At 61.0% G+C, this 105,698-nt stretch overlaps 6 protein-coding genes and 1 pseudogene across 14 annotated transcripts; 6 read left to right on the top strand and 1 right to left on the bottom strand.

Annotated features, from left to right (window-relative positions):
- Positions 1-18,967: 18,967 nt before the first annotated feature.
- On the top strand, positions 18,968-21,110 carry LOC103233595 (high mobility group protein B2 pseudogene; annotated as a pseudogene).
- Positions 21,111-23,779: 2,669 nt separating this feature from the next.
- STK11 (serine/threonine kinase 11) lies at positions 23,780-47,826 on the top strand. Of its 2 annotated transcripts, XM_007994585.3 has the most exons (10): positions 23,782-25,205; positions 37,432-37,515; positions 38,484-38,573; positions 39,838-39,970; positions 40,046-40,182; positions 40,677-40,804; positions 41,407-41,464; positions 42,450-42,637; positions 45,913-46,122; positions 46,999-47,826. In XM_007994585.3, the coding sequence occupies exons 1-9, from the start codon at positions 24,916-24,918 to the stop codon at positions 46,104-46,106; spliced, it is 1,302 nt and encodes a 433-aa protein (XP_007992776.3). In that variant the 5' UTR covers positions 23,782-24,915; the 3' UTR covers positions 46,107-46,122; positions 46,999-47,826. The 2 variants fall into 2 exon arrangements, with proteins under 2 accessions (XP_072873286.1, XP_007992776.3); XM_073017185.1 differs by lacking the exons at positions 45,913-46,122; positions 46,999-47,826 and adding an exon at positions 43,100-45,906 and having other exon boundaries at positions 23,780-25,205.
- On the bottom strand, positions 47,683-57,470 carry CBARP (CACN subunit beta associated regulatory protein). 2 transcript variants are annotated; one of them, XM_073017183.1, is made up of 10 exons: positions 57,220-57,470; positions 55,462-55,605; positions 55,246-55,385; positions 54,968-55,032; positions 54,469-54,613; positions 54,074-54,245; positions 53,690-53,830; positions 52,931-53,141; positions 50,503-50,677; positions 47,683-49,539 (listed from the first exon to the last, which is right to left on the bottom strand). In XM_073017183.1, the coding sequence occupies exons 2-10, from the start codon at positions 55,582-55,584 to the stop codon at positions 48,576-48,578; spliced, it is 2,136 nt and encodes a 711-aa protein (XP_072873284.1). In that variant the 5' UTR covers positions 55,585-55,605; positions 57,220-57,470; the 3' UTR covers positions 47,683-48,575. The 2 variants fall into 2 exon arrangements, with proteins under 2 accessions (XP_072873284.1, XP_072873285.1); XM_073017184.1 differs by lacking the exon at positions 57,220-57,470 and having other exon boundaries at positions 55,462-57,157.
- A 3,727-nt stretch (positions 57,471-61,197) lies between these two features.
- ATP5F1D (ATP synthase F1 subunit delta) lies at positions 61,198-64,344 on the top strand. The gene is made up of 5 exons (XM_007994582.3): positions 61,198-61,439; positions 61,892-62,045; positions 63,609-63,697; positions 63,828-63,953; positions 64,254-64,344. The coding sequence occupies exons 1-4, from the start codon at positions 61,299-61,301 to the stop codon at positions 63,948-63,950; spliced, it is 507 nt and encodes a 168-aa protein (XP_007992773.3). The 5' UTR covers positions 61,198-61,298; the 3' UTR covers positions 63,951-63,953; positions 64,254-64,344.
- Positions 64,345-68,018: 3,674 nt separating this feature from the next.
- On the top strand, positions 68,019-78,565 carry MIDN (midnolin). Of its 4 annotated transcripts, none has more exons than XM_007994580.3 (9): positions 68,019-68,136; positions 69,361-70,003; positions 71,038-71,125; positions 71,317-71,379; positions 73,413-73,541; positions 73,626-73,940; positions 74,396-74,552; positions 74,912-75,178; positions 76,391-78,565. In XM_007994580.3, exons 2-9 carry the CDS (start codon positions 69,771-69,773, stop codon positions 76,666-76,668), a joined length of 1,530 nt encoding a protein of 509 aa, XP_007992771.1. In that variant the 5' UTR covers positions 68,019-68,136; positions 69,361-69,770; the 3' UTR covers positions 76,669-78,565. The 4 variants fall into 4 exon arrangements, with proteins under 4 accessions (XP_007992771.1, XP_007992770.1, XP_037850307.1 ...); XM_007994579.3 differs by having other exon boundaries at positions 68,020-68,136; positions 74,393-74,552; XM_037994379.2 differs by lacking the exon at positions 73,413-73,541 and having other exon boundaries at positions 68,020-68,136.
- Positions 78,566-80,582: 2,017 nt separating this feature from the next.
- Positions 80,583-94,260, top strand: CIRBP (cold inducible RNA binding protein). Of its 4 annotated transcripts, none has more exons than XM_073017181.1 (8): positions 80,583-80,716; positions 83,735-83,942; positions 90,395-90,503; positions 90,607-90,713; positions 90,797-90,935; positions 91,017-91,098; positions 91,440-91,510; positions 91,887-92,637. In XM_073017181.1, the coding sequence occupies exons 3-8, from the start codon at positions 90,401-90,403 to the stop codon at positions 91,901-91,903; spliced, it is 519 nt and encodes a 172-aa protein (XP_072873282.1). In that variant the 5' UTR covers positions 80,583-80,716; positions 83,735-83,942; positions 90,395-90,400; the 3' UTR covers positions 91,904-92,637. The 4 variants fall into 4 exon arrangements, with proteins under 4 accessions (XP_072873282.1, XP_072873283.1, XP_072873281.1 ...); XM_073017182.1 differs by lacking the exons at positions 80,583-80,716; positions 83,735-83,942; positions 91,887-92,637 and adding exons at positions 88,397-88,520; positions 93,776-93,896; positions 94,099-94,260; XM_073017180.1 differs by lacking the exons at positions 80,583-80,716; positions 83,735-83,942 and adding an exon at positions 88,397-88,520.
- A 704-nt stretch (positions 94,261-94,964) lies between these two features.
- Positions 94,965-98,651, top strand: FAM174C (family with sequence similarity 174 member C). Its single transcript, XM_007994590.3, has 3 exons — positions 94,965-95,290; positions 96,601-96,717; positions 98,189-98,651. Coding segments are annotated over exons 1-3 (405 nt in total). The 5' UTR covers positions 94,965-95,003; the 3' UTR covers positions 98,190-98,651.
- The last annotated feature ends 7,047 nt before the right edge of the window (positions 98,652-105,698 follow it).

Raw genomic sequence — 105,698 nt, 5'->3', positions numbered from 1 at the left:
CCACAGCCGCTGGGCCTGCCCGACCAAAGGAGGCTACAGCCGTCACCCCTCTGTCCTGTCAATATCTGTCTCTTTCTCTCTGTCTCTTTCTCTGTCTCTGTCTCCTTGCCTCTCTGTCTCTCTGTCTCCGTGTCTCTCTGTCTCTCTGTCTCCATGTCTCTCTGTCTCTCTGTCTTCATCTCTCTGTCTCTGGCTCTCTTTGTCTCTCTGTGTCTCAGTTTATTTCTGTCTGTTTCTCTGTCTCTTTGTCTCTGTCTCTGTGTCCCTCTGTCTCTGTCTGTTTCTCTGACTCTGTCTCTGTGTCCCTCTGTCTCTCTGTTTATCTCTCTCTGTCTCATTGTCTCTGGGTCTCTCTGTATCTTCGTCTCTCTGTCTCTGTCTCTGTTTCTCTGTCTCTGTCTCTGTGTCCCTCTGTCTCTCTGTTTCTCTATCTCTCTATCTCTTTGTCTCTGTCTCTGTGTCCCTCTGTCTCTCTGTTTATCTCTCTCTGTGTCTCTCTCTGTGTCTCTCCATCTCTGTCTTCATCTCTCTGTCTCTGTCTCTGTATCTCTCTGTTTCTCTAGCTGTCTCTCTGTCTCTGTCTCTGTGTCCCTCTGTCTCTCTGTTTCTCTGTCTCTGTGTCCCTCTGTCTCTCTGTTTATCTCTCTGTGTCTCTCTCTGTGTCTCTCCATCTCTGTCTTCGTCTCTCTGTCTCTGTCTCTGTATCTGTTTCTCTAGCTCTCTGTCTCTCTGTCTCTGTCTCTGTGTCCCTCTGTCTCCGTTTCTCTGTCTCTATCTCTGTCTCCATGTGTCTCAGTCCCTTCTTTCGTCACCATCCCCCCTCCCGTGGCCGCCCTCACGTGTCAGCACCATACCCTCCCTGTGGCCAGGGCCACCTGCTCCAGGTGTCCTCGGGCCGGTGCTGGCCAGAGTGTTCCCAGGCCCTGCAGCTACCTGCTTGACCAGAGCCAGGCCCAGAGTGAGACCCTGCCAGGCCAGGCCGGGGCAGCCTCTGTGCCAGTGCAACTTCAGGGAACAGCAAACCTGTCTGACGGGTTTGAGATTCCATGTGGGACAGGCCTTCCCGCCTCCGCACTGAAGCTGGGACAGCTGGGTCGAAGGGGTCCAGTGACACCCCGACCTAGACCCCAGGCTGGGCACAGGCTGCAGCAGCCTCGTCTGGGTCAGTGCTGTGTCCTGAGGTCGGGCACCCAGGGCAGGCTGGGTGAAGAAAGATCAGCAATCTGCCGGTCGCCCTGTGAGGGGAGGATCAACAGGGAGAAGGCACTGCACGTGCAAAGTCCCAGTGGGGGCGAAGACTCGGGAGAGTGTACAGGGCCCGGGGTGTAAGGATAGATGGACTGGGAAAGAGGGATGAGACCCTGGAGGGCCTGGAAGCTAGACATGGCCCGTATTCTGGGGGCACTAGGGAGCCATTGAGGGTTCTGGAGCAATGGAGTGGTACAGTCACGGTGGGGCTAGAGGTGTACTGGATGGGGTGAGGCACAGGGACCAAATTGCAGATCAGAAGGCTCATCTGGTAGTAGGACTGAGGTCAAAGGAGGCTGAACTGCTCCGAAGATGAAGAAAGGAGCAAAACTTGGCTGGTCGCGGTGGCTCACGCCTGTAATCCCAGCACTTTGGGAGGCTGAGACGGGTGGATCACGAGGTTAGGAGATCGAGACCATCCTGGCTAACATGGTGAAACCCTGTCTCTACTAAAAATACAAAAAACTAGCCGGGCGAGGTGGCGGGCGCCTGTAGTCCCAGCTACTCGGAGGCTGAGGCAGGAGAATGGCCTAAACCCGGGAGGTGGAGCTTGCAGTGAGCTGAGATCGTGCCACTGCACTCCAGCCTGGGTGACACAACGAGACTCCGTCTCAAAAAAAAAAAAAAAAAAAAGAAAGAAAAAAGAAAAGAAAAAAGAAAGCAGCCAAACTTTGAACTTTTTTTTTTTCTTTTTTTTCTTTTTTGAGACAGGGTTTTGCTCTGTCGCCCAGGCTGGAGTGCAGTGGTGCGATCTCAGCTCACTATACCCTTGAACTCCTTGCCTGGAGCAATCCTCCCTCCTCAGCCGCCAGAGTAGCTGGGATGATAGGCGCACCAATATGCCTGGCTAAATTTTAAATTTTGTTGGTCGGGCGCGGTGGCTAATGCCTGTAATCCCAGCACTTAGGGAGGCTGAGGCGGGTGAGTCACCTGAGGTCAGGAGTTCGAGACCAGCCTGGCTAACACGGTGAAACCCCATCTGTGCAAAAAAAATACAAAAAAAGGCTGGGCGCGGTGGCTCAAGCCTGTAATCCCAGCACTTTGGGAGGCCGAGACAGGCGGATCACGAGGTCAGGAGATCAAGACCATCCTGGCTAACATGGTGAAACCCCGTTTCTACTAAAAATACAAAAAACTAGCCGGGCGAGGTGGCGGGCGCCTGTAGTCCCAGCTACTCGGGAGGCTGAGGCAGGAAAATGGCGTGAACCCAGGAGGCGGAGCTTGCAGTGAACTGAGATGCGGCCACTGCACTCCAGCCTGGGCGACAGAGCAAGACTCTGTCTCAAAAAAAAAAAAACAAAAAACAAAAAAAAACTAAAAAATTAGTCGGGGCCGGGCGCAATGGCTCAAGTCTGTAATCCCAGCACTTTGGGAGGCCGAGACGGGCGGATCACGAGGTCAGGAGATCGAGACCATCCTGGCTAACATGGTGAAACCCCGTCTCTACTTAAAAAACACAAAAAACTAGCCAGGGGAGGTGGCGGGCGCCTGTAGTCCCAGCTACTTGGGAGGCTGAGGCAGGAGAATGGTGTAAACCCAGGAGGCAGCGCTTGCAGTGAGCTGAGATCCGGCCACTGCACTCCAGCCTGGGCAACAGAGCGGGACTCCGTCTCAAAAAAAAAAAAAATTAGTCAGATGTGGTGGCGGGTGCCTGTAATCCGAGCTATTCAGGAGGCTGAGGCAGGAGAATGGCGTGAACCCAGGAGGCAGAGCTTGCAGTGAGCCGAGATCCGGCCACTGCTCTCCAGCCTGGGTGACAGAGCAAGACTCCGTCTCAGAAAAAAAAAAAAAAGAAATTGGGAGGCTGAGGTTGCAGTGAGACAAGATTGCACCATTGCACTGCAGCCTGAGCAAAAAGAGCGAAACTCTGTCAAAAAAAAAAAAGTTAAATTTTGTTTGGGCTTGGCGAGGTGGCTGATGCCTGTAATCCCAGCACTTTGGGGGGCCGAGGCGGGCGGATCACCTAAAGTCAGGAGTTCAAGACCAGCCTGGCCAACATGGTGAAAACCCGTCTCTACTAAAAATACAAAAATTAGCCGGGCGTGGTGGCAGGTGCCTGTAATCCCAGCTACTCAGGAGGCTGAGGCAGGAGAATTGCTTGAACCTGGGAGGTGGAGGTTGCAGTGAGCCGAGATTGCGCCACTGCACTCCAGCCTGGGCGACAGAGCAAGAATCCGTCTCAACAATAAATAAATAAATAAAACTTGTTTGTGGTGAAGGGGTCTCACTGTGTTACCCAGGCTAATCTTGAACTCCTGGCTTCAAGTGATCCTCCCACCTCAGTCTCCCAAAGTGCTGAGATTACAGGCGTGAGCCGCCGCGCCCGGCCTGAACTTTCCATCAGGTGCTCGTCATCAGCCAGGGTTGAGCTGCAGAAAATGCAGGGGAGGGGGAGACGACCCCCAGTTGCCCCCAACCCGGTACTCTGCACCCCCCGGGCCCACGTCTAAGGGCGACGGGGCAGAGGCCTCAAATGCGAAATCCTGTGGCTTTGTCCCTGGGGCGGTGGGGAGCCACGGGGAGAAGGAGGACACCAGAGGAGATACTGCCAGGGCTAGGGCCAGAGCAAAGGGCCGGTGGCAGGGCAGGGGCACCGGATGGGGCTGCAAGGTGGGGAGGGCAGGTTGGGGCCACGTATTCATCCGAGATGCATTTCTCAGTGCCACCCAGGGCCAGGCCCCACCTGCAGGTGCCACGGCTACCACAGAGAACAGACACACCCTGAGGGGGCCCCCAGGCCACGAAGAAGCCGGATACTGGAGAGCCCAGGACACAGACACCTTGGCCCTTCTTGGGCGGGCCCCTGCCACGTGAGTGTGGGGCAAGGGTCCCAGGAGGTGGAACGGGCTCCAGGCCCTGCCGAGGCGGCCCTGAGTGTACGCACTGGTCAGCCCAGTGCTGATGTCACCTGTGTGGTGACTTCCTGGACCTTCACCTCAGATCCCATAGCCCAGCCCCGAGGGAAATTCCAGAGAAGCCAGGGCCACTCCTGGCTGACTCATTCTAGGTGCCAGCAGCGCGGGAGGGGCTGGGCAACGGAGGGGCCTGGGGGCATTTGGAGAACGTTGTGGAGTCTGACCACCTCCTCTGAGTACCAGTTTCTGCTGCGTCCCACAGGGACGAGGGGAAAACTTGGACTCCCCAGTCCCAGCCCTGGCAGCTTTTGTTTTTTTTTTTTTTTTTTGAGACAGAGTTTCACTCTTGTTGCCCAGGCGTGGGTGGGTGCAGTGGTGCGATCTCGACTCACTGCAACTTCGGCTTCTGGCATTCAAGTGATTCTCCTGCCTCAGCCTCCCCAGTAGCTGGGATTACAGGTGCCTGCCACCACGCCCGGCTAAATTTTGTATTTTTAGTAGAGATGGGGTTTTGCCATGTTGACCAGGATGGTCTCGATCTCCTGACCTCAGGTGATCCATCCACCTCGGGCTCCCAAAGTGCTGGGATTACAGGCGTGAGCCACCATGCTCAGCCCAGGCCAGCATCTACAGAGCACAAAGGGGAATCTGGGTTCTAGGAGGTGATAACTGGGGGGTTGGGGGTTGCAATTAGTGGGGAGTGTTTTCCCTTCCCTGCAGGCCTTCTCATGTCCCCATGGTTGCAAGAGGGACCAGCGAAGCTGAAACAGAAGTGAAGGAGCAGGACCGGGCGCGGTGGCTCACACCTGTCATCTCAGCACTTTGGGAGGCCGAGGCAGGCTGATCACCTGAGGTCAGGAGTTCAAGACCAGCCTGGCCAACATGGAGAAACCCCGTCTCTACTAAAAATACAAAAATTAGCCAGGCGTGGTGGCAGGTGCCTATCATCCCAGCTACTTGGGAGGCTGAGGCAGGAGAATTGCTTGAACCCAGGAGGCGAAGGTTGCAGTGAGCCGAGATCGCGCTGTTGCACCCACGCCTGGGTGACAGAGCAAGACTCCATCTCAAAGAAACAAAACAGAAGTATGGGAGCAAGGAGTGAAGATTTCCACAGTTCAAATCCTGCCACTCTCCCCGGGGCTCTGTGACCTCAGGCAAGGCACATGACCTCCCATGCTTCACTTTGCCCATCTATAAAATGAGGATAATTGTGGTACTCCTTTGGAAGGCTTTTGTGAGAATTTGGTAAGTACTGGTATGTGTTAAGTGTTTGGAGTGGGGCTTGGGGTATGGTGAAGCGTTTATACGAAAAAAAGAGAAAAAAACTTGAAGTCGGGCACCGTGACGCACGCCTGTAATCCCAGTACTTTGGGAGGCTGAGGCGAGCAAATCACTTGAGGTCAGGAGTTTGAGATCAGCCTGGCCAACATGGTGAAACCCTGTCTCTAGTAAAAATACAAAAATTAGCCAGGCGTGGTGGCGCAGGCCTATAGTCCCAGCTACTCAGGAGGCTGAGGCGGGAGAATCTATTGAATCTGGGAGGCAGAGGTTGCAGTAAGCTGAGGTCATGCCATTGCATTCCAGCCTGGGCAACAGAGCCAGACTCTACCTCAAAAAAAAAAAAAAAAAAAAAAAAAAGAATCGTTTGGTTGCACGTGACAGAAATTGAAACTACAATGGGCTCCTTTTTAAAAAACAGGAATTTTTTGCTCGTGGAACTGAAAGATTTAGGGATAGAACTAACTCAAGGCCACCCCTCGCAGCACTGTTGCTGTTCCGCAAAGGACCGTTCACTGGGGTGGGGGCCGTCCTGGGCACACAGGGTGCTCAGCAATGACCCTGGCCTCCACCCGTTCAACATCCGTAGTGTCCCCACCTGGTTATGACGACTGAAAATATCTCCAGACATTGCTGAGTGTCCCCTGGGGGCATAATCACCCTTGGCTGAGCCCCACTGGTCTGGCGGGTTTCAGACACAGCTGGATCCAGGACCCTCAATCAGTGTCACAAGGATGTGTCCAATTCTCCGTCTCTTAGCGTTGCCATCCCCTCTCTTGGCTTTTTTCTTTTCTTTTCTTTTCTTTTTTTCAGACAGAGTCTCATTCTCTCACCCATGCTGGATCACAGTAACAGGACCTGACCTCACGGCAGCCTCCGCCTCCCGGGTTCATGCCATTCTCCTGCCTCAGCCTCCTGAGTAGCTGGCATTACAGGCGTGCTGTTGACACCATGTCTGGCTAATTTTTTTGTATTTTTAGTAGAGATGGGCTTTCGCCACGTTGGCCAGGCTGGTCTCGAACTCCTGACCTTAGGTGATCCGCCTGCCATGGCCTCCCAAAGTGCTGGGATTACAGGTGTGAGCCACCGCGCCCGGCCTCTCCTGTTTTTTTTTTCTTCAACAGACTTTGGGCTGGGTGCGGTGGCTCACAACTGTAATCCCAGCACTTTGGGAGGCTGAGGAGGTCAAATCACGAGGTGAGGAGATCGAGACCATCCTGGCTAACACGGTGAAACCCCATCTCTACTAAAAATACAAAAAATTAGCCGGGCGAGGTGGTGGGCGCCTGTGGTCCCAGCTACTCGGGAGGCTGAGGCAGGAGAATGGTGTGAACCCGGGAGGCGGAGCTTGCAGTGAGCCGTGATTGCGCCACCGCACTCCAGCCTGGGCGACAGAGTGAGACTCCGTCTTGAAAAAATAAAAATTAAAAAAAAAAGGCAGACTTTGCCTTTATGGGGAAAATGTGATGTCACAAGCCCCAAATCTCATCTGCTCATCGTCTTAACAGCCCTGGCAGGAGTCAGGGCCTCTTCCCAAGGTGGGGGCACCAAAGTCCCAGGGAGGTTCTCATTCGCCCAGCCCGGGTCACATGTAGTGGTTGAACCAAGGGTGGTGGCCTGGGAAGGGGATGCCCTGATTGGCCAGGCTGGGATCACATGGTTGTATGGAGTGAGCCAATTGGCTGAAAACTCATGGTTGGGATGGGCACAGCGGCTCACGCCTGTCGTCCCAGCACTTTGGGAGGCTGAGGCAGGTGGATCACCGTGTCAAGAGATCGAGACCATACTGGACAACATGGTGAAACTCCGTCTCTATTAAAAATACAAAAATTAGCTGGGTGTGGTATCATATACCTGTAATCCCAGCTACTTGGGAGGCTGAGACAGGAGAATCACTTGAACCCAGGAGGTGGAGGTTACAGTGAGCCAAGATCGTGCCACTGCACTCAAGCCTTGGCAACAGAGGGAGACTCTGTCTCAAAACAAAAAAAAGTACAAAACGTGAGCCGGGAGTGAGACGCACAGCTGTGGTCCCAGTTACTCGAGAGACTGAGATGGGAGAATCACTTGAACCCAGGAGGTGGAGGTTGCAGTGAGCTGAGATTGCACCACTGTCCCCCAGCCTGGGTGACAGGGCAAGACTGTCTCAAAACAAAAAAAAAAAGACCGGGTGTGGTGGTGGATGCCTGTAATCCCAGCTACTCAGGAGGCTGAGGCAAAGAACTGCTTGAACCTGGGAGGCGGAGGTTGCAGTGAGCCGAGATTGTGCCACTGCACTCCAGCCTGGGTGACACAGTGAGACTCTCCTTCTTAAAAAATAATAATAATAATAATAATAACCCTCCCCCATGAACAGACGCATGATTGGCAGACGTGAGATAGTGGTAGGCAAAGAAGGTCCAGCTGTACTAAGTAGGCCGCCCATCCCATGGAAGGGCTGGCGTGGGGGCAGCACCTGTAGACGTCAGAGGATGAATGAGTGGGATCCAGTGCTGCTCAATGAATACATGTGAGTTGTTTTGTATTTGTTTTTGTTTTTTTGAGACAGAGTCTTGCTCTGTTGCCAGGCTGGAGTGCAGTGGCCAGATCTCAGCTCACTGCAAGATCCGCCTCCTGGGTTTACGCCATTCTCCTGCCTCAGCCTCCCAAGTAGCTGGGACTACAGGCGCCCGCCACCTCGCCCGGCTAGTTTTTTTTGTATTTTTTAGTAGAGACGGGGTTTCACCGTGTTAGCCAGGATGGTCTCGATCTCCTGACCTCGTGATCCGCCCATCTCGGCCTCCCAAAGTGCTGGGATTACAGGCTTGGGCCACCGTGCCCGGCCCAGTTTTTTGTATTTTTTACTAGAGACAGGGTTTCACCATATTGTGCCAGGCTGGTCTCAAACGCCTGACCCCGTGATCTGCCCACCTCAGCCTCACAAAGTGCTGGGATTATAGGACTGAGTGACCACACCCGGCCTGCCTTTTTTTTTTTTTTTTGCATCTGAGACATAGTCACGCTCTGTCACCCAGGCTGGAGTGCAGTGGTGTGATCTCGGTTCACTGCAACCTCCACCTCCCAGGTTCAAGTCATTCTCCTGCCTCAGTCTCCCGAGTAGTTGGGATTACGGGTGCCCGCCGCCTCGCCCACTTAATTTTGTATTTTTAGTAGAGATGGGGTTTGTCATGTTGGCCAGGCTGGTCTTGAACTCCTAACTTCAAGTGATCCTCCCACCGCAGCCTCCTGAGTAACTGGGATTACAGGCACACATGCCCAGGTAATAGTTTTAAGGGTTTTTTTTTAGTACAGATGGGGATCTCACTATGTTGCTCAGCCTGGTCTTGAACTCCTGGCCTCAAGTGATCTTCCCGCCTCAGCCTCCCAAAGCCTTGGGATTACTGGGTGAGCCCCCGTGCCCAGCCAGTGGCTGCTTGCACTGGCTGGCCTCCAAAGCTCCATGGCCCTTGACAGAATAGGTGGGCTGACCCCTGCTCTACGTGGTCCTTTGTCCCCAGGCAAGGTTTCAAGGACACCTGAGAGCCCCTGGGGTCTCATCGGTAAAGTGGTGGTGGATGGCATGCAGGAACTTTAGCCCTGGACCAGTGACTTCAGGTAAGCCTATATCAGCCATTGTTACTATCAGCCTTCAGGTGGTCTGGCCCGGGGCGGGGGGTCTCTTCCCTCTTTCTCCAGGCATGGGTGGGAGCAGGCAGTCACACCTTTGTGTGTGTGAGAACCACAGCACAGCCTTCTAAGCACCTCTCAAGTCGGGTGAGTCAGCAGAGGCCTGCAGACAGGGTTGATGGGGGCAGGGTGGGGGGATGTGAGGGACCTAGACAGCGGGCCAGCGAAGGCTGTTCTGAGGAGGAGGTGACTGTTGAGTTATGACCTGAATGAGTGAACGAGGCAGTATCCTGTCCTGTCCTGTCCTGTCCTGTCCTATCCTATCCTATCCTATATTCTATTCTATGAAACGGAGTCTCACTCTGTCTCCCAGGCTGGAGTGCAGTGGCACGATCTCAGGTCACTGCAAGCTCCGCCTCCCAGGTTTACGCCATTCTCCTGCCTCAGCCTCCCGAGGTAGCTGGGACTACAGGCGCCCGCCACCTCGCCCGGCTAGTTTTTTTTTTTGTATTTTTTTTAGTAGAGGCAGAGTTTCACCGGGTTAGCCAGGATGGTCTCGATCTCCTGATCTCATGATCCGCCCGTCTTGGCCTCCCGAAGTGCTGGGATGACAGGCTTGAGCCACCGCGCCCAGCCTATTTTATTTTTTTTTGAGACAGAGTTTCGCTCTTGTTGCCCAGGCTGGAGTGTGATGGCACGATCTGGGCTCACTGCAACCTCCACCTCCTGGGTTCAAGCGATTCTCCTGCCTCAACCTCCTGAGCAGCTGGGATTACAAGCGGTTGCCTCCACGCACAGCTAATTTTGTCTTTTTAGTAGAGATGGAGTTTATCCATGTTGGTCAGGCTGGTCTCGATCTCCTGACCTCAGGTGATCTGCCCGCCTTGGCCTCCCAAAGTGCTGGGATTATAGGCGTGAGCCACCGCACCCTGCAACTTCAAGGGATTCTTTTTTTTTTTTTTTTTTTTTTTTTTGAGATGGAGTCTTGCTCTGTCGCCCAGGCTGGAGTGCAGTGGCCGGATCTCAGCTCACTGCAAGCTCCGCCTCCCGGGTTCACGCCATTCTCCTGCCTCAGCCTCCCGAGTAGCTGGGATTACAGGCACCCGCCAACTCACCCGGCTAGTTTTTTTTTGTATTTTTAGTAGAGACGGGGTTTCGCCATATTAGCCAGGATGGTCTCGATCTCCTGACCTCGTGATCCACCCGTCTCGGCCTCCCAAAGTGCTGGGATTACAGGCTTGAGCCACCGCGCCCGGCCAACTTCAAGGGATTCTTGAAGGAGACAGTTATGTGGGTGCATGGGGAGGAGACTTTGGGGTGGCAGGAGGGAAGCAGTCTGGGTGAGAGACAAAGGATGGTGGGGCTGGGGACAGTGGCCCATGCCTGTGATTGCAGCACTTTGGGAGGTTGAGGCAGGAGGATTACTGGAGCCCAAGAGTTCAAGATCAGCCTGGCATACAAAAAAAATTTTTAAATTTTGCTGGGTGTGGGAGGCTGAAGTCAGAAGATTATCTGAGCCCAGGGAGGTGGAGGTAGAGGCTGCAGTGAGCGGTAATCATGCCACTGCACTTCAGCCTGGCGGACGGAGTGAGACCCTATCTGAAAACAAAAATTGGGCCAGGCGCGATGGCTCACGCCTGTAATCCCAACACTTTGGGAGGCCAAGGTGGACAGATCATAAGGTCAGGAGTTCAAGACCAGCCTGACCAACGTGGTGAAACCCTGTCTCTACTAAAAATACAAAATTAGCTGGGCGTGGTGGCGCATGCCTGTAATCCCAGCTACTCGGGAGGCTGAGGCAGAAGAATTGCTTGAACCTGGGAGGTGGAGGTTGCAGTGAGCCGAGGTCGCGCCATTGCACTCCACCCTGGGAAACAAGAGCAAAACTCCATCTCAAATAAATAAATAATAAAAAATAAAAATAAAATAAAAAATAAAAAGGGTGGACATGATGGCTCAAGCCTGTAATCCTAGCATTTTGGGAGGCCGAAGCAGGTAGATTACTTGAGGTCAGGAGTTCGAGACCAGCCTGGCCAACATGGTGAAACCCCGTCTTTACTAAAAATACAAAAAATAAAATAAAATTAGCCAGGCATGGTGGCGGGTGCCTGTCATCCCAGCTAACTGGGAGGCTGAGACAGGAGAATCACTTGAACTGGGGAGAGGGAGGTTGCAGTGAGCCAAGATTGCACCACTGCACTTAAACCCGGGCAATAGAGTGAGACTCTGTGTCAAAAAAAAAAAAAAAAAAAAAAGGCCGGGCACGGTGGCTCACGCCTGAAATCCCAGCACTTTGGGAGGCCAAGATGGGCGGATAACGAGGTCAGGAGATCGAGACCATGCTGGCTAACACGGTGAAACCCCGTCTCTAGTAAAATACAAAAAAAAAAAAAAAAAATTAGCCAGGCGTGGTGGCGGGCGCCTGTAGTCCCAGCTACTCGGGAGGCTGAGGCAGGAGTATGGCGTGAACTTGGGAGGCAGAGCTTGCAGTGAGCCGAGATCACACCACTGCACTCCAGCCTGGGCGACAGAGCGAGACTCCGTCTCAAAAAAAAAAAAAAAAGGACATTATTAGAGTTGGAAGAAAATGACCATAGACCTAGGGTTCCACAGTCCAGACCACCACACGCAATGGATGCAGGATATAACCGAGTCATTCCATTCCAGGTAATACCCAAGCACCCACGGGAGGATGGACATCCATGGAAAAGCCTGTGGACAAATTTCATAGTAGCAATTTCTTCTTCTTATGCTTCTTGTTCTTTTTTTTTTTTTTTTGAGACAGAGTCTTGCTCTGTCACCTAGGCTGAAGTGCAGTGACGTGATCTCGGCTCACTGCAAGCTCCGCCTCCTGGGTTCAAGCAATTCTCCTGCCTCAGCCTCCCGAGTAACTGGGACAACAGGCGCGCGCCACTGTGGGGCTAATTTTTTGTATTTTTAGTAGAGACAGGGTTTCACTGTGTTAGCCAGGATGGTCTCGATTTCCTGACCTTGTGATCCGCCCGCCTCGGCTTCCCAAAGTGCTGGGATTACAGGCCTGAGCCACCGTGCCCAGCCACGCCTGGCTAATGTTTTTGTATTTTTAGTAGAGACAAGGTTTTACCATGTTCCATATGCTGGTCTCAAACTCCTGGGGTTCAGTGATCCACCCACCTTAGCCTCCCAAAGTGCTGGGATTACAGGCGTGAGCTACTGTGCCCCGCCCAAATTCTCTAATTTTTAAAAATCGTTTCTGGGCTATGGATCTGAGTAAGTCCTTCAATTGGTGAGCAGTTTATAAACCTCTTGTGTGCTTTTTATTTAGTTTATTTTATTATATTTTATTTCTGACACAGAGTATCGCTCTGTCACCCAGGCTTGAGTGCAGTGGTACGATCTGAGCTCACTGCAACCTCCACCTCCAGGGTTCAAGCGATTCTTCTGTCTCAGCCTCACGAGTAGGTGGGATTACAAGTACCTGCCAGCATGCCTGGCTAACTTTTGTATTTTTAGTAGATACAAAAATTATCTGTTTTTTTATGTTGGCCATGTTGGCCAGGCTGGTCTCGAACTCCTGGTCTCAAGTGATCCTCCCTCCTGGCCCTGCACAGTGCTAGGATGTCAGGCTGAGCCACCTCGCCAGCCTTTTATGTGCCTTTTAATCTGCAGGCTCACCCTCCCTGTCTCTTTCTGTGGTTTGTTTTTGTTTTGTTTTGTTTTTCTTTTTCTCTTTTGTATGAAACCCAGTTGTTTTTCCTGTTAAGTTTCCCACAGTCTAGAATTACTGATTTTTTTCTGCGATAAGTTTTTGAATAGGTGATACATTCCCTTGTTGTAAAACTGAAGAGTCAAACGAATACCCAGACTGCAGCCGCTGGGGAAAAGAGTGTGGTAGCCCCTCAAGAAGTTAAATGGAGGCCGGGCACAGGGGCTGGGCGTGGATGCCGGGTGCAGGGGTGGATGCCTGCCACTCCAGCACGCTGGGAGGCCAAGGCAGGAGGATCACTTGAGGTCAGGAGTTTGAGACCAGCCTGACTAACTTAGCAAGACCTCATCTCTACCAAAAAAAAAAAAAAAAAAAAGGCCGGGCGCGGTGGCTCAAGCCTGTAATCCCAGCACTTTGGGAGGTCGAGACAGGCGGATCACGAGGTCAGGAGATCTAGACTATCCTGGCTAACACGGTGAAACCCGGTCTCTACCAAAAAAATACAAAAAAACTAGCCGGGCGAGGTGGCGGGCGCCTGTAGTCCCAGCTACTCGGGGAGGCTGAGGCAGGAGAATGGCGTGAACCCGGGAGGCAGAGCTTGCAGTGAGCCGAGATCCGGCCACTGCACTCCAGCCTGGGCGACAGAGCAAGACTCCGTCTCAAAAAAGAAAAAAAATTAGCTAGGCACGGTTAATTGCTATTTTTGTCAAGATGGGTTATTGCTGTGTTGCCCAGGCTGGTTTGGAACTCCTGTCCTCAACTGATCCTCCTGAGTCAGAAGGATCAAATTAGCCCAGGAGTTCAACATAGTGAGACTCTGTCTCTACAAAAGAAATGTTAAAAAAAAAATTAACCAGGCCTGGTGGCATGCACCCGTATTCCCAGCTACTTGGGAGGCTGAGGTGGGAGGACTGTTTGAGCCAGGGAGTCTGAGGCTGCAGTGAGCTATGATCACACCACTGCACCTGAAACCCGGGCCTCTCCCATCTGTAACCCAGGCCCTCACCTACACTGTCAGCTCTTGCATCTGGAACTTGTAGAACATACCTGTAACCCCAGCCTTCACCTGAAACCCCAGTCCCCCACCTGGAACCCAGGACCCCACCGGGAACCTGGGCCTCCCCAACCTGTAACCCAGGCCCTCACCTGGAACCTGGGGCCCCCACCTAGAACGTAGGCCTCTCTGGTCTATAACCCAGGCCCTCACCTAGAACCTGGACCCCTGTGAAAACTGTGGCACTCACATGTAAACCCAGCCTCTACCTGAAACCCAGTCCCCCACCTGTAACCCAGCTTGAGCAAGAGAGCAAGACCCTGTCTCAAAAAACAAAAAAAAAAAAGGCCGGGCGCAGTGGCTCATACCTGTAATCTCAGGACTTTGGGAGGCCAGGGCAAGTGGATCACAAAGTCGGGAGTTCAAGACTAGCCTGGCCAATATGGTGAAAACACGTCTCTAATAAAAATATAAAAGTTAGCTAAGTGTGGTGGTGTGCACCTGTAGTCCCAGCTACTCGGGAGGCTGAGGCATGAGAATCGCTTGAACTGGGAGGTGGAAGTTGAAGTGAGCCAAGATCATGCCACTGCTCTCTAGCCTGGGCAACAGAGTGAGACTCCGTTTCCAAAAAAAAAGGAATAAATGTCATGTTACATATATTTTATCAGAATTCTAAAATATGTTTCATGGCAGGGCACAGTGGCTCACGCCTGTATTCCAAGCACTTCGGGAGTCTTGCTCTGTGGCCCAGGCTGGAGAGCAGAGGCGCGATCTCGGCTCACTGCAACCTCCACCTCCTGGGTTCAAGTGATTCTCCTGCCTCAGTCTCCCAAGTAGCTGGGACTACAGGCACCCGCCACCACACCTGGCTATTTTTTGTATTTTTTGTAGAGATGGGGTTTCACCGTGTTAGCCAGGATGGTCTTGATCTCTTGACCTCGTGATCTGCCAGCCTCGGCCTCCCAAAGTGCTGGGATTATAGACGTGAGCCATTGCGCCTGGCCTATTACTTTTTCTTCTTTTTCTTTTTTTCGAGGCAGAGTCTTGCTCTATCGCCCAGGCTGGAGTGCAGTGGCACGATCTTGGCTCACTGCAACCACTGCCATCTAGGTTCAAGCGATTCTCCCGCCTCAGCCTCCCAAGTAGGTGGGATTACAGGTGCTTGCCACCACGCCCGGCTAAATTTTGAATTTTTAGTAGAGACTGGGTTTCGCCACGTTGGCCAGGCTGGTCTCGAACTCCTGACCTCAGGTGATCCGCCGGCCTCGGCCTCCCAAAGTGCTGGGATGACAGGCGTGAGTCACCGCGCCCGGCCTATTTTTTAATTTTTTTTTTTTTTTCAGCCGAACACGGTTTTTGCAGCGCATCCTACACGTCCCCTCCTCCTGAGTCCTACCCTGCGCTCCTCAAGGCGCCTCCGGACCCGGAGGATCTCGCTGCGGGGCGGGGTCCAGGGCGAGGAGGCTCGGCCAGCCGGGCAGCCTCGCGCACGCGCACTCAACCCGGACGCGGGCCTCTCCGGCGCAGCCCGCGCCCGCCCCCTGGCGATCGCAGCGGTCCACACGGACCGCCGGCCCCTTTTCTATCCGCGACCGGATTCGGGGCAGGGGTCTAGGAAGGACCCCTCTGGCGGCTGCGGGGCGGTGGATGCGAGGCTTGACCCCACTCTAGTGCATGGGGGGCTGAGCTAGGTCCGTGAAGCGGGGCGGTTGGGATCAAGGCCCCGATTTTAGACCACTGGTGGAGGAGGTCTGGGACACTGGGGTCTGCAGCTGGAGAGAGGCCAGGAGGGAGGACTCGTGGGCATTTCTGCGCAGGGTGGGGTTGAACGGGGAACTGGGCATCGGTGCCAGGGGAAACGTGGGATCAGCGAGGGAGTCTAGGGGAGGAGATGGTAGGAGAGGTCCTGCCCTGCAGGCTGGAGGGGAGGATCTGTGTGTTTGGGGAGAGTCACGGGTGGATAGGAGAGATGACAGGTGACAGTCTGGAGGAAGAGATGGAGGGGAGGCCTGGGCCCTAGGCGGGGCTGGTAGAAGCCCCCACCTATAACCTGGGACGTCTGAACCTGAAACTCAGCCCCCACGTGGGACCTGGGCCTCTCCCATCTTTAACCCAGGCCCTCACCTAGAACCTGGACCCCTGTGACTGTAACCTGTGGAACTCACTGTAACCCTGGCCTTCACCTGAAGCCCAGTCCTGCACCTGGAACCCTATACCCCACCTGGAACCTGGGCCTCCCCAAACTATAATTGAGGCCCTCATCTGTAACTTTACCTGGGGCTCTCTGTTATAACTCGGGGACGCCACCTATAAGCCAGTTCCCTTAACAGAACCTGCAGTTTGGTGAGGATGAGAGAATGCAGAGAAAGTATTTTCCCCAGGACTACCATAAATAGGCATACTCATCACTTTTTCCTGTTACCATAGCATTACCATTTTTCACAGTTCACCAACCCGAGGTCACTCTGCCTCTTTATTTTTTATTTTATTTTATTTTATTTTATTTTTTTTCGAGATGGAGTCTCGCTTTGTCGCACAGGCTGGAGTGCAGTGGCGCTACCTCAGCTCACTGCAAGCTCTGCCTCCCGGGTTCACGCCATTCTCCTGCCTCAGCCTCCCGATTAGCTGGGACTACAGGCACCTGCCACCATGCCCGGCTAATTTTTTGTACTTTTAGTAGAGACGGAGTTTCACCGTGTTAGCCAGGATGGTCTCCATCTCCTGACCTCATGATCCGCCCGCCTCAGCCTCCCAAAGTGCTGGGATTACAGGCGTGAGCCACCGCGCCTGGCTCATTCTGCCTCTTTATTTTTTATTTATTTATTTATTTATTTATTTATTTATTTATTTATTTATTTATTTTTTGAGACGGAGTCTCGCTCTGTCGCCCAGGCTGGAGTGCAGTGGCCGCATCTCAGCTCACTGCAAGCTTCGCCTCCCGGGTTTATGCCACTCTCCTGCCTCAGCCTCCTGAGTAGCTGGGACTACAGACACCGCCACCACGCCCGGCTAATTTTTTGTATTTTTAGTAGAGACGGGGTTTCACCATGTTAGCCAGGATGGTCTCCATCTTCTGACCTCATGATCCGCCCGCCTCAGCCTCCCAAAGTGCTGGGATTACAGGCGTGAGCCACCGCGTCTGGCTCATTCTGCCTTTTTATATCCAGAGTGTCATCAAATTTACAAATTTGAGGCCAGGCATGGTGGCTTATGCCTGTAATCCCAGCTCTTTGGGAGGCTGAGGTAGGCGGATCACTTGATGTTAGGAGTTCGAGACCAGCCTGGGCAACATGGTGAAACCCTGTCTTAACTAAAAATAAAAAAATTATCTGGGCATGGTGGTGGGCACCTGTAATCCCAGCTATCGGGAAGCTGAGACAAGAGAATCGCTTGAACCCAGGATTCAGAGGTTGCAGTGAACCAAGATTGGGTCACTGCACTCCAGCCTGGACAATAGAGGGAGACTTCATCTAAAATAACTAAATAAAAATATGTATATATTTATGAGTTTGGTGGGGATTCATAAAATAGTGCCATCTCATTCCCAACCGTGTCTTATCTTTGATGACAGGGCCATTGTTAATCCTCCATCCAGAGAAATGAGAAGTTAGAGGCCAGGACCCCCCAGCTGAAGATTTCTGTGGGACAAAGGGCTGGGCCAGAGAAAAGGGCCCTGCAGAGGACCCTTGGAATAGCCGCCGGGGGTCTCAGGCCCCGTGGTGCCGGGAAGGACCCTTTGATCTGGTTTCGCCATATGATCTGGTTCCGTGCTGGCCCAGTTTGGCCTGGGTTGGATGCCTGCTCTGATGCCCAAAACCCCATCACTCTGAAGCAGATGGGGCCGGCATCCTGGATGAGATACCTGGGGGCTCCAGGGCACTCCAGGTGAGAGTCCCAGAGCCACCAGGGACCTGGAGTGTAGACCTGGGCAGAGGGCATACTCTCTGCCAGCCCCAGTGGGCTCACCTGTGAGGGAGGGAAGATGTTAGAATAGTTTGGTTTTTTTTTCCTTTTTTTTGAGACAGAGTCTTGCTCTGTTGCCCAGGCTGGAGTGCAGTGGCACAATCTCAGCTCACTGCAAGCTCCGCCTCCCCGGTTCATGCCATTCTCCTGCCTCAGCCTCCCCAGTAGCTGGGACTACAGGTGCCGCCACCACACCTGGCTAATTTTTTTGTATTTTTAGTAGAGACGGGGTTTCACCGTGTTAGCCAGGATGGTCTCGATCTCCTGACCTCGTGATCCGCCCGCCTTGGCCTCCCAAAGTGCTGGGATTACAGGCTGTGAGTTACCACGCCCGGCCTCTAGTTTTTGTATTTTTTGTAGAGATGGATTTTCACCATGTTGCCCAGGCTGGTCTTGGACTCCTGAACTCAAGCAATCCTCCCGCCTCAGCCTCCCAAAGTGCTGGGATTACAGGCGTGAGCCACTGCGCCCGGCCTTATTTACTGCTTAGACAGGTTCTTGCTCTGTTGCCCAGACTGCAGTGTAGTGACATAATCCCAGCTCACTGCAGCGTCAAACTCCCAGCCTCTGTTGATCCTACTGCCTCAGCCTCCCGAGTAGCTGGGACTACAAGCGTGGGCCACGGCTCCTGGCCTATTTTCAGGATTTTTTTTTTTTTTTTTTTGAGACGGAGTCTCGCTCTGTTGCCCAGGCTGGAGTGCAGTGGCCACATCTCAGCTCACTGCAAGCTCCGCCTCCCGGGTTCACGCCATTCTCCTGCCTCAGCCTCCCGAGTAGCTGGGACTACAGGCGCCCGTCACCTTGCCCGGCTAATATTTTGTGTTTTTTAGTAGAGACGGGGCTTCACCGTGTTAGCCAGGATGGTCTTGATCTCCTAACCTCGTGATCCGTCCATCTCGGCCTCCCAAAGTGCTGGGATTACAGGCGTGAGCCACCGCCCCCGGCCTTTTTTTTTTTTTTTTTTGAGACGGAGTCTCGCTCTCTCGCCAGGTTGGAGTGCAGTGGCAAGATCTCAGTTCCCTGCAACCTCCGCCTCCCAGATTCCAGCAATTCTCCTGCCTCGGCCTCCCAAGTAGCTGAGATTTCAGGTGCCCGCCACCACGCCTGGCTAATTTTTTTTAATTTTTACTACTTTTTTTTTTTTTTTTTTTTTTTTTTTTTTTTTTTTTTTTAGACAGAGTCTCGCTCTGCCTCCCAGGCTGGAGTGCAGTGGCGCGATCTCAGCTCACTGCAAGCTCCAAGCTCCGCCTCCCGGGTTCACGCCATTCTCTTGCCTCAGCCTCCTGAGTAGCTGGGACCACAGCCGCCCGCCACCTCGCCCGGCTAGTTTTTTGTATTTTTTTAGTAGAGACGGGGTTTCACCATGTTAGCCAGGATGGTCTCGATCTCCTGACCTCGTGATCCACCCGTCTCGGCCTCCCAAAGTGCTGGGATTACAGGCTTGAGCCACCGCGCCCGGCCCTATTTTTTTGTTTTCTAACTTTGGAAATTCAGTGTGTAGGCCAGGTGTGGTGCCTTATGCCTGTCATCCTAGCACTTTGGGAGGCCGAGGTGGGTGGATCACCTGAGGTTAGGAGTTCGAGACCAGCCTGAACAATATGGTGAAACCCTGTCTCTATTAAAAACACAAAAATTATCCGGGCGCGGTGGCTGATACCTGTAATCCCAGCACTTTGGGAGGCCGAGACGGGCGGATCACGAGGTCAGGAGATCGAGACCATCCTGGCTAACACGGTGAAACCCCGTCTCTACTAAAAAATACAAAAAACTAGCCAGGCGAGGTGGCGGGCGCCTGTAGTCCCAGCTACTCGGGAGGCTGAGGCAGGAGAATGGAGTGAACCTGGGAGGCGGAGCTTGCAGTGAGCCGAGATCCGGCCACTGCACTCCAGCCTGGGCAACAGAGCGAGACTCCGTCTCAAAAAAAAAAAAAACACAAAAATTATCCGGGCAAGGTGGTGTATGCCTGTAGTCCCAGCTACTCCAGGGGCTGAGACAAGAGAATTGCTCGAATCTGGAAGCAGAGATTGCAGTGAGCCAAGATCATGCCACTGCACTCCAGCCTGGGTGACAGAGCGAGACTCTGTCTCAAAAACAAAAAAGAGATTCAGTGTCGGGGGAAGCGTCTCTGTCGGGTCTGGCTGCTCTGCAGGACTCTGAGGAAAAGCTCGCACCAGGTGGACGCTGTTTTATCACCATGGATAAAAGAGACCCCAACAAGCCGAGAGGTAAAAGGCCTTTGTACCCCTTCTTCATGTAGACCTGCCGGGAAGAACACAGGAAGAAACACCCAGACTCTTCCGTCAATTTCGTGGAATTCTCCAAGAAGTGTTTGGAGAGACGGAAGACCACATCTGCAAAGGAGAAGTTGAAGTTTGAAGATATGGCAAAAAGTGACAAAACTCGTTACGACAGGGAGATGAAAAATGACGTTCCTCCAAAAGGTAGGAAAGGATGAGAAAGGAAAGAAATAGGATCACAATGCTCCTAAAAGGCCACCATCTGCCTTCTTCCTGTTTTGCTCTGAACATCGCCCAAAGATCAGAAGTGGACACCCAGGCCTATTCGTCGGGGAAATTGCAAAGAAACTGGGTGAAATGTGGTCTGGGCAGTCCGCCAAAGATAAACAACCATGTGAACAGAAAGCAGCTAAGCTAGAGGAGAGATATGAAAAGGGTATTGCTGCATATCGTGCCAAGGGCAAAAGTGAAGCAGGAAAGAAGGGCTCAAAGAAAAAGAACAAACCAGAAGCTGAGGAGGAGGAGGAGGAGGAAGATGAAGATAAGGAGGAAGATGAAGATGAGGAGGAAGAGGTTGAAGATGAAGAATACATGGCTATCCTGTAATGATGCCTGTGCAATGTGCGTGTTTTGCTAAGAATGTGAATTCAAATGTAGTTCAGTATTAGCTTCAGTATAAAACTCTACAGGTTTTTGTATAGCTGATAAGATTCTCTGTAGAGAAAATACTTGAGACAGAGTTTCACTCTTGTTGCCCAGGCTGGAGTGCAATGGAGTGATCTTGGCTCATGGCAACCTCTGCCTCCCAGGTCCTGGTTCAAGCAGTTCTCCTGCCTCAGCCTCCCAAGTAGCTGGGATTACAGGCGTGTGCCACCACACCCGGCTAATTTTTGTATTTTTAGTAGAGACGGGGGTTTCACCATGTTGGCCAGGCTCGTCTCGAACTCCTGACCTCATGATCTGCCCGCCTGGGCCTCCCAAAGTGCTGGGATTACAGGCGTGAGCCACAGCGCCCAGCCTGAGAAAATACTTTTTTTTTTTTTTTTTTTTTTTGAGACGGAGTCTCGCTCTGTCGCCCAGGCTGGAGTGCAGTGGCTGGATCTCAGCTCACTGCAAGCTCCGCCTCCCGGGTTCACACCATTCTCCTGTCTCAGCCTCCCGAGTAGCTGGGACTACAGGCGCCGCCACCACGCCCGGCTAGTTTTTTTTTTTTTGTATTTTTTAGTAGAGACGGGGTTTCACCGTGTTAGCCAGGATGGTCTCGATCTCCTGACCTCGTGATCCGCCCATCTCGGCCTCCCAAAGTGCTGGGATTACAGGCTTGAGCCACTGCGCCCGGCCGAGAAAATACTTTTTAAACACGCAGGTTGGCCGGGTGTGGTGGCTCATGCCTGTAATCCCAGCACTTTGGGAGGCTGAGGTGAGCAGATCAGCTGAGGTCGGGAGTTTGAGACCAGCCTGGCCATCACAGTGAAATCCTGTCTCTACTAAAAATACAAAAAAAAAAAAAAAAAAAAAAGAGCCAGGCGTGGTGGTGGGTGCCTGTAATCCCAGCTACTCGGGAGGCTGAGGCAGGAAAATCACTAGAACCCCGGAGAAGGAGGTTGCAGTGAGCCGAGATCACGCTATTGCACCCTAGCCTGGGCAACAAGAGCGAAACTCTGCCTCAAAAAAAAAAAAAAAAAAAAAAAAAAAAAAGATGCAGGTTGTAGTTTTTCAATGGGCTACTACATGCAGTTAGATTTTACAGCTTCTGATGTTGAGTGTCCGTGTGTGTGTGTGTGTGTGTGTATATATATATTTTTTTTGAGACAGAGTCTCACTCTTTTTTTGTTTTTTTTTTTTTTTTTTTTTGAGACGGAGTCTCGCTCTGTCGCCCAGGCTGGAGTGCAGTGGCCGGATCTCTGCTCACTGCAAGCACCGCCTCCCGGGTTCACGCCATTCTCCTGCCTCAGCCTCCCGAGTAGCTGGGACTACAGGCGCCCGCCACCTCGCCCGGCTAGTTTTTTGTATTTTTTTAGTAGAGACGGGGTTTCACCGTGTTAGCCAGGATGGTCTCGATCTCCTGACCTCGTGATCCGCCCGTCTCGGCCTCCCAAAGTGCTGGGATTACAGGCTTGAGCCACCGCGCCCGGCCCCAGAGTCTCACTCTTATCCCCCAGGCTGGAGTGTGATGCCACAATCTCAGCTCACTGCAACCTCTGCCTCCCGGATTCAAACGATTCTCCTGCCTCAGCCTCCCAAGTAGCTGGGATTACAGGCATGCGCCACCATGCCCGGCTAGTTTTTGTATTTTTAGTAGAGATGGGGTTTCACCATGTTGGCCAGGCTGGTCTGGAACTCTTGAGCTCAGCTGATCCACCCACCTGGGCCTCCCAAAGTGCTGGGATTACAGGCGTGAGCCACCACAACCTGCCTAATGTCCCTAAATATTTAATGGGTTTTTAAAAATTTCTTGTATATGGCAGCACACCAGACTTGTAGGAATTACTATCAATAGTAAATTTTTTGTTTTTTAGGATGCCGCATTTTTAAAAATTTTGTAATAAAATTATGTATATATAAAAAAAAAAATTCCGTGTGTAGTTTACACAGCACATCTCCATCCAGGCACTTCAGAGAATGACTTAGGAGGGGTTCTTGGAGGAGGCGGCTTTTGAATTCATCTTCAAGGATTCTTTCTATAATGGCCACCAAGTATTTCCTGAGTCAGTTCCATGCGTCCTGCAATTCTCTGAAGGGGCGTGGGACCTACGGATGCCACAGTTATCCAGCATATCCCCAGATTCCAAGAAGTTTGAGTATGAGCCAGCTATCAGTCCAGAAAACAGATATCAAAATAAGTTTGGGCTGGGGAGTGTTTACTCATCTTCTGTTTTCTGGGAGAGATCTTTTTTTTTTTTTTTTTTTTTTTTTGAGACGGAGTTTCCCTCTTGTTGCCCAGGATGGAGTGCAATGGTATGATCTTGGCTCACCGCAACCTCCCAGGTTCAAGCGATTCTCCCGCCTCAACCTCCTGAGTAGTTGGGATTACAGACGTGCATCTGTAATCTCTACTAAAAATACAAAACTTAGCCGGGCATGGTGGCGCACGCCTGTAATCCCAGCTACTCGGGAAGCCGAGGCAGGAGAATCGCTTGAACCTAGGAGGCGGAGGTTGCAGCAAGATAATTTGTTCCAGCAAAACAACGTGGCGCTAGTGCAGGAAAAGGTGGAAAGGACGGGGCTAGCACAGGAGGGTTCAATATTTTCAACCTTATCAAGCCATATTTTGGCAACTCTTGTTTTTCACCAGAAGCCTCCGCTGGGCTCGTCCTAGCGCTGTCCTGAGGCTTCCCCCATGAGTTCCGACAGGGTAGAGGCCGCCCTGAGCGTTTCTCTCTCCCCTGGCCCAAGAGAGCCTTAAACCAAGGATTTTTGACTGGAATTGGCCACTTTGGGTTACTTTTTGACCCTTGACCTCCCCCCAAAGGGGGATCCGGGGGAGGGGCTCTGGCTGGGGTGGCCCCGCTCCTTCCAGGTCCGCGAGCCCAAGTTCTCGCCCACCGGGCTGAGCCCTCCCCGCGGCCGTTCAGCGAGGCGGTTGGCACCAGTGACCTACGACCCCCGTCCCCAACCCCTCCGAGGTCGCAGCCGTGGCCTCCACTCCGTATGCCTGCTTCCCGCCCCCTGCCCATGACGGGCGTCTCCACGGGCCAATGAGCGGGCCGTATCCACCCCTCGGGCGGGGCCAAGCGCCGACCAATCCCCGTTCGGGCGCCCGGCCGGGTCCAAACGCTCCAATCCTCAGCGGCGGTGGGGCGGGCAGGGGGGGCGGGGATTGCAGGTTCAGCCAACGGGTGGACACGTCGTCCTCGCGAGGAGGCGTGTCCTGCGGCCAGGCGTGCGGCGTCCGCGGCGGCGCAGGGAGGGGGAGGGAGGTAAACAAGATGGCGGCGGCGTATCGGGCGCGGAAGGGGGAGGCGGCCCGGAGCGCCCGCGAGTGAGGCGCGGGGCGGCGAAGGGAGCGCGGGCGGTGGAACTTGCTGCCGCGGCCTTGGATGGGCTGGGCCCCCCTCGCCGCTCCGCCTCCTCCACACGCGCGGCGGCCGCGGCGAGGGGGACGCGCCGCCCGGGGCCCGGCACCTTCGGGAACCCCCCGCCCCGGAGCCTGCGGCCTGTGCCGCTTCGGCCGCCCGGGGCCCCGTGGGGCCCCCGCCGCCGCGCCGCCCCGCAGACCGGACGCTGAGGGCACTCGGGGTGGGGCGCGCGCTCGGGCAGACGTTTGCGGGGAGGGGGCGCCTGCTTGGCCCCGGCGACCACCGCGGGGGTCGCGGGTCGGCTCGGGGGGTGCCCAGTGCGGGCCCTCGCGGGCGCCGGGCAGCGACCAGCCCTGAGCGGAGCTGTTGGCCGCGGCGGGAGGCTGCCCGGACGCCCCCACCCCCCCGAACGCTCGCCCGGGCCGTCGAGAGTCGGCGCCCCCCGGGAGGTCCGCTCGGTAGTCCGCGGCGGAGCGTTTGCGGCTGGGACAGGCGGCGGGACCCGGGCGTCGCCGGAGACACCCCCAGCGAAGTTGGGCTCTCCAGGTGTGGGGGTCCCGGGGGGCAGCGACGTCGCGGACCCCGCCTGTGGGATGGGCGGCCCGGAGAAGACCGCGCTTGGCCGTGTTCACGCTTGTCCGTGGGCCTGAGGTCCCCGGAGGATGACCTAGCACTGAGAAGCCCCGGCCGGCCTCCCCAGGGCCTCCGAGGACGAAGTTGACCCCGACCGGGCCGTTCCCCAGTACCGAGGCCCGGGTCCCACTGCAACTCGCGTCTGAGCCGCCGTCCCGGACGCCCGGTGCCCGCGGGTCTGCAGACCCTGCACCGGGCTCGGACTCGCAGCCGGGACTGACGTGTAGGACAATCGTTTCTGTTGGAAGAAGGGTTTTTCCCTTCCTTTTGGGGTTTTTGTTGCCTTTTTTTCTTTCTTTTTTCTTTGTAAAATTTTGGAGAAGGGAAGTCGGAACACAAGGACCGCTCACCCGCGGACTCAGGGCTGGCGGCGGGACTCCAGGACCCTGGGTCCAGCATGGAGGTGGTGGACCCGCAGCAGCTGGGCATGTTCACGGAGGGCGAGCTGATGTCGGTGGGCATGGACACGTTCATCCACCGCATCGACTCCACCGAGGTCATCTACCAGCCGCGCCGCAAGCGGGCCAAGCTCATTGGCAAGTACCTGATGGGGGACCTGCTGGGGGAAGGCTCTTACGGCAAGGTGAAGGAGGTGCTGGACTCGCAGACGCTGTGCAGGAGGGCCGTCAAGATCCTCAAGAAGAAGAAGTTACGAAGGATCCCCAACGGGGAGGCCAACGTGAAGAAGTAAGTACGGCTTGCTGGGGCCGGGGCCAGCCGGGGCCGGGCCGGGCGGGCCAGTCACTGTGCGGATGGTTCTGTCTTCCTTCTCTCCTCCCTCCCTCCCTTACTTCCTCTTAACACCCAGAGCTGGACCCGGCCGGCGCCTGTGTCCTCCGTGCCAGGGAGAGGTTGGTTGGAGGCCTGCGTTACGGACTTTCCCTCAGGCAGGGCCAGTTGTCGCAGCGGGGCGTGCGTTTGCTTGGGCTCTTCTGTTTGGACGCCCTGGTAGCGAAACCCTCCTAAGAAGGGAGCGGCCCCCAATCCCCTAAGTCTAGCCCCGTGGCTCCCCCAGCTGTCCAAGGAGCAGAGGCGCCCAGTGGAATGAGCCTGTGTTTATTTGGGCGCCGAGAGTTTGTGTGCGGCCGCCAGCAGGTTTTCTGCGCAATGTGTGGCGGTTACCGGGGCCAGGAGAAAATGTGATTTGTTTATCCTGTCAGAGGGGAACCCTGGGCTGCCAAAAATAACTGCACCGGCTTATCAGCCAGCAGGAGGGAAACGTAGCCTTTCCTCATTTGCCAGGGATGTGACGCTGGAAGCGTCCCTGGCCCCCAGCGCTGGCAGCCCTGCCGGAGGAGGACTGTGCCTCCCTCCCGAATTGCATCCGGAAGACCTTACTTTTCAAACTGATTTCTTCAGTCATGGGGCTGCCGCTGGGCATCCCGGACGCCTCTGCATCTGTGCGCGGAGAAGCTCCTACCGAGGGCAGTACGGGCCGGCCTGAGCCTCTCCCAGCTGGTGGGGGGGGGTGTCCCTTCCTTATCGCAACCAGACACGCTGCACCTGCCGTCGCCTGGCGGGCCGTGCCCAGGCCCTGCGCCTCTCCCAGCCCTCTTCACTTTCATAACTTTGCCTCCTGTTTCCAAGAAAGGACCTTATCTGCGGGGCTAGGCCTCGAGGGACTGGCGGGACACCCTGCACAGGGCACCATGACCTTGGAAGGAGGGCTGGGGAGGGGCCCCTGCCCTGTCTGCTCTCACCTCCCTCCTGCTCAGGGGCCCTGGGGCTCACATACTTCTTTTTTTTTTTTTTTTTTTTGAGACCAGAGTTTCGCTCTTGTTGCCCAGGTTGGAGTGCAGTGGTGCGATCTTGGCTCGCTGCAATCTCCGCCCCCTGGGTTCAAGTGATTCTCTTGCCTCAGCCTCCCGAGTAGCTGGGATTACAGGCGCTTGCCACTGTACCTGGCCAATTTTTGTATTTTTTTTTTTTTTTTTTTTTTTTTAGTAGAGACGGAGTTTCACCATCTTGGCCAGGCTGGTCTTGCACTTCTGACTTTGTGATCCACCCGCCTCAGCCTTCCAAAGTGCTGGGATTAAAGGCATGAGCCACCGCAACTAGCCAACACGCTTCTTAATCAGCATGCGGGCTGTGACGTGCAGAAACCAGGGACACAGGCTCTGAAGTTTGTACTCCGGAGCTGGAGCAGTCGGGGTTAAATGGGAGCGGCTGGGAGGGGCGTGTTTCCACCAGGCCTTTCTGATATCTCAGCACCCAGTCTGGACCGGGTAGAAGGCCAGTGCCTGGAGTCGGTGGAGCAGTTGCCCATGCCTGGTCTCTGTGAGATGGGTTGGTCAGGGGCTGGGCAGAGCCTGTGCTGGGGGTAGCAGGTGACCTCTAAAGGGGCCAGTGACAGCCACTCTCCTAGCAGTCAGAAACCCACCCTTAGGGGTTGGGCACAGTGGCTCACACCTATAATCCCAGCACTTCGGGAGGCTGAGGTGGGCAGATCACCTGAGGTAGGAGTTTGAGACCAGCCTGGACAACATAGTGAAACCCCGTCTCTACTAAAAATACAAAAGTTAGCCGGGTGTGGTGGTGCATGCCTGTAATCCCAGCTACTCAGGAGGCTGAGGCAGAAGAATTGCTGGAACCTGGGAGGTGGAGCTTGCAGTGACCAGAGATCGCACCATTGCATTCCAGCCCAGGAGACAGAGCAAGACTCTGTCTCAAAAAAAAAAAAAAGTCTGGTTTGAGTTTTGACAAACGTATACGCAAGGTCAAAGGGAAGACAGATGCTGGGGGGAGGAAGCCAAACTGTGAGTGCGAGCCCCCTGCTTTCCTGAACAGTCAGTGCAGGAGGTCCCAGGAGCTCAGGTGAGCACCTGAATGGTAGGGCGGAGCCTGAGGGTCTTGGTGGAGACAGGCCAGAGGGTTGCAGGAACCCAGTCTCACCCAGTGCATGGGGGAACAGGAGGGAACACTGAGGCAGGGAGGCAGAGGAGTTGGCAGGACCTGGACTGGACTGTGCGGCGCAGCTCCCCACAACTTATGACCCCACCGGCCTTGAAGTGAGTGATGCACCCTCACTCCTGTTCAGCGTCCAATGTCATCCTGGCCCTGAGTGTGCAACGGCTTTGCCCTTGTGAGGCCCCCTGGGCTGAGGGCTGAGCCCTGTCCCTTCCTGGCCACCGTCTGCAGGGACCGTCTGCCATCAGGAGCTGCCCGGTTTGCAGCTGTGATTTAAGAGCCGCTGTACTCCTCCAGCCCCCTGGGTGCTGCCAGGAGGTCCCCCTACTCTGGGAGCTGGTGTGTCCTGACTGGAGGCTGCCACGTGCAGAGTGCCGTCAAGCAGAAGGGGTGTCCACTGCCCAGCCCTGAGGCCCAAGGCCTTGGCCAGCCTTGCTGCCAGCGCTGCAGGGAAAAAGCCTCCTTTGTGTGTGGGAAGCTTAATAAACTCCGCTCAGATTGTGTCTCGCAGCGAGTGTCTGGAACCTTCCAGACAAGCCTCAGGCGTCCGGTCCTCCAGGTGGTGTGGAAAGCGTGGGCAATCACCAAGGGGGGTGGGTTGGGGCAGATGGAGCCAGCATGAGTCCTGTCCCTTCCCTTCCTTCCCAGAAAGGCAGCCCTGGACTCCGTGCCTTGTCCCGCTCTTACCGGTAAAAAGTGTAATCTTATTAGAAACAGGAAAGTTCCAAAAAGCATCAATAAGTTAAAAAGAGGGTTGGGCATGGTGGCTCACGCCTGTACTCCCAGCACTTTGGGAGGCTGAGGAGGGCAGATCACAAGGTCGGCAGTTTGAGACCAGCCTGGCCAACATGGTGAAACCCGGTCTCTACTAAAAATACAAAAATTAGCTGGATGCAGTGGCTCACGCCTGTAATCCCAGCACTTTGGGAGGCCGAGGTGAGCGAATCATCTGAGGTCAGGAGGTCAAGACCAGCCTGGCCAACATGGCGAAACTCCATCTCTACTAAAATACAAAAATTAGCCAGGAGTGGTGGCGGGCGCCTGTAGTCCCAGCTACTTGGGAAGCTGAGGCAGGAGACTCGCTTGAACCCGGGAGCCAGAGATTGCTGTAAGCTGAGATCATGCCACTGCACTCCAGCCTGGGCAACAGAGTGAGACTCTGTCTCAGAAAAAAAAAAATTGGCCAGGTGCGGTGGCTCACGCCTGTCATCCCAGAACTTTGGGAGGCCAAGGCGGGTGGATCTCCTGAGGTCAGGAGTTAGCCTGACCAACATGAAGAAACCCTGTCTCTACTAAAAATACAAAATTAGCTGAGCATGGTGGCGCACGCCTGTAATCCCAGCTACTCAGGAGGCTGAGGCAGGAGAATCACTTGAACCCAGGAAGCAGAGGTTGTGGTGAGTCAAGATCATGTCATTGCACTGCAGCCTGGGCAACAAGAGTGAAATTCCATCTCAAAAAAAAAAAAAAAAGGCTCCGGGGCCGGGCATGGTGGCTTATGTCTGTAATCCCAGCAGTTTGGGAGGCCGAGACAGGTAGATCACAAAGTCAGGAGTTTGAGACCAGCCTGGCCAACATGGTGAAACCCCGTCTCTACTAAAAATGCAAAAATCAGCCAGGCGTGGTGGCACGTGCCTGTACTCCCAGCTACTTCATCTGAGGTCAGGAGTTCAAGACCAGCCTGGCCAGCATGGCGAAACTCTGTCTCTACTAAAAATACAAAAATTAGCCAGGCATGGTGGTGGGCGCCTGTAGTCCCAGCTACTGAGGCAGGAGAATCGCTTCAACCTGGGAGGCGGAGATTGTGGTGAGCCAAGATCGGGCCATTGCATTCCAGGCTGGGCGAGCCTGGGAGAGGAGCGAAACTCCGTCTCAAAAAAACAGTTAATTAAAATAAAATAAATCAGTGCCGTAGGCTGTTTCTGGTAGGCAGTGGTTTCCTGGGGTGGAGCAGAGAAGGCCTGGAAAGGGTCGCTTGCTCCCAGCCTGGCTCACCGTGCTTCTCGGGGGACAGCAAGGCCGGCTGCTGCTGCAGAGCCCACGGCAGAGTTCTGTGGGGGCGCAGGCAGAAGGCCGCCATGCCTCCCTTCCCCTTTCCACCCCAGTGAGAGTGGGCTCGAAGGCAGGGAGTGTGCCCGCCTTGTGGAGCCTCCATAGAGGCACCCAGGGTTTCCGTGAGTGCATAGCCTGGCTGCGTCCCCCGGCCCTCCCCATTCCTGTCATTTCCACCTGTTGCAAAACACTGTGCTTTCGTGTCTTTTCTTTCTACCTGTTTGCTAATGTGAACATCACCACTGCCGTTGCAAACGGGCCGAGATCGGGACTGTGGCTTTCCCATCCGCACCGCCCTGACTGTCCAGCCGGGAGGTGGGAGGTGGGCGGCACTGACTGTGCGAGGTTGGGGCGATGATTGGCAGATGCTTGGACCTATGGTAAAGAGGATTTTCGCGAGTTGAGCGTCAGTCCTGGACTTTGTAGATGTTTACATCCCAGGCATCCTTTATGGGGTTCCAGCATCTGTTCAGGCTCCTGCGCCAGCCGTGTGAAGCCTGGGTGTCCTCGAGGCCTCTGTTTGTCCCCCTCTCTGGGCAGCGGGAGGGACAGCTCTGAGACCCAGTGGGAGCTCAGGGGCTGGGCAGCCGCAGAACAGCGTGGATGATGGGTCCACTGGGGGTTCTGGGCTGGGTGCACAGTGGGCTTCTGGTGCCCAGCCAGCTGGGGCAGGCCTGGAATGTTGGTTCCTCGCCCAGGATCTGGGGTGCTGCGGTAGCTGTCGGAATCAGTGAGGCGGCCGGACGGCCCGTATGTCCCACAAACGCCACCGTGGTGCTCAGATTGGACTCAGTTTTCTTAACAGCTTTTTTTTTTTTTTTTTTTTTTTGGAGACAGGGTCTCACTGTATCACCCAGGCTGGAGTGCAGTGGCCTGATCATAGTTCCGGGCTCAGGTCATCCTCCTACCTCCAAGGTAGCTGGGACTACAGACATGTGCCACCACACCCCGCTAGTTGTTTGTAGAGATGGGGTTTCGCCATGTTGTCCAGGCTGGTCTCAAACTCCTAGACTCAAGTTATCCGCCTGCCTGGGCCTCCCAAAGTGTTGAGATTACAGACGTAAGCCACCGCCGCACCCAGCCAAGGGTTTTATTGGCGTGTAATTCACATATCATAAAGTTCACCTTTTTACTTTTATTATTTTTTTGAGACAGGGTCTCACTCTGTCGCCCAGGCTGGAGTACAGTGCCGCGATCTCGGCTCACTGAAACCTCCACCTCCTGGGTTCAAGTGATTCTCCTGACTCAGCCTCCTGAGTAGCTGGGCTTACAGGCGCCTGCCACCACACCTGGCTAGTTGTTGTATTTTTAGTAGAGAAGAGGTTTCACCATGTTTGCCAGGCTGGTTTTGAACTCCTGACTTCAAGTAGTTCGCCTGCCTCGGCCTCTCAAAGTGCTGGGATTACAGGTGTGAGCCACTGCTTCGCCACGTTCAGCTTTTATTTATTTATTTATTTGTGAGACGGAGTATCTCTCTGTCCCCCAGGCTGGAGTGCTGTGGCACGGTCTCAGCTCACTGCAAGTTCCGCCTCCTGGGTTCACGCCATTCTTCCACCTCAGCCTCCCGAGTAGCTGGGACTACAGGTGCCCACCACCATGCCCGGCTAATTTTGTTTTTGTATTTTTAGTAGAGACGGGGTTTTACCATGTTAGTCGGTATGGTCTCAATCTCCTGACCTTGTGATCTGCCCGCCTCAGCCTCCCAAAGTGCTGGGATTACAGGCGTGAGCCACTGCACCCGGCCTACCTTTTTTTTTTTTTAATTTTATAGAGACAAGGTCTCACTGTGTTGCCCAGGCTGGTCTTGAACCCCGGACCTTAAGTAATCCTACCCGGCCTCCCAAAGTGCTGGGATTACAGATGTAAGCCATAGTACTGGGCCTAAAGTTCACCTTTTTAACGTGTGTAATTCAGTGGCATATAGTACATTGACAGAGTTGTGCAACTATTACGTCTGTCAGCTTCCAGAACATTCTCATTACCCCAGAAGGAAACCCCGTCTCCATCAGCCGTCAGTCCCTGTTCCCTCCCCAGTCCTGGCACCCACTCATTCCCTTCCTGTCTTTGGACGGGCCTGTCCTGGACATTTCACATGAGTGGCGTCACACATTGCGTGGCCTTTTGTGTCCGGCCTGTCTCACGGAGTGTGCTGTCCTCAAGGTGCATCCGTGCCAGTGGCCTGGGTCCGAGCCTCGCTGCTGTTCATGGCTGCGCCACCTTCCAGTGTGTGGCGGGCCCCGCCGCGTTTGACTTCTTATCTGTGGCTGGACACTCGGGCTGTCCCGCCTCTGCCTGTGACTCGCGGCTGCTTCTGTGCACGTGTGCTCAGCGGCGTCCCGCTCGAATCCTCGAGGGCCTTGTTTCAGCCGCATCAGGAGGGATTCAGGGACCTGGGTACTCAGTCTGGAGCTGGGAGTTCCCGGGTCTCCATGTGCCTCCCAGTCCTGCTCGGAGCCGCGGGCATCCGTCTCTTCCCTGTATGATCTGTTTCTAGGCAGACAGAGGCTCCTGTCCCCATCTCTCTGTGAGCTTGAGTGACTCTCCTTCCTACTTCCTGTCCTGCTAATCAACAAGTCGGCTAAACAATCCACTCTGGGCCGGGCGCGGTGGCTCACGCCTGTAATCCCAGCACTTTGGGAGGCCGGGGCGGGTGCATCACGAGGTCAGGAGATCGAGACCATCCTGGCTAACACAGTCAAACCCTGTCTCTACTAAAAATACAAAAAAGTTAGCTGGGTGTGGTGGCGGCACCTGCAGTCCCAGCTACTCTGGAGGCTAAGGCAGGTGAATGGTGTGAACCGGGGGCGCGGAGTTTGCAGTGAGCAGAGATCGTGCCACCGCACTCCAGCCTGGGCAACATAGTGAGACTCCGTCTCAAAAAAAAGAAAGAAAGAAAAAAAATGCACTCTGCCTGGGCAAGCCCAGTGGGTCCCTAATGTGGCATCTCGGAGCGGCTGGTGACGCCCCGGGAGCCGGGCTTCCCCCGGTGGAGGCACTTCCTGTCCTCGCCAAGCTCTTGGGTTTCATGGGGTCTCCTCTTCCGCTCTTTTTCTGACTGGAGACGTCCGAGGAAGCCTGGCAATCTAGAGAGGCTGATGCGCCCCCAGCATCCCAGAGGTGACTGCCACCAGGTGGGGGCGGCTCACCCCGGCTCCTCCCTGGCATAAATCGGGGGACTCGCGCCTGCGCAGAATGCCTTGGTCCCTTTTAATTAAACAGGCAACCCAGGGTCCCTTGGTCTATGCCAACCTGCTCAGAAGTGCCTGGGCTCTTCCACGTTTCAACTGTTGTGTGTCCTGCTGCTGTGAAGTGTCCCTGTTGAGGTGGAGGCAGGGCAGGGCGCCTTCGCTGAGGGCGGGTTCCTGCTGTGCCCGTTTCCCCGTCTGTAGAATGCGGGAGACTTGGTGTCAGCAGGGAGGTTTCTGTGGGGGGAGTCCTCCACCCTCATTTGCATTTAGGGCTCTGAGGCTGCACGCAGGTTGAGCCCCTGGCTTTGCTGCCCCTCCTCAGGGTTAGGACTGTGCTGGTGCCTGGGTGGGTGGGGGGTGGTGCCTGCACAGGCAGCAGGCGGTGGGTGAGAGCGGTGCTGGACCTGAGGGCCCGTGGCTCCCTTGGCCCCACTGAGGAGGCTGCACAGGGTGTCCTGGGCCACCTTCCCTGCCTGTAGCTGGCTCCTGCTGAGGGAAGGGGCGCTCTTGCCTCATGGTGGAGCGTCAGGCTCTCAGGCCCTGTGTGTCGGAGCATCCGGACCCTGCTGTCTGAAAACAGCACCCTCCCCGCCCCCCACCACTCATCTCCTCTGAATAGAAGGCAAGTCTTGCCTCCTGGGAATGGCCTGTGACCCTCGTCAGCGGGGGAGGTTAGGGCACACACAGCCCTGGGGAACAAGGGGACCTGGGGCTGAGCCGGGCCTCTCGGGCCCACCCTGAGCTCTCCTGAGCAGCCTGGCAGGCAGGAGGGCACTGGGCCCTAGGGCCTTTGCTGAGCCCAGCCTGGCCCTCAGCGTCCCCCTCAATGTTCTGGGCGCCTGCCAGGCTGTGGACACAGGCCCCGGCCAGCTCTAAAAATAACCTTCCCGGGCCCTGCTGGGAATTGGTGCCACCACCACATAGCCTGGAGAGAGCCGAGACGCGGGCTTCCCGCGAGCAGCCAGGCCGAGGTGGCCAGTGGAGGTGGGGGGACGTGCTCGGGGCTGGGCAGTCCTGCAGGGCACCAGGCATAGCCAGGGCCCGGAGCCAGTTGCTCACTGGCATCTCTTCTGGGAGGACTGTGTCCCTCTGTGCCCCTGTCCCCGTCACCCACCTCCCTTTCCCTTCATTCTGCTCTCCCAGCCCCTCCCCAAGCTGGCGGCCCCTTGTCCAGGCCCAGCCCCAGTGCAGCCTGCAGCCCTGGCAGAGCCCAGGCCTTGGCCTTCTGAGGTTGTCCTGAGAGCATTGAGCAGTGAGCCCTGGGATTGGTGCACTGGGAGGGAAAGGTGAGCCGAGGCTTCCTGCAAGAGGCAGCCCTGGGCTGGGGGTGGGCAGCCTGGGTGATGGGACACCCCTGCCCCCCTCAGCCTTTTTTTTTTTTTTTTGAGATGGAGTCTTGCTCTGTTGCCCAGGCTGGAGTGCACTGGTGCGATCTCGGCTCACTGCAACCTCCGCCTCCCAGGTTCAAGCGATTCTTGTACCTCAGCCTCCCAAGTGGCTGGAATTACAGGCACCCAGCACCACGCCTAGCTAATTTTTGTATTTTTTTTTTTTTTTTTTTTTTTTTTGAGACGGAGTCTTGCTCTGTAGCCCGGGCTGGACTGCAGTGGCCGGATCTCAGCTCACTGCAAGCTCCGCCTCCCGGGTTTACGCCATTCTCCTGCCTCAGCCTCCGGAGTAGCTGGGACTACAGGCGCCCGCCACCTCGCCCGGCTAGTTTTTTGTATTTTTAGTAGAGACGGGGTTTCACCGTGTTAGCCAGGATGGTCTCGATCTCCTGACCTCGTGATCCGCCCGTCTCGGCCTCCCAAAGTGCTGGGATTACAGGCTTGAGCCACCGCGCCCGGCCTAATTTTTGTATTTTTAGTAGAGACAGGGTTTCACCTTGTTGACCAGGCTGGTCTTGAACTCCTGACCTCAGGTGATCCTCCCACCTCGGCCTCCCAAACTGTTGGGATTACAGGCGTGAGTCACCGCGCCCGGCCCCACAGCTGCTTTGTTTGTTTGTTTGTTTGTTTTTTGTTTTTTGTTTTTTTTTGAGACTGAGTCTTGCTGTCGCCCAGGCTGGAGTGCAGTGGCCGGATCTCAGCTCACTGAAAGCTCCGCCTCCTGGGTTCACGCCATTCTCCTGCCTCAGCCTCCCGAGTAGCTGGGCCTACAGGCTCCCGCCACCTCGCCCGGCTAGTTTTTGTATTTTTTTTTTAGTAGAGACGGGGTTTCACCGTGTTAGCCAGGATGGTCTTGATCTTGTGACCTTGTGATCCGCCCGTCTCGGCCTCCCAAAGTGCTGGGATTACAGGCTTGAGCCACCGCGCCCGGCCTCCCACAGCTGTTTTTTATGCTCCATGCTGGGCTTCCTGTAAAGGATTAAAAAAAAAAATTTTTTTTGAGATTTCATTTGAATACTGTACAACTCACTTGTTCACAGTGTGCAATTCAGTGGCATCGAGTACATTCACATGGCTGTGCAACCACTATTTCTAATTCCAGAACATTCTGTCACCCCAAAAGCCAGCCCCATTCCCATTGTGTCACTCTCCATCCCCTCCACCAGCTCCTGGCCACTCTGAATCCACTTCCTGACTCTGGATTGGCCTGTCCTGGATATTGCACAGAAATGGGATCCTGTCGGCCGGGCGCCGTGGCTCACACCTGTAATCCCAGAACTTTGGGAGGCCGAGGCGGGCGGATCACGAGGGCAAGAGATGGAGACCAGCCTGGCCAACATGGGGAAACCCCGTCTGTACTAAAAATACAAAAATTAGCTGGGCGTGGTGGCGGGCGTCTGTAGTCCCAGCTACTTAGGAGGCTGAGGCAGGAGAATGGTGTGAACCCCGGAGATAGAGGTTGCAGTGAGCTGAGATCACACCAGTGCACTCTCGCCTGGCGACAGAGTGAGACTCCATCTCAAAAAAAAAAAAAGAAAAAAAAAATGGGATCGTGTCATCCCAGCGCTTTCGGAGGCCGAGGTGGGCAGATTGCTTGAGCCTAGTACAAACGAGACCAGCCTGGGCAGCATGGTGAAACTCTCTCTACTAAAATACAAAAATTCGCTGGGCGTGGGAGCACACGTGTAGTCCCAGCTACCCCGGGGCTGAGGTGGGAGGATCGCTTGAGCCTGGGAGGCGCACTCCAGCCTGGCCGACAGGGAAACGCTGTCTCAAAAAAAAATTAAAAATAAAAAGGGCATCACACACTGTGTGTCCTTTAGTGTCTGGTATCTCTCAGTGTGGCGTCCTCAAGGTGCATCTAGGCTGTGGCTCGAGTCAGCCTCACTGGTTTTTGTGGCTGAGCTGTGTTGAGCGCGTGGATGGGCTCGGCTGACCCTCACCTGTGGAAGGGCCCCCGGGCGGTTCCACGTCTTGGCACGGTTTCTCCGTGGCATGTGCTGTTCCTCAGGGTGTGTACCTGGCAGTGGAGCTGCTGGCTCCCAGGTAACGGACCTTTGGAGGAGCTGCAGACTTTTCCACGCCCACCCACGGGCTCCTTGTCATTTTGTTGTTGTTGTTGTTGTTGTTTTTATGAGACAGGGTCTCATTCTGTTGTCCAGGCTGGGGTGCAGTAACGCGATCACAGGTAACTACAGGCTTAAGTGATCTTCCCACCTGAGCCTCCCGAGTAGCTAGGACTTCAGGCATGTACCTCCATGCCCGACTAATTGTTGTATTTTTAGTAGAGACAGGGTTTCGCCATGTTGCTCAGGCTGGTCTCGACTCCTGAGCTCAGGTGATCCACCCGCCTTGGCCTCCTGTAGTGCTGGGATGACAGGCGGGAGCCACTGTGCCTGGCAAAGTCAATAGTTTGGAGAAAGGAAGCAGCTGCAAAGAGGGCTGTGCTCTGTGACCTGCAGAGGGGGCTGTGCTCTCTGGCCTGCTGGGCCGACCCTTGTGACAGGCAGACAGGGCAGCAGCTGCAGGGGGCAGTGACAGGCGGGTGGGCGTGGACGGCAGGGGGGCAGAGTGGGCAGTGACAGGCGGGTGGGCGTGGCAGGACCCCTCGATGTCTCCTTCTGTGGCTTCACCTGGTGCCCCTTCCTATGGGCCATGCTTCCAGCTCACCTGCGGCCCACCCTCCAAGGAGTGGGACCCTCTGAAGAGGAGCTGGGAGCCCTTGGCGGCAGGGGGCTGTACTGTGTGGCGGAGCCGTCACTAGGACCCCAACCCACCCTGGGTCCTGCCATGGCCCAGCTTCCATCTGTGCTGCCATCGCAGTAGTCTGGTTTCTAGGAAGCAAAACTGTTACTGAGTTACGAAGCTCAATTCACAGTGTCATTTGGGAGCCAAGGCGGGCAGATCACAAGGTCAGGAGAGCGAGACCAGCCTGGCCAACATGGTGAAACTCTGTCTCAACGAAAATACAAAAAATTAGCCAGGTGTGGTGGTGGATGCCTGTAGTCCCAGCTACTCGGGAGGCTGAGGCAGGGGAATCCCTTGAACCCAGGAGGCAGAGGTTGCAGAGAGCTGAGATTGGGCGACAGACCAAGACTCCGTGTCAAAAAAAAAAAAAGTGTCCTAACTGTGTCCTCCAAAGCTCTCACTGGCTGGTGACAGACTGGAGGGTGCTGTGCTCCCACCCCCTACCGCCCCAAGCCTGGACATGTGGGCCCTGCAGGGCCCTGCCCCAGCGCTGTGAACCCACGGCTTCTCTCCTGGGAAGGGTAGAGGTGCGCCACCTCCATGGGGAGATGGGGAGGCCCAACTCCAGGGATCCGGGTCATTGTCCTGACATTGAGGTTGGCTGACACCCCCCTGTCCTCTCTGTCCCAGGGAAATTCAACTACTGAGGAGGTTACGGCACAAAAATGTCATCCAGCTGGTGGACGTGTTATATAATGAAGAGAAGCAGAAAATATATCCTTTCTGGTGTTGGGGCCACGGGGCCTCCGTGGGAGGGGCTGGGGCCCTGGGTCCGCCTGCCCCGAGGCCTGCTCCCCTTCCTGTCTACTTGAAGGAGACTGGCACACGAGGGCAGTGGCCTTCCCTGGCTTCCTGGAAGTCAACCATTGTGGCAGTGGCTGAGCAGCTTGCTGAAACGGCCCCTGTGTCCCGTGTCCTGTGTCCCGTGTCCTGTGTCCTGTGTCCCATGCCCCTGTGTCCTGTGTCCCGTGTCCTGTGTCCCGTGTCCCATGCCCCTGTGTCCTGTGTCCCGTGTCCCGTGTCCTGTGTCCTGTGTCCCGTGTCCCATGCCCCTGTGTCCCGTGTCCTGTGTCCCGTGTCCTGTGTCCTGGAGCCGCGGGGTGTCAGGACCCTGTTTTCTCATAGTCTTCTCCAAGGCTAACCAGGGTGTGGCCAGGGTCTGCCTGAGGCAGGCCACGCAGGCTGAATGTTGTGGGCCATTTTGGTCGTGGCTGAGCGTGTCCTTGTGTCATCGGTAGACTCCCCCCATGGGTCTTATGGGCACAGCTTCCCTGCGGGGACTTTGCTTGAGGCCCTGTGCCCAGAGCAAGAGCAGAAGTGGTCCTGAGGCTGGGGCTGTGTTCAGAGTCACGCAGTCAGGTACCTGGGCCCTATCCTGTGTGGACCCGAGCCTGCTTGTGGGGGCGTCCAGGAGGTATCATCCCCCGCCCATGGGCGGGGTGGGGGACGTGAGTCCCGCAGGAACACTGCCCCAAGAGTCAGCCCTGTCCTCCACTCCCATGGAGGCTCCTTCCTCCTGGACACTGGGGCCTTTTCAGAGGGGTGTGAGGGCAGGGTGGGCCCCGGTCTGAGGAGGGGCAGGGTGGTTGCGGAGGGTCCCTCCAGAACCCCTTCTGTGGCCCTGTGCTCCCCGGGCCTGTGAGTGGGGCCGCCCCCTGAGCTGTGTGTCCTTAGCATGCCACGTATATGGTGATGGAGTACTGCGTGTGTGGCATGCAGGAGATGCTGGACAGCGTGCCAGAGAAGCGTTTCCCGGTGTGCCAGGCCCACGGGTGTGTGCACGGGGCAGGGGCTGGGGTGAAGTGGGGGCTGGGGTCCGGGCAGGGCAGGCTCCTTTCCCTGTGGCCACACGGCTTGTCCTGATCTTCATTGACATGAAGGCCCAAGTTTTTTGTTGTTGTTGTTTTATTTTTTTTGAGACGGAGTCTCGCTCTGTCGCCCAGGCTGGAGTGCAGTGGCCGGATCTCAGCTCACTGCAAGCTCCGCCTCCCGGGTTCACACCATTCTGCTGCCTCAGCCTCCTGGGTAGCTGGGACTACAGGCGCCCGCCACCGCGCCCGGCTAGTTTTTTTGTATTTTTTAGTAGAGACGGGGTTTCACCGTGTTAGCCAGGATGGTCTTGATCTCCTGACCTCATGATCCGCCCGTCTCGGCCTCCCAAAGTGCTGGGATTACAGGCTTGAGCCACCGCGCCCGGCCTTTTTTTTTTTTTTTTTTTTTTTTTTTTTTGAGAAGGAGTCTCACTCTGTCGCCCAGACTGGAGTGCAGTGGTGCAATCTCTGCTCACTGCCAGCTCTGCCTCCCTGGTTCACACCATTCGCCTGCCTCAGCCTCCCGAGTAGCTGGGACCATGGCGCCCCCCACCACGACCGGCTAATTTTTTGTATTTTTAGTAGAGATGGGGTTTCACCGTGTTCGCCAGGATGGTCTCGAACTCCTGACCTCGTGGTCCACCTGCCTCGGCCTCCCAAAGTGCTGGGATTACAGGCGTGAGCCAGCACACCCTGCCCTGTGAAGGCCCAAGTTTTTAAAAACAGTTTTGGGGACTCCCGTGTGTGGTATCCACAGGCAGGGCTGCTGTCAACCTTCTGCCTCCATCTTTGCTGGGCCTGCTGCCTGAGGCCGGCGGCCCACCCCATCCCGTCCCAGCAGCCACCTGCCCCGACCGGACCTCCTGGGTGCAGATCTGTTGGCTGCAGAGTCAGGGCCCCTTGCTGCCGCAGGACTGCAGGGGCAGGGAGGGGCCTGCTGTTTCAGCAAGCCTTTGGGGTGCAGCCGGCCTGTGGCCCACAGGGAAATGAGACCTGTGGACATCCGGGGCCCTGCCAGACGCGACTTGGCTGGATGAGGGTGGTCACTGCAGGCGCAGGCCTGGCTCCCTACTGGACCCAGCTTTTCCTCTGTCCTGTCTGCCTGGACCTCTGTGACTCCCCAGCTGGGCCTGTGGTGTTTGGGAGGCTCCCAGGCGGCTGCAGAGGGGACCCCTGTGAAGAACAGGGAGGCCTGAGTCCCAAGACGGGTGTGTGCTGCCCACAGGTACTTCTGTCAGCTGATTGATGGCCTGGAGTACCTGCACAGCCAGGGCATCGTGCACAAGGACATCAAGCCCGGGAACCTGCTGCTCACCACCGGGGGCACCCTCAAAATTTCCGACCTGGGTGTGGCCGAGGTAGGCACGTGCTAGGGGGGGCCCTGGGGCGCCCCCTCCCGGGCACTCCCTGAGGGCTGCACGGCACTGCCACAGGCACTGCACCCGTTCGCGGCGGACGACACCTGCCGGACCAGCCAGGGCTCCCCGGCTTTCCAGCCACCCGAGATTGCCAACGGCCTGGACACCTTCTCCGGCTTCAAGGTGGACATCTGGTCAGCTGGGGTCACCCTGTAAGTGCCCCGGCTCCGCCCCGGCACTCGCCACACGCACAGCCCGGAGGGGCCTCTGCATCTTGGGCAGCTTCTGGCCTGTGGGTGCAGGGCGTAGCCACCAGCCTAGACCCTCGCTGGCCACAGCTGCTGGGGGTGCTAACTTTATGGAGATGTAGCTCACATGGCAGATGGTGGTTCACCCATGTGACATGCAGCCTGGCTTATCAGGGATCTTCACAGAGTGTCACAACCAGTCCTCCTCTCAGAGCCCCACAGGGAAGCTGGGCGGGTGAAGGCTCCAGGCCCCTTCCCTGGGTGGGTCCAGAGGATGCGCCCCTCTTGCCCCATGGCCTCCACTAGTGGGAGGCAGTGAAGACAGAGGTGTCCTTGAGTCCGCAGGGCCTGTGGTCCAGCAGCCACGAGAGGGCTCCATCCCTGGGTCAGAGGTGGGGCTCCCGGGGCGTCGACCACCTTGACTGACCACACCTTTCTTCCCTCCCCTCGAAATGAAGCTACAACATCACCACAGGTCTGTACCCCTTCGAAGGGGACAACATCTACAAGCTGTTTGAGAACATTGGGAAGGGGAGCTACGCCATCCCGGGTGACTGTGGCCCCCCGCTCTCCGACCTGCTGAAAGGTGGGGGCCTCGTCCCTCTGCCCACAGCCCCAGGGAGGCAGGGCTTTTGTGCAGAAATACAGGGTGGGGGGTGTTAGGTGGGGGGCTGTTGGCCCCGAGACCCCTGCAGGCACTGAGAGGACTGAGTGGAGAGGCCGGCCTCCCACTAGGGCCTGGTTTGCCGGGTCCCTCAGCTCCACCCTGCTTCTGGACCCTGTTCACCTCTGAACTCCCACCCCTGAGGGCAGTGCTACCCTGAGCTTCCCCCAGCCCCGCCCTCGGGGGCTCCCTGGCCTGCAGGGTGTCAGGCTCGTCCTGCTGCACTTCCTGTGTGTGGGCAGCAGGTGGCACTGGCCGTCCGTCTGTCTGCCCAGTGGCCTTGGGAGAATGGACCGCCTTGGCTGTCCAGCCCAGCCCTGTCTCCCAGGCAGCCACGCAGAGGCTGTCCCTGGCCTGTCCCCTGGAGTGGCCTCTGTCAGGGAGGCCATCTATGCGAGGGGGCCCCCCTTGGGAGCATCCAGGTATCACCTGGGGCCTGACAACAGAGGCTGGTCAGGCGGGGACGATTGGCGGGGTCTCGGGCCTGTGCCCGGCTGACTGGCTCCTCGCCGGCTTCTCCTCAGGGATGCTTGAGTACGAGCCGGCCAAGAGGTTCTCCATCCGGCAGATCCGGCAGCACAGGTGAGCGGCCCCTGGGGGCAGTGGGGCCAAGACCACAGGGAGGCTGGCCACGTGGGCAGCTGGTTGAGTGGGCGCCAGAGCAGGGCATGGTGGGGGTGCTGGGCTGGGGCCAGACCCCGTGCAGCGCCCGCAGTTCTCAGGGCCCAAGTGGGGTCTCTGGGCAGTGCCCTGTTAGTGGCCAGACAGGCCTTGTCCGAGCTGGGGTCTGAGTGAGGACGTGCATCCGTCCCTGCCCTAGGCATAGAGACACACCGGGAAAGGCACAGCTGGCCCCGAACGCTGGCGAGAGCCCCTCTTTTTACCCTCCTCCTGGGGCTCCCAGCAGCACGGTCTGGTTGGGATCCAGCCACGGGCACCCAGCTCTGCGACAGGGAAGACAGCAGGCCCCGCAGTGCGACCTCCCTCGCCTCGTGGGCTCTGCTCCTCTGCACCAGCCCCTGGAGTCCCTTGAGCCCTGTGCTGGAGCCCCTTCGAGCCCCGAGGCCCCCCAGAGACTGGCTCTGGGAGTGGGAGTGTCCAGACCCCTGAGGCGCTTGTGCCGATTGTGCCTTGGGGATCTCTGCGTAGCTCAGGGGCAGCTGGGAGCTGGGCGGGTGCTGGGGCTGCCCCCATAGCCTCCTGGGTTAGGATGTATTCATGGCCCCCCAGGCCCCTTTCTGGCCTTTGCTGACATCCGTCTGGTGGGTGCTGGCTTCTGAGTGCCACCTGGGAGACAGGCCTGAGGCTGGGCGTGGCAGGGGGGTCAGGCCTCAGGGTGGAGGGGACATCTGTTAGGCTTGGAGTGAGGTCAGGGCTACAGAGTCCTGGCAGCCTGCCTGCTCCAGGAGGGCATGGCTGAGCGTCTGTGGTCACAGCCACCCGGTGTGCGGCCTGGTTCCGGCTCCTGAGCGTGCAGCAGGTACCCTGAGCACAGAGGAGCCAGGTTGGGCAGCTGCACCGTCCTGGTGCAAGCCTGACAGGCACCACTGCTTCTGGGCGTTGGCAGCTGGTTCCGGAAGAAACACCCTCCGGCCGAGGCGCCGGTGCCCATCCCGCCGAGCCCGGACACCAAGGACCGGTGGCGCAGCATGACTGTGGTGCCGTACTTGGAGGACCTGCACGGCGCGGACGAGGACGAGGACCTCTTTGACATCGAGGACGACATCATCTACACTCAGGACTTCACGGTGCCCGGTGAGTCTGGTAGGGGCCCCTGCCCAGCTCTGCTAACTCGGCCGTGATGTCCCACAGGAGCAGGGCGCCTGCCTGTCTGCAGTGAGGACAGCTTCTGCCCTCTGGTGGCCAATCCCACGTCCCCGAAGCCTCCAGCCCACCTGCAGGCCGCCTCCGCCCTGGGGGCAGCTGGGACCCGGCTGACAGGCGTTGGGGCAGCGGGGGCACTGGCCAAGGCCTGTCTGGCCAGGAGGGTTCCCCAGGCGTCTCTCCGGGTGCTGCCTAGCCAGGCACCGCCCACCGGCCTTGGCCTGAGCCCCAGCAGGAGCAGGCGGGGAGCCCCAGGGTCGGGGGCGGGCGGGTGAGAGCCAAAGTGCAGGGTGGCCCCTCAGACAGCTGGCATGAGAGGGTCCAGTGGCCCTCCCTCCCACTGTCCCTGAGGCCTGCCCGCTGGCCCTGATGCCGGCCGCCCTTCTTCCCCAGGTGGCGAGGAGGCGTCTGAGGCAGGGCTTAGAGCGGATCACGGCTCACAGAAGAGCGAGGGCTCAGACCTTTCAGGAGAGGAAGCCTCGCGGCCGGCGCCGCAGTAGTGCCAGAGGAGGAGCTCAGGGCCTTAGCATAGGGGTGGCCGGAACTGGCAGCCAGCCCCTCCCCGCCACGCTCCGGCTTGCCTCTGTTCCGCCTGGGGCTGGGCTGTGTCATAAAGAGCTGTGCAGTGTATCTGCAGATGGATGCTTGCTGTGCTCGGGCTGGAGCACGGCGGGGGCTTTCTGTTTCACTATTTCAGCGTGAAGTGGTGGGCAGGGGCCAGCCTGAGAAGGGGGGTACGCCAGGCAGGTTGGGATGTGAAGATCCAGGGGACAAGGACCACCCCCGGGCCCGAGGGTCCCAGAATAGTGGGGGCCCTGCAGAGAGCCCCCCATTATATCCCTCAGCACCCCCGGGCCCCTCAGCAAACCTCTAGGCTCAGCTCAGTAGCTGGTCCCCAGGAGGGTACAGTGTGAGGACCCCAGGAGAGCACAGTGGGGGGCTCCAGGGGGTGCAGTGTGTGGGGCTCCCCTGGAGGGCACAGTGTGGGGCCCCCGGGAGGGTACAGTGTGGGGGCTCCCCAAGAGGATGCAGCACGTGGGGGCCCCCCAGGAGGGTACAGTGTGTGGGGTCCCCCAGAGTCAAAGGGTCTCACCTCCTGGGTTCTTGCATTTGCGGCACCACGTCTGTTGGGACAGGAGGTGCTGCTGGGCACCCTGGTCACTGGGGTGTGCTGGGAGGTGGGGTCCCCTCATGGCGCCCGTCCTTGGGGCCTGGCTGCAATTTGACCCCAGGTCCAGGGCCTTCTGCCTTTCAGAGCCCTGGGGCCCCGAGACGGGCTGTCAGGCAAATCCCAGGCAGGAGGGCCAATTAGGGCAGGGCCAGCCCAGGCAGGCCGCCAGAGCCCTTGCTGGGACGTGGAGCACACGCCGACCCTCACGGCCACCCCTGCAGGCCAGGATTCCTGAGCCAGGAGCCGGCAGGCCTGTGTGAGACTGCCCTGTGTGGGCTGCCTTGGGGTGAGGTGCCGGGGAGGAGGGCAGGGGCTGGGCCACCTTTTTCATGACCCTGCTGAGCCCACTGTGGGTGGTGGGAAGGAGTACCCAGCAGAGGGGGGTCTGCCGGGACTACTTGGCATGGCTGAGGCCTCGGTACTCGGTACTGGGTGCTCAGGCGCTGGGGATAGGCTCAACTTGAGGCTTCAGTGTGAGCCCCAGCCCTGACCTGCAGAGCCCCCTTGCGCCGGGGCAGGACAGTCCAGCGCCCTGGGGTCAGGGTGTCCTCCCCACTCGGCCTGGGCTGCTGCATCGGCCCCTGCATGGCTCCACTTTGGCCTTGCCTGTCCCTACCTAGGATGGGGGTCCTGCTGCCGACACCCAGAACCAGGGAAGGGGCTTGGGGCAGGTCCTGGGCACCAGCGTGGACAGGAGTGTGGGGTGGGAGTCCCAGTGCCTCGTGGGGGCAGGGCCCTGGTGGCGGCTGTGCCACTGATGCAGAGCTGGGGCACCTTGTCTACCAGGTTGGCCCCATGGGAGTGGGCACAGGGTCTGCCCCAGTGGAGATGGGCTGGGTGTAAGACCTATGGGTGCCATTGGTGCCTCCTGACCAAGGTGCTTTTTTTTTTTTTGGAGACAGTCTTGTTCTGTCGCCCAGGCTGGAGCGCAGTGGCACAATCTCGGCTCACTGCAACCTCCGCCTCCCGGATTCAAGCAATTCTCCTGCCTCAGCCTCCTGAGTAGCTGGGATTACAGGTGTGCACCACCACGCCCGGCTAATTTTTGTGTTTTTAGTAGAGACGGGGTTTTACCATGTTGGTCAGGCTAGTCTCAAACTCCTAACCTCGTGATCCACCCGCCTCGGCCTCCCAAAGTGCTGGGATTACAGGTGTGGGCCACCGTGCCTGGCCCAAGGTGCCTTTTTAAAGCCAGTGACTTCCTGTGCACACGGTGGGAGGTGTATGGCAAGTCCTGGAAGCTGCTGAGTCAGCCACTGGCCCCTTCTCGGAGCTGGGGCTCTGCACTGGGCACATGAGCTCTGGGGCAGCCCAGGGCAGCCTCCCACTGACGTCGCCTGGGAGGGGCCTCGGGGGTGGCTCGGCAGCCAGTGTGTTGGCGGAGTCCTCAGACCACCACAGCTCCTGGCAGGGACAGCACGTGGGCAGCTTCCTGCACTTCCCCCGCCATTATGAGGACATTGTCCACCTGGGCAGGGTGGGCAGCCCCAGGCCTGTGAGTTTCACAAGATGCTGGTGCTGGTTGGTGGCCGGCAGAGACTGGGGGCGGCTGGGGGCCTTGGCAAGCTGAGCTCTGTGAGTTCTGTGCTGGCATTTTGCGTGCCTGGCCTGAGCCTGGCCTTCCTGTGTCCTCACAGGTGAGCATGTGGTGGCTCCTGCACCTTTAGAACCAACCATGGGCCAGGGCACCCCAGGGGAGCACGGGAGGGTCTTGCCCTTTCTGCTTGCCGCCTACTCAGGAGGCCCCTGTAGACAGTACCGGGGTGGGGTCCCACCTGGGGCCATGGCAGGTGCAGCAGACGGGGTGGAGGGGACACTCCTCCCAGGCCATCTGTGGGAGGCTCATCCCCTGGGGGTGCCTCCCGGAGCTGCTGGGGGTCAGCATTTCAGGCTGGAGAGACTTGGGCCTGACCCGGGGGCGGGCATGGCCTGGGCCACAGCTGTAAGTGTCTACCTGTGCTGGGGGCCAGCCAGGTTCCTGCGGCTCTGGGGGTGCGGCCCTCGGCTCAGGCCACACTTGCCGTCTCCCTCCCAGGACAGGTCCCAGAAGAGGAGGCCAGTCAGAATGGACAGAGCCGGGGCCTCCCCAAGGCCGTGTGTATGAACGGCACAGAGGCGGCGCAGCTGAGCACCAAATCCAAGGCGGAGGGCAGGGCCCCCAACCCTGCCCGCAAGGCCTGCTCCGCCAGCAGCAAGATCCGCCGGCTATCGGCCTGCAAGCAGCAGTGAGGGTGGCCACCTGCAGGTGGGGCGCGGCGGGACCCAGGCGGGGCATGTGGGGACACTGCATGGATGCCACAGCCAGCCATGAGCATAGCCCACGCCAGTCATGGCGGCTGTCAAACCGCTGCGCATAGTTGCCATGTAGCCTTTGGGTAGCTTGGCCACGTAGCAAGCCCCACTGAGGGTGGTATCTCTGGGCCTGGTGTCTGGCTAGCGTGCTGGGCACGGAGCCCTACGTGTGGCAGGACTCTGGGGGGTGTCGTGCCATCCTCACAGCCATTTAGAGGACCCTGCCCTGGGCCTGGCGCCCCCTCCCCATGCGTGGGCTACTCCCAGGAAAGGCTCACGTTGGGCTCAGCCCAGAAGCTTTTGAGGCATGAGTGAGTGGTGGGTGGTGGGGAGGGGCGGCGACCTCCATGGCCCTGCTGGGCTGCCCCAAGCTCTGAGCCAGCTGCCAGGTCTGGCTGAGGCTGAGTCGTGCCAGACGCTGCCCTGTCTCCCCTGTGTGCCTGCTCCCTCTCCCAGCCCCAGATGTCAGAGACCCTTGTCACTTGCTGAGGATGCGGGGTGGATGGGAGCCCAAGGCTGAACCCCCTGCCTTGCCACAGTCCCTCTCCCAGGTTTTGGGGGCCACTGCCTGAGTTACATGTCTATCCACCAAATGGGTGCTCACAGCCCATCCACCAGTGTCAGAGCCTGCCAGACCCTACTGCAAGAGGCTACACTTAATGTACCCCGGGAGTGACTCAAGGGTGGCCTTCCCTGGCCTCCCCTGCTGCCCCACTGGAGTCCCGTAGCCCGATGACTGCACCTCAGCTTCTCCATCCTCCCAGGAGCCCGAGGGAAGTGGAGAACCGGTACCCAGGCTGACCTCTTCCATCCTCCCTCCCCGCTGCAGCCCGTGTCCAGGAGCCCCGCCAGGTGCCCGAGCCAGGCCCTCAGTCTTCCTGGCGGTCCCGCCCGCCCTCCCGGAGAGGTGGCTGCCATGCCTCTGTGCCGACCGCGCCCCAGGACCTCCGGAGCACCCTGCAGGGCCGGGCAGGGGGACAGCAGGGACCGGGCACAGCCCTCCCCTCGGCCGCCCGGCAGTGCACGCTTGTTGACTTTGCAGCCCGGGGCGGAGCCTTCCCGGGCGGGCGAGGGAGGAGGGAGGCGGCCTCGATGCACTTTACGTGGAGACTACTGGCCCCGCCCGTGGCCTCGTGCTCCGCAGGGCGCCCAGCGCAGTCCCCGCCGCAGACCAGCGGGCGGGTGTGAAGACCAGGCTCCTGGCCCTGCCATGCATGCAGCACCGCCCGGAAGCCGCGCGGCCACTTTGGTTTTGTTTGGTTGGTTCCATTTTCTTTTTCTTTTTTTTTTTTTTTTTAAGAAAAAATAAAAGGTGGATTTGAGCTGTGGCTGTGAGGGGTGTTTGGGAGCTGCTGGGTGGCGGGGGGGGCCGTGGGGTTGGGCTCACGTCGCAGCTGCCTTTGCGCGCTGGGGTCACCCTGCTTCGGCCGCCTGGTCTGAGGGCAGGACCCCTCACCTCCCCCAAGGCCACTGCGCTCTTGGGACCCCAGAGAAAACTCGGAGCGAGCAGGAGTGTGCAGTCAGTATTTATAATCATCCAGAAAACAAACACGAGAAACGCCATCGCGGGATGGTGCAGACGCGGCGGGGGCTCGGAGGGCGTGGTGCGGGCGAGGGCGCCCGAATTTGGCAATAAATAAAGCTTGGGAAGCTTGGACCTGGCCGTCTGGGTTTTGTTCGCGTCTCAACATGGACGGGGCGGCAGCGGGGCGGGCGCCGTTCACATGCGGAGGGCAGTGGGGACTCGGGGGCGGGAGGGCCGGGCCGGCTCCCCCAGGGCCGGCGGCAGCAGCGGCGGCGGCGCAGTTATTGCTCGGAGGCGGCGGGGACTGCCGCCAGCACACGCCGCGGTGAGGTAAACGGTCTCGGGGGTCGGCAGTCACGGTGTTGAGCCGCCTCCCGGCCCAGGGCGGTGAACTCGTCTGCGGCCCTTAGCGCCCCGCGGCCCCAACCCGGGCGAGCTCGCGCACGCGCCCGGCACGCGGCGGCTCCATCCGGCCCGGCGGGCTGCGCGTCCCTCGGGTGGCGGGCCCTGCGAGTGTCTAAGTAGCCGCCCGATCCGGGACGGAGGGCAGTTGGTCGTTGTCCTCAGGAGCCCGAAGCTGAGAGCCGTTCACGCCCCTTCCTTCCCGCCCAGCCGGGGTCTCCGCGCCCCGCGCCTCACGACGCGCAGCACCCGGCAAGCACCGGCCAGAGCAGTGCTCACTTCGACCGCGCGAGGGCGGCCGGGGCTCTGCGCGTGCGCCCTGAAGCGGCGAGCGCGCCTCCGTCGCCCGGCGCGTGCGCGAAGGGCCCACGGTTCCAGCGCATGCGCGTCGGGGCGTCGCGCCCCCACGTCTCTCCCGCCGCCGAGGCCCCGCGCGGCGCCGGAGAAGCTGCCAGAGAGATGGGCCCAGGACGCGGGAGTTAGGCCGGGCTGTGGTCGGGGGACGTGGGAGCGGCGGCGACCAATGAGGGAGCCGCCACGACGGGCTCGGAGAGGCGTGGCGGAAAGAGTCTCTCTTCGAGGCCGGCCGCCAGCTTGTCCAGCACCGCTCCGGGGGGTACGACGCAGAGGCCCGAGCCGGGGCAGCCCCCGCCGCCCGGCTCCTCCTCGATGACGGGGATGGCGGGGTCGTCGCCGGCGCCGCCCAGGGTACGGCCGTCGGGCGGGCCGTCCACGCTGTCGCCACGCCGCAAGGGCGCACGCGCGGGTCGGGCCGCACCGGCAGGCGGCGCCGGGGTTCCGGCCAGGGCCGGGGCCGCGCGGGCGCCGGGGTCGCTGTGCTGCCGGCCGCGCTGCCACTGCTTGCGGGCGTGCGGGTGCGCGCGGGCGCGGTGTCGCGCGGCGGCCGGCGTGTCGTCGAAGTGCGGGTCGTGGCGCAGGAACTCGTGGAACAGCGCGTCCGTCTTCTCGTCGATGCTGTAGTCGCGGCGCGGGCGGCGGGGCCAGGCGCGGGGGCTGCGGGGCCGGGCGGGCGCGGCGGGCGGCTCGGTGTCGTCGCCGGCGCCGCGGCCCTCGATGCTGGCGTAGCCGCTGTCCATCTGCAGCAGCCGGCGCGCCTCGCCGTCCTTGGGCCGCGGCGCGGGCGGGGAGGGCGGCGGGAAGGCGGGCGCCGCGCCCCCGGAGCCCGAGCCCGAGCTGTCGCCGCTGCGCACCGAGTCGCGGTCGTTGCCGCTGCTGCTGTGGTCCGAGGCGGCCGCATGCAGCTCGAGCGAGGCGCGCAGGCTCCACAGGTCGCGGTAGCTGGTCTGGGCCTGCTCGGGGCCCGCGTCCCGCTCGGCGTCCGGCTCCAGTGGCGGCTGCTGCTGCTCAGGCCCCGCGCCGCCCGCGCCACGCTCCGGGGGAGAATCGGGGCTCGCTTCTCCCGCTGCCTCGGCCGCCTCTAGCCTGCAAGCCAGGCCGCGCCGTCAGAGCCCGGCCGAGCCCCGCGCCCCCTCCCTGGCCGGCCACCCGCCCTCTGGATCAGGGAGGGTGGGCCCGGGTGGGACTTGGGACTCGGGCAGGCCCTGGAAGGTGAGAGCTTTAAAATGGGCTGGTGTGTTTTGCAGGGAATGGGTCTTGCATTGACCCTGAGCTGTAGCGCCTGCTTCTTAAGCAGGGTGTCTCCATGCTGGACTGCAGACAGCGGGGGCCCCCTCCCTTGGAAGCTCCCAGGAAGAGTCAACGCGCTTCTCCCTGGGAGTCACCTTTTCCCAGCCTCCCAGTGAATGTGGGAGCCGCAGGGGGTAGACTGGATGCGGTTGAGTCCAGCTCAGCCCCTGCTCCAGGCTAGGGCTCTCTGCCCACCCATGCTGGATAAACAGGAGGAGGAGGACGGTGCACAGACGTGAGGGTCACTCCCCAGACCAGGGCTGCCCCAGGAACCCTGCTCTGCCCCAGCCCCACGCCCCACTCCCATCCCACTGGACGTGGGCCCTGGGCTTCAGGAAAGTTGCCCTTGGGGTTGGGGCAGGAATGCCGCTGGCCAGAGTGGTCACAGCAGCTTCTGAGAAGGGTCTGCCCAGCCCTCGGGAGCGTGGTGGGGGTGGCAGAGGGCCCAGGACCACAGCAGAACCCTTCAGGCCTCGTTCTCCACTAGCAAGCGGCAGTACCAGCGCCATCGTCGGGGGTGGGGCCCCACCTCCCACCCACCCCCCTACCCTTACCCAGTTTCTCCCTGCTTCCCTCCTCTGGTCCATGCTGGAGAGGTGGCCCCAGTGAGTCAGCCTCTCGGAGGGGCCTTGCTGCTGGAGGCGGGTGAGCGCGTGTCCACGGGGCCTGGAGAGCGCTCCCTGGGCCGCCTAGTGGGGGGGCGAAGCGGGGCAAGGGCCCACAGGTCCACCCCTAGCACCTCCATCTACTGAAAAATACCTGCCGAGAGCAGGGGGCGGGCTGGCCAGAAAGGGACGGGGGCGTGGGAAGGCCACGGCGTCACCAGCCCTGGCGATGTACTGGATGAAGTCCTCGTGGGGGGCGCCCCCCTCCTCCTGCTCCGTGCTCTCACTGGCTGCCCGCTGCCGCTGGAAGTGGTGCCGCTTGGGGGAACCTGCGCGGGGGATGTACCGTCAGCGTCAGCCAGCATGTACCTCCACCCTCCACCCCACATGCAGAACGCCTGCGCCCCACCCCCCCACAGAATGCCTGTACCCCCCCACACACAACGCCTGTGCCCTCCCCACACACATACAACACCTGTGGCACCCCCCACACAGAACGCCTGCGCCCCCTCACACACATACACCACCTGTGGCGCCCCCACACAGAACGCCTGCGCCCACCCCACACACACAACGCAGAGGATGTGCCGTCAGCGTCAGCCGGCATGTACCTCCACCCTCCACCCCACATGCAGAACGCCTGTACCCCCACACACACAGAATGCCTGCGCCCCCCCCACACACATACAACACCTGTGGCACCCCCTACACAGAACGCCTGCACCCACCCCACACACCTGTGCCCTTCCACACAAATGCTTGTGCACCCCACACACACACTTGTGGCCCCCCACACACACATAGAACACCTGTGGCCCCCCCCCCACACAATGCGTGTGCCCTGTCACACGCACAGAGAAGTGGGCCCTGGTTTGGGCCAGACTCCAGCTGGCGTCTCCCCAGGCCAGGTGGGTGTGGACAGTGGCTGTATGTACACCCTGGAGTACAGGTGAGGAAACTGAGGCACGGAGGGCAGAGATGCTAGGACCAGAGAGCCTGGACAGGGCAGGGCCAGGAAGCAAGTGAGTAGAAGGGCCTCAGGCACTGGTAGTGCCCCAGGGCAGCCCTGGTCAATGTGTGGCCACTCATAAGGACATGTCCTGGACACCTGGTGGCCTGCACAGCCTGGCTCAAACTATGGAAGGCATGACAGTCACATACAGGCTTGGTGGGGACTAATGAGGAGAGGGAGAGCGGTGCCCTGTCCTGCCAGCTCCACCCTGGTCTGGGGAGCGCTGGGGGACTGCCCCCCCGCCCCGCCTCGGCCCCCTCCTCCCAACAGCCTCCCCAGCGAAGCTTGAGTGGGCAGGCCCCAGGGGCAAAGAGGCAGTTACCCAGCAAACAGGTTCTGGGTTGTGCTGCAAGCACATTGGACTCTAAATGTCTCTAGTTGCCACCAGGGCTCCATTCATCTCAAGATCTGGATTCTCTCAGCGGGACCTCGGCAGCCAGAGGAGGCCTTCCCTTCTCTGGCCCCTAGCCACCTTGGGGGTGGGGGTTGGGAGAACTCACCCTACCCCTGCTGGCTGGAACCAGGCCCCAATATGGGGTCTCCCACTGTCTGATGGCGTGTCCTCTGTCACACTGACAGCACCTTCTCTCTGCATTTGTCCCCTGTCCCGGCCTCACCTGACAACTGGACCTGCCACCCCCTCCACAAGGCAGAGCAGGGCTCCAGCCCCTCTGGGCTGCCCTAGCCCTGCTGCCGAAGCTACAGACGGGACCCCTCTGCTCCCGCCACACACTCCTGCCCCAAGCCCAGAAAAGGCAGCCCTGTCTCCAGGATCCTGCCTGACCCAAGGCCTGCAGAATTCAAGGACTACTGTTAAATAGTCCAGAGATCTATGTGCTACAGCCCAGAGGGCAAAGCGCCGCCCCCACCCCCAGCTTCTGTAAGTTTTTCTGGCACACAGCCACGTGCATTCGTCCCGCAGTGCCTCCTGCTGCTTCCTCGCCTCAACAGCAGCACTGAGTTGTGGAGACATAGCCTCTCCGTAACCCCACGAATGCCACCATCCCGGGCTAATGGGAAATGTCTGCTGACCCCTGGCGCAGTCCAACACTTACTTCGTGTCAGAGGAAGCCAGAGCCCAGACAGGCAGAGGGCCTTGGCCAAGGTCACACAGCAGCTGATGCTCTGGCCAGCGGGCGAGGGAGGGGCTCCTGGAGAACTCACCTTCCGCTCACATTCCCAGGGATGAGAGCCCAGCGTGGCCGGGAGGGGATGCAGGCCGCAGGCCCCACCCTCTACACTGCACAGGGACCAGGTGGTCCCCTGACACCCTCCTTTACCACCTCGTCCTGGGTGCCCCAATGACCTGAGAGCAGTCAGGGCGCGCAAAACCCTCCTACACAAGGCACCACAGCTAGGTGGGTCTGGCTCAAGCTGCCCACACACTCAGCCCTCCCAGCCACCTGCAAACCTCAGGCAGGACGCCCGCTGGCAGACCGGGCAGGGCCAGGCCCCAGAGCATTGGCTCCCCACCCAGCCCACAACTTCCTGCTCCTGGATGTCCAGGGCAGCCCCTGGCAGCCACCACCAAGCCCGTAGGGGCCACTCTCCACCAGGTGCCACAGCTCACCTCTCGTGTCCAGACTGGCTGCCCGCTGGCTGGGCTCCAGCTTCCACTTCTTGACCTTGAAGTAGGGGCTGGCCCCGTCCAGGCTGGCATGGCGGCGCAGGCGGGTGAGGAACTGCAGAACGGTACCCGTCCCGGATCCCGGGCCCACCTCCCCAGGTCCTGCTGCAGCCCCGGGCCCTCCAGCCTTGGTGCTCCTGGTACTGGCATCCAACTGGCAGGGAACAGAGATGGCGCTCAGACTAAGACCTCTTCCCGGCCCTGCGTGCTGGCCCCAGATGGCCCTAGGTTGGGAGACAGTCCCAAGGGCGCCCATCACTGGGACAGAGGGGTATCTGCTCGGAGAGGGGCAGAGGCAGGAGGAGGGGCACTCAGTGCCTGGGTGGGCTACACGAGGGTGCTCTGCCCTCCGGGGAAGGTCCCTGGACATGGGGTTTGGAGAGAGGAGAAGGTGTGTGTCTAGGAGCTCTCTCGCCCATGGCATGGGCTGCAGGTGAGGGAGGGCAGGGGTGGTGCACCCTCTCCAGCGCCTAGGGAATGTCAATGAGGTAGGAGCCTGGGGTGCCCCCTGCATGTGTGAGTACACCCTGTGTCCGGTGTGCGGTCGGCTCCCGCTTTCTCCCGTGTGCAATGACCTGGCGGGCCAAGGAGGGCCGTGGTGGATGGGAGATCATAGGCTGACGTTGGTCCTGGATTGGGGGCAGGGAGGGGAAGGACCCTCCCAGGCTGTGGACACTGTGGGGGACGCGCAGGGGCCCTCACCGAGATGCCTTCCCCAGAGTCGCTAGATGCCGAGGGGCTGATCTCCGCAAAGTCAGTGGCGCCCGCGGCAGAGTTGTAGGGATCACCTGGCAGGGCGGAGCTGGGGCCCACGGAGCGGCCCGTGAGGGCCTTCCCCGGGGGCTGTGGGACAGAGCCAGGTGGGGGAGGAAGCAGTGACAGGTCAAAGAGCATGGGTGGGTGAGGGGCACAGGTGGGTGACGGGCATGCTGGGCTCGGCTCCCTGCCCTGCTCCACCCCACCTCGCCCATCCCAAGATGAGGGCCACCCCGAAAGAGAGTGAGTGAGGGCGTGGGGGCCCAGGAGTCCCCGGGGCTGCCCCCACATCCCCCGAGGAACCCCGATGGCTGCTGCCCATAGGCTCACCTGGAAGATGGCCAAGGTGGTCTTGGGAGAGGTGGCTGGGTGGGGCGTGGCGGCCGAGCTGGCCTCGCCCGAGTCACACTCATGGATGGTGACAATCTTGAGGGGCGGCAGGTGCAGGTGTGTGAGCCGGGCATTCTTCAGGTGGTGGAAGTCCCCTTCCGTCAGTGTGTACCTGCGACGGTATCTGGCCGTCAGAGCCTGTCCACCTCCCATGCCTGATGCCGCAGCTGCTGCGCTCTGCCATCCACCCTGCCAGCCAAGGCCGCCCCACCGCACAGTCCCAGTTCAGGGGCCTCCGCCTTGGTCCCTGCAGCCTCTGTGCGCAGCTCCTCCCCTGTCCCGAGCAGCCATGACCTCAGACAGGCCCTGGGGTACCCCGACGCCACCCTGCTTACCGGCGGCCCTTGTCCTGCGTCTTGCGGCTCTGCTCGAACAGCGCCGCCTCGTTGAAGGAAACCCGGCGGCCAGTGGAGCTGGTGGACAGGAAGCGCTCAGTCTCCGCATCCTGGCTCTCGGGGTCCTCCCCCCGGAAGTCGGGGTCTGCGTGAAGAGGCAGGAGAGGGTGGGCCCCGGGTGGGCCGCGCCAAGCGCCTGGTCCCGGGAGGGCTGCTCGTCCGGCAGCCGGGACAGGGAGGGCTGGGGCCACGGCGCGGGCGGCCGGGCGGGTGGGGCGAGGGACACTCGTCCATCCGCTCACACACTCACTCGCTCAGCACGCGCCTGGGCCCACCTACGCCTGGGCGTTAAGGAAACAGAGATGAGTCGGAATCGAGCTGCGCCCAGTCTGGTGGGGGAGACAGACAGACACAGACGGTCAGGCGGCCCAAGGGGGCAGCAGGTGGCCGAGGGGCAGATGGACAGGCGGGCGCACAGCTGGGCTGGCCAGCACCTCACCTTGGGCCGGGTGGGTGCCGTTGTCCAGATAGGTGGTGGTGGTCTTCTCCACTTCCTCCATGGCCCTGGGAGAGACATCGGGAGAGCCCAGTGGCACCAAGGGCCCAGAGAGCTGCAGTGGGTCTCGGCTCTCTACCCCAAGCCAAGGCCCTGTGCATCACCCAGTCTCCAGAGGCACAGCCCACCCTGTGACTCAGAAGTCAGTGAGGTAGGTCCCCATACCCGACTGGTGCCCACAACCACCATGCACCTGCCCAGCCGAGGTGGGGGCCTCGCACCTGTTGAGGCGCTGGTGGACGTCCCAGCAGCGCTTGCAGAGGAGCAGGACGCCGGACAACACCACCAGCGTGCCCCCCACGAACAGCGACATCACCACCACCAGCAGCACGTAGTTGTCCAGGATGGGGTCTGGCTCTGCCTGCAGGCGTGCGGGGGGGTCAGGTGCTGCTGGCCTGGACGACCACCAGCCCCTCCCACCTGTCCCCTGCACCCACCGTGGGGCGTCCAGTGGCGTTGTCCCACGACGTCGTCAGGGCTACTGTGGCAGTGGTGGTGGTGGTGGTGGTGGTGGTGGTGGCGGCGGCAGCAGTTGTGGCCATGGTGGCTGTGGGCTGCATTCTGAACTGGGGAGGAGGGCCCTGTAGGGAGGAGGCCTGGTCAGCTCCAGCTAGGCCTGCTTCTCCTCCAGGAGCCACTGCAGACAAGCCAGGTCTTCCCTGCGGGACCAGTAGCCCACACAGGGGCCAGTGACTCATGGAGAGGTGGCAGAGCCAGAGATAGCCTCCACCCGGCTTGGTTCTGGCGAGAGGGCCCGGGGGGGCTCTCTCTGGACCTCCATCTTACATCCCCATGGCAGGGGAGGAGGCCTGGCCCTCTGAGGGTGCGCCTGTGCCCATCACAACCGCACACAGCCGGTGCGGCCTGTCCTGCAAGATAACGCCAGTCCCTGGAGCTCCGCGACGGGAAGGGCAAGCACTCGGAGGAATGGGGACAACGAGGCGATGCGGCCAGCTCCAGAGGGATCCAGACGCCCTCTCCGCCCCATCACTACCCCTGCCCCAACAAGTTCAGCTACACCCTGGTAGGGCCCACCCCGCCATGGTTGGGTAGAGGGAGACCTCCCGCTGCCCGCGCGCGGGGGAGGGCGCAGGGGCTGGGTGCGTGTCCCCGGGTCACGACTCCCACGACTCTGGGAGGTGGAGGTCCCCCGGTGCTGAGCGCTGGTGGGAGTGCAAGGGACAAAGGAGGCGGATCTGTTCCCGGCCCCGAGAAGCTGGTTCCCATGGCGACCGCGGAGCAGGCCGCGGCTGGGGGGGCGGGTTGCCAGGGAGCGGCGGGGAGGGGGCGCGGGGGCGGCAGCCTTGGGAGGGGGGGCCAGCGCGGAGCCGCAAGATGGCCGCGGCCGCCACCCCGCCGTGCCCAGCCCGGGCGCCCGGAGCATCCCCGGCCACCTTATGCTCGGGGGAAACTGAGGCGGGGCGCGGCACTAGGGAAAGGAGCCCCTGGACACTGCGCGACGCAGCCGGGCGGGGAGGCCCGGGAATCGCAGGGGGTCGGGGCTGGCGCCGGGTGCTCGGCGGCCCCAGGTCGGCACCGCACGCGCGAGGCCTCTCCCGGAGCGAGAGGAGCGCACAGGCGGCAGCCACTCCTGCCCCTCCCCGGCTTCCGCCCACACACGACAGCGGGAAACTGAGGCCCAAAGCCGGGCAGGCTCCTGGCGGGGGCTGCTGTCCTCAGCGCTCCCGGTCACAGGCTGCCCGGGCCCTAGTACTGGGGGAAGGGGCCGCATATGTAGGTCGGGAAATGAGTTCAGGCTGGAGGGGGTGGGGCACAGGCGCAGAATGGTGACCGGAGGCCGGGGAAGATGGCAGGAGGCCGAGGGGAAGAGGGGGACTCCTGGCGGAGGAGACTGCGGGAGTCGAGGGCGGAGGTTCCCCACGGGGCAGCACCGCACCTCCGAGCCGGCCAAGGGGTGGGGATGGCGAGCGAGGGGAGTCAGGGACCCGACGCCAGGGCTGAGCCGAGACGCCATCGTCCTCGCCCGACCTCACAGGGAGAAACTGAGGCTGGGGCGGGGCCTGGGCGGGGGTCCCTCTCCAGGCAGCCAGGTTAGGGGCGCAAGGCCCGGAGCTCGGTCCCCACGCCCGCCGGACTCCTCCGCGCCCTCCCTCCAGCCGTTCAGCCCACAGCCGGCTGCGATCCCCGGCCTGCCCCCCGTCCGCCCCCCGCAGCCCCGGGCCCGCCGCGCCTACCTCAGCGCCGGGACGCGCGGCCCATGGGCGGCGGGCGGGCGGCGGGCGGCTGCGTGGCTCTCCCGGCTGGCTCCGGCGCCCGGTGGCCGCGGAGCAGGCGGAGAATTTATGAATGGAGAGAGCGGCGCGGGGGAGGCCGGCGCGAGAGGAGGGGCCGCGCACGTGACCGCGTTGGCGGCGCGCCCGCTCCGCGCGCCCGGTGCTGCCCCGTCCCCGGCCCGCCGCCCCCGCTGCGCTCGCCGCTGGGTCTGGCTGGCTCCGCGCCGGCCGCCGCCTCCCCTTCCCTTCCGGCGGGGGCGGGGGGCGGAGCCTGCGCTCCCAGGCGCCCACTCCACACGCGGAGCCGCCCCCCGCACCCGCCGCGGCGGCCGAGCCCCGCCCCCGGCCCATCGGCACGATTCACCTCGCCCGGTCCTGAGGTCCCAGGGACGCAGCTCGGGGTGTCCTGGAATGCACGACTCTCTGCAGTCCGAGGTGCGCCGCGTGCGCAGGAGGGCGTGGGGTCCAGGGGGACACGGACTCCCCTCTCACGTTGCTTGGTCCGTGGGGGTTCTGGGGCCGCACAGCCAGGGCCCCTCGGGCACAAATGCAGCCCAGGGTCTCTGGGTACAGGCGCCCCGCCTGCTTCCCCACGCAGGTCCCCTCTGCCACTGTGGAGGGCTCGCCATGCCCCTTCTGGCCCCTGTCCTGTGTGACAGCGATCACAGACCGGCTTAAAGCTGAGCAGAGCCCATGGGGCCCAAACGTGCGCTCACAGAGGTCTGCTCGTGGGGTGACATCAGAACGACACCTGCAGAAACCCAAGTCCCAGAGCTGCCGCTGCTTCTCCCTCTCAGACCATCGGGCCTCACCCTTCAGATACTCAGGCCACACACCTGCCACCAGCCTGGCCCGAGCACCACCCCAACCCCGCTGGGCCCACACCTAACACCCCACAGCGCCTGCTCTTTCTCATCCCAAAGAAAGGCTGACACCGCTGGCCCAGCTCAGCCTCCCCGCCTCTGCCCTTGCGGGTGCTCCGTACCCAGGCGTCTTTGTCCATTCAGCCGAAGATTCACCCCGGTTTCCTTCAACTCCTCCAGCTTCACAGTCTCGGGGATTCTGCTCTTGGCTCCCAGCCTATGTCCAAGTCCCCTCCTCTGCTACGTCTCTCCAAGGCCCTATGCCTTGCGCCTTGCCTGTTCCTGTGTGCTGTGGGACCCCCACTCCGCTAGCTGTGAACTCCAAGGGCAGCCCTTCTCTTATGGCTGGCCCTCCAGGCAGAGGGGCAGCACCAGGGAACCTGGTGCCAGGCAGATGGGAATTGCATGGGCAAAGGTTTCAAGGCAGAAAAGTTTGCAGGTCAGCGCCTGTGGAGGAAGCAAAGAAACCGTCTTGTTCCCAGCAGGACCATGACATAGGCAGGCTTCAGGGTTTTTTGTATTTTGTTTTTGCTTTTTGGAGAGACAGAGTCTCGCACTGTCACCCAGGCTGGAGTGCAGTAGTGTGATCACGGCTCACTGTAACCTCCACCTCCCGGATTCAAGCAATTTTCCAGCCTCAGCCCAGAAGGTAGTTGGGACTACAGGCCCGCGCCATGATGCCCAGCTAATTTTCTCTTCTTGTTTTTGTTTTTGTTTTTTTATGTAGAGATGGAATCTTGCTATGTTGTCCAGGCTGGTCTCGAACTCCCAGACTCAAGAGATCCTTCTGCCTCAGTCTCCCAAAGTGTTGGGACTACAGGCGTGAGCCCCCACACCCCGCCAGGCTTCCGATTTTTAATAAAGACTCGCTATGGCTGTGTGAAGAAAAGGTACCTGTACTAAACAGGCGGAGGCTGGGGCCTGCTAGGCCAGAGACGGTAGCCACGGTGGCCATGCCGGGTGCACAGGCCAGGAGAGGGCGGAATTCCAGAGTAACCCCAGGTTTGGGGCTGGAGTAATGCCGCCCTCACCCGTGGGCGACCCTGGAGTGGGGACGGGAGGGAAGTGGTTCCATGAGTGAGATTGAGTCTATTAGGCCTCCCAGCTTCCTGGAGTGGCAGCTGGATATGAGGTCCCGAGAGCCAGGAGAGGACGTGGTGCACAGGTCATGCCTAGAAAAGTGAGCGGGGCTTCCCCTCTGCACCCCCCGAACCAGGGCCAGAATGACCAGGCCCCAAGTGACCCTCACAACTCTGGCCCGCGGGGAGGAGCCAGGCCCAACCCTTCATCCTGAGTCCGGCCAGCAGGGCCTTCTTCAGGTGCCCGGGTTCCAGAGGACAGGAGCGCCCGCCACTGCACTGGCCTGAACACGGGCAGGGGGCGAGGGTGCAACCTCCCGGTGTAGGGAGCCACGGATGGTGTCGGACAGCCCCAGGCCCTCCCCAGATCCCTGCACCCCTGGGGTCCAGCAGCCCACAGCGCTAGGCACAAGGCCCTTTCCGAGGAGCCCGAGCCCCAACCCCCGCCATCCCCAACTCCGCATTTTCCCGGAGCCTGAAGAGGGGGGCTTGGGGCCCGGACGGGTGCCTCGGACCTGCGTGAGCGCGGGGGCGGGGCAGTGACGTCATGGCCGCGAGCGAGGCTGCGCGGGCCGCTGGCTGACGGCAGCGGAGCCCCGAGCCGCCCGCGCACGCGCTCCTGCGTCAGCGGCGCGCGGGGGCGAGGGCCAGGCAGGAGGTGGGGGGCGGTGAGCGCATCTCTGGGCGCTGAGCGCCCTCTGCCGGCGCCGGGGTCCGGGGTTCCCAGCGAGCCCTCCCGCATCGCCCGCTCCTGCCCGCGCTGTGCCCCTGGCCGCGGTCGCCGTTCCCTAGAACCGCGGCACCTGCAGCGTTCCACCCTGTCCCATCCTGCACTCTTTCTCGACTTTTACTAATATTTATTTTTGGCATTTGTCACCACCTATCACTACTACCTGCTTATTTTTTAATTAATTAATTAATTAATTTTTGAAACAGAGTCTTGCTCTGTCGCCCAGGCTGGAGTGCAGTGGCGCGATCTCGGCTCACTGCAACCTCCTCCCCCCGGGTTCGAGCGATTCTCCTGCCTCAGCCGCCCGAGTAGTTGGGATTACAGGCGCCCGTCACCATGCTCGGCTAGTTTTTGTATATTTAGAGACGAGGTTTCGCCATGTTGACCAGGCTGGTTTCAAACTCCTGGCCTCAGGTGATCCGCCCACCTCGCCCTCCAAAGTGCTAGGATTACAGGCGTGAGCCACCGTGCCCGGCCTGATCTGCTTATTAATGATCTCAAATGTCTGCTAAACGACCCCCGGCCCCAGAGCAGGATTCTCACTCTGTCGCCCAGGCTAGAGTGCAGTGGTGCAATCATAGCTCACTGCAGCCTCAACCTTCTTAGGCCCAAGCGATGCTCCCACCTCAGCCTCCCCAGTAGCTGGGACTACAGGCGTGCACCACCATGCCAAGGTAATTTTTTGATTATTTGTAGAGACAGGGTCTCCCTATGTTGCCCAGGCTGGTCTCGATCTCCTGGGGTCAAGTGATTCTCCTGCCTCGGCCTCCCAAGGTGCTGGGATTACAGATTGGAGCCACCACACCTGGCCCAGAATAGGAATCTTGATGTTTTCTTGATGTCTATCCAGGACCCTGCATCCAATGAGCGCCCCAAATATCTTTTTTTTTTTTTTTTTTTTTGTACAGACAGGTCGGGGGCGGGGGCGATCCACACTGTTGCCCAGACTGGTTTCCAAGCCTCAAGTGATCCTCTGGGCTCAACCTCCCAAAACGCTGGTATTACAGGCGTGAGCCACCAGGCAGCCCAATCTTGAATTTCACTGAAGCTCGTTTTACTCCCTCCACCTCCCAGGACTGTCTCACCACCCTTATCTGACCCCCTGCTGGATAAGGGGCCAGAACAAAACTGCAGCCGGGGCCAGAACAAAACTGCAACCCCCAAAATACCCCACGACGGGGCGTTGCGTCCTCAACGTCGACAACGTCGCGTGCGCCCTGCTGGGAGTAGTAGTTCGCGCTTGCGCTCTTGCCAGGACTCCTCCTCCCAGACGTCCCTGCGCGTCGTCCTCCTCGCCCTCCAGGCCGCCCGCGCCGCGCCGGAGTCCGCCGCCCGCCCGCCACCCGCTTCCTGCCGCCGGTCGCTGCCATGCTGCCCGCCGCGCTGCTCCGCCGCCCGGGACTTGGCCGCCTCGTCCGTCAGGCCCGTGCCTATGCCGAGGCCGCCGCTGCCCCGGCTGCCGCCGCCGGCCCCAACCAGATGTCCTTCACCTTCGCCTCCCCAACGCAGGTTCGGTCGCTGCGGGTCGGGACCCTCCGTGGCCGCCGCCCCCGGAGTCCAGGGTCCCCACCCCTAGGGCGCGACCCCCCGCTTCCGGGTCCCCGGATCCGCGCGCCCCGGAAGCCGAGGTCACTCAGTCCTGGACCCTCGGCCCTGCCTCTGCCGCCCGAGCCCTGCGCTGCCCTCGTCCCGGGCACCTCCCCGAGATAAGCGCCCCCTGAGTGCCCTCCCCGATCTCCCTGGCCAAAGCCTGGGTGTCGCCGGATCGTTGCATTCCCATTTCGCGGATCAGTAGAATGAGGCGCAACGTTGAGGACCAAAGCTGCAATCTCTGATCCTGCACTGGGCTGTCTCAGTGTCTCACATCAGCGCCCGGACCCATTTCTCAGCAGGACAGGCCGAGTCCGGGGTGGGCGCGGGGCTGGCCTGCCCCGCCATCATTCCCCACGCTGTTGTCGCAGGTGTTCTTCAACGGTGCCAACGTCCGGCAGGTGGACGTGCCCACGCTGACCGGAGCCTTCGGCATCCTGGCGGCCCACGTGCCCACGCTGCAGGTTCTTCGGCCGGGGCTGGTTGTGGTGTATGCAGAGGACGGCACCACCTCCAAATACTTCGGTGAGTCCGGTGGAGGGCTGCAGGGCCAGGCTAGACCGGTGCTGCACATCCCAGGTCAGTCTCCGTCTCAGTTGAGGCTGCGAGAAAAAATAGTTCTAGGCACGGTAGCTCAGGCCTGTAATCCCAGCACTTTGGGAGGCCGAGGCAGGTGGATCACCTGAGGTTAGGAGATCGAGACCATCCTGGCTAACACGGTAAAACCTCATCTCTACTAAAAATATAAAAAATTAGCCGGGCGTGGTGGCGGGCACCTGTTGTCCCAGCTACTCGGGAGGCTAAGGCAGGAGAATGGCGTGAACCCAGGAGGCAGAGCTTGCAGTGAGCGGAGACTGCGCCACTGCACTCCAGCCTGGGCTACAGAGTGAGACTCCATCTCAAAAAAATATATATGTATATATATACAGAAAACTAGTTGGGTGTGGTGGTGGCCGCTTTAATCCCAGCTACTCAGTAGGCTGAGGCAGGAGAATCGCTTGAACCCTGGACGCAGAGGTTGCAGTGAGCGGAGATCGTGCCACTGCACTCCAGCCTGGGCAACAAGAGTGAAACTCCATCTCAAAAAAGAAAATACAGTTTTAGCAGGTTTGTCCACTGAGGAGCCTGGGCTGGGCGGTGATGAAAGCGAACCAGAGGGGACTCTGCTCTCAACCGGTTTATGACTGGCTCTGGACTAACCAACGTGTGATGGGTGAAGCAAGAGATGTAAAACCACCCAGGTCCAGTGGCTCATGCCTGTAGTCTCAGCACTTTGGGAGACTGAAGTGGGAGAATCGCTTGAGCCCAGGAGTTCGAGAGTAGCCTTGGCAACATAGTGAGACCCCGTCTCTACAAAAAATAAAAACAAACTAACGAGGAGAGGCTGGGTGCGGTGGTTCACACCTGTAATCCTAGCACTTTGGAAGGCTGAGGTGGAAGGGTCTCTTGAGCCCAGGAGTTTGAGACCAGCCCGGGCAACATAGTGAAATCCCATATCTACAAAAAATTAGCTGGTTGTGGTCCAGCTACTTGGGAGGCTGAAGCAAGAGGGCCGCCTCAGCCGGGGAATTCAAGGCTGCAGTGAGCTACGATCATGCCACTGCACTTCAGCCTAGGTAACAAGAGCGAGATCCTGTGCCAAAAAAAAAAAAAAAAAAATCCTCAAGAAACCATGTTAGGAGGGCTGATCAGATTAGGGGAGGAAGGTCATTTATGCAGGAAAAAAGCAGTTTTAAGCATCACTGGTTTCCAATGGTAGAGCCGGGTTTGAACTCAGCTTGCTTTTGGCCCGGATCCCAGCTCAGCCATGGGTGGTGGGTCAGAGGGAGGTCTCTGTCCCCAGGTAGTGCTTTTGGGGGTCCCTCCAGCTTCTAGTTCTTTCTTGGGGCCCCTGTTTTGTTCTCTAGCAGTTGCCCCCCATGTTGGGCCCCAGGGCCAGTCCTATAGGTCTGTTGGCACACTCAGGACACAGACTTGAGTGTTTGTTGAGCTTCTGGTTCACAGGGGGCTCTGCACTTGACCAGGGGCATCCCTGAGGCTGTCTGGCCCTGTGAGGTCTCACACCTTCCCCCCACCCCATTCCCCCAGTGAGCAGTGGTTCCGTCGCCGTGAACGCCGACTCTTCCGTGCAGTTATTGGCAGAAGAGGCGGTGACGCTCGACATGTTGGACCTGGGGGTCAGTGCCAGAGGGGACCTGAGGCTCACCAGGGCGGGAGTTGTCCAGGCTGCGGGGGAGGGAGCGCTGGGGGACCAGGAGCCGGGCTGGGGTCCCTGCTGGCCCCTCACTGCCCCTCAATCCCTTGCAGGCAGCCAAGGCGAACTTGGAGAAGGCCCAGGCGGAGCTGTTGGGGGCAGCTGACGAGGCCGCTCGGGCAGAGATCCAGATCCGAATTGAGGCCAACGAGGCCTTGGTGAAGGCCCTGGAGTAGGCGGTGCGTACCCCGTGTCCCGAGGCCCGGCTAGGGGCTGGGCAGGGGTGCCAGGTGGGCCCAGCCAGCTCCTGGGGTCCCGGCCACCTGGGGAAGCCGTGCCTGTCAAGGAGGCCACCAGAGGGCAGTGCAGGCTGCTGCCTGGGCCCCAGGCCCTGCTTGTGTTTAAAGCCCTGGGGACTGGGGCAGGGACAGACGATCCTCCTCAGCTTTGAGCTGTGGCTGCCACCCATGGGGCTCTCGTTCCACCTCTCAAGATCCCCCCAGCCTGACGGGCCGCATACCATCCCCTCTGCCCTGCAGAGCCAGTCGCCAAGGTCCACCTCGGCTTCGGAGCCACCTCTCTGGATGAGCTGCCCCCAGCCCCCGCCCCATTAAAGACCGGGAAGCCTGACTGCTCGGCTCTTGTTACTCCACCTGGCCCGGGGAAGCCGGGAGCGTCCGGGGCCTCTGCTCACGTCCTCCATGTCCCCCTGGGAATAGGGGCTTTGAGCTCCCTGGACTGAATGCCCTTTAGGGCACCGGGAGGTCTGTAGGAAGCAGGCTCGAGGGGGTGGGTGGGGTGCAGCCGGGCGGGCAGGGTGCTGACCTTCACCCTACGATGGTGGGGAGGTTGAAGGTCGCCAGTGATGGGGACATCGGGCGGGGAGGGGTGTCCCCGCTGCTCCTGACGCCTCGGCCCAGTTCCTGGTCTCCAGGCCTTGACCCTGAGCCCTGCCAGCCCTTGGCCCCGCCCACCAGCCTCTGGGAAGAGGCGGGCCCCACCCGCTCCCACGGTGGCCCCGCCCTGTGCCCGCCCGTCCTGTGGGTGGCCCTGCCTGGCTGGGTGCCGAATCTGCAGTGTTTTTGGCACCTCCGTGGGCACCTAGGCTTCTGGGTTGGCCCCAAATGGAGTGGGGTAGACCCAGGAGGGGGTGGCTCCCTGGCACTGCCCCGCTGGGCCCGCCTCTTCTCCTTTCTGTAACCCTGGGGGCGGGTGACACTGGCTCCAGGTGGTGTGCGGACGGCGGGGGTGGGGTCTCCTGATCTCCTCCCCTCCTTGGGATAGGGCCCTGTGGCGTGGGGTAGGCAACGGATTCCAGGGGGGTGAGTGGGGAGGGTGGGCCTGCCTGTGTCACTGGAGCTGGGATGGTGACAGAGGCCACCCCGGGCCTGTCAGCACGGACGGGCAGCTTACTCCCACGTCATAGTCCCATGCGGGTGACTTGCCACGGCTCCACTTCAGGCCAGGTACCATTGGGGGCCTCCAGGTGTGCTTGTGACTCTGAGGCCACCGGTCAGCAGATCAGGTATTCCGGAACAGCCCAGGGTCCTCTGCCTGGCTTCCTCTCCGCTTGGGCCTGAGGGCACGAGTGACCAGGCCCCCACTTCTCCAGGAACCCCTAGCCCAGGGAAGGCTGTGGCAGCCACCAGGCCACAGGAGCAGTCTCTGCCCAGGCCTCACCCTCCCCGCTCCCCGGCTGTAGCCCCAGGTCTTCGAGTTCCTGCTAGGCCACCAGGACCCTATAAATAAGACCGAGGGCACAGCTGGGACTTGGCAGGAGCTCAGGGGAGGAGCCGCTCACTCTGGGGACCCCCCTGCCCCCACCGCCAGGGAGGTGTGAGCCTTGGAGCCAGGCCTCAGGACACCCGAGACACCTGACACCCTGAGGGAACAGCCCGTGCTGGCCGGACGAGTCCTGGAGCAGGAGGCAGCCAGGGTGGGGCCGGGACCAGGCGGTCAAGGCCCTTCCGTGAGGACAGCCAGGGGCTCAGTGCGGCAGAACAGAGCACGGGGTTTGTCTCCATCACACCCAGGAACAAGTCACTCAACCATGGGGACACTGAATATGGGAAATGGTGGGGAAGCGTTTTAGCACGTTTATTCAACTGGCTCTGGGCATCTGGTCCCCAAAGGGCACACAGTGGCCCCCGTGAAGCCCAGCATGTCCCTCAACCCATGTCCCATTCCACTCCCGACCAGACCGAGGTGACTGTGTCCATTTCACTCCCGACCAGACGTGACGGCATCCAGGGCTCTCCCACAACCCATGTCCCATTTCACTCCCAATCAGACTGAGGTGACGGTGTCCAGGTGATAGAGCCACACATGAAAGGCGAGAGGCAGGGAGGGAGGTGGGGGCTGCTGGCCACTCAGAGAGGACCCCAATGTCCTGCCCGGGCTGCCCATTTGGTGCCAGCCCACAGCTCCCTCCACCACCTTTGTTCTCTCTGGAAGTAGAATAAGCCAGGCTCTGCAGGTCCCACCTGCGGCCCCAGCCTGTCATCCAGGCCCCATTAATAGACTCCTGCCCCTCCTCCCTCCAATTGGGCCCAGTTCACTAATAAGCCATTCCCACTTCCTGGACCACTTTTTTTTTTTTTTTTTTTGAGACGTAGTGTCACTCTTGTTGCCCAGGCTGGAGTGTGGTGGTGCTATCTGGGTTCACTGCAACCTCCGCCTCCCAGGTTCAAGTGATTCTCCTGCCTCAGCCTCCCGAGTAGCTGGGATTAGAGGCATGCGCCACCATGCCAGGCTAATTATATATTTTTTAGTAGAGACGGGGTTTCTCCATATTGGTCAGGCTGGTCTCGAACTCCCGACCTCAAGTGATCCGCTCACCTCAGCCTCCTAAAGTGCTGGGATTATAGGCGTAAGCCACTACGCCCAAATTTTTTTTTTTTTTTTTTTTTTTTCGAGACAGAGTCTCGCTCTGTCACCCAGGCTGAAGTGCAGTGGCGCAATCTCGGCTCACTGCAATCTCTGCCTCCCGGGTTCAAGCAATTCTCCTGCCTCAGCCTCCCAAGTAGCTGGGACTACAGACGTGTGCCACCACACCCAGCTAATTTTTGTATTTTTAGTAGAGATGGGGTTTCACCATGTTAGCCGGGCTGGTCTCGATCTCTTGAGCTCGTGATCCACCTGCCCCAGCCTCCCAAAGTGCTGGGATTACAGGCGTGGGCCACCGCACCTGGCCACATCATCTTTTTTATGTGACAAACTGCTACTCATTCCTCAAACCCCAGCCCCGGTGACCCCCTTCCAAGGGTTATCCCAGCCTCTCCCTCTCTGGCCTAGCCCTGACCCTGCGGGGTTGGGTGTGCCTGTCAAGGTGGGGGCCACAGCTGCCGGGAGCATGGGTGGCAGCCGGAAGGAGACCTGAAGCAGAGCGCAGCCCTGGGAGAGGCGCCCATGGCCAGGGTGGGGGTGGAGGTGGTCAGGCCAGATAAAGGGAGGAGCCAGATAAGTGGACAGGAGGTGCTCCAGTGGGGACGGGGTCCCCTTCTCTGGATAGAGGGGCAGACAGGGACCCACCTCAACCAGGGCCATCCTCAAAAAGCCGACTGGGAAGGGTAAGATGCACACCACATTCCTGTCTCATCGGCTGTGGCCTCAGTTTCTTCATCTGTAAAATGGGGTAATGCCCACCCCAGAGGTTGGGAACCAGTGCATGTCCTACATTAATGGGGGGGTGATGACCCCAGAGTGAGCCTGCTGCATCCCCTCACCACACTCCCACCCACCCTGGAGAAGCTGAGGCTGGGAGAGGCCAGTTACCTCCCGAGGTCACGGCATAGCCGGCTGGTGACTGGCTGGGCACAAGGCAGGCCTGGCACTGGCTAATCGCTCCATAAATGCCCTCTGAGGTCACCATTGACAGATGCAGGAGGCCAGGGCTGGCCAGGGCACCCCCACTCCACGGCAGGTGACTCCAGCCTGTTTTCCTGGACGACGGCCGCTGACTCAGGCCCCTCTTCCCGTCCCCCCTACGCGGGCGCCCCCAGGCGGAAGCACCAGGCCTGGGGCGGCAGGAAGGGGGCGGGGCAGGGAGTCGCACTGTACACCCCGAAACCCTGTCCCGGTGACGATTCGGGGTGCATCCGAGCCCGTGGCAAGGCAGGTCGAGACCCCTGTATCGGGGCATTCAAGGGGCGTCCCCCCATGAACTGCGCCAAGCCTGGGTACGGGGTGGCCCAGCCGCCAAGGCGCCCCAGGGCCCGGGCCGGCAGGCAGGGGCGGGGGCCAGTCTGCGTCACCGCCCGCCCGGCCCCCCGCCCCCCTGCCCGCCCAAACTCCACCCCGAGGGAAGGCGGCGCGGATAAAGGCTGGGGGCCGCCCGCTTGGCCCAGACCGGCCCGGCCAGCGCGCATTCAGTCCCGGACGAGGGTACTCGCAGCACTTGAGACGCAGGACCGGCCGTGCACGGTGAGTAAGGGGCGGGACCTGCGGGCCGAGGAGAGGTCCCCACTCTAGACGACTCAGGATGCCCGCACTTTTCTTTGTTCTTGGGACAGGAGGGGTTCGGGGTGCCTCTGGTCCTGGGAAGCCCCCCGGGGTGCGGGGTGGGAGGGGCTCCGCGCAGCCAGCACCGCCCTGGCCGGACCTCAGCCCCCGCCCCGCCCCCCAGGCACTCCCCCTTCCCCGCGAGTGACCTTGAACTGGTTGCCATTCCGGCCTGCGTTTCCCAGCCACGCGGTCCCAGTCTCTCGACTAGTCTTTCGTCCCTGATCGGGATTCCTCCCCCGCGCGCAGCCCCGTCGTCCTCCTCCCCTGCCAGGGGCAGCGCGGCGCCCCCTCCCCGGGACTCCGGGCGGCGCTCCCAGGCGGGCTCGGCAGAGGGCGCGCCCGAGCTGCTGACTCACCGCATCCCCGAGCGCGCGCGGGCGCAGCCGGGGACGCCGCGTCACGTCACGGCTCGGGCGGGCGCGCCTCGGGGAAACGGGTTCTGCCTGGGGCCGGGGGGTGGGCTCGCGGGTCCCCGGCAGCAGCCACCCGGCCACGTCACCGAGGTGCGGGAGCCCCGCCCCAGCCCCAACTCCGCCCCCACTCACCACGCCCTCCCCGGGGGCCGCGGCCCTAGCCGCCCCGTCGCCCGCCCGCCCCGGGACCCCGGCCACGAGGCGCAGACTTCGCGCTCCCGCTTCCGCTCACGGCTCTTCCCGGACGGACGCGGCGGGGTGGCCCCACGACTTCCTGCCCCTCCCGGCGCCGGGAACAATGGCCCGCGCCCCCTATCGCTCCCAGGTGGCTCCCCGGAGATCGTAAGGGGGACGAGGCCCGTCTCAAGGCCGGGGTCCCGCGCCCCCCGGGGCGCGCCCGCCCTTTGTTACGGGCTCCGGGCGCTTATGAATGGCTGCGGGCGCGGGCTGGGCGGGGGAGGGCGCGGAGAGGCGCCAGCCCCGCCCCCGCTGCGCTCCCCTTGGGCGCCGGGGCGCCGAGGGCGGGGTGAGAGGCGGGCCCGGCCGCCACGTGGGGCGGTGCCGCGACGGCTCTCATTGGCCCGGACTCGCGGCCGACTGGGCGCTCCGCGTGCGGCGATTGGCCGGCGCGGGGCCGGCGGAGTAAGTAGTGAATGGGAGGGGGCGGCGGCCCCGCCCCCTGGAACGTTGATACATTATAACTTTTTTTTCTTGTTACTTTCACCCCCAGATCCTCGGAGCGGCGGCGGCGGCGGCTGTTGCTAAGGGAGGGGACGCGCGAGGAAGCGCGACCCGGCCTGCAGACGGCACCCAGCGCCACCGGCCGAGCGGCGCCCCCTCCCCAGGAGCCTCCCCCGCGCCGCGCCCCGGTCGCGCCCGCCGCCCTTTAAAGGAGAAGCGAGTGCCGTCCCCACCCCCGGAAGGCGCCCCCAGGAGCCGGAGCGACCTCGGAGCGCCACTCGGATTTTGGATTTCGGTCTCGCCTTCCGCGGCTGGGACTTTCTCGAGGAGGACACGCGCTGCTCCGCGCCCCCGAGTGCCCGGAGGACCCGGCATCCGGGAAGCCCATAGCCCCTGTCCCGGAGGCACGGCAAGGATTGGCGGCGCCCGCCGCCCCCAGGCCCCCAGCGCGCGCCGGGGATGGAGCCGCAGCCCGGCGGCGCCCGGAGCTGCCGGCGCGGGGCCCCCGGCGGCGCCTGCGAGCTGGGCCCGGCGGCCGAGGCGGCGCCCATGAGCCTGGCCATCCACAGCACCACGGGCACTCGCTACGACCTGGCCGTGCCGCCCGATGAGACGGTGGAGGGGCTGCGCAAGCGGTTGTCTCAGCGCCTGAAAGTGCCCAAGGAGCGCCTGGCGCTTCTCCACAAAGACACGTAGGTACCGCGCGCCCCCGGCCGGCCGCCCCCTCGGGCCCCGGCCCCCGGGCGGGAACAAAGAGCGCGCCGCGCGGGGAAGGCAGGGGGCGGCCAGACGGGGGGCGGGGGCGCGCCGCGCGCTCTCGGGCGCCCTCTGCTCGGCCTCGCCTGCTTCGGCCCCCTCCCCCGCCCGGGGTCGCAGCACAAAGGCGGCTGCGAGGGCGTCCCAGGCCCGGCTTCGGCGGCCCCCCTTGGGGGCGGGCAGGAATCCCAGGGCGGCGCGGGGGTCCCGGCTGCGGGCGCGGGGGCCGCCGCCGCCCCCTCCCGCTTGCGTCCGCGCCGGCTTCCGCATCTGCTCGGCGGCCTCCTCTGCGTCTGGCTGTCTCCCCCCACTTGCGTCTCTCTCCCCCCTTTGTTCTCGCCTCCGAGCGCTCCCCGCAGCCTCCCCTCCCCCCTGGTATTTAAATCGCCTGCAGGCCCGGAGCCCTCCCCCCGCGAGCCTCCGGGGACACGCAGTGTCCATCCCAGCGGAGGGGCCCGGCGGGGGAGGGGCGGAGGGGGAGGGTCTCCTTTGTCTGCGCGGCGGCGGCCTGCGCTGGGGAGGTAGGAGGAGGGAGAGCCCGGCCCGGCGCAGCCCCCAGGGCCTCTTCTCGGGCCGAAGCCCGTGGCGCCCACAAAGACGAGCCAGGGCTAGAGTTGGGGAATTGGAGGCAGGGGCTGCTCTGGGGGCGCGGGAGAAGGTGGCATAGAGCACACTGGGGCCCAGACGAGGGGAAAGTGCCTGGTTGGGGTGCAGAGGGGGTGCCAGAGTGCCAGAGTCCAGGGCGGGGGTTCCACTGGAGGGAAGGGGTCCGAATCGCCAGGATGGGGCTCCCAGTACCAGACGGAGACCTCTGCATGCGCTCAGGGCCCTGGATCTGGAAGCCGGGAAGGGTTGGGGGTGGGAACCTATCCGTCTCTCCCCACACAAGCACAGCCCTCCCCCGCGGCCTCTGCTTCCGCGGCCCTGTATCGTCTCCGCGGAGTCTCATGCTCTTCTTTCCTCCCCCCAGCCGGCTCAGTTCGGGGAAGCTGCAGGAGTTCGGCGTGGGTGATGGCAGCAAGCTGACCTTGGTACCCACCGTGGAAGCGGGCCTTATGGTAAATGGCCATGGGGCTGCGTGCCCCCCGAGGACCCCGCACACAGGCAGTAGCCCCTTCCTCGGCACCTGTCCGCGTACACACACTACCTGGGGCCCCCACTCCGCCAGCCAGCAGGGCCCTCCCCACCCCATGCTCCAGCCTGTGATTCCGACCCCACACTCAGGCCCCTCTCCTGCCTCTCTTTGTAGTCTCAGGCCTCAAGGCCGGAGCAGTCTGTGATGCAAGCCCTCGAGAGTCTCACGGAGACGCAGGTAAGACCTCGCCAGCCCCTTCCTAACAGGGCAGTCCCGGGGGCAGGGTGCCTCGGCCACCGATGGTGCCTGGGAGTTGTCTGTGTTCCCAGGAGGCTGGGGGAGGGGAGGGGATGTGCCACTCTGCCTGGGTGCCAGCCTGGCCTGGCCTCCTCACCTCCTCTCCCCCAAGACTCACCACCTGACCCGGAGGGTTTTCTCTCCCACGGTGGCTGCCCTGGGGGAAGGAGACCTGGCTTTCACAAGACTGCCTGCGGGGTGACCTTGGCCCACCGGGCCTCATCCCTGCTCACACCCTGGCCCGCATCCCCAGCCCCCTCTGGCCCCCGCCGAGGAGCCCCCCCACCCCCCCGCCCCCAGTCTCTGTGGCTTCCCCAGAGCGAGTTTCTCCTTTTTTACATTTCTGCTAGGGGCCGGGGGCGGCGGCCTGGGTGACACTCCTTCCGCCTTCCGTGACCCCATCGTGAGAGGGTGGGGATCTCGTCACCCCCTCCTCCTCCTCTTCTCTCTGGCCTTTGTTCTCTACCCTGAAAGAGGAGGGGGCGGGGGCGCCCAGCCCTGGGGCCAGTGAGGCCTAGACAGGATGTTAGGAAAATATTTAGTAAGCGGCCAGGAGGGAGGCTGGGGCTGGCCCTCACCCGGTTCCCGGTTTTGCTGCGGCCTTTTTTTTTTTTTTTTCCTCCTTCTTTCCTCATTTTCTTGGCTGCGGCTGAGCCTTCCTCAGACAAGGGCCCTGGCCACCTCCCAGGAGGGTGACACAGGCCTCAGCAATCCGCCCGCTGCCAGGGTGGAGGACGCAGGCTGCCACCCGCCCCAGCGAGGGGGTGGCCAGCTTCCCGGGCCTCCCTGGCCCCAAGGCCCGTGCCCCCTTCTTCCTTCCCAGCGACATGTAGAGTCCTGCACCGAGGGGGCAGGGCGGGGGCCGGGAGCTGGGTGGTCTGCCAGGGGGGTGGCCACAGCAGCAGCAGCAGTGGCGTGGGGGCAGAGCCGGGGTCCCGAGCCAGGCTGGGGGCTGCAGGTGATTTCCTGGGGCGAGTGTGAGCAGAGCTCCCCGCTGCTGGGGGGCTGCGGTTGGCAGGGGGCCCAGGGCGTGTTGGCTTCACACCCTCCTCCCTGGGCGCCTGCGTCAGGAAGGAGCTGGGGTGGGGGGGCTGGGCGGAGACACTGGTCTCCCCAGGGTAGCTTCCCTGCCTGGCACTGAGTCCTGCCCGCCCATTTACCCTCCCCAGGGAGGAAGTTGCAGGGCGGGTGGTGGTGGGGACTCCAGCTGCTCTCGGGAAGCCACCTCGGGCCCTTCCTGCAAAGGCTGTCTTGGGGCAGGGGGGCCGGGCAGGCTGGGCCTCAGGGTGGGGGCTTTGCCCTGCCCTCCTCCCTGCCCCCCTCCCCACGGGCCCCAAGCAGAGAAGGTTACGCCAGCCACTGCCAGCGGAGAGCCAGGAGGGAAAGCTGGGAGGCGGTCGGTTCTGAGTCATCCCAGCCTATGTCACTTCTCAGAAACCTCCACCCCCCCCATCCTGGCCCCTGGGGAGAGCAGGGTTCTGGCCTGGACCCAGAGCAAGGGGCTTGGTGAGGACAGGGTCAGATCCAACCCACACCCACCCTGAACGGGGGCAGATTGAGGGTTTCTGTGCTTGGGGCAGGTTGTGCCCTCTGGGACTCCAGCCCCAGGGCGGTCAGGGCCTCTTCCTGCAGCCTTGCCGCCGCCCCCTCGGCCTCCGCCCCGCCCAGGACAGATAAATATTTATCTTGAGAAAGCAAAGGTTAGGACAGAAGAATTCGTCCAGAAATTCCACCCACTTGCTGGCCTTGGTGACATCGCTGGGAGGGGGCCTGAGATGGAGCCCCTCCCGCATCCACAGGCAGAGAGGATCTAGGGGCCCATGAGGGTGGGGGAAACGCAAAGTGAAGGTTGTTTGAGGTCAGCGACTGCCAGCTGGGCCCCGTCCCCTCTGGCCTCAGTTTCCCCTTGCAAGAACTGACCGAGTTGGCCAGGGAGGGGCAGGCCCCCGTCTGACCCGCCTCTGTCCCCACAGCCCCCAGCGGCGCCCGGGCCGGGCCGGGCTGGCGGAGGAGGCTTCCGGAAATACAGATTCATTTTATTTAAGCGTCCGTGGCACCGACAGGGACCCCAGAGCCCAGAGAGGGGCGGCGAGAGGCCCCAGGTCACAGCGCGGGGGGACTGGGCCGGGCTGGGCTGGGGGCGCCACAGGCTGGGACTCCCAGCTGATGGACCGCTCTCCTTGCAGGTCAGTGACTTCCTGTCGGGCCGCTCGCCACTGACACTGGCCTTGCGTGTGGGCGACCACATGATGTTCGTACAGCTGCAGCTCGCGGCCCAGCACGCTCCACTGCAACACCGCCATGTGCTGGCTGCCGCCGCCGCCGCCGCCGCTGCTGCACGGGGGGACCCAAGCATAGCCTCCCCCGTGTCCTCACCCTGCCGGCCCATGTCCAGTGCTGCCCGAGTCCCCCCGGTGCCCACGAGCCCCTCCCCTGCGTCTCCCTCGCCCATCACAGCCGGCTCCTTCCGGTCCCACGCAGCCTCCACCACCTGCCCAGAGGTGAGCCTGGGGAAGGGAAGGGTGACCCTTGGTTGGAATCCAAAGGGTGGGCCGTCCTGGGGAGGGCTTGGAGAGGACAAGTGCTCTTAGCCCCAGGTGAGTCCCTTGTATTTAAGGGCTATCCTGTGACCGCCGGCTGGTAGGTGATCCCCCAGCCTAGACTGGTGGGGCTGTCTCTGGACCCTGAGTTGGTGGGTCATCTCCTGACCTGACCTGGACCAGGGGATGATCTCCTGACCTTTGACTCATGGGTCATCTCTATGCCCTGGGTTGGTTGTGACCTCCTGACCCTGGGCTAGTTTATCTCTAGACCATGCTTTGATGGATCATCTCCTGACCTGGGCTGGTGGGTGATTCCCTGAGCCTAGATTGGTGTGCTGTCTCTGGACCCTGGGTTGGTGGTGATCCCCTGAGCCTGGACCCCGTGCTCACGTGCCCCTTCCTCCTGTCAGCAGATGGACTGCTCCCCCACGGCCAGCAGCAGTGCCAGTCCTGGTGCCAGCACCGCGTCTACCCCAGGGGCCAGCCCTGCCCCCCGCTCCCGAAAACCCGGCGCCGTCATCGAGAGCTTTGTGAATCATGCCCCGGGGGTCTTCTCAGGGACCTTCTCTGGTAGGTGTCACAGCACACGCATGACCTCAGGTGTGTCCCGTGACCCTGTGCACTTGGGGCCCACATCCGCTCACAGGCAGCTCCACACATTCTGGGCATACACACGCTGTGTCCATTTGCTCCCTTCACATGTCCCCCAGGAATCCCCACACACAAGCCTGGCCGTGCCCCGGAGGCTGCGGGTCACCAGGCGCCCGCATACTGGGGACGTGTCCCGCTCCTGCCCTGTGGTCCCTCGTGCACATCAGCCCACATGCCCACCCTGCTGTCTGAGCTCATGAGCTCACACCCGTGGATGCCTGTCCTGGACGTATGGGACTGTGCGCATGCCGGGCGCTCACGGCCACCTCTGCCCACAGGCACGCTACACCCCAACTGCCAAGACAGCAGCGGGCGGCCACGGCGTGACATCGGCACCATCCTGCAGATCCTCAATGACCTCCTGAGCGCCACCCGGCACTACCAGGGCATGCCCCCCTCGCTGGCCCAGCTCCGCTGCCACGCCCAGTGCTCCCCGGCTTCGCCGGCCCCCGACCTGGCCCCCAGAACTACCTCCTGCGAGAAGCTCACGGCTGCCCCCGCAGCCTCCCTGCTGCAGAGCCAGATCCGCATGTGCAAGCCTCCGGGTGAGTGGCCGCCCTCGGGTGTCCCGCCTTCCCCGCCCGCCTGAGCCTCTCAAGGCCCCTCTGTGTGAGCCGGTGGGCACAGGAGCAGCTGACCTGCCCAGGGCCGGGGGGGACGGCAGCTGTCGTGGCCACTGCTCTGCTCCAGCTTGGAGAGAAGGCAGCATGTGTGTCGGGCACAAAGTGTCCTTGTGTGTTCCCGGGGTGCCCCAGGCCCACTTCCTCCTGGCCCCCCCGGGGCACCATCTCCAGATGGCATTTGGAGCCTCTGTGAATGGCCAAGTCAGTCCTGGCAGGCCAAGGCGGGGCCAGAGCCCACCCCTAAGCATTTCAGTGACTTGAAAAAACACCCCCAGCTCCCCACTACTCCCAAACGGCGGGTTACTCCCCTCTGGAGTCTCACGGGAGGATGGCCACTGTACTGCCCTTGGGCTCCGCATCCATTGCGGGGGCTCCTCCCGGCTCAGTTTAAAAGCGGGACACCGGCCGGGCACAGTGGCTCACACCTGTAATCCCAGCACTTTTGGGAGGCCGAGGCAGGCGGATCACCTGAGGTCAGGAGATCGAGACCATCCCGGCTAACATAGTGAAACCCCATCTCTACTAAAAATACAAAAAATTAGTTGGGCATGGTGGCGGGCACCTGTAGTCCCAGCTACTCGGGAGGCTGAGGCAGGAGAATGGCATGAACCCGGGAGGCGGAGCTTGCAGTGAGCTGAGATGGCGCCACTGATCTCCAGCCTGGGTGACAGAGCGAGACTCCATCTCAAAAAAGAATAATAATAATATAAAGTAAAGGTACAACCCCTAAGTGTCTCCCCTCAGATCACAGAAGCGGCCAAGCCCCCTCCATGTAGGATTCCCGGAAGAATGAGGCAGGACAGTCCTGACCTCCCCAGCTCACGGTTGAGCTAGAGAATTAGATGCCAGCTGTGTAGCTGGGACTCCAGGCAAACACCACCATGCCCAACTAATTGTGTAATTTTTGTAGAGGAGGGGTCTGGCTTTGTGGCCCAGGCCCGTCTCAACTCCTGAGCTCAAGCAATCCTCCTGCCCGGCATGGTGGATGCCCTTGACTGTTTCCTTTGCTGGCACAAGTCTCCAGGGAGGGCAGGACTGTGCCTGACCTCAGGGGCATTTGCTGGGGTCTGGGGTGGTCCTCTGTGTTCAGCGGATGGAGGCTTTGGGAGTCACCGGCCACTACCTCCTTTGCAGGGGACCGGCTTCGGCAGACGGAAAACCGCGCCACACGCTGCAAGGTGGAACGGCTGCAGCTGCTCCTGCAGCAGAAACGGCTGCGTAGAAAGGCCCGGCGGGACGCGCGGGGTCCGTACCACTGGTCACCCAGCCGCAAGGCCGGCCGAAGCGACAGCAGTAGCAGCGGGGGCGGTGGCAGCTCCAGCGAGGCCTCCGGCCTGGGCCTCGACTTCGAGGACTCCGTGTGGAAGCCAGAAGTCAACCCTGACATCAAGTCAGAGTTCGTGGTGGCTTAGGATCTTCGGATCGGCCACCCTTGCCCCTCGAACCCCAGCCCAGGGCGGCGGGGACTCGGAGAGCCCGGGAGAGAGTGTGGTCCAGCCCTGGAGGGCAGGCAGCCACTCCCCCCAGCCACAAGCCTTTCTTTTTTCCTTTTTTATTACTTTTTTCTTTTTTTAAAAAGTTCAGACTGTGGTTTCCTGGACTCTTCATGGGCTTTGCTTCCTACCTCCTTCACCCTCCACTCCTGCCCTCCTCTTCCTCCTTCACTTCCTCCTCCTCCTCCTCCTCCTCCTCCTCCTCCTCCTCCTCCTCTTCCTACCTGTCTTTCACTCTGCGCTGGGTCAGTCCTCCCTGCCAACCTTCCCCAGCTCCAATATGTAGCAGTCTGTGGATGGCGGAGAGTGAAGGAGAAACCTGCCCCCCTCCCTTCCTCCGCCTCCTTCCCTCCCCCCCCACCCTATTCAGGTTTTAAGTCAAAAATGTTGATACGTCATTATGCACTTTACAGATAAGGGGAGGGGGCCACAGCGCGCAGAACCCATCCTCCCCCCAGTGCAGACTTCGGGGCCTCCACCCCAGGCCAGCAGCACCCAATGGGCTACAGCAAGCCAACAGGTCACAGAAGCCAACAAGGGGACTGTTTCTCTTCCACTCCTGTCCTTTTTTCTTGGTCTCTTTTTGCATTTTCCTTCATTTCTTTAAAAAGGGGAGCAAAGCCGTTTTAGCAGAGAGGCTGGGACTGGGGTCCGCACAGGGTTTGGGTGCAGGGGTGTGGCACCCTTTCCTGCCGGGAAGGGAGAGGGGAACTACCCCCCCCAGCCCGCCCTCCGCTCCGCCCTGCCCCGCCCCAGCCGGCAGACTGTGCTGTTTCCTCCGCCCCCACCCCCATGTTTTCTGACCTGCCTGAGCTTGGGGTATTTATAGACTATTAATTTTCTGACTGAGCCAATAGTGGTTGGGGAACTCTTGAAAAAGGGGAGAGAATGGCTGGGTGCTGGGGAGTTCCCCCCTCCAAGCCCTCCTTCCTGGCCCAACCTGAGGGATGTGGATTTGGGACTGTCTGGGGGCCCCTCCTGCAGCCAGGATGGGAGGGGGTGCTGAGCTGTGAATCCCCTGGGCAGGGGGCAACAACTCCGTGTAGCATTAACCCCGTGGCGGGGTCCGCTGCTGGTCTAATTTGGACCCCCCCGCCCCTCGGTGCCCCTGCCCTAGGGGTGTCTGGCTCCAGAGGGGAGGGACAAATCCCCTCCTGGGGCCATTTCAGTGGGGTAGTTTCTGCATTTTTTTTCCCCACTCACTTTTTATTTTTTAATGATAACGGAGATGTCTGGGCCCTTCCCCACCTTGCCTGTTGGTCTTGTCCTGGCCCTGCCTGTCCCCCCCTTTGTTCTTGTAGGTGAACCCCAGGTCCTCAACTCCCCCCTTTATGTGTGGAAAGTTAATGGTTTCAGATGTGAACATCACGTGTTGTAACTGTAGCTCTGTACATTTTTTTGTGGGGGGTGGGCAGGGAGGGGTCCCAGAGGGTAGAGCTCAAGGATTTGGGGTTTTGTTTTGTTTTCGTTTTTCCAAAAAAAAAAAAGAAGAAAAAAAAAAAGGAGAAACAGGGGTGGGTTTGTTTTTTGAAGAACTGTCTTGGATACCCTATTTAAATGTGTGTTCTGTTTTGTTTTTTAACGATTTTTAAATAACGTCTGTGCCTCCGCGGGTTGCGGGTGGAACCTCCAGGCAGGAACCGGCTCGCCACCCTCTGCCCCGTAAGGGCTGCCCAAGAAAGCATTACCCGCCCTCGGGGGGTCGGGCTGTGGGGGTCCCAGCACCTGGCGTGACTTTCATGTATGAAAACATAAAATTAAAAAAAAAAATACCTACACGAGCACCGTGATTTCAAGTAATAAACAGAAAATGGAACACGTTGACTCCCGCCTGCTCACCTGGTGGGGGGATTTGGCCTTGGTTGGGAGGGTTCCTAGAGTGGGGTGTCAGCTCAGGGAGTCAGAGGCACAGACCTGGGTCCCAGGGCCCCGAGGAGGGGGTGGGGCAGGGGCCAGGGCCCTGAGAAGTTCCCACGCTCCCTCCTGCCTGCCGGGTGGGCAGGAAGCAGCCAGGGCGTGGGAGGGAGGAGCCCAGCCACTTCCTGGTACCCAAGGCCGGAAGTCCCTTAGGGTGTGGGGCAAGGGCCTGCCTGCCTGCTTCGTGGCCTGGGCAGGACCGTGGCCCCCTCTCAGGACCTGCCGGTATGGGGGAAACCCGACCACCAGCTCTCCCCAGCCCCAGGAGTCGGGGGGCTCCCAATTGGCCAGGCCCACCCACTGCCCTTCCTGGAGTCTCATGTCTGTGTGGCTTGCTGCGAGGAGATCACCAGGCCAACTGGGAGGACCCAAGGTCCTGCAGGGTACCTTGGGCTGGCTAGCGATAAGAGGCCTGGATTGACCCAGCCCTGGGGGGCCTCTCTGGCCACACCTCCTGACATTCCAGCCCTTCCCAGACCTGGCCTTCAGCTCCAAACGTCCTGGCCTTTGCCCCTATCTAGGAACACCCCTTGTCCGGCTGTCCCTTGCTGTCTGGGAACTTCCCCAGCCTGTGCCTCCCACCCCTGTCCGCCCAGACCCCACCCTTCCCTCTGTCTGCCCCCAGCCTGGAGCTCCCCAAGAGCCCCACCAGCACTGAGTCCTCTCTGGGGTCCCACCTCCATCCGTGTCCTGGCTGGGCGGAGATAGGGCAATACTATTGCATGTCCTCTTGTTTCTTTTTTAACCTGTATTTTCTCAGGTAACAGGAGTTGCCTAAGAGAAGTAACTGGGCTTCCATTTTATAGATGGGAGAACAGAGGCCCAAAGAGAAACTTGGCCCACCCCAGAGGATTTGGGGTGTTTGTTTAATGGTGTGACCTCCACCCCTTATCCCATCTCTAGGGGCCCCAGCACCCGGAGCCCCGAGGGGAAGGGGCACAGGTCCAGGGAGTGGCCTAGGAGCACCTTCCTGAGACCCCTCTGCCCCTCCCAACGCCCAGTCAACCCCAAATCATCCCACGCCCACGGCAGGAAGGCGGATGCCCAGTCGGGCGGCCCCCCGACCCCCGTCCCTGGTGCGGATGTCCCCTCGGGGCGCAGGGCAGGGGTGCGGGTCACCGACGCCCGGCCTGGGGTCAGGGCGAGAGCCCCAGGGTGCCACCCGCCCTCTCGCTGGGCGGGGTGGGGAGAAGGAAGGAGGATGTTGTCTGCAGCACCTGCTGAATCACAGGGGCTGTGTCTGCATCCTGCAGGGCGGGGGGCGCGTCCCCTGCACTCCAGGACCCGCTCCTCGGGATGCCGACTCCCACCCCAGCCTGGGGATCCCGGGGGTCAAGGCTGTGCCCTGGGGGCGTGGGGTGGGGTGTGGAGCTCCAGGCTCAGAGCCCTGGCCTGGTGGGGTCAGCCCAGCCAGGGGTGCAGCGGGCGGAGGGGCGGCAGGCGGAGGCCACGGGTGCGTAGGGAGGCACGGAGAGGTAAACTGAGGCACAAAGAGGGCAGGGACCGCTGGGATCGCGGGGGGCGGGGTCGGCCCTGGATCGCTCCCTTCCCCCTACCATTGAGGAAAAAGCTGAATGGGAGGGGGCGGCCCCCGGAAACCCGCCGGGATGGAAACGCGGTTTCCAGGGCAACGCGCCGCGAAAGGAGCCTGACGTCACCCCGGGTAGGGCGCCCCGCCCGCCCCCGTCCGCGCGTTGGGCGGCCCAGGCCCCGCCCACCAGCGGGGAAGCCTCACTGGTGATCGCACCGCTCGGTCATCTGCGTGCCCCAGTAGCAGCGCGAGGCAGCCTCCAGAAGGCGGGACTTCAGCACGGTAGGGCCGAGTGCGCAGACGCAAGAGCGGAGGCGCTGCGGCCCCACCTCTCTCCCCGCGCGTCTGCAAACTTGGGGGCGGGAGGCGCAGCCGAGGGTCTGACGGCTGCGGCGGGGCCTGGACGGAAGAGGGGGCGAGCCCCGGGGCGCCGCACGTGGACCCCCGGCACGGGCACGCTCACGTGCACTCGTCCTTTCACGCCAACGCGTTTCCTGCTGCCCCCACCCCTGCACCACTGTACGTCCCAGACCCCGGCCCAGCCTCCCCGCGGTCCCTAGGCTGGGGTTGCTCAGACAGGAGGCCAGAAGGAGGGGGGCTCTGAGGCTGAGGCTTTGCCAAAGGAGCAGGAGTTTGCCAAGTGTTGTAGGAAGCGGGAAGGGTGCTCCAGGTAGGGGGCACGGCATGTACCGAGGCCCGGAAACGTGAAACCAAGTGCATTTGGGGAGCAACCTGGAAGTCAGTTAGTGGAGAAAAATCAAAGATGGGCGGAAAGGCAAGGCTGGCAAGGACCCTAAACGGTGATTCCCCAAGTCGGCCACTGGAGGGATGACTTGAGGGACCAGGGAGAAGGAGAAGGTGAGGGGGAGCGGCGGCCAGGACATCTGGGAGGTGGCTGGACCCGTGGCCTGGACTTTGGGGGGCGGTCGAGTTGGATCGATGATCGATGGGGACCCTGGCGGCCTCACCCTGGGGGAGGTAGAGACGGAACCACGGTGTGCCCGGAAGGTGGCGGCTTTAGGTCCACAGGGAGGTGGTTGGCAAGGCCGGGGTAACGGGGATGGAGGAGGAAATCTGAAATGCTGGTGTGAGCTCTGGGCCAAGAGAGGTGAGCACTCAGGAGGCAGGAATCCCCCGTGCCGCCCGCTGCTTGGCTGTGGGCTCCAACTTGGTGTGTGCTCAGAGAAGGCAGTGGTTGAAGTGAACAGTGCCTGTGCCAGGTGGGGAGACTGTGGCCAAGGTCTTCGGTGCAGCCTGGCCTCTGGAGTGGCCTGGGAAGAGCGCTGGAGCTGCGGGGTGGGAGCTGCCCTGTGGCTGGGAGCCCGTGCTGGCGTCCCTGCCAGGCGGTGAGCTCACAGGTGGGCAGTGCTCGGGGAGACGCGGCAGCTGTGGGCGGGCAGGAGAAGGTCAGTGGAGGTCATGGCTTTCAGTTTGAGGCCGGAGTCCTCTGGGGGTGGCCGAATGGGCCCTTGGAGCTGGTTTGGGAGGTGGCTAAGGTGGACAGCAATAGAAGCCAGGCAGCCAGGCCCCTGGCTTGGAGCCACTGGGTTGGAGGGACTGAGCCGGTGCCCAGGCACAGCCGCCCCCACAGGGCCTGGCCCCACCCACCCTCCTCTCCCAGCACCATGGGAATGGGAGTTACCGGGCTGGAGGCTGGGGACGCCACCACCCTGTGGCCAAGGGCGTTGGGGCCCAACCCAGGAGGCTGATGCAGCCCCACCCACGGGCCACCCAGCCCTGGGAGGGCAGAGAACTGGCTGCCTCTGGGGTCACTTGGGACAGGTGAGCAGCCCAGCCCGGCGGGTGGGGGAGGGGAGGCTGTCACCTGGGCCCTGCCTCTGCGGGGGCCCTCTTGGCCTTGCCTCCACCCTCTGTCTGGTTCTCACTCCCTCCGTTTCTCTTTCTTTTGCCTTTCTCTATTTGTTCCGATCTCCCGTGGTCTCCCCAACCCAGTACCACCATCTCCACCCCTCTGTCCCTTCCCTGCTTCCGCCCCCTCACTGGGGGCCCCCCTCACCCTGGGGCACATTCCAGCCTCCTCCCCCGCCTTGCAGCCCCTCCCTGGAGCCAGCTGCCTCCTTGGGTGCCAGAGCAGAGGGAGTGGGCTTGGGCCGAGGTTGGAGGTCGGGAGTGGGTGGGAGCCTGGGAGGGCGCCCCCAACACCTCTGGAATGTGGGCGGAGCGGGGTGAGGGAGACAGCTGGCTGCCACAGAGGGCACACGCCCCATACTGAGGACGCTGCCCACACTCAGCCCTGCGGGAGAGCAAGCAAAACCAACGGGTGCCGTCCCACGCGGGGCCTGCACAGCCATCCCACACCCAGACCAGCACGCCTGGGACAGCCCTCCACAGGCCATGCATGTATGGTGCGGCTGGTGTGCCAGGCTCCCAGATACACAAAACTCCCCACCAGACACACCCCATAAACCTGCCCCCAACCTCAATCCACTGCGTGACCCTAAAACAAACAGCACCTCCTTGCTCAGCCTGGGCCAAGGCCTCCAGGAACAAAACCCCAGCCTGCAGAGTCACACCACACCCCACAGCTGTCACCAGATACAAAGAGGGCCCTGACCAGATCCAGAGAGGGCAGCAGCCTTCCCCCCCAACCAACACACGCCTGGGTGGGGGCAGGAACACCCCCAGAGCCTCCAGCCACAGACACCCACCCACTCACCCCTCAGTGCACCAGTGATCCCTGCTGCCCAGCCAAGCTCGACTCCAGGCTGCTGGTCTGTGTGGGGGATGGAGAGGGGTTCCCAGGTGAGCCCCAACCTACGCCTTCCAAAAGCCTTTCTGTTCATGTTGGAAATACAAATGAAACAGGAGAGTTAGCATAAGGGACGATTATTATTTTTGTTGGTTTGTTTTTGTTTTGCGACAGAGTCTCACTCTGTTGCCCAGGCTGGAGTGCAGTGGTGCGATCTCAGCTCTCTGCAACCTCCACCTCCCAGGTTCAAGTGATTCTCCTGCCTCAGCCTCCAGAGTAGCTACGATTACCACACCCAGCTAATTTTTTTTTAGTAGAGAGGGGGTTTCCCCATGTTAGCCAGGCTGATCTCTAACTCCTGATCTCAAGTGATCTGCCTGTCTCGGCCTCCCAAAGTGCTGGGATTACAGGTGTAAGCGACTGCACCCAGCCCAATTTTATGTATTTTTAGTAGAGAATGGATTTTACCATGTTGGTCAGGCTAGTCTCAAACTCCTGCCCTCAAGTGATCCACCTGCATTGGCCTCCCAAATCGCTGAGATTACAGGTGTGAGCCACCATGCCTGGGCACAATTATTAGTATTTTCGAGACAGGGTCTCACTGTCCAGGCTGGAGCGCAGTGGCTCCATCACAGCTCACTGTAGCCTTGCTGGAACTCCTGGGCTCAAGTGATCCTCCTGCCTCAGCCTCCTGAGTAGCTGGTACTACAGGTGAGCTCCACCATGCCCAGCTAATTTTGCTTATTTTTCTGTAGAGACGGGGTCTAGCTATGTTGTCCCGGCTGGTATCAAACTCCTAGACTCAAACGAAAGTTCTGGGATTACAGGCATGAGCCATCACTCCCGGCCTGCGTACGGGATGATTCCGTGTGGACTGCCACATCAAGGAGGCGAACAACAAGGAGAGCCGGGCGCTGCGTGGAGCTGTCTTTTGCTGCTAACTGCCCTCGACTGACTTCCTACCAGGTCTTCCCCATGCGCCTCTGACCCCAGGAGGTGCTGCCGGCATGCCCACCTCTCAGATGAAGCAGTGAGGTATGGAGAGTGTCCTGGCCACTGCCTGCCTCACAGCTGGGCCCCTGACCCTCCAGGGTCTCCCTGAGCAACCATGGGTGCCTGGACAGGTGTCCCCCCGCCCATCTCTCCGCCTGGATGTGGGAACCTTCCAGGCACGCTAGGGCGGGCAGGTGCCAGATGCCTCTCCAGCAAGATGGAACATAGGTGTCTTCACCCTCACTCCATAGGTCCTGAGCCCCTGCAACTGCCTGGGCGAGTAGGGGGACACTCTCCACTCCTCCCACTCCACTGTTGCCCGCCCCAGGCAGGGCCTCTCTGAGCCTGGTTGTCTTTGCAGGAAATCCCGACTCTTTGGCCTCTGTTAAGCACCGGACCTGTAGTCCCATGAAAGGGAGCTGGGCCCAGGTGGGGATCCCTCCTCCTACCCCAGGGTGCAGCATCTGTTGCTAAGCAACATCTGAGGCTGCATGGCAGTGGGGGCTCCGGAGTCCCCGGACCTTTTCCCAGTTTCAGTAAGCAGGCAGCTGCATCCCCAGCCTCCACGCAGGTGAGCCTAGACCTCGGTCAGCTTTAGGGTGCCTGTGGCTGGCAGGGTCTCCGGATGCCCAGTGCATGGCGTATCACTTTGTGTCCAGTGGGTGTGAAGCAGGGGTGTGGGTGTGCACCTGTGTGTGGCCTGTGACGGGGTGTGTGTGCCAGGGATGTCCATCTGTGGCCCAGGCCTGGCCTTTGGGCTGCTGGGATGGCCTGGCTGGGGCAGAAGTGGACAGGGCCTCCCAGCCTCCACATTCCTGAGCTGTGACTTAGGCCTGTGGGGAGGGGTGAGTCACAGGGAAGGGAAGCCGACCCACCCTGCGACTGCATCCGAGGAACAGGAGGGAAACTGAGGCTGCAGAGCAGCTCAGACAGGCTTTCTTGTGTAGCAGCCCCTAAATCTCAGGCCCGGGGTGGGGGTGGGGTGGGTGTGGGGGGCCGGGGCCTCCCAGGGGACCTGGGATCCCACCCCCAGACTCAGGTAGGGGCTGAGGGGAGGGGCAGGTTTAACCCTTCCTCCTCTGGGCTTCTGAACTCTGGGCCGCCCTGGGAGGCGCCGCTCCCGCTGACACACAGCACGCGTGCCTACCCCAGGGACATGAGTCACAGCACCAGGCATGGACACATATGCTCTGTGGGTCCCGGCACACCCGAGTCACGCACACGCAGCCCTGTCCCTGGCTGCCCCCACATCCATATCCGGATAAGCGCCCACCTCTTTGTGTTGCACACACAACGCCACACAGACGGGTTCCTGCGTACTTGCACACATGCAGGTGCTGGGGTCTCTGTGCACGCACCTCCAAGACTGTGTGCACGCCCCTGTATGCCCTGGGCACCGTCACAGGCCGGCCTGGGGTCCCTGCACACCCCACGCCGTATGCACTCGCACACAGCTACACATTCGTGTCTACACAAGCTTGTGTCTCTGTACTCTGCCCACGGGCACACATGTGCGCCACACCTGGCAACCCGCACGCCCGGTCTCTGCATCCCCCACCCTGGCTCTGGGCCCCGCGTACTGGGGCCAGCTGGGCCGGCTGCATCCTCTGCCAGGACGGTCCTATTTCCGCGCCCCCGCGGGGCAGCCGCCAGGTGCACGGTCCTGGCCCCCGCCTGCCTAGGAGGGGGCGGTAATTATGCGGCCCCGGGGTACCCCCCACGCGCCTTTCATCCCCGGCCACGCCCGTCCCAGGCCTAGACGCTTTCTACCGGTCATTAGTCGGGGTCGGGGGAGGACCCGGCGTCCGGCGGGCGGGGCCCCGCGGGGAGGGAGGAGTGGGCGGTGCGGGAGCGAGGGGCCCCGCCCCCGTCTCCATGGCGACGCCATGCCGGGGCCCGGGAGGAGTATCGGGGTGCAGGAGGCGCGCGCCCCCTCCGAGACGGCAGGCTGGAAAGTGGGCGCATTTGTGAATGGGCCCACGGGGCCCAAGACAGACACGCGGGGAGCAGGTTCGGGTACTCTGGCTGATCCCCGCGCCTCGCCGGGCAGGGACGAGCCCCGCGCGTCGGGACCGGAATAGCAGCCTCGCCCCCTCCCGGCGCAGCTATTTTGGGCCCCTCCGCTGGGGCCGGCGCGGGGGTGGCGGGCGGCTCGGGGTCGACACGCAGGCTGCGTCCTCGCCCCGCGAGATTGGGCCTCTCGAGGACTGTGCACTGTGGCCGCGCAGGGCTGGGCGGCGGGGCTCCCTCTCCCACGCGAGGCGTCTGCGAGGAGGGTCACCAGGAGCCAGGGCGCTCGACCCAAACGCCGCGGACGGAGCGAGGCCGCAGCGCCCCCTCGTGTCCGCAACGGGCAGCGCGCCCCGGTCGGGTCTCGCGTGCTGAGCTGCCAGCAGGGGTGGATGACGGGGTCCCAGCCTCCTGAGACCCTCGATGGGGACACAGGGTGGCGGTGAGAAACCTGGGAGTCACAGGTGCTCGCAGACGCAGGTGACCCCAGAGGCACAGGTACGGACACCGGTCCCACACCTGGAAGCCGGTGCACAGTGCTCGGCGCAGATGTAAAGCGGAAGGTGTGCGCAGGTGCGCGTCGACGCCACCCTGGGAACCCAGGACGGCTGCGGGCACTCACGGAGCCCGCACCCAGGAACCGGCTCGTAGTAAGCGCTTAATAACTAGGCGCTGGCAGAATGAATGAATGAATGAATGAACACGGCGCTTTACAAAACCAGGAAAAGGCAGAGGCTCACAGAACCAGGGAACGATGGGTTGCGGGGGGGCGGCAAGAATTATGCAATTATGAAGGGGCCGCTGTGGCTACTGAGGACCCCCTCCAACGCCCCCCCTACAAGGGCTGCTCTAGGGGCAGGGAACGTCCCCGCCCTGACTGCTGGGGCTGGGGGTGGGGGGCAGATCAGAAAGAATGGGCCTGAATTGCTCCCGGGCTGGGCATGCCGGGCCCGCGTCTGGGGCTCCAGTGGGTGGGTGGCCCCTCCCGCACGGACGGCAGGCGTAGGGGAGCTCGGTGCTGATGTCTCTCCCCGCTCCTTTAATAACCACCCTGCGTGAGTGGCTGACGCAGCAGCCGGCTGCTGCTGACGGGGAGCGGGGCGGCTGTAGTGGGGGGGGCCGAAGTGCAAAGGGGGTGGTGATGAGTCACACAGCTGCTGTCTGGGGGAGGGGTCTTGAGCCCATGAGGGGTCCCAGAGACCTTGTCACTGGAGACAGCGCCCTTGGCTACCCCTACTTCGATCCACTTGAGGGTGGGAGTGAGTCTGAGGCCAGGAGTGGGACCGGGATTTCCCTGAGGTGAGCCGCAAAACGGGGGTCTCTGTACTCCAACTCCCCCCAACTTGTGAGCAGAGGGTCAGCCCTCCTGAGACTTTCTGGGGCAGAGAGGCAGGGGTCCACGCTGGTTTCTTCCACCAGAGCCGGGGGAGGGGGCAGCATGAGATGAGGCCTGGGTGAGGAGCAAGTGGTGGCCATAGAGGGCTCCCCAGAGGCTTTGGGGCCACCGAAGAGTAGGGAGTGAGGGTCCTTGCATAGCTGGTTCTCCAGATGGCGGAGGCTTTGAGACTCCCCTCTGTCAGCCAGGCTCAGTAGGGGAGGTCTGTGGAAGGAGACAAAAGGCCTGGGTGGAGGAGCAGAGTGGGCCCGGCCCGGCGTGGGGAGCGAGTGCGCATTGGGTGTGCAGCACGGTGGGAGGGGAGGCCGAGGGCCGGGCTGAGTGCTGGGGTGCAGTGGGGACTCGGGGTGTCCGCCTGCACCCGACAGCAGGGACGCACAACACTATCTGGCCAGGCGAGTGTGGGGGTGTGGGCGATGCACCCAGCCGTGAAGTCGCGGTTCCAGTGGGAATTAGGCTTAGGTGCGGGTTGGAGTTTGTAGGCAAACTGGGTTGCGTAAAGTTGGGGTGCACCAAAGTGTGGCGAAGTAGGAAGAACTGGGATTGCGAATGTTGGGGTTCGCATGAATGGGGTTGTCTTTGTTGGGGTTTGGGTGGGCATGGGGTTGCTGGCAGGAATGGAGTGCTGGGGTGCTGGGAAAACTGGGACGTCGGTTGTAGTGGCAAGAATATCACGACAGGTATCGGGGTTCAGATGAAGTTGGGATGTCTGACAGCCGGGGCTTGGTTGGGTAGGGGATCTGGGCTAGGTTATGTCGGGACTGCTGGAGCACAGGCAAAGTCGGGGTCCTAGTGACACCCAGAGGTCCCCATGAGGCCGGAGGCCTCGGAACCGGGGCCAGAGGCCCATTTGTTCCCCGCCGCGGGCCAGGGAGAGGGCACGCGGAACTGGGTCAGCCCCGCCCCGCCGCGCGCTGGCCACGCCTCCCCGAGCGCGGGCGGGGGACTGCGGACTGGAAACGTCCCGGCCAATCGTCGAGCCCGACACCAGCGCGCGGGAGGAGGCGGAGCCGAGATAGACCCGGCCCCCAGCTCATGAATATGAGACGCAGGAGCGGCCTCTGATTGGCCCGGGAGGTGCAGGGGGCGGGGCCCGGCGGCGGTGTATATAATGCCGGGCGCCGGAGCGCCCCCCCTCACTCGCGCGTTAGGAGGCTCGGGTCGTTGTGCTGTGCCGTCTTCCCGCTTGCGTCAGGGACCTGCCCGACTCAGTGGTGAGGGCCCTGGCGGCACCGGCTCCGAGGAACTCGGGGCGGCGGGCGGCCTGCGGCGGCCAGGCGAGGCGGGGCCGCAGCGGCACGCCCCTGGGAGGGGGCGGTGCCGGGGCGGGCCCGGGGTGGAGTCCGCCCCGCCGGCGGCGAGGGGCAGCGGGAGATTGGGCCGAGTAGCGGCCAGAGGGCCTCTCCCCGCCGGCCCGGGCCGCCAGCGACCGGCTTGCCGCCGCAAAATGGCGGCCGCCAGCTCGAGGCTGTGCCCAGCGAAATGGCGGGAGCACCGAGTGCCCGGATGAAGTGGCGCAGGGCGCGCACGGGGCGCATGCGCACGCGGCGGGGGCGGGGCCACGTGGCGCGCCCGGTCTCCAGGGCCCGTTTCCCTGCCGTGGGTCTGGAGGTATCCATAAACCAACGCTTTTGTTTTCTGAGCCTCATTTTTCTCCTTTTCCCATTGTGATTGCATGAGGGAAAGGACGGCCTCGCAAATCCTGGGTAGGCATGGCCCGTTCCAGTGTGATTCCTCGTCTGCCACGTCGTGCTTTGCGCCCAAACTTTGGTCCAAGTTGGCACAGCCCCCAGTGCCAGACTTCCAAGTCTAGTTATCAGCGCCACTGGGTGGTGGCCATTCCCAGCCAATGAATGTTTTGTCTGTGTCAGCACTGACTCCCCCCTTAAATAGCCAGTTCTCCTGAATGCCAGTTCTCCTGTCTGGAAATCCTGCTTCATCATTTCCGGGGCCATTCCTTCCCGATTCCCGGCAGAGGTCCTGTCTAAAAGTTAGTGCCTGCCCCGAGGTGCTCCCCAGCACGGGGCGGACTCCCTGACAGCCAGCCCCCCCAGTCTCCGGGAATTTTACAGTAAACAGAAGCACGTTCTGGTCCAGCAACAAGTAGAAATCAGCTGGTTAGGGTTGGAGTTGGCACCAGTTCGTAAAGGGGAGAAGCTGAGGGTGCAGTCCTGCCCACGGCACTACTGGAAGATTTGGGGGTGGGGGGAGGGAGACACCGGATGCCCTGTCCCATGGGGAGGGCCGTGGACATGGGTGTGGCCTGCCTTTAGTCTGGGGGGTGGATGGAGCTGAGAAGCGGACTGTGTTCAGTGTGGTAAATCAGTTTGAATTAAGTCTTAGGTAGCTGAGTGCGGTGGGTTACACCTGTAATCCCAAAACTTTGGGTGGCCAAGGTGGGAGGATTGCTTGAGCCCAGGAGTTTCTTTCTTTTTTTTTTTTTGAGACAGAGTTCCATCCAGTCTTGTTGCTCAGGCTGGAGTGCAATGGCGTGATCCCGGCTCACCGCAACCTCCGCCTCCCGGATTCAAGTGATTCTCCTGCCTCAGCCTCCCGAGTAGCTGGGATTACAGGCATGCACCACCATGTCTGGCTTACTTTGTATTTTTAGTGGAGATGGGGTTTCTTCATGTTGGTCAGGCTGGTCTCAAACTCCTGACCTCAGGTGATCGGCCCGTCTCGGCCTCCCAAAGTGCTGGGATTACAGGTGTGAGCCACTGCACCCAGCCGAGCCCAGGATTTTCAGACCAGCCTGGGCAACAGAGCGAGACCCCATCTCTACTAAAATTAAAAAGAAAAAATTAGCCAGGCGTGGTGGTGCACATCTATAGTCCCAGTTTCTTGGGAGACTGAGGTAGGAGAATTGCTTAGACTAGGAGGTGGAGGCTGCAGTGACCCATGATTGCACGACTGCATTCCAGCCTGGGTGACAGCTTAAGTCCTAGGTACAAGTTTCGCACAATGAAAAACAATAACCAGATTTTCTAATATTTCCCCTAAAAAACACATGTCATTTACGCAAAATAGGAAGTGGGGAGAGGTGGTGAGAGATGACCCCTGTTGAGGATTTCATTGGTGTCTGCCACAGGCCGCCATGGCATCAGACGAAGGCAAGCTTTTTGTTGGAGGGCTGAGTTTTGACACCAATGAGCAGTCGCTGGAGCAGGTTTTCTCAAAATACGGACAGATCTCTGAAGGTGAGGCTGGTGCTGGGCTGGCGGCCCTGGTGGGGCTGGCTTGTGCTCCTCCTGACTGTAGGTATAGCTGGGTGCTAACTGCAGACCTCTCCCCCCTGCACAGTGGTGGTTGTGAAAGACAGGGAGACCCAGAGATCTCGGGGATTTGGGTTTGTCACCTTTGAGAACATTGACGACGCCAAGGATGCCATGATGGCCATGAACGGGAAGGTGAGGATCAGGGCGCTGAGCGGGAGCCCTGTCCTGAGGATGGGGCTCCCACCCACTAACCTGTGCCACCCGCTGGTCTCCAGTCTGTAGATGGGCGACAGATCCGAGTAGACCAGGCAGGCAAGTCGTCAGACAACCGATCCCGTGGGTACCGTGGTGGCTCTGCCGGGGGCCGGGGCTTCTTCCGTGGGGGCCGAGGACGGGGCCGTGGGTTCTCTAGAGGTGAGTGCTGTGAGTGGGCCCTTTGGGGATGCTGTGAGGCACTGCTGGTGGGAGCTGGTACTCACTTCTTCCTGTATGCAGGAGGAGGGGACCGAGGCTATGGGGGCAACCGGTTCGAGTCCAGGAGTGGGGGCTACGGTGGCTCCAGAGACTACTATAGCAGGTGAGGGGTGAAGGCCAACCCGGGCACAAGGGTGACTGCGGGATGGCCAGCTTCAGTCCCAGGTCCCTGGGGGAGCTGAGATGAGGCTGGCTGGGCAAGGAGCAGAGGCGAGAGGGGGCCGAGGCCAAGAGGAGAGGAAACTGCTGAAGACAGTGGCAGAAGCGGGAAGGCCAGGGGGCCATGGCTGGTGCAGGTTTTGGACGATTTCTGAGACTCTACCTTGCTGGGGTCCTTGCGTCCCCAGAAGGGACAGCTGGCATGGGAGCTGACGGCTCAGCCTGCTGTGGCAGAGCAAAAAGTAGACTGGTATTCTCCGTTACTCACATCTGTCTATCCTGCAGCCGGAGTCAGAGTGGTGGCTACAGTGACCGGAGCTCGGGCGGGTCCTATAGAGACAGTTACGACAGTTACGGTAAGTCACGCTCCGAGGGTGCCACGCTGCTGTGGCCTGCGGTGGGAGCTCGGTTCACCTTGGCACCTTCTCCAAGCACTTTAGGCTGGACACTCAGATCTTGTCACTGCGCTTGCCTATAAGAGGCGCGTCTGTCCTCTCAGAGCCATTTCTATCACAGGATACAAAAGCCAAATGAGACTGACCAAAAAGGCAAGGGAGAGCGAGGGCCCGCTGGGCAGTCAGCGTAGGTGCATGTGTGGCTGCAGGCCAGCCTCCCTCGGCTGTGGGGGGTGGTTGCTCCCCGGTCGCAGGCCGTGCCCTGGTCTGGCCTCTGGGGTGAAGCTGCCTCTCGTTGCTTCGGTGCCTTTACACTGTGCCTGCTTCTTGTCCTCAGCTACACACAACGAGTAAAAACCCTTCCTGCTCAAGATCGTCCTTCCAATGGCTGTGTGTTTAAAGATTGTGGGAGCTTCGCTGAACGTTAATACGTGTAGTAAACGCACCTCCTTGTATTCCCACTTTCGTAGTCATTTCGGTTCTGATCTTGTCAAACCCAGCCTGACCGCTTCTGACGCCAGGATGGCCTCGTTACTAGACTTTTCTTTTTAAGGAAGTGCTGTTTTTAAGGGTTTTCAAAACATTTTGAAAAGCACTTCAGATTTACTTTTTTGACCACGAGCCATGAGTTTTCAAAAAAATCGGGGGTTGTGTGGGTTTTTGGTTTTTGTTTTAGTTTTTGGTTGTGTTGCCTTTTTTTCTTTTGGTGGGGTTGGCCCCATGAAGCGGGTGCCCCACTCACTCCTCTGAGATCGAACGGACTGTGAATCCGCTCTTTGTCGGAAGCTGAGCAAGCTGTGGCTTTTTCCAACTCCATGTAACGTTTCTGAGTGTAGTGTGGTAGGACCCCGGCGGGTGTGGCAGCAACTGCCCTGGAGCCCTGGCCCCTGCGCCCATCTGTGCTGTGCGCCCCACAGTAGACGTGCAGACGTCCCTGAGAGGTTCTTGAAGATGTTTATTTATATTGTCCTTTTTTACTGGAAGACGTACGCATACTCCATCGATGTTGTATTTGCAGTGGCTGAGGAATTCTTGTATGCAGTTTTCTTTGGCTTTACGAAGCCGATTAAAAGACCGTGTGAAATGAACCTTGCTCTGACAATTCCCTTGCATTGCACCACACACTCCCTGCTGCTGGCTCCTGCAGCCAGACCTGAGCAGAGAGAAGGCGGAGAAGCAGCAGGTCTGCAAGCCTTCCCTGGGGCCTGCAGAGAGAGCTAGAAAGGGAGGCCCAGCAGATTGGCGCTGGTCAGGGTAGGGGAGCCAGGCGGGGGACGGGAGCGGGCAGCTCAGGCCTCAGGGCAGCCCCGGGAGGCTTCTGGCAGTGGTGGCCAGAGGGCTGGACTGTGCGGGCAGCTTAGCAGGGACAGTGGACGTGCACCCGACGCTGACCTGGACTGCCTCAGTCTAGAAGCAGGCCAGAGAGCAGAGGCACGTGGCATCCCAGGGCGACCTCAGACGGCCAGCCGGTTAGCTAGTTCTGCTGTTGCTTCACGAGTTCTGAGCGTTCTCTGCTAGCCTATGGAAGCTGCAGCCCTCGGAGGACAGAAGTGTTGTGCGCCCAACAGAACCCTCTGAGACGCAAGCTGCTCCCTTGGCTAGCTCATATGTGGAAATAGCCCTGTAATTCGAGGTAACTCCTTCCGCTCGTGCCCACATCCCTCTTGTCGAGAGCTCATTGAAAGTCATATGCCCGGGGAATGTTCCTGTGACTGTTTTTTGTTTTTCCTTTTTTTTCAACTTTTTTTTTCTTCTTCAATTAAGCTGGAACTAAAGTCAGGCCTGGCCATTACGCTCCCCACGTGCAGCCAGGTGCAGGCTGGGCCCAGTCATGCTTGGCTCTTAGATGAGGTCCCTTAAGCAGGATCGGAGACCAGTGAATGCCCCCGCCTTTTGGATTTTTTGCTCATCAATTGACTGTCTTTTCCAGACCTCTTAAGTCACACTCTTAACTAGCTTTCTCTGATGTATGTTGCCGCCATTAGTTTTTTTCTAGAGCCCACATTGGCCCATGTAGCTCCATTCCCATGCGGGTAGCTGGCTCTGGCTGCGCCCTCAAGGCGCAGACCCGCCCTGGGCACGCTGGCCTGTGACGGAGCCTGAGGTCACAGCCCCGTGACTAGCCTGAGACCTTCCTAGGGGCTGTGGCTGTTTCCGGGGAGGCCGGGAGGGGCAGCTGTGAGCTCCGTGGAGGACACTGGGAGTAACGCTGCTTTGCTTTGGCAGGTTGAAGGCGCCCGGCCAGGACTCGGGGAAGGGTGGCCTGAGAGCAGCGATGACCTCTGGGGTCACTGTCCCAGGAGGGACTTCACCTGGAACAAGAGCTGGAGGCAGCCGCTTGTCCCCTGTAAGTGCTTTCGGGAAGAGTGGCATGTGTCGCTGAGTCCTGTCCTGGGCGGAACCTGGGCGTTCCGGTGAGTCCTGCTTTCCCGCACCTGTGGCCCCGCGGCGGGCGCCTTTCAGTGTGTGTGGGGTGCAGGGCAGCGCCTCCCGGAGCGCCGGGTCCGCGCCTGGAGCCCGCGCCTCCCTCCCTCCCTCCTTCCTTCCAGGAGGCGCTTCGCGAGCGAGGTGCGGGCTCAGGGCCTCAAGTCTCTCCTGGAGGACGGGCTGCGGTGCGCTGGCGGCTTGCAGGGCGGCCAGTCCTTGCCCACAACGATGTGGAGTCCTGTGAAAGTCGGATTCGAATAAAGGGCCACGTGTGCACCCAGAAAGCCGAGTCTGTGCTTTAGGGGGGGCTGTCGGCAGAGCGGGGCCACCGGGAGAAAAGCCTGCGGACCTCGGTTCAGCGCACTGGCAGCACCCGACGGGGAAGACCGCAAGGGTCACTGGCGCGCAGTGACCGCAGGGCTCGCCACTGGGGGGGTTCGCAGCGCGGAGACGTCGGTCCCGCGGGACCTGAGGCGCACTCGGCTTCGGGGGCGCGGGGGCCGCGCAGACGCTGCCAGACCCCGTCTTGGGCCGAGCCCCCGGTTCCCTGCAGCAGGCTGGGGACGGGGGCGCCTCCTTCCTGGGCCCCGGACACAGCCGAGGCGTCCTCACTGTCCGTGAGGCGGGGGCAGGAGCGGCGGGGGCCGCCCCGAGGCGCGTGGGAATGAGCGTCCTGAGGTCGGCGTCCGCCCCGTTCCCCCGCTACCAGCCCGATTTCCTCGGAAGCCATGCGCCCGCACGCCGGGCTGGTAATCCTGGACTCTGCCTGCGGCGCCTTGCCACGGCTCCCACGGGCGGGGCTCCCACGGGCGGGCTCCGCGTCTCCGCACTGGCTCCTGGAGCCGGACGACGAAACAGGCTAGGCGGAGGGCGCGCGGGGCACTGTGGGTAGCGCGGGGGCTCACCAGGCGGAGGAGGGGCCGGGCGTCAAGCTCCGCCCCCGCGCCCCATTGGCCGGCATCATCACCACGCGTCTGACTGACAGCCGTGCATAGGGGCGGGGCGCCGCCACCGCTTCCGCCGGGCCATGGGGCCGCGCGTGCTGCTGCCGCCGCCGCCGCTGCTGCTGCTCCCGCTGGCGCTGCTGCTGGCGGCGCTGTCGTGCGGTGCCAAAGAGGCCTCGCCGCCGCGCCCCGCGCAGGTCACGTTGTCGCCGCCGCTAGTCGTGACGAACGGGAGCCAGCCGGGCGCTCCGCATAACAGCACGCACGCGGGTCCGCCGGTGTCGCCGGGCTCGGCGGTGAAGCGCTCTTTCTACGTGATCCTGGGCTTTTGCGGCCTGGCCGTGCTCTACTTCCTCATCCGGGCGTTCAGGTGCGTCAGGCGCACACGGGCGCCGTCTCCCAGCCGTGGCCAATTAGCGCGCGCCCCATGAGTCACGTGCCGGGCCGCGGGGGTTCCCCCCTCCCTCCCGGTCGGAGTGGGCGTGGGCGGAGCTGTGCGGGGTCGTCACGTGGTGTAGGCGTGGCAGGGCCACGTGACTCGCCCGCTCTCCGGCCTGCGCCCGGGCGTCGGGGTCCCCAGCGCCGCCGCTTCTTAACTCGGGGGTGACGCTGCCCGTTTCCCATATGGAGCCACGGAAGCCGGAGCGTGGCGGGCAGGGGTCAGGCCCTGGCGGGGCGAGGGATCCTCCTTGGCTCCTTGTCGCCAGATGCCGGTCCTCGCTCTCATCTTCCCGCCTGCAGCCGCGACCCTTCAGTGGAGTCCCGATTCTTTTCCTTTGTGCCTCTACCCGCTGAAGCTGGGCCTTCGCCAGCGTCGGCCACGTGCCCGCCTTCGGTGCTCCCACAGCCCGGGGGGTGCGGCTGCGTCCCCAGACGCTCGCGGGGTCCAGCTGTAGGCAGCCCCTGGACAGGAGGGGCGTCTGCCTGGTCAGGCCACCCCGGCTTCCCTGGCCTGTGGGCCCAGTTTCCTCTGGGCTTCTGACTTCCCAGTGTGGCTGCTGCTTCCGGGTGGGAGCGTCACAGCGAGGACCTTATCCCTCCCCATCACCATCCTGGCAAAGTCAAGCCGCTTATCATTTCTTGTAAGTTTTTTTGTAGCGATGGGGTCTCGCCGTGTTGCCCGTGCTGGTCTAAACTCCTGGGCTTAAGTGATCCTCCTTTCTCGGCCTTCCGAAGTGCTGGCGTTATAGATGTGAGCCACTGTGCTTGGCTATGCTGCTTTTTAGGGGCCCCGTGCAGAGCCTTCTGTGGAAGCACCTGCTGGGCGCTCTCCCCTGCCTGTGCCCTGCACCCTCCCTGCCTCCCTGGCTGCTGGGGCCACCAGTGGCTTGGCCCTGAGACAGCCTTCCATTCTGTTGTCTTTGGCGAAGTCTCACTCCTGTGTGAGCCTCAGTCTTTTCATCAGTGCAACGGGAGTGACATCAGCGTGCCTCTTCTGAGGTCCTGGCACAGGGGAGATGGGAGGGCCTGCTAGGGCACGTATTTTCTGACTGTCACCGCCTTGGGAGAGAGTGGTAATCACTTGGCGATTAGGACGTGAAAGAAACAGGCACAGCAAAACCAGGGAGGTCTGCAGCAGGGCTGGGGGATCCGGTAGAGAATGGCAATGAGGGTCCTGAGGGAAGGAGGAGGCAGGATTGGCAGGGGGGGACCATTGACAATGCCTGGACCTACTTCCAGGTTGAAGAAGCCTCAGCGGAGGCGATACGGACTCCTGGCCAACACCGAGGACCCCACCGAGATGGCCTCGCTGGACAGCGATGAGGAGACGGTCTTTGAGTCGAGGAATCTGAGATGGTGTGCACCCTTCCCCAGCTCTGGGGCCTCGGTGGGCAGGCTGGGCTGGAGACTCAGCAGGATCCAGTGACTTGGGCAAGCGATGGAGTGGTCCGTGCAATCACAGCTGACAGCAGTGGTCAGGGCATGGACTCCCTGGGCAGGGCTCATCCCTTCTCCCAGCCTCTATTTACAACTTTTTTTTTTTTTTTTAATAACTTAAATTTTTTATGTATTTATTTTTGAGGTGGAGTGGCACGATCCCAGCTCACTGTAACCTCTGCCTCCGGGGTTCAGGCAGTTCCCCTGCCACAGCCTCCCAAGTAGCTGGGATTGCAGGCGCCGCCACCACTGCTGTACCTGGCTAACTTTTTGTATTTAGTAGAGGTGGATTCCACCATGTTGGCCAGGCTGGTCTCCAACTCCATACCTCAGGTGATCCACCTGCCCGGGCCTCCCAAAGAACTGGGATTACAGGCGTGAGCCACTGCACCTGACCTAAGTTTTTGTTTTGTTTTGAGACGGAGTTTTGTTCTTGTTCCCCAGGCTGGTGGACAATGGCATGATCTCTGCTCACTGCAGTCTCCGCCTCCTAGGTTCAAGCAATTCTCCCATCTCAGCCTTCTGAGTAGCTCAGATTACAGGTGCCCACCACTATGCCGGGCTAGTTTTTGTAGTTTTAGTAGAGACACGGTTTCTCCATGTTGGTCAAGCTGGTCTCGAACTCCTGACTTCAGGTGATCTTCCCGCTTCGGCCTCCCAGAGTGCTGGGATGACAGGCATGAGCCAGCGCGCTCAGCCTTCCTGCATCTTTAAGACAGAAAAGCGGCTGCAGGGCTTAGGGTAGTGGCTGCTCAATCTGGGCCCCTCTCTGAGAGTCGAGATCTAAGTCAGGTGCAGAATTGACCATAGGATGCTTCTGAGCGGGCAGCGTCAGGGAGGGCCTCTCCCTGGTGTGTAATGGGGCTGGCTCCTGGAAGAGCATCTCAGGCCGAGGGAACAGCAGGGACAGAGGCAGAGGATGGGCAGATGTCGGCGGGCTGGGGTAGGCCTGGGTGTACAGGCAGGTGTTGGGTTAGTGGGGTTCTGGGCAGGGATTGGTGGCTATGTTGTGCTGCAGTGTGGCTGCTGGGGGGACCTTGGCCTGTTGAGGGGTGGCAGGCCTGGAGGCTGGGAGACTAGGGGACAGGGCGGCCTCTGGGGACAGCGCTGACTTTTCGAGCCCCCAGGGAGGGTGGCGTTGGGATCCCTCCTCAAGGTCTTACTCCATTCTGGGAACCCCTCACAGGTTTTTCCTACCTCCTGGCTGGGGGCCTCTTCCCCCAGGGTGGGCAGTTGAGCAGGGCCCAGGAGGCCAGGGGAGGAAGGGTGGGCCCTGGTGGACTGAGGGGCCCTGGACAGGTTGCCTGCTCCTACCTGACCTGGGTGAGCGTCTGCCCGGCGGGGCGGGCCCTTCACTCCTCACCTCTCACCCTTGACCCCCTGCTTCCAGATGCTGAGCCAGGGAGGCGGCCTTTCCAGCGGCCATGAGGGAAGGACAGGAGATGGGACCCACCCCAGTGCCCAGCAATCCCCCACTCCACCGCTCATTCCCCTGCTGGCCCTGGGGCTGGCCTCACCCAGTGCCAGCCCGAGAGCTCTTTTTGGAACCTGTGCAGCCTGCCTGCCTACTGCCACCTGCACCTACCGCCGGACCCCACAGCCTCGCCTCCTGGATGCTGCCCCAGCCTGGCCGAGGGTCCCAGGTGAAGACCGGACGGGCCCCGACAGCCGCTGCCCAGGACTCTGAGGCCCCCTTGCCTGACTGTGACTTGTGTCTCTCCCCTGTCCCCGCGGGGGCATGGCAGCCCAGAACCGAGGCTGGGTGGGCAGGTGACCCAAGGGACCTTTCTGGGAGCACCTTCCCGCTGGGCTGGGAACAATAAATGCAGCCATGTCTCGGCAGCTGGTGCTGACCCCGTGCCACCTCCAGACCCGTGCATACTGGACCCGTGCATACTGGTGCGGCCAGTGCGGGGTGGGTGGTGGAGCAGGGCTCAAGCCAGCCTTGGTCTGTCTGCAACCAAGCGTGGGTTCTCCAGCCTTGCCCCCAAGTGAGGAAGCCATCTCCAGCTGCCTGGGATCAGGCCCTGCCTGTCAGCACCTCTTTTCCTAGAGGAAACTCCTGTCTGTCAAAGCCCCTGCTGCAGGGCCCTTCTCTATGCCATCTTCAGCCTGGGTCTCATGGGCCCTTCCCTGGAGGATCCCCACATCCCCTCACGGATACCTCTGGCAGTGATTCCGGGGAGCCCCAGAGCTGTGCTGTAGGAGGCTGGAGTTCCCCGCGGCCTGGGCCCCCATGCCGGACACTCCTCCCCCATCAGTCTCCTGTAGAACGTGGAGCCTGAGACCCCATCCCCGGCAAATCGCTTAATCAGCTTCCCTGGGGCCTTGTTCTTCCTGCAGGGGTCTGTCTGTGCGGAGTCCAGCTCTGGCCTGTCCCCCTGTCCCCCATGAGTTTAGCCTTGGAGAGACCGTGGTAGGTGGGTACCCACAGCCTGAGGTCTCCCCCAGGCAACCTAGCTGGAGCCGCCACCAGGTGGCAGCCTTGGGCCGCCCAGTCCCCTCGCTGTCTCCCTGGTCCTAACCCTTCATGTGGGAAAGCCGGTCCGGCACAGCCCATTTGTCACCCCACTTCCTGAGCCCACTGTGTTCCCACGTCCACCAGGGGATGGGCAGTCCCTCAGGTTTGTGCCGACCCTGCCTGTGCCGCTGCCAGGGTTGGGAGGGGCTGTCGCCCCCTCAGACCCGGGTCCCCTGTCCTGGTACCATCTGCTCCCTTGGGCATCTCCGTCTGACCAGACCCTGCCAGGACTGCTCACGTTTCGTTTTCCCCTCCAGTACCCCGGGTCCTTCTCTACCCTGCTCTCAGCCGCCGCCTCCAGGAAGTCCTCTCTGATTGCCCACCCCAACCTGTTCTTTAGGGGAATCCTACAGGGAGGGTTGGGGAAGTAACCCTCAAAGTGAGGCCACAGACCGAGAGAGGCCCCCGAGACTGCAGCGGGGGAGGGCAGCTTGGCTCGGCCTAACTATGTGTGGGACTGGGGAGAAGCAGGTGACACCTATGCCCCGGGGTCTGCTGTTCCCCATCTGTCTGGCCCTCGCGTCTGTCTCCAAACTCTCCCGTTCGCATCTCTCCATCTGCCTCCTTCGCTTTGTGTCCGTCTCTGTCTCCGTGTCTGATCCTCTGGGACGTGCTTTCAACAGGCACAGAGACACCGGCCCCGGCCCCCACCCTGTGATCTGCGCCCCCCGTCCCACAGCTCTGAGCGTTTTCACCAGCTTCAAAAGGCACATTAATTACTCTAATGAGGTCAGGAGAGACCCGTGCTCTGCCATCCGGAGTCAGAACATGCCGCAGCCCCCAGCCCGGCCGCCGCTGTCCCCTCGGGCAGGGAGAGGAGCGCTGCTGCCTCCATCCCCTCTGCCTGTCAGGGCCCGTCAGCCGCGCTGCGCCCCGTGTTGGTGCAAGTAATTGGCAGCCCCCCAAGGTTAATGCACTGTTAGTCGGGGGTTCTCCCAGGCTAAGAGCCGGAGAGGGGCCTGTCAGCGAGAGATGAAAGGCCCCAGGTCCTGGCCGGTGCTTGGCCTGTGTGTGTGCGCACACGTGTGTGCCCGTGGGAGTGCGTGTGTGTGCGGGTGCCTGGGAGTTCAGGGGGTGGGCAGTGGCATCCTCCTCCTCCCGCGTGCAGGCACAGGCACCAACAAAACACAGCTTTGTAGACACACGATAAGTAACACAGTGCCACGGATGGGACGTCTGCAGCCCCACAGGACGCGCGATCACACACATGGGTGTGACGTGCTGAGATCCTAACCCCATGCCAGGGGGTATCTCAGACCCGCGCCCGCCACCCTTGCCCCTCGGTGTGCCCACTGGATAAGCAGCATATCAGACCCCTGCCTCTGGGCGGGGGTCTCTGCCTCAGCAGTGGGTCCGGCGCAGGCTGGAGTCCAGTGGACTCATGGCACGGCTTCTCTGCCTGTGAACTAGGGATGGGTGGGCGCTGGGGACGTGGCCTCGAGGGCTGGATGTGTCAGGTTCCTTGTGGCTCTGGCTTGTGCCCGCAGCTTCGGGCCCGACGTTCGTCCTGGGGAGACAAAGACGGGGCTCCTCTGCCGCCCTGGTGCGAGGGTGTCCCAGGGATGCGGCCCCGTGCGCCACATCAGTCACTTGGGGGTTGGCAGGCAACTGAGGGTGCTGAGACCCCCGTACCCTCGATTCCCCACCTCCAGGGATCTCACCCCCAGGTGCCCATCTCCTCTGTGGGGGGCCTGAACCACCACTGCCGCCACATTGAGGCCACTGACCTCCCCGTCCAAGGCCAGCCAGACCCTGAGAAGCACCCAGTGCTTTGCTGTGGGACACAAAGCCACAGGTGGCTATTCACGTTTCTTCATTTCAGTTACATAAAACTGAAGGTCCGGGGTCTCAGTCCCCTTGGGGAGAGGTCTGGGGCCTCAGTCACCATAGAGAGAGGTCCTCAGTCTCTGTAGGGAGAAGTCTGGGTCCTCAGTCTCTGTGAGGAGAGGTCTGGGTCCTCAGTCCCCGTGGGGAGAGGTCCTCAGTCTCTGTGAGGAGAGGTCTGGGTCCTCAGTCCCCGTGGGGAGAGGTCTGGGTCCTCAGTCCCTGTGAGAAGAGGTCTGGGTCCTCAGTCTCTGTGAGGAGAGGTCTGAGTCCTCAGTCCCCGTGGGGAGAGGTCCTCAGTCACCATGGGGAGCCAGAGGCTCCTGCTCTGGACAGCAAGTGGTGGGGGCAGGGACATTTCCTTTGTATGGGAAGTTCTGGATGCTGGTGGTGTCTGGACACTGGAGAATGGGTCTGTGTTCAGGTCCTGGACCTGAAGGTGGGATGAGGGAGAGAGGAAGGAGGAGGAAGGGGAGGAGGGAGGGGAGAGAGTGGGAAGGAGAAGGATGTGAATGGAGAGGAGGGATGGGAGGAGGGAAGCGGGAAAGAGGGAAGGGGAGGAGGAAGAGGAGGAGAGAGAGGAGGGTGCAGAGAATGGGGGAAGGAGGGAGGGGGAGGAGGGAGGGAAGGGTTGAGAAGGGGAGGAAGGTGTGAAAAGAAGGAGAGAGGAAGGAAGGGAGGGGGTATCAAGGGGGAAGAGGGTGGGAAAGGGGGAGGAGGGAGGGGAGGGTAGTATGAAGGGGGAAGGAATTGAGGGAGGGGAGGAGGGTGGGAAAGGGGGAGGAGGGAGGGGAGAATAGTATGAAGGGGGAAGGAATTAGGGAGGAGGGTGGGGAGGAAGGAGAGGGAGGGAAGAGGGAGGGGGAAAGTGTGAAGGAAAGGAGAGAGGGGAAGGGGGGAGAAGGGAGGGAAGAAGGGAGGGAGGAGGGGGGAAGGTATGAAAGGAAGGAGGGAGGGGAAAGGTGTGAAGGGAAGGAGGGAGGAGGGTGTGAAGGGAGGAGGGAGGGGAGGAGGAAGGGAGGAGAGTGGGAAGGGTGGGAACTAGGGAGGAGGGTGAGCTGGGAAATAGGGCTGTGTGCCTGTTCCTTTCCACCACTGGCTGCAGGGGTTGCAGGAATCTTGGGTCCGTGGCTGGACGGGGTGGAGATTTTCTTTTTTCTTTTTTTTTTTTTTTTTTTTGAGACAGAGTCTCGCTCTGTCACCCAGGCTGGAGTGCGGTGGCCAGATCTCAGCTCACTGCAAGCTCTGCCTCCCGGGTTTACGCCATTCTCCTGCCTCAGCCTCCCAAGTAACTGGGACTACAGGCGCCCGCCACCTCGCCCGGCTAGTTTTTTGTATTTTTTAGTAGAGACTGGGTTTCACCGTGTTAGCCAGGATGGTCTCGATCTCCTGACCTCGTGATCCGCCTGTCTCGGCCTCCCAAAGTGCTGGGATTACAGGCTTGAGCCACCGCGCCGGGCCTGGGGTGGAGATTTTCATGTTACCTGCTGGAGAAAGGGATACGTTTTTCTTTTCGTTTCTTTTTTTTTTTTTTTTTTTTTTTGAGATGGAGTCTCGATGCTCAGTCGCCCAGGCTGGAGTGCAGTGGCCGGATCTCAGCTCACGCCATTCTCCTGCCTCAGCCTCCCGAGTAGCTGGGACTACAGGTGCCCGCCACCACGCCCAGCTAGTTTTTGTATTTTTTTAGTAGAGACGGGATTTCACTGTGTTAGCCAGGATGGTCTTGATCTCCTGACCTCGTGATCCGCCTGTTTCGGCCTCCCAAAGTGCTGGGATTACAGGCTTAAGCCACTGCGCCCGGCCATGTTTTTATTTTCAAGGACAGTGACCCAGCCCAGGGGAAACGCCCCGATCCCTGGGGCAAAGTGCAGACCCCAGCTCCGTGCTTCGCAGGTGGAGCGATGGACAGGGGTCGGGCTCCTGCCCAGAGTGGAGCCCACGACCTGCCCAGCCTCCGGTGACCCCTGCTGCCTGATCCTTGCCTGGCTGAGATGGGGCTTCTGAAGGCTGCTGGCACCAGGGCAGGCTGCGGACTGGGTCCAATTTATTCTGTAATGAGAAATTCTCCCTGCATATTTTTAGCTTCCTCCTGGCATCTCGGCCTTTGAAGGCTGAGGGGCTGCGGGACGCTGATCCTAAGCCCTGTGGCCTGGCCCTGTGGGCAGTGGGCAGCGGGTGCTGGGCACGGGCTGGACAAGTCTACCCCTTCCCAAGTCCGGGTAGACCCCAGGCCCAGGAGTGCAGAGCAGGGGGCGGGGCCAGACCCCATCAAGCCCTGTACTGGCTCTGGACCGGGGACTGAGGGCGACCCTGGATAACCCCTGACCTTGGCTGACCCCTGTCCCCAGCGTGAGCCTGACCTCTGACCCTCAGCTCCACAGGAAGCTTACTCTAGAGTGATCTCCGGCCATGGCCGCGTCCCAAAGCTGGGATAGCCCCCAGCCCCAGGAGGGAATAGGGCTTCCTGGGCCCCCACAGTGGCCCCCCGGCCGGGCGGGGCTTTGCTAGGGCAGCCTCACCCGGGGCCAGGCTTCGGAGACGCCATGCCCTCCCCTTCCCTCCCCAGGTCATTCCTCTAGGAGCGGCCAGCGGGTGTGGGGAGGTTGAATGGGGGACGCACCGCCTTTGTTCCCGTCCCTGCTTGGGCTCTGACCTTGAGAGAGAGACAAGAACAGAAGGAAAACGGAGCTTCTGCTCAAATCCGCTCAGCGGTGGCGGTGGCGGCGGCTCTCGCCTCGGTGGCCCCTGCATGCAAATGAGTGGCCCTGTCATGCCTGGGTGGAGGTGGTGCCCTTCCAGCTCCCACCTGTGCAGGTCCCAGTCCTGGTTTGAGAAGAGATGCCCTCCTCCCAACCCTGGCCCACCCCTGCTCACCCATGAGATTCCTTGAAGCAGGAGGGGGCTTCTGGTCCCAGGGCAGAGGGAAGCTTCCAGAACTCCCACCTTTGCCAGGTGGCATGCTGGGGCCAGGCACGCCAAGACCCCAGGCTCGCGGCTCCTTGTCCTGTGCTGGGGTGCAGCCGCCGCACCTCTGCTCCGAAGGTGCTCGTCTCCGGGAGTGGCCATCCCCCTCCCTCAAAGAGCCCGACCAGACCAAGCTGCCCGGGACGCTTGTCCAGCCTGTGTGGGCCGCAGAGCCCTGTGTGGGTAGAACCGCAGGCCCTCACTCCAGGAGCACTGAGTCTGTCCAGAGGGCCTGGCAGGTGACTCAGGGCCTGCCTTAGCCACCACCTGGGACAGGTTCCCACGCTTCACTGAAGAGACACCCGGCCAGCCCTGGCCTTCAGCCTGGGATGTCTGTAGTGGGGTCAGCGGACGAGACCTGGAGCTCAGAGAACTGAGAACCTTGTCCTGGCAGGGACGCTAGAGCACTGGGTGAGACAGACTTTTCTGGAAGAGCAGGATTTTAACAGGAAGAAAAAGTGGAAGGACTTCCCAACAGGACACGGTCCGATCAAAAGTCGGGTGGTGTGGCCTTCTGGGGAGTGGGGGGAGGAGGGCACGCCGCAGGAGACACAGGACAAAGCCCACATCTCAGCGCTGTGGGGCGGTGGTGGGTCCCATCCCCACCCCACCTTGCTGGGGCACAGGTTAGCTTGACCATCTCTGGGCTAACGGTCCCTGCAAGTAGTTTGGGTAATGCCTCATACAGGGACCTTCGGGTCCAAGGGCTGTCAGCGCCTGCACTGTGGTTCCCTCTCCTGCACTGGGCCTGGTGAACGAAACTAACTCAGAGAGGTACAACACGATCTGGGCATCGCCAGTAAAGTCTAGCCAGCACTTGGTGGCAGCGTACCTTCCACAAGCTCAGAGTCTGGTGAGGGAGGCTGTGGCATGAATAAGGGTGAAAACAGAGGGCAGGCCAGGTGCAGTGGCTCACGCCTGTAATCCTAGCACTTTGGGAGGCCAAGGCGGGAAGATCGCCTGAGCCCAGGAGTTCAAGACCAGCAGGGCCAACATGGCCAGACCCTCTCTCTGTAGATTGGAAAAAAGACAAAATAGAGGCCAGGCCCCCAGTTCCTCGCCTGTGTCAGCCTCCCGGGAGGAGAAATCACTCGGCATTCCCCAAACAGATTACACCCCGGGCCTTTGCATAAGCTGTGGCCCCGGGCAGCGGCCCTCCCCTGCTGCAGGATTCCTGCGTGACGACTGGCTCCACTCTGGGCTTCTTGGATCCCATCCCCAGCTGCTCAGACTCCACACCGGTCCACCTACTATGCGCCCGGCACCCTTAGGGCTGAGGTAGGGACTTACTCCATCCCTAGGGAACAGCGCGGTCCGGAGAGGCGACTCCCAGGGCCCCAGGGAGGCCGCAGCACCAGCAGCTTTGGACTTTGGCCAGCGCCCCTGTGAAACTCTGCCCAGACCCCCGCAGGGAGGCTGGAGTTGGCCGAGCCCGATTTGGGACGCGTGCGTCGGGGTTTGTGAGGCTGCGGATAGCACTGGAACCGCGCAGGTGAGAGGCCCGGGACCCAGGGCCAGGCCGGGAGGAACACTTGGGGGCGCGGGAGACAGGGTGCGCCCCCGCTCCTCGGAGACCGCGGGCCGGGCCACG

This window comes from Chlorocebus sabaeus, chromosome 6, assembly GCF_047675955.1.
Source record: "Chlorocebus sabaeus isolate Y175 chromosome 6, mChlSab1.0.hap1, whole genome shotgun sequence".
Taxonomy (NCBI): Eukaryota; Metazoa; Chordata; class Mammalia; order Primates; family Cercopithecidae; genus Chlorocebus; species Chlorocebus sabaeus.
The sequence above is the reverse complement of the archived record's forward strand: the minus strand, read 5'-3'. Positions and strand labels throughout refer to the sequence as shown.

What these genes read in the sequence shown, in the direction of transcription:
- STK11 (XM_007994585.3), top strand. Translation starts at nt 24,916, where the DNA reads ATGGAGGTGGTGGACCCGCAGCAGCTGGGCATGTTCACGGAGGGCGAG. An exon ending in CCGGTGTGCCAGGCCCACGG is followed by an intron (nt 38,574 to 39,837) that starts GTGTGTGCACGG and finishes TGCTGCCCACAG; the next exon opens with GTACTTCTGTCAGCTGATTG. An exon ending in CGGCAGATCCGGCAGCACAG is followed by an intron (nt 41,465 to 42,449) that starts GTGAGCGGCCCC and finishes GGGCGTTGGCAG; the next exon opens with CTGGTTCCGGAAGAAACACC.
- CBARP (XM_073017184.1), bottom strand. Translation starts at nt 55,722, where the DNA reads ATGAGTCACTGGCCCCTGTGTGGGCTACTGGTCCCGCAGGGAAGACCT. An exon ending in CCACCTTGGCCATCTTCCAG is followed by an intron (nt 53,831 to 54,073) that starts GTGAGCCTATGG and finishes TCTGTCCCACAG; the next exon opens with CCCCCGGGGAAGGCCCTCAC. An exon ending in CCGCCCCCTGCTCTCGGCAG is followed by an intron (nt 49,540 to 50,502) that starts GTATTTTTCAGT and finishes CCTGGCTTGCAG; the next exon opens with GCTAGAGGCGGCCGAGGCAG.
- ATP5F1D (XM_007994582.3), top strand. Translation starts at nt 61,299, where the DNA reads ATGCTGCCCGCCGCGCTGCTCCGCCGCCCGGGACTTGGCCGCCTCGTC. An exon ending in CCTTCGCCTCCCCAACGCAG is followed by an intron (nt 61,440 to 61,891) that starts GTTCGGTCGCTG and finishes CTGTTGTCGCAG; the next exon opens with GTGTTCTTCAACGGTGCCAA. An exon ending in CACCACCTCCAAATACTTCG is followed by an intron (nt 62,046 to 63,608) that starts GTGAGTCCGGTG and finishes CCATTCCCCCAG; the next exon opens with TGAGCAGTGGTTCCGTCGCC.
- MIDN (XM_007994579.3), top strand. Translation starts at nt 69,771, where the DNA reads ATGGAGCCGCAGCCCGGCGGCGCCCGGAGCTGCCGGCGCGGGGCCCCC. An exon ending in AGAGTCTCACGGAGACGCAG is followed by an intron (nt 71,380 to 73,412) that starts GTAAGACCTCGC and finishes CTGTCCCCACAG; the next exon opens with CCCCCAGCGGCGCCCGGGCC. An exon ending in CTTCTCAGGGACCTTCTCTG is followed by an intron (nt 74,553 to 74,911) that starts GTAGGTGTCACA and finishes CTCTGCCCACAG; the next exon opens with GCACGCTACACCCCAACTGC.
- CIRBP (XM_073017179.1), top strand. Translation starts at nt 90,401, where the DNA reads ATGGCATCAGACGAAGGCAAGCTTTTTGTTGGAGGGCTGAGTTTTGAC. An exon ending in TGATGGCCATGAACGGGAAG is followed by an intron (nt 90,714 to 90,796) that starts GTGAGGATCAGG and finishes GCTGGTCTCCAG; the next exon opens with TCTGTAGATGGGCGACAGAT. An exon ending in TCCAGAGACTACTATAGCAG is followed by an intron (nt 91,099 to 91,439) that starts GTGAGGGGTGAA and finishes TCTATCCTGCAG; the next exon opens with CCGGAGTCAGAGTGGTGGCT.
- FAM174C (XM_007994590.3), top strand. Translation starts at nt 95,004, where the DNA reads ATGGGGCCGCGCGTGCTGCTGCCGCCGCCGCCGCTGCTGCTGCTCCCG. An exon ending in TTCCTCATCCGGGCGTTCAG is followed by an intron (nt 95,291 to 96,600) that starts GTGCGTCAGGCG and finishes ACCTACTTCCAG; the next exon opens with GTTGAAGAAGCCTCAGCGGA.